The sequence below is a fragment of the Balaenoptera acutorostrata genome, chromosome 7, assembly GCF_949987535.1.
Source record: "Balaenoptera acutorostrata chromosome 7, mBalAcu1.1, whole genome shotgun sequence".
Taxonomy (NCBI): Eukaryota; Metazoa; Chordata; class Mammalia; order Artiodactyla; family Balaenopteridae; genus Balaenoptera; species Balaenoptera acutorostrata.
Window position 1 is genome coordinate 43176417 of NC_080070.1, and position 144179 is coordinate 43320595.

At 39.2% G+C, this 144179-nt stretch overlaps 1 protein-coding gene and 1 non-coding gene across 3 annotated transcripts; one reads left to right on the forward strand and one right to left on the reverse strand.

Annotated features, from left to right (window-relative positions):
- The first annotated feature begins 19590 nt into the window (after positions 1–19590).
- HERPUD2 (HERPUD family member 2) lies at positions 19591–76804 on the forward strand. 2 transcript variants are annotated; one of them, XM_007182329.3, is made up of 9 exons: positions 19595–19953; positions 20154–20574; positions 51821–51898; positions 54291–54404; positions 56897–57051; positions 71649–71771; positions 74341–74664; positions 75371–75488; positions 75946–76804. In XM_007182329.3, the coding sequence occupies exons 2-9, from the start codon at positions 20428–20430 to the stop codon at positions 76105–76107; spliced, it is 1221 nt and encodes a 406-aa protein (XP_007182391.1). In that variant the 5' UTR covers positions 19595–19953; positions 20154–20427; the 3' UTR covers positions 76108–76804. The 2 variants fall into 2 exon arrangements, with proteins under 2 accessions (XP_057406492.1, XP_007182391.1); XM_057550509.1 differs by lacking the exon at positions 51821–51898 and having other exon boundaries at positions 19591–19953.
- A 26299-nt stretch (positions 76805–103103) lies between these two features.
- On the reverse strand, positions 103104–103210 carry LOC130708650 (U6 spliceosomal RNA). The gene has a single exon (XR_009008957.1). It is a non-coding gene; the product is annotated as a U6 spliceosomal RNA (small nuclear RNA).
- Positions 103211–144179: the final 40969 nt, after the last annotated feature.

The following is a 144179-nucleotide window of genomic DNA, read 5'->3' on the forward strand; positions in this document are numbered from 1 at the left end:
GTCAATAAACAAAATACATTAATATTTCAAAATATAAGGGCTTATGAAGAGAACTGATCATCCTTGTAAAATGCATACTTTATTAAAAACTTAAAAAGATCAAAACTGAGAATAATTCCAACAGGGATTTCTGCTGACTCAAAGTATGAGATTTTAAAAATTAAAAATACTTTTTTTCATACCAAAATAGTAAAATAAGTTCATTTAGAAAAATTAGAAAATATAAGTAAGCAAAAAGAAATAAAACCCTCACCACAATTCCAATTCCACTATTATTTTTGATTTTTAATTAATTTATTTTTTTATATAGCAGGTTCTTATTAGTCATCCATTTTATACGTATTAGTGTAAACATGTCAATCCCAATCTCCCAGTTCATCAGAGCACCCCCCCTTCCCCCCCGCCACTTTCCCCCTTGGTGTCCATATGTTTGTTCTCTACATCTGTGTCTCAATTTCTGTCCTGCAAAACGGTTCATCTGTACCATTTTTCTAGGTTCCACACATATGCGTTAATATACGATATTTGTTTTCTCTTTCTGATTTACTTCACTCTGTATGACAGTCTCTAGATCCATCCACATCTCTACAAATGACCCAATTTCGTTCCTTTTTATGGCTGAGTAATATTCCATTGTATATATTTACCACTTCTTCTTTATCCATTTGTCTGTTGATAGGCATTTAGGTTGCTTCCATGACCTGGCTATTGTAAATAGTGCTGCAATGAACACTGGGGTGCATGTGTCTTTTTGAACTATGGTTTTCTCTGGGTATATGCCCAGTAGTGGGATTGCTGGGTCATATGGTAATTCTAGTTTTAGTTTTTTAAGGAACCTCCATACTATTCTCCATAGTGGCTGTATCAATTTACATTCCCACCAACGGTGCAAGAGGGTTCCCTTTTCTCCACACCCTCTCCAGCATTTGTTGTTTGTAGATCTTCTGATGATGCCCATTCTAACTGGTTTGAGGTGATACCTCACTGTAGTTTTGATTTGCATTTCTCTAATAATTAGTGATGTTGAGCAGCTTTTCATGTGCTTCTTGGCCATCTGAATGTCTTCTTTGGAGAAATGTCTATTTAGGTCTTCTGCCCATTTTTTGATTGGGTTGTTTGTTTTTTTAATATTGAGCTGCACGAGCTGTTTATATATTTTGGAGATTAATCCTTTGTCCATTGATTCGTTTGCGAATATTTTCTCCCATTCTGAGGGTGGTCCTTTCGTCTTGTTTGTAGTTTCCTTTGCTTTGCAAAAGCTTTTAACTTTCAGTAGGTCCCATTTGTTTATTTTTGTTTTTATTTCCATTACTCTAGGAGGTGGATCAAAAAAGATCTTGCTGTGATTTATGTCAAAGAGTGTTCTTCCTGTTTTCCCCTAAGAGTTTTATAGTGTCCGGTCTTACATTTAGGTCTCTAACCCCTTTTGAGTATATTTTTGTGTATAGTGTTAGGAAGTGTCCTAATCTCATTCTTTTACATGTAGCTGTCCAGTTTTCCCAGCACCACTTATTGAAGAGACTGTCTTTTCTCCATTGTATATCCTTGCCTCCTTTGTCATAGATTAGTTGACCATAGGTGTTATGGGGTTTATCTCTGGGCTTTCTATCTTGTTCCATTGATCTCCGTTTCTGTTTTTGTGCCAGTACCATATTGTCTTGATTACAGTAGCTTTGTAGTATACTCTGAAGTCAGGGAGTCTGATTCCTCCAGCTCTGTTTTTTCCCCTCAAGACTGCTTTGGCTATTCGGGGTCTTTTGTGTCTCCATACAAATTTTAAGATATTTTGTCTAGTTCTGTAAAAATTGCCATTGGTAATTTGATAGGGATTGCATTGAATCTGTAGATTACTTTGGGTAGTATACTCATTTTCACAATATTGATTCTTCCAATCCAAGAACATGGTATATCTCTCCATCTGTTTGTATCATCGTTAATTTCTTTCATCAGTGTCTTAGAGTTTTCTGCATACAGGTCTTTTGTCTCCCTAGGTAGGTTTATTCCTAGATATTTTATTGTTTTTATTGCAATGGTAAATGGGAGTGTTTCCTTAATTTCTCTTTCAGATTTTTCATCATTAGTGTATAGGAATGCAAGAGATTTCTGTGCATTAATTTTGTATCCTGCTACTTTACCAAATTCATTGATTAGCTCTAGTAGTTTTCTGGTGGCATCCTTAGGATTCTCTATGTATAGTATCATGTCATCTGCAAAGAGTGATAGTTTAACTTCTTCCTTTCCAATTTGTATTCCTTTTATTTCTTTTTCTTCTCTGATTGCCATGGGTAGGACTCCCAAAACTACGTTGAATAATAGTGGTGAGAGTGGACAACCTTGTCTTGTTCCTGATCTTAGAGAAAATGCTTTCAGTTTTTCACCATTGAGAATGATGTTGGCTGTGGGTTGGTCGTATATGGCCTTTATTATGTTGAGTTAGGTTCTCTCTATGCCCACTTTCTGGAGAGTTTTTATCATAAATGGGTGTTGAATTTTGTCAAAAGCTTTTTCTGCATCTATTGAGATGATCATATGGTTTTTATTCTTCAATTTGTTAATATGGTGTATCACACTGATTGATTTGCATATATTGAAGAAACCTTGCATCCCTGGGATAAATCCCACTTGATTATGGTGTATGATCCTTTTAATGTGTTGTTGGATTCCCTTTGCTAGTATTTTGTTGAGGATTTTTGTATTTATATCCATCAGTGATATTGGTGTGTAATTTTCTTTTTTTGTAGTATCTTTGTCTGGTTTTGGTATCAGGGTGATGATGGCCTCATAGAAAGTGTTTGGGAGTGTTCTTTCCTCTGCAATTTTTTGGAAGAGTTTGAGAAGGATGGGTGTTAGCTCTTCTCTAAATGTTTGATAGAATTCACCTGTGAAGCCATCTGGTCCTGGACTTTTGTTTGTTGGAAGATATTTAGTCACAGTTTCAATTTCATTACTTGTGATTGGTCTGTTCATATTTTCTATTTCTTCCTGGTTCAGTCTTGGAAGGTTATACCTTTCTAAGAATTTGTCCCTTTCTTCCAGGTTGTCCATTTTATTGGCATAGAGTTGCTTGTAGTAGTCTCTTAGGATGCTTTGTATTTCTGCAGTGTCTGTTGCAACTCTTCCTTTTTCATTTCTAATTTTATTGATTTGAGTCCTCTCCCTCTTTTTCTTGATGAGTCTGGCTAGTGGTTTACCAATTTTGTTTATCTACTCAAAGAACCAGCTTTTAGTTTTATTGATCTTTGCTATTGTTTTCTTTGTTTCTATTTCATTTATTTCTGCTCTGATCTTTATGATTTCTTTCCTTCTACTAACTTTGGGTTTTGTTTGTTCTTCTTTCTCTAGTTCCTTTAGGTGTAAGGTTAGATTGTTTATTTCAGATTTTTCTTGTTTCTTGATGTAGGCTTGTACTGCTATAAAATTCCCTCTTAGAACTGCTTTTGCTGCATCCCATAGGTTTTGAATCATCGTGTTTTCGTTGTCATTTGTCTCTAGGTATTTTTTGATTTCCTCTTTGATTTCTTCAGTGATCTCTTGGTTATTTAGTAATGTATTGTTTAGCCTCCATGTGTTTGTGTTTTTTACGTTTTATTTTTCCTGTAATTGATTTCTAATCTCATAGCATTGCGGTCAGAAAAGGTGCTTGATATGATTTCAATTTTCTTAAATTTACTGAGGCTTGATTTGTGATCCAACATGTGATCTATCCTGGAGAATGTTCCGTGTGCACTTGAGAAGAAAGTGTAATCTGCTGTTTTTGGATGGAATGCCTGTCCTATAAATATCAATTAAATCTATCTGGTCTATTGTGTCATTTAAAGCTTGTGTTTCCTTAGTAATTTTCTGTTTGGAAAATCTGTCCATTGTTGTAAGTGAGGTGTTAAAGTCCCCCACTATTACTGTGTTACTGTCGATTTCCTCTTTTATAGCTGTTAGCAGTTGCCTTACGTACTGAGGTGCTCCTATGTTGGGAGCATATATATTTATAATTGTTATATCTTCTTCTTGGATTGATCCCTTGATCATTATGTAGTGTCCTTCCTTGTCTCTTGTAACATTCTTTATTTTAAAGTCTATTTTACCTGATATGAGTATAGCTACTCCAGCTTTCTTTTGATTTCCATTTGCATGGAATATCTTTTTCCATCCCCTCACTTTCAGTCTGTATGTATCCCTAGGTCTGAAGTGGGTCTGTGGTAGACAGCATATATATGGGTCTTGTTTTGGTATCCATTCAGCGAGTCTATGTCTTTTGGTTGGAGCATTTAATCCACCTACATTTAAGGTAATTATAGATATGTATGTTCCTTTTACCATTTTCTTAATAGTTATGGGTTTGTTTTTGTAGGTCCTTTTCTTCTCTTGTGTTTCCCACTTAGAGAAATTCCTTTAGCTTTTGTTGTAGAGCTGGTTTGGTGGTGCTGAATTCTCTTAGCTTTTGCTTTTCTGTAAAGCTTTTGATTTCTCCATCGAATCTGAATGAGATCCTTGCCGGGTAGAGTAATCTTGGTTGTAAGTTCTTCCCTTTCATCACTTTAAATATGTCATGTCACTCCCTTCTGGCTTGTAGAGTTTCTGCTGAGAAATCAGCTGTTAACCTTATAGGAGTTCCCTTGTATGTTATTTGTTGTTTTTCCCTTGCTGCTTTCAATAGTTTTTGTTTGTCTTTAATTTTTGTCAATTTGATTACTGTGTCTCTCGGCATGTTTCTCCTTGGGTTTATCCTGTATGCAACTCTCTGCGCTTCCTGGACTTGGGTGGCTATTTCCTTTCCCATGTTAGGGAAGTTTTCGACTATAATCTCTTCAAATATTTTCTTGGGTCCTTTCTCTCTCTCTTCTCCTTCTGGGACCCCAATAATGTGAATGTTGTTATGTTTAATGTTGTCCCAGAGGTCTCTTAGGCTGTCTTCACTTCTTTTCATTCTTTTTTCTTTATTCTGTTCCATGGCAGTGAATTCCACCATTCTGTGTTCCAGGTCACTTATCCATTCTTCTGCCTCAGTTATTCTGCTATTGATTCCTTCTAGTGTAGTTTTCATTTCAGTTATTGTATTGTTCATCTGTTTGTTTGTTCTTTAATTCTTCTAGGCCTTTGTTAAACATTTCTTGCATCTTCTCAGTCATTGCCTCCATTCTTTTTCCAAGGTCCTGTATCATCTTCACTATCATTATTCTGAATTCTTTTTCTGGAAGGTTGCCTATCTCCACTTCATTTAGTTGTTTTTCTGTGGTTTTATCTTGTTCCTTCATCTGGTACATAGCTCTCTGCCTTTTCATCTTGTCTATCTTTCTGTGAATGTGGTTTTTGTTCCACAGGCTGCAGGACTGTAGTTCTTCTTGCTTCTGCTGTCTGCCCTCTGGTGGATGAGGCTATCTAAGAGGCTTGAGCAAGTTTCCTCCAATTCCACTATTAATACTTTGGTTGGGACTTCCCTGGTGGGAAGCCCTGAACATAGTTTTTGCAATTTGCTTTTCACGTTATGTATGAACAACTTCTATTTCAGTACTTATCTATACATACTTTTCAAAAAGCTGCATAGTGTTCCAATGTATGTCTATAGTATGCTTTATTTAACCAAACCTTCACTATCAGATTTTTAGTTTTCATTTTTTACTGTTATATACAATGAGCTAAAATCATTCCTATATCTTGTTTAAATTTGGGGAAAACTATTTAAAGTGAATAATTGAGTAGGTATATTTTGCAAGAGTTCTGAAATTGTGCAATATACTTACATGAATACTTTAACAGTTATAAACAACAGTGTATCCACTACCCTCCAAGTCAAGAAATAGAACATTACTGGCCCCCCAGAATAGATTCTCATCCCTTCCCAGTCACAGTCCTCTTTTAAGATTTTGACACGCATTAACAAATCGTCCCTTTCCCCCAGGTGTCCTTCTGAGAGAAGGATCATGAAATAACTGAAATCTGTTGGTTCATGGACTTAATAGCAAAATATCAAATTGAATTACATCAAATGACATGTTGGCAGTACTAAAATTGTACCTTTTATTCCTAGACAGTAGTTGAAAATATAATTTAGTTTTGAATTTCAGTTCACTGTGACTGATGTAGGCATTTTTGCCTATACTGACCTGTAAGGGAAGCCCCACCTGCCCAAGTAGGTGTCCAACACGAGACACCGTTTGTGTCTCATTAGTACAGGAATGGGTTGTTTTCTCAGTTTCTTGTCCTTTTCTTTGAGTTGATCATCTCAGTGTCAGATTGATACCGTGCTGGACTTTGATGCAGGTTTAAGAGGAAAGGGGGGAGAAAAAGAGGAAAGGGACCGGAGAGCCAAACGCAGTACAGCCTACTTTTATTGGTATGGGACTTCGTTCTCCAAACTATGAATGTATTGTCCAACTGACCCTTGAACAAGGTGGGAGGGTGATTTAGGGTGTAGCCCCCCCACCCCCGGAGTGGAAAATCCACGTATAACTTTACAATTGGTCCTCAGTATCTGCACTTCCGCACCCTTGGATTCAACCAACCAGGGATCGGGGATCATGTATTATTGTAGTGCACAGTTACTGAAAAAAGTCCACGTGTGAGTGGACCTGCAGTCCAGACCCACGTTGTTCAAGGGTCAACTGTCTATAGATATGTGACATATGTGTATGTATGTATATGTCATATATGCACAATTCATTTCCCGTCATTAGCCTGTATACATCAATTAAAAAGGATATTAGTCTTTTTTCTATAGAAAAAATCATCTGATTGGCAATAAGGGCTGGCTTTGGTAATTAAATTAAATAACAGATATGTGCCATGAAATAAATGAGTGAAATCTGTAGCTCTGAGATTTTCATGAAAATATATTTTAAGCAGATGGTAATGGCAAAGGCATATTGAAATTAACAAATTAAAAATTTCCTTTCCTGAGTCTAGTAGATTAAATAAGTTGCTTCCAAGTAAAAGAAAAAGAGATGTAATTAATAATTATTTGGTATCTTGGTATAGGCTTGGAAACCTTGGACATTAAGAGAGTGAATGACACTAACAACTGGGTAGCTAAAAGTGACATAAAAATTGTATTTGAAAATGCCAGTATTTAAAATGCCAGGAATATCCTTTCATAACTATTTAAACTCAGAATGAAAACTTTTAGATGTTAACTTAAAAATGCATGAGAGGGTTCATAGTTTAAAAAATTATTTTGGAGGTATAATGACAACAATTTTTGAAGACCATTATTTTAGGTCCTAAGACCAACTTGCAGCCAAGTGAAAAGGAGGTTTCTATGTGATTTGGCCTTTCAGGTAAGAAGGTGATGCCTTCTTCTTTCTCCTCCTCCTTCCTCTTTCTTCTGTTCTCTTCCCCCTCCCTTTCCTCTCTTCCTCCTCCTCCTCTTCCTCCTTCTCATCCTTCATCATCATAAAACGACTCTCACTTATTAAGGGCTTACTCTCTGCCAGGCACTGAACTAAGCAGTTTGTATGCATTATTTATTTATTTTTAATCCTCACAGCACCCCATGAGGTAGAAATTACTATCCCCATTTTATAGTCAAGGTACTAAGACTCCAGGTAATAAATGATAGAGCCACTTTCGAGCAAAGGTTGGGCTGATTCCAGAGCCTATGCTCTTGACCACTTTTGTCTGCATTGTTAAATAGTGGGGTTTGGGAAAAAGCCTCACGGTAATAAAGAGCATGCACTGGCTAGCCTTGTCTTCTACATGTGTATTTCCTCTGGGGATCTAGCTGAATGGACAGGATTCAAGTTAGAGATCCTGGGTTCTATTCATCTCTTACATCCTTTTCACTAAAGATATTACTAGCAATCTAAAGGGGAAAAAAATGAATTCCTAGTAGAAGGGGAGTATTTGAAGGTGCTCAAGTGTCCCCCTTCCCCTTCAAATTCTACCTTTCTTAGTTTTGTATGATTGTCCTCGATTAAAAACTAACCAACTCTATGGAGGACAGTAATTTGAGTCCTGGGTCTTAATTTGATTTTTTTGGATTCTTTTCAACTCCTGTTAACTTAAAGTAGGTTTTGATAGGAAACAGATTAGAGAGAACATTAGGTCACTGGACAGTGGTGGTAGGCCTGGGAGAAAGGAGAAGGATGCAGAAAGGGGAGATAAGAGAGCAAGAAAGTAAAACTTCTTACTTCACAATCTTACAGAGGGGCAAGTCTACATTTACATTTATAGATATGAAGTTTAGAAACAATATAAGAAATGGATATGTTGTTTTTGTCTGCCAATAGCCCCTCTAAGGCTCTCACCTCTTTCCAAGTCCATGGTTCTAGTAGGGCTGTCAGTCATGGTGCCTTGCCCTTCACCTCCCCACGCCCCCAGGGTCAGTATGTGACCAAGATGGGCCAAACTAAGTACAGTACTACGTCTTCATGGACAAAATGATTAATCCAGGGTAGGCATTAGAGTCAAGCAAGGATAATCAGAATCCTTCAATGAGATCTGATATATGGAAGCCATAGTCTTAAATAACTAGGCTTGAGATCTCCAGTGGCCATTTTCCTACTATGGAGAAAGCCCAACAAGGAATGATACCAATAATATCATTGGGAAATAAATGAAGAATGGGAAAGAGAACTCCTGAATCCAGCCATGCCTTTTTGATGGTTAGCTGATTATCACTTGCAACAAAATAAACTAAATGACATATTTTCAGCATATTTTAAAATGTTTGATGATATAATATATTAACAGCTGAACTAAAGCAAGTTAAAATAAATAATGCCAAATATTTAAATTTATTTTCAGTTGATTAAAAAATATAATGGACAATGTATATCAAGAGTTCAGATCCTTTGACTTAGTAATCATTCTTCTGGGAATATATTTCAAGTATAAGGGCTAAGCAAACCAAGATGTTTATAGAAGCATTATTTTTAAAAATGAAAAACTGTGAACTCACATATCTAAGACTTGAGAAATGGTTAAATAAAATTATGGCATGTTGATATAGTATTTCATTTTGAAACTTCAGCACTGATAAATACGACTATGTAGAAATAAAAAATAACCAAATAGAAATAAAAAGAATTTATAAAAACACTTTTACGTGAAAAAAGGAATTTCTAAAATTGTGTGTGCATACTATTACAACGTTATAAAACTATATACATGTGAATTTCATTATAAATATGCATACAGATATAATGAAAATCAGAAGAAATAAAAAATGATAGTTGCTAACTTAGGATGGTTAGGCTATACAAATTAGACTAGAATTTCTTATGAAGTTAAAAAATGTTTTAAATAAAAGAAAATCATAGCTGATAAAAAAAATCCTATGAAATAATAAGAAAAATGGTTTCTATTGACAATAAGTCAAAATGAGACCCCCTATCCAAAATGGAGGTTTCTAAATGAATTTTGAAAAAAAAACAAAAAAACAAAAAACCCCTGGAGAACCAATACATAAATGATGGGGAGCAAAGAAGACCGTCTCTCACGTGAATCTGAGAAAAAGTATTAACTTATGCTGAGCTTTCTTTTCCTTCTTTAAGCTTATTTTCTTTCATAGGTTTCTTGGCATCCTCACAAACGCAGGTGGTTATAAGGAGAGTGCCTCAAATATTTCCCTTCCTGAAGAGTTACTCTATAAGCTGCAATTTGGGGTGAGAGTGAATAAGAGTGAATACAAATGGTTGTGTTAACAAAGAATAACTTTCATAGACACAAAATAAAAAGCTGCAAGTGTATAATAATTATAGGAGATTCTAGTCATATGTGCAATAAAATATAATAGATTAAAATACTGAGTTTGGCAGAGGAGTTAGCAGGAAAATGCCTCTGGTATAGCTAATCATTAAATGTCAGAGGAAAGTATATAAGAGATAATTAGGTACAATGCTGAAATTCCTGTGGTTTTTTTCCTCTGTTTTTCTGCATAGTTAACGAGCAAGTTTATAGTTAATCAGGGATGCTGCTTTTGACTACCTGAGATTCCTAGCAGATGTCTGAAGAGTGATGTCCCCCCATCACTTCTGAACTTTGTCCCTGTGACGCTTTTGCTGACCTCATGGTACATCTCCTCAATTTGGCCCAGATTTCTGTCCTGTAGTTTTCCCAGACACTCTACTGTCTGCTATTACATACATGAATAAGGACATAGATGGTTACCCCAAATCCTACAGATACGGAAGTTAGAAGTGGTGTTAAACACAAACAAATAGGAAATGCCATAAAATTCAGAGGCTTTCGTATCAACAGCTCTATCAATTATTAACTGAGTCACCTTGGGCAAATTACTTATCTCATTTACCTTCTCTGTAAATTGAGTATTATCATTTAGTCAATAATATTCATTGTTATTAAGAAAAAGGGATTGTGCTGGGCAATAGTGATAAAAAATTTGTTTAAGGTATAATATGTAGCCTCAGGGAGCTCACAGACTTATCAAGAGATAATTATCACATGGTAAATGAAATAGATTTCACGTAGAAGCACAGACAAAACATCTAAGGATGGGGCAGGGAAAGTTTGCAAGTGAGGGCTCAGGGTTTATCTTGAAGGGATTCAAAGAGATCACTACATAAACACACCTAGCACGCTCCACATTTGTAATAACCACTCTATTAATGTTAAATTGCTTTGTCTTCATTCTGGAATGATCTTAGTTACAAATTTTTGCAACAGAGCTGAGCATTTTGCACTGGGCAACATCAAAGTTGTGAAACATAAATTCCTTCAGGGAGATAAAATCCTGCATTCTTTAAGAATGAGTGTTAGAAAGACTATACTCAAGAAGCTGTCCTGTTACTCTCTAAAGCCTGGAATTTAACAAACTTTCTTAGTCAAAGCTAGTTTGCTGTTTCAAAGACTCAGCCTAGTTTACAAACCCTAGGGAGTCATGACACAAAGAAAGAAACTAAGAAGACAAGATTTTTCTCAAGAACTTTGGCTTTTTCTATTGACCAGTTATGAAACTACTTAATTGCTATGCATGTTTTTGGCAGTATTTTTCGAGATAAGATAAAAAGTACAAAACCTTTGAAATGTGAAATACTTTGAATGAATGAAGTGGGTTTCTAGGGCACAGTATTTGAAGCACTTGACTTAGTTGTCATTCCCTTTCCTTACCCATGTCAGTTAAATCAATCAGTTATCCTGCTGATCCCAGACCTGGCCTCAGAATCTTAACACAGCTAATTAGGAAGCCACTACCAACATAAAGAAATTGCTGCAGTTACTGGAAGCGAAATGGGAGGGATGGTGGAGAGTGTAATGAAAAAGGATGAAGCTGTCCTTAAGAATGGCACAGTGAAAAATAGGCCTTAAGAAGGGGGAGGTAGACATGCATGCCTGGTAGTGTGAGGTCCATCTTATCTCCTGTGGCATAGCTAGACCTCTCCGAACTTACAGTGTCGGCTGGGCTTGTGGAAAGGCAGTGGATTGGTTTTAATGAGCATATAATCTGGGGGAAATGTGAGAAAAAGTTGGAAAAAGCTGAGGAAAGGAAGAGTCAAGTCAAATTACTGTTTGCCTTTTGCAAATTGCCCCCAGCCCACTTCAATACAGCAAATCGCTCACTTTCCTCTTCTGCTTTTGGCTGAGACATAAACTGGCTGGGTTGCAGAAGGGCCTGGGATACTGCCCTTACTCTATTTTGTCTTACAGTCATTTGTGGGCTTGTCTTATTTTCTCCTAAGTTGTAAACCCCTTGAAGGCAAGTACATCTTACTATTCTTTGTGTCCTCTTATTATAGTGAGTAGCACAAATATTATTATTGTAAATGGTGAACATTAAGTATTGCAGTTGAGCTAAGAATTGACATTCCTCTGCATATAATGGTCTCTGATCCAAAGGATATACTGCATCCTATGAAACAGATTCTCATCCTTTCAGGGTGCTGTCTTCCAAATGGCACTATAACTAGGGAGTTTATCTCAGTGGCAGCATCCCCTTCAGTCATGCCTGGTCTACAAATGAGAGCAACACAGAGCTTTACAAGGATGTGGGAGCTCCCCTCACTCATGTATTTCTCAATGCCTTAGTGAAGTGAGTGTCTTCTAGGCCTTCTCATGGAATGTTGAAGGGGACGGGTGGGTGTGCAGGTAACACGCAATACATTTAACATACCTATTTCCCTAGGCTCCTGGATTCCTTTATCTACATGATGTAGATAGCTCTGGTATCTCAGCTGTATTAAATGTAGGCCATGGTTGAGTCCAAGTTTCAGTCGACCAATCAATCAATTGTGAGAGCTACCTTCAGCTTCATGAACTAACACATCAAGCCTGGAATCTACTAAGTGCACTATATCCATTAATTTGGCTCAACCTAGTGTTGTATTTCACCCTCCGAGGTCTAACACTCTTAGAATATACTTCCTATTTCTGCTGATATAGATTAGTAAAGTCTTGCAATTATCTTGGTGTGTAAGCTATTTCTTCCTGGGTCACTGTGTGTACCTGTCGTCATGGAGAATGCTGAGATTTAACCCTAGTTTTAGGTCTAGGGGCAATAGTGGGTGGTTATAGTGTGTCTTGTGGAGAATAAATATTCCGTTTTAAGGCATCTTCCCCGGTGAGGTTATCACAGAGTTTTTAAGCAAAGGAAGGCTAGTCTCCAGAGGGCAAACTTCTTTCTTTAATAGAGGTAGCTTAGAGTGACTTGTAGTTTCAAGATGATTAGCTTCATCTGTGTTCAAGCAGCTGTCCCCATTCCAATTTTCAGGATCCCATTCTTTCTCATTCAATGCTTTAACTTTTATGTAAAAAATGAAAAAAAATTTAGCCATTTTATTTTAGTAATAATGATGATGATGATGATGATGATAATGTTAAAAAATGCAGGCTGCATCCTACTTTGGGTTTCCCTTTTTCTTTCTTGGCACACTTTTTCTTTTTGCCTAGTACACTTTGTTTTTTCTGTAACCCTGGTCTTTCTTCTCTGCCCATTCTTTTCTGTTTTTTCCTTTTAAAAATGTTTATACAATTTTTAAAGGTTACACTCCATTTACAGTTATTACAAAATATTGGCTATATTCCCCATGTTGTATAATACATCCTTGTAGCCAGTCTTACACCCAATAGTTTGTACCTCTCACTACCCCACCTGTATACCACCCGCCCCTGCCACTGTTAACCGCTAGTTTGTCGTGTGAAAAATTTGATGGAACTGTGAATACAACTATTGTTACAGTTCAGCAATCCATATAATAAAATTTTGTGCTTGATTTTTGACAATATCACACCTATGTCTGAAAGAACTAAAAGATTCTTTTATAGTTATCATGGAAGTTTCCTGGTCTTAGACTGTGACTTGAGCTGAGAGTTGAAAGAAACGAGCTTGTGATTTTCTTTCTATAAGTGCTAAAGGACACTCAGAAGACTCTATGCCATACCATTATCCTTAGAGACATCTTAACTGCCATAATGGTCAAGTGCAGCATCCAGCTGGGCAATCTCTTGCTTCAGTTGACATGTCATCACGATCAACCACAGATGACAGTTTGATTACTTTAATGCCCTCATCTCACTTCTCAGTGGAGAGGAACCCAGCCAAAGGGCATGACCAAGGCAATCCTCAAATTCTTTGTGTGTTTCTCTCCTGGGATCACTACTGATACCAATTCTGTATCAGTTAGGGTCCAATCAAGAGACAGAAATCAAACAATATTTTGAACATGGAAGGTTAAATATAAAGAATTACCATTTATAACAAGGAATTGGAGTGATAAGGAGATGGATAGTAAAGAACTAAGAAAATGCTAAAGAATATAGGAAAATCAGATATAGTGATCATCTACTGTCCTAAGGGCTGAGATAGACCCTCCTTGCAGAAGTCCAGTGACTATGGCTCATTTGATGTCAGAGAAGTTTGCTGAGGGAGAAAAGCTGCCTAAGGGGTGTGAGGGGAAGCTATTCATGAACAGTGTTGTACTGGTGGTACTCCATGTGAAGCCACTTGATGGGGTTCCAGGGAAAGATGCTCATGGGTGTTGCCTGCAAAGTTGCCTGTTCATGGGAGGTGCTACACACTGCTGGCCACTGGGCACTGCTGGAACTGAGAGATGCAGAAGCCACACGTGCTGTAAGAGCCTGCCTAAGGGAGCACACCACACTACACAGGTAGAGAACTCTATTCTTCCTCTAGTGTCCCTCCAGTGCTCTTCACTGACAAAGCTTAATATCATGAGAGCTGGAAAAGGCGAAGTATTGATATTTACAGGATTTATTTCTATTATCACAAAGCAGGCAATGAACAGTGTTTTGGGGCCCTTGAGGCAGTAACTTGGTAATTGGCTCAATAACCCATTTCCTTTAACTGGAAAAACCTTACAATGAGGACTAAATTTTGTTGCTGCTCTGAAAGGCATTACAAATGGCCCCTTCAAGAAGCTGATAAAGGGCTTCCCTGGTGGCGCAGTGGTTAAGAACCCGCCTGCCAATGCAGGGGACATGGGTTCGAGCCCTGGTCCGGAAAGATCCCACATGTTGTGGAGCAACTAAGCCCGTGCACCACAACTACTGAGCCTGCGCTCTAGAGCCCATGAGCCACAACTACTGAAGCCCACGTGCCTAGAGCCCGTGCTCTGCAACAAGAGAAGCCACCACAATGAGAAGCCCGTGCACCGCAACGAAGGGTAGCCCCTGCTCGCCACAACTAGAGAAAGCCCGTGCACAGCAATGAAGACCTAACGCAGCCAAAAATAAATAAATAAATAAATAAATAAACAAACAAACAAATAAAAGCTGATAAAAACCGTGGACTCTCCCTCCAGATAAATGCACATGTGTACATATGTACACAGTCCTATAGATAATTCAGGGTATGTCTCTGGACCCAGATTAAGAACCCCTGAGTTAGGCCCATGACTATTCTCCATGTTCAATTTAGTGATTATTCTTACCTTTATTTGAATGTAGTGTAGCAAATTTAATATTCCCAAACTCAGCTAAACTATATTTACTTTTAGCAAAAAAGATAAACATTTATAAACATTTGAGAAATATAGCCAATAGGGTTAGATAGTTCTAATTTTGGGGGGAGGAAATTGGTGAAACATCTCTGGGAAGAGAGAGGCTAAATGCCAGAGGAAGGGTATGCAGTTGTGAACCAACTGCAAGGTTACTATTGGGATTTGGACTTGGATAGCTGCATACAGAAGGAGCAGGGTATCCATTATGACCTGCTATGCTTTGGTAAGGTACATTATGGTAACTGGCCTCCAATATGACAGGAGGTCCTTACCTCCTGGTATTCATGCTCATACTACTCTCCTCCTACAATGACTCAGGGCTGGCCTTTGTGACCAAATAGCGCACCATGTAGGTGACAATGTATGATTTCAGAAACTAAGTCATGAAAGGCATTGCTGCTTCAGCCTTGGTCTCTAGGATTCCCTCATTCTGGGGGAATCCAGCTGTCTGGTTGTAAGGACATTCAAAAGCAGTCCTGTGGAGGGACCCACATGGGGAGCAACAGAGACTTCACACCAACCACCAGCCCAACTTGCCAGCCTTAGGAGTAAGCCATCTTGGAAGTAGATCCTCCAGTTCCAATCAAGCCTTCCGATAACCAAATGCCAGCTGAAATCCTGACTGCAATTTCACGAGAGACTCAAAACCAGAACCAACAGCAGACGCTCCCAAAATTCTGACCTGGTTTTAGGGGCAATTTGTTTTGCAGCAATAAATAACTAATACATACATTTAGGTCAAAATTCTTTAGAGGGTGAAAAATATAAGGGATTTCCCCTTCCCCCCTTCCTCTGGTCACCTAAAGGAGGTCAGTGAGATGCTATTTGCTACAGTTTTCTCCAAGTGTTATGATAAATAAGTCAGTGGATTAACTCACCAGAGAAATTAGACTTCTGTCTTACCCAAATGGTCGCTCTAAGAACTGACTAGACATATAGTTTCTGAAAAGCAGGAACTCCAACTGCTAAACTACCTTATGAAGATTTATATTAATACAGAAATAGAAATACAGATGTGTCCTTATGAAGACTATTCTAGGGAAATCATGTGTCGAAATGCTCATTATGGCCACCATAATTGAGGAGGGCTATGCAAACTAGTGTGTTCAAAGGTGAGTCAATGTTTTGAGTGATCTGGAAACTATTCTTAAGGATGGTTGAAGAATCTGGGGATGTTTAGTTTGGATAAGATGTAGACAGCATTTAACCATTTGAAGGGCAGACGTGGAATAAAAGTAAACATATTTTGAATTAATCAAGAGGAGAAAAGTGGCCTAATGACAAATTATAGCAATGCAGATTTTAATTCACTTATAATAACCATGGCTGTTTAACAATAGGTCATGCTGTAGTGAAAACTATGGTGCTCCCTTTCCCTGGAAGGGTTTAAGCCAAAGTTGGCTGACTGCCTTTCAGAGATGCAGTAAGAGTGATTCCGGCAGTACTTGGAAAGCTATCTAGATGACCTCTAAGATGTTGTTCCTGAAAGCCTTTTCCTCCTGAATGCGTCTTGTTATGCATGAATATCTTTAAGACAGTTCAGTGTAGTGGAAAGACTGTGTATTACAGAGGAATCAGAATTCTGTTTAGAAGTTACTAGCTGTGTGACTTGGGGCAAGACATTTAGCCTTTCTGAGCTTCACTGACCTCACTACCTCTCAGGGCTGTTCTGAAAATTCATTAAATGACACATCGCTTAAATCATCCACTTGGCATTTAATGCATGTGTGGTTTTCTTCCTTCCATTTTCTACAATATGGTTTATAATCAAACATCTGGGACCAATTAAGATTTTGAAAGTGCAGTGTTGAAATGAGCTAATTTTCCTAGGCTTGAAGTGGAGGATTTCACTTGTTTTTAAACAATAAATTTGATTGAGATTTGATTAGATGCTTTGTGGTACAGCATCTTAAAAAAAAAAAAAGACAAGTTTGGTGTAAACAGAAGTAGAAGGAATCAGAAGCCAGATGGCTATCATCATCTTTGAAATTTTCAACTGCAAGATCATCACTTGACTAAAGTCTTTCTTCCCAAGAGAGTTATCATAAAAACAAAAACAAAAAACCAAAACACTGAAAACGATATTATTCAACATCATAAAGTATTTTACCTTCCTGGAAGGTATTCCAAATTTTAGTAAGAAAAGCTCAGTAATAAGCACTCTATTTTCTTTAAAATTTTAAAAGAAACTGGAACCTCACAAAAGGAGTCGATATAAGCTTTTCTAGCTGTCCTCCTTCCCAATTAAAAGAATTAGAAGTAAATATCCCACAAATACTGGAAATCAGTTTTATTATTTACAAATAATTTTCTTTAAGTGTTTTACTTTCTCAACAAAGAAAGTTACTCCATGGGCAGAAATCACCCTGAATTACTGAACTAGCTACTAAAATTATGTGCATTGAATAGTTAATATTGTTAAAGTAGATTTGGCCTTAACAATCACAAATCCTTTATTATCTATTAGCATCCTACCCTTAAGCATTCTCATTAGAGGCTGTCTTTAAGTAGCAAATGGTAACTGCGACGTATAGTTGTTCCCTTCTTATGTGCAACATGGACAAAGAACAACCAGCTCACAGCAGCCTCTAAGTAACTGCTATCTTGCATCCCCTCCATGCTGTTTTTCCTACTCCAAATTCCAAGTTAAACACTATCAATAGTCTAGGGACTACCCTTTCATACATTTTTCTATACCCACATACACGTAATTTAACAAAAATGGGATCATATTTACATACTGTTTTTATTGTGGGCAAGTTCAACAGCATCAAAAGCATTTTTAGGTTGTTAATTCAGGTGGCTGTAAAGCCAAAAAAAAAAAATCATTTCTGTCAGATACTCTATCATCTTTATACTCATATATTTCAAATTCTTGAATGTTCATTACATTTTAAAGTGATTTTGTCCATGTTAGTGAACCTTTGATGAACTCTACTTTAAATAGTGTCTATCACAGTGAAATGCATTCTCTCCATATTAATATTTATTAATATAATTCTCATTAATAACGTACATTTCAGAGTGCCAACCAAGGGGGATGACCACATTACTCTAAGGGGTTCCTGGAAGTGAGTCACAGGCATAAGTGACAGGAGCCGCTGGCTCGGGTGGTGGTGCTTGTGGCAGTTGCGGATGGGGAGACTTCCTGCCTTAAACAGGAATTGGACATAAAAGAATCCTTAGAGCAGACAGCTTGGGACTTACATGGTGGCACACTTATGCCATAAAGGATTCAACCTCTTTCAATTGTTCTGTTCTGCCATCCTTGTAACACAGGCCTTTGTTCTCCTGTCTGTTGCTTCAGGACTGAGCTGTGGCTGCCCCGCCGCCGGCATCACATTCCTCCAGGAAGAAAGACAGGTGTAGGGCAGGGATGAGCTCTGGTCTGCAGAACATGTTCATCTGGAAGCCCCAGTAGCAACTTCACCTTTCATCTTATGGACTACAGCTGTGTCGAATGACTGCGGCTAGATGTAAGGGAGCTAGAAAAAGTACTTGTAGCTAGAATTAAGTTAAGGTTCTATTAAGATGACTAGATACTAGATAGAAAAAGGGTCTACTAAAGGAAATCCAAGTCATAGTAAACTGTTCTCATTCCATGACAAGAAATAAAGGAAACTTCACTCTTATTTTAGAAGAGCATTGAGAGGGTAAGGCTAAGATATGGTAGGTGTCCTATCACAAAGAAAAGAGGTGAAGGAGGAGAGGGTGTAAGGGATCCTGGGGCCCTAGTTGTTGAAAGGAAGAATTTCCTCTTGGTCACTAACTTTCACTAACTCCTCTGCAGCTGAGAGAGGAAGAGACCAGGTCCCCAAAGCCCCCTATATTATCTGCTTGTATTCACCTATAAGTGGAAGCCTGGACCTGTGCAAATGCACATCTCTTAACTTACTGCACTGACTCCTAAACCTGTGCAGAAAATGGAGAGTAAGTCGGCTTTGGGCAATAGCCTGAACCTTCGTGTTCCCACGTGTAAACCATAAACCAGAAAAATAACACTGCCATCCGTCTTCATCTCCCACTGTGCTGAGCACACAGTAGGTGCTCAGTAAACAAACACTTGCTAACTTTTGAGGAGACGGAGAGGAAATACATGGAAATTAATATTTAGTTGAGAGACTGATATACGCCAGAACTGTACCAGGTGGCTTACCTACATAGCTCATTTAATCAACAGCACACAGTCAGGTAGCCATTACCGTCCCCATTTAGGGAAGTAAACTGAGGCTCAGGAAGGTTAGCCAGGGTCACACGGAAAGCAGAGGTAGACTTCAGGTTTAACTGAAAGCCTTCTCCTTATGCAATGTACCCACAGTCTCTCCTTCCCCAAAGCTCCAGGTACCGTGCTTTGCAGAGAGTCGACACAAGAAATTATGGGCATAAGTCTGATTGAGCGTCAGGAAGGACACTAACTTTTGCAGAGACAGCTCTAAGGATGAGGAACACTTCCCAAGTCTTCCGGGTGTGGTCAAAACAGAATGTGCTAACGCCAGCGAAGCTAGTGGAGGCCCGAGTTCCGCTGGGGAGGCAAGGCGGAGCGAATGGCCTTGGCAGGGCGGGCTCGACACGCCCGAGTGGCTTCGAGACGACACACAACTCGGCACGGGCCGCCCTGGGCCGCCCGGGGAGGTCGGCGACGGGACCTGGAGAGCAGCGCGCGTGGGCGAGTCGCCCCTGACGCACTTCCGCCCTGCGTTTTCCGGCTTAAAGGGGACCCGGACCTTATTCACAACAACAACAAAACAGGCGCACTCGCGGCCGGCGCCCTTATTCTAGTCCCCGCCCTCCTGCCACCTGTCGCCGCCTCGGCCGCGCCCGGCCTTGCTCCCCAGCTGCCCTGCCGGAGGCGTCAGGCGGAGAGCCCTTCGGCCAACTTCTCCCGCTGCTGCCGCGCCGCCTCGCGAGATCCAGGGCCGGACCGTGGGCGCCGCCGAGCAGTAGGAAGGGAGCGGCCGCCGCGGAGGACGCTCGGCCGGACTGTGCGATCGGTGGCCGTGCCCGGGGGCGGAGGGCGGCGGTGGCGGGCCCCGCAGCCATCTCTCAGGTAGCCCTGCCTGTCGCGGTTGGCCACCCTGAGCGGCCCGTCCCCTTCTCCAGCCCGCGTGGCGAGGCCGTCGCGTCGGGGCCTTGTTGCGTTTCAGCTTAGGGGTCGCGGCGGGGGCGGGGCGGTGGCTCGGGCTGTCGCGTCCTCACCCCTCCCTACCTTCTCACCGCTTTCTCTCTCCCCTTGGCCTCCCTCTGCAGACCGGAGCCCGGCGGAGCCCGAACCTGGCGGGGAAAACTGCACCCCCGGCCGGGCCCCCAGACCCCGCCGCCGCCGCCGCCGCCGCCACTGTGCATCATCCTCGGTACCGGCAATGGCCTTTGTATCGCCCGATGCACTTGTGACTGACTTGGACAAGGAATATTAAGAACCCATTCGCTTCCGTCCCCATCCCAGCCGCGCCGGCAGTAACCACCTCGGCTCATTTGGGCTTAACTGCTGCTCCTCTTGACTCTGTTCGACCTTGGAGGCACCATGGACCAAAATGGGATGGAGATTCCTGTGACCCTCATCATTAAAGCACCGAATCAGAAATACAGTGACCAGACTATTAGCTGCTTCTTGAACTGGACCGTGGGGAAACTAAAAACGCATCTGTCTAACGTGTACCCTAGCAAACCAGTAAGTGTCTAAAAGCTGGGCGCAGCTGCTCTGGCCAGCAGATTTTCGTGTCATATACTCCCTTACTCCCTGCTTATCCCCACCCCTCTTGAGTCAAATAGGTCTCTTTTTGACTGCAAAGTATTTTGACCGCGAAGCATTTTGCGTTCTGAGGTTATGTGACTGTCTTGAGTGTCTGAACCATCATTAATATTTTCCTGATGAGGTCCAGTTAATTAGTAAGTGTAATTAGTAAGTGAAATATCAAGGCACATGAGAATTGGCAGGCACTGCAATCCATATTCAAGCTTTTATTGCTTATTAGACTAAAATTCCTTTTTACTTTCAACATCTGGCCCAGAAATTTGCTCATTGCTGAAGAGCGAATTTTGAAATAAGTATGTGACCCCTATGAAAGTTATACTTTACACACTAGTATGTTTCAAGAAGCAAAGAGTTATACGTTTTAGATTCACTTTCTTCTGCCCCTCCCTCATTTTCCTCCTGTAGAGGACACAGAAATTTTCTTCATTTAGAAGAGAACAGTCCTTCCACACCCCCACCATTTGGTGCATCATTTTATTCCTTTCATATAGCCATTTGTAAATCAGTGCGGCAGTGTTTTTCATTCTGAATCACATCTGGATATTGCAAAGATAATAAATAAAATAGACAGTACGGCTCCATCTGTCCCCAAAGTTAGATTTGAAAGGTATCAACACAGTTGATAACTGTGTCTTGGAATAATTTAGAAAAGTATAATGTTGTGTAGTGCGTATGAAAGTTAGGCTTTCATGTTCTCCATTGTGTAAAAATTTCATTCCTGAATAAGTAGTTTTCAGTGATAACTAAACCTTTTTTTTTAATTAATGAAGAAGCTTGAATTTTTAGGGTGGGAAATATTTTTGGCATCTGGCAAATTTAAGCCAGCAGCAAGGATGTGTTGGAAGGCAACTGTGCTTTCTAGGTTTTACTTAACACTTGTTTTATGCAAATAAGTAAGGAAGGCACTTGATCTATATTAAGATGTTAATGAATTAGGACTGTTTCAGTGTTACAGTATTAAGTTTAGTTAGGCATTTAGGCTTCTAGAATAGCTATAGAAATAGGGTGGTTATTGCAAAAACAGGTGGTTTAGAAAAACAACTCTTAGTTGGCATTAGCTATGTTTGTCAGTACTTTTTGATTACAGATATTTTTAGTAGGAGAAATAAAAACCCTGAAGTATTTAAGTACTTGGAACAAAATAGTTGGAACTCTCATTTTTTCAAATCTTTTCTTGAAAGGTAAGATTTACACAGGGGTAACAATTTCTTTTTAAAAATTTCTGCTTTACAAAAGATTTCCTATTGCATATGACTTGTTTTACACATTTTTGAAGTAGAAGATAGCTTTTCAGGATAGGCAGAATTGAAAGCCATAGACTTCCATAGTACTGTTCATAACATAGCCATTCCTAAGTACATTATTGAGCATATATCTAAGTACTTAGTTATATGCTCAAGTGTATACTTATGTGAGGATCTTTTACATTATATGATTAAACCAAAAGGGACTTGGTTTGCACTGTGATAGAACAAGAGTTATCACTTTTCTGAAACTTTTTCTTTTTTAAAAAGTATCTAAGAGAGGAGTGTGAACCCTATTTGTCTTATCTGCTCCTGGGATAAGCCTGTTTTTGGCAGGAGTTCTGCCATCTTAGCACTTATCTCAGTGGAGTGCTGTCAGTGCCCATGTGGATCAGTCAGCTGCTGGAGGACAGATCAGTTGCAAACTTCTCTACACCCTGCCCTCCTAAGCCGCTTGCTTCTAGTACACACTGGAGGCACTTTTGGAAGGTGTACCAAATAATATACAGCCTATTAATTACCTAACCTTGTGGCAAACCTTCTTTCCTCTTCCAGCAAGTTTTCTCCAAGTGAATTGTAATATCTGAAGTTTATTTCTAGGTTAATGAGGGTGGGGATGGTGTACATGTGTTTCTTTTCTTTTTTTTTATAAATTTATTTTTTTTTTTTAATTTTTGGCTGCATTGGGTCTTCGTTGCTGCGTGCGGGCTTTCTCTAGTTGCGGTGAGCAGGGGCTACTCTTTGTTGTGGTGCGCGGGCTTCTCATTGCGGTGCCTTCTCTAGTTGCGGAGCACTGGTTCTAGGCGCACAGGCTTCAGTAGTTGTGGCTCACGGGCTCTAGAGTGCGGGCTCAGTAGTTGTGGCGCACGGGCTTAGTTGCTCTGCGGGACGTGGGATCTTCCCGGGCTAGGGATCAAACCCATGTCCCCTGCATTGGCAGGCGGGTTCTTAACCACTGCACCACCAGGGAAGCGCACATGTGTTTATTTTCATAGAGCTTCACTGAAAACTTTGTAAGGTTATTGACACACTCACATTCTAACTTTTTTATCACTTGGAACTGATTTGAAGTATCACAGTTGTTTAACAGACCAACTGTTTACTGATACTCCAAAGCCATAGGTAGTCCTCAGCATAGGAATTGGAGTCCTTAAAGTTTACTTGTAAAGTTGTTATTTAGAACAGAGAAATTTAACAATATAAGCAATATTATACTGTTGATTTAATATAAAGGAAGCTTAGATTCTTATGACCACCCACAATGACTACTTAACATTGACTCTGTTTTTAAGGGTCTCAAGTGCTGTTTGGTGTTTAACAGATCATTTCTTATGCCTGATTCCTTGCGCATAAGAAAGGTGGAGGTGGGTGGACTTGGAAGCAGAGAAGGGTTTAGTGCCTGGTAGAAGCAAGTGTTCCCCAGTGTGAAGTAGAACAGTTCGTAGACACTGCTCTTATGGGATCTGATGGGTCAGGGGAGGTAGAGGGCCTTGGTCCCTGTGGACAGTGGCTTCTAGGAAAATAGATGAGAGCTGCTGGAGGGAGAAGAATGGAGATTTGAAGTTGTTCATTTAGGATCTCTACAAGGATAGGTGACATGCCTACATGCTGTTAACGGAATTCTGGCTAAACTCTGCAACAGTGTGTAAAATCTTAAGATTTTAGCTTTATGGTCAGATATTCACTTCATTTAATCACAGATAATCTCCATTCGCATGGATGTTTTAAATTCAACCTCCCCTCCCCTCAATAAACCCACAACAAATATACCCCTCCTTCCAAAGCACACTTTCTTGGGCTTCATTTATTTATTTAATTAGGAATTTATTGACCTGGCATTTGAAGGTCTATGTATATACTAAGCAAAAAGGTGGTAAGAGTCCTTTGCTCTTAAGAAGCTCAGGTCTAGTGGGGGATACAGACATATAAGTAAATAACTACGATATTATGTACTAGTGTTATATAAGAGGGATGTACTGAGTGCTGTAGGAGCACTGGAAGGGAATGGTCCACTCTGGAGTGAGGGTAAGGGAATGTGTAGCTGTTTTAAGAAAAGATTCACAGGGACATTTTTCTTAAAAAATTGATAAGTTTTAGTCAGATAAGATTGTAGTTTCTTTTTCTTTTTTTTTTTTTTTTGTGGTATTTATTTATTTATTTATTTATTTATGGCTGTGTTGGGTCTTCGTTTCTGTGCGAGGGCTTTCTCTAGTTGCGGCAAGTGGGGGCCACTCTTCATCGTGGTGCGCGGGCCTCTCACCATCGCAGCCTCTCTTGTTGTGGAGCACAGGCTCCAGACACGCAGGCTCAGCAATTGTGGCTCACGGGCCCAGTTGCTCCGCGGCATGTGGGATCCTCCCAAACCAGGGCTCGAACCCGTGTCCCCTGCATTGGCAGGCAGACTCTCAACCACTGCGCCACCAGGGAAGCCCCTCTTTTTCTTTTTTTTAACTGTTCTTTCAGAGCTATTGTTGCACAGATGATTCTAAATGCTTTATATTATTATAGTACTTAGTAGTATAGTACTATGTTAAAGGATTATAGCTCCATAATGGGCTAAAAGGGGGAAGTGTTTTCTAGTTAGGAAGCAAGGCAATTGCCACATTTATACAGAAGTTTACAAAGTCATTACTAAAAACCTCAGGTGTGAAACTGAGCTCTGGTGGAGTTTTGTTTAACTCTGAATGGTATTGATAATTGGTTTAAGAACTGGGCAGGGGCTTCCCTGGTGGCACAGTGGTTGAGAATCTGCCTGCCAATGCAGGGGACACGGGTTCGAGCCCTGGTCTGGGAAGATCCCACATGCCGCGGAGCAACTGGGCCTGTGAGCCACAACTACTGAGCCTGCGCGTCTGGAACCTGTGCTCCGCAACAAGAGAGGCCGCGATAGTGAGAGGCCCACGCACCGTGATGAAGAGTGGCCCCCGCTTGCCACAACTAGAGAAAGCCCTCACACAGAAACGAAGACCCAACACAGCCATAAATAAATAAATTAAAAAAAAAAACAAAACTGGGGAGTGCACCAGTTCATGTTGATAGTGTATATAATTGTGAATCATATTCTAATATGACATTTGTCATCACTTCATGACTTTCGGTTTTCAGTTCCTAAAGTTGGCCTGTAGTGTGAAATAATTATTCTGAAATTTAGGTAATTACTGCTAGTGGGTGAAGATAACCTATCAAGAGGGCCACTTTTACTTGAGTAGTTTCAGACTTTGATCTAGTTTAGACTTATTTACTAGGTATGTAAAAATCAAAATGGTTGAACTTAATGTTATCCAGTAGAATGGACTATCCTAGAGAAAACTTTAAAAATAAGAAATAAAATAAAAAATAAGAACCTCTAAATCCAGTTAGGCACCTTTTTCATTATCTTGTTTCTTACTATTTGTTCTTATACACAAACAATAACTACGATGGACCTGACTCACCCTGAATTCAATTTTGAAGGCAAACCTTTCTGGGGCTTGTATCCTTTTGCTTCCCATTTTTGTCTTGAGGTCAAATGCCTGTTGAACATGTCCTTCAGTTCTGGATAGACCTCCTCTCTCTTGGCACCTTTTCAAATTGTGCCTTTGCTCTGAGATTTGTTAGAATTAAAGAAATAGGAATAGAACCAGTTGCATAGATTCTATTCTGAGAATATAACATTCTATAACCAAATTGCCTACAGTTCAGATGGAAGTCTTACTTTCATTGTCAGTGGAAGTAGCTTTTATAATACAATTTGAGGTTTATATCTGTCTTATTTTTGCAATTCTCTATTACCTTACTTAGGAAGGTCATTTGTAAAATATTGGCTATATTCCCTGTGTTGTACAATATACCCTTATAACCTATTTTATACCTAATAGTTTGTACCTCTTAATCTTCTACCTGTTTATTACCCCTCCCCCCTTCCCTCTCTTCACTAGTAACCACTAGTTTGTTTTCTATATCTGTGAGTCTGCTTCTGTTTTGTTATATTCACTAGTTTGTTTTATTTTTTAGATTCCACATATAAGTGATATCATACAGTATTTATCTCTGTCTGACTTACTTCACTTAGCATAAGTAAGCAGGTCATTTTAAAAATTTGCTTGCTTAACCATCTCAGAACTGTTGATTTAAAGGGCCTATAATCCACACACACAAATAATTTTTGTTTTATCAGACTCTTGTCAAAGGTTGATGGAAAGTTAAAAGTTTTGAATGAGTGCTGACTGAAATTTGTTTTGTTTAACTCCTTGCCTTTTTCTAATGTCTTTTTGGGAAAATAACAGTACTGTGAAGGTAATGTTTTGTTCAATCATGCATCAGTGCTTTTAAAAATAGGATTTTTCTAGAACTTTAAGTTTCTCTCCTTTACATAATAATATTTTTTTTGGCTGCACTGCGCTGCTTGTGGGAACTTAGTTCCCCCACCAGGGATTGAATTCGGGTCCTCAACAGTGAGAGCATGGAGTCCTAACCACTGGACCACCAGGGAATTCTCACACATAATATTGACTTGATGGTCTTAAATGCTTTTTTTTAATGATTTTTAAAATTTTTTATTTATTTATTTTTGGCTGTGTTGGGTCTTTGTTGCTGTGCGCGGGCTTTCTCTAGTTGCGGTGAGCGGGGGCTACTCTTCATTGTGGCGCGTGGGCTTCTCATTGCAGTGGCTTCGCTTGTTGCGGAGCACGGGCTCTAGGGCGGGCGGGCTTCAGTAGTTGTGTCTCGCAGGCTGTAGAGCGCAGGCTCAGTAGTTGTGGCTCATGGACTTGGTTGCTCCGTGGCAAGTGGGATCTTCCTGGACCAGGACTCGAACCCGTGTTCCCTGCATTGGCAGGAGGATTCTCAACCACTGCACCACCAGGGAAGCCCCTAAATGCTTTTATTTAACTGTCATATTTGGTGCTGTGATTTTAAACTGCCGTTTACTAAGAGGTTGCTATGTATACCAGGCATTCTGGTAAGCACTTTATATGTTTATCATACTTATCCTTCATAGACAGCTTACACTGTGAGTTCTGTTATCAGCTCTGTTTTATAGATGAGGAAACTGAGGCTTGGTGATTTTTTTTTGCCCAAGGTCATAGAACTTTAAGTAGTAGAATCAGAATTTGTACCCAGGTTGGTCTGACTTGCAAGCCTCAGGTCTTAACCATATGATGGTTATATATAATAAGATGAAGGAAAGGCGTTTAGGGATTTGGCCAGCTCAGTTATATACTTGCAAATTAAAAAGAAGTAAGTGGACTGTAAAAAGGCGTGTGTGTTTAGATGGTTTGTCATCTAAAGGCTACAGATGAATGGGTAACACAGTCTTAATACCGTTCTAATGCATGTCAGCTTAGTGTGTGGTTATTTTTGTTTATTTTGATATATTATAGGGAAGGTATGGGAACATAATATCTTAAGACTTCCAAGTACATTGCTTTGCCCTATCTTTTCACATTCCCTGCTTGTTTGTATGAACCATAGCAGTCATGTATTTTGGCATCTCTGTTGTATGCATACCTGATTTGGCCTGTCAGTAGAAACAGCTAAGCAGGGAATGTCCCTTTGGAGTTCCAGAGGAAATTGTTGTGTAAGCTCTCTAAGCTGGTTTTGTTTACTGTTGTTGCAAGGGGATAAGAGGTAGAGGCAGTTTGGGTAAGCTCTGCTTCCATTTACAGTGTTTCTGAATTTCCCGAGGCTTTAGATTGGGTGGATTTAGTGGGAGTGGGAGGGAGATATGTTCAGTACAAATTCACTGGATTCATTTCCCACAGAAACGATATTTTGTGCACTGAGAACCAGCTCTTTAAAGCTGTTTGACACTTATGGCTGAACTGTATATAAGAACTGAAATGTTAATAATTACCACTTTCAAAGAAATTGGGTTGTAGTTCTTTGCACTAATAAGTTAACTGTTGCTTTTACTGAGCTATTTGATTATGTTGAAGTTGGGTATACTAAGGACATGATTTTTTTAAGCCATTCATAATTATGAAAGACCCATTTAGTCCTTCACATAAAAAATCTGATCTTTTGATACCAACTAGGTGACTTTCCAGAAATATAAAAGTGTTGTTCGCCTTGTGAACTCATCTGTTAAACTCTTGTGAATATTTTAAGTGCATTAGGGATACATGGTATTTTATCTGTTTTTGCTATCTAGTTAAACAAACATTAAAAAGTCAGACACTTTAGATAAAATATATTTAAACCTTTTAGAAAGAAAACATCTTTCCCCAGTTTAGGATTTATTTTTGCATATTATACTAGCAGGTGAGCTTTCCTCACCTTGGTTTTTAGCAACCTCTGTTAAGTGGGTAGCAGAGTTTTTGGGCCAGCTGGTTAAGCAGCCGTTTATTTGGAGTGGTATAGTTTTGTCTCTGGGCTACTCAGAGTGCCAACAGGATGTTTCCAACTTGGTAATTTAGCTGCCTCTGCTCTACCGTATATCACCAGGCTTCGTCTAGGGTGGAGCAGGGGAGATGGTAAAGTACTGTACCTATTAAGATTTGCTGACTATTGGATGTAGGATGTGAGCAACAGGAAGAATGGTGGTGTTGTTAACAGAGGTAGTCAAGTATATTTATATGTTAATCTGTGTAGCCAGTATCTTAACAGAAGAAAATTTTCACTGACAATTTAATCAGTACTTCGTTTTAGATTTTCCAATCCTGAGTCTTCTGAATTCTTATATTTAAAGGATACCATGTAACATTTTTTATTGAGAGAAAAATGAACTTTTATTGTGTTGAGCTACTGAGATCTTGAGGTTCGTTATAGCAGCTAGCATTACTTACCCTAATACAGAAATGGATTTTTCCTCAAGGTAAAAAATACTGTTAGTAGGTCTGGATAAATAAAATTGTGTCACTTTTACAAGTTAAACTGAATTTGAATTTAGATCTCAAAATCTGTTATTTTCCTAATACTGTAGGTTATAATGCAAACCAATTGAAAATTCAGTTGATTATTGTGTGGTTTGTTATCATGTCTAACCACTGGTTTTCCAGATATTTAAATTAAATTCACTGATATTTAAACTGAATTTTTTCACTAATTTTTTTAGTAGAAAAAATTTCAAATCTTCTTACTTATTTATGCACATGAAAACTTTTTCTCTGTTTTCACCCAAAGTAAAATTAAAGAATTCTTTTTCCTTTTACTTCTGATTATCTGAAGGTGTTTGAATATTCAATTTAAAGCAACAATTTTTAAAATTAAGATATAATTCACATACTGTAAAGTTTGCCCTTTAATGTGTACAACTCAGTGGTTTTTAGTAGTTCACAAATTTGTATAATCATCGCCACTGTCTAATTCCAGAACATTTTTATCACCCCATACTCATTAGCAGTCACTCCCCATTCTCTGTCCCCCAGTCCTTGGTAACCAGAAATCTACTTTTTGTCTATATGTATTCACCTATTCTGAAAATTTCACATAAATGTAACTGTAATATATATGGCCTTTTATGTCTGGCTTCTTTCACTTAGCATAATGTTTACAAGGTTCATTCATGTTATAACATGTATCAGTTATTCATTACTTTTTATGGCCAAATAATATTCCATTATATGTAAATGTCACATTTTGTTTATCCATTCATCAAAGCATTTGAGTTGTTTCGACTTTTTGGCTATTATGAATAACGCTGCTGTGCACATTCCTTTACAGGTTTTTGTGTGGACGTGTTGTTTTCAGTTCTCTTTGGTATATACCTAGGAATGGAATTGGATGTATTCTGAGTCATATGGTGGCTTTCTGAGGAACTGCCAAGCTTTTCCAGAGGCTGTTCCATTTTACATTCCCACCAGCAATGTATGAGGGTTGTACTTTCTTCACATCCTCATCCACACTTGTTTTTGCTTCATGTATTTTCGGGGAGTACCATGTAATTTTGTTACGTTCTGCTTTTTTGAAAATTGATATTCCCTTGCTGTGAAAAGATATAAGTTTACTTGAAGTTGACTATTAATTTAGAGTAAGGTTAATACTAAGATACTAACACATGATTGCTCCTTCAATAGTATAATAATATGCTAATATCAGTACCATTTGCAGAAATGAACCAAATGAATTTAGCACCAGCAAGTGTTTTAAACTAGTATTGTGATTCACAGACTAAATACTTCATTTCCATTCTTAATGATTACGTGTAAAATAACTGATATAATGAACTTCAAATAAGTTGTGTCTTCCAAATCTGTGTAAGCCCCTTTGGACTCATAACACTTCATTTAATAAATCGGCATTTAGCATCTACTCTGCAGGACACAGTGCTAGGCTCTGGGAGTAAAGGGATGAGCTAGACAGACATGGACCCTCGTTTATTCTTGGCACTCATATTCCACTTAGGGAAATAAACACGTGCAGATAATTACAGATTATAGCTTGTGTTATGAAGGAAACAAACCGGGTGTGTGAAAGGAAATACTCTACTTTAAATTTGTAAATCAGATAAGACCTCTCTGAGGAGGTCATTTTAAAGCTAAGACCCAAAAGATGATTAAGAGCTAGCCCTGCGAGAGCTGGGAGAGACTGTTGCAGGTAGGATGTCTGAGTTGGGGAGGAGCTTGGCATATTTGGGGATCTAAGTGAATGCCAATTTGGCTAGTGAGTGAGGAGGAAAGATTATGATCAGAGGAGGTTGGAAAGAGACAGAAACCAGATCTGCTGGGACCATCTGGTTATGGTGTGGAATTAGAATTCAATCCAGAGTGGTAGGAATCCATTAGAGAGTCACAGGAGTGATTCACATTTTTAAAAGATCACTCTGTTTACTGACTGTAGAACACAGTGTGAAGACCAGTTAAGAAGCTATTACAGAAGTTCAGGCAAGAGGTGATGGTTTTAGGTTAGGGTAATGGCAATAGAGATGGAAAGAAATGGACTGAGAGGGACTTTTGGAGATAGAGTCCGTAAGATTTGCTGATGGTTAGATATGTTAGACAAGGTGAGAGAAAAACTGAGGATAATGCCCAGATTTTTGGCTTAAACAACTGGTGGCAGCTGTTATGGAATAGGGAACAAGCAAGAGGAAAGATCTGGGGAATTGGGAATTGAGAACCACTGTAGATGTTCTGATTTTGAGTTGCCTATTAAGATATCTGAAGGTGGAGATTCCCTGGTGGTCCAGTGGTTAAGACTACGTGCTTCCACTGCAGGGGGCACGGGTTTGATCCCTGGTCCAAGAACTAAGATCCCGCATGGTGCCTGGCGCGGCCAAAAAAAAAAAAAAAAAATTTGAAAGTGTCAGATGTCTAACAAGCAGTTGGATATCTGGATCCGGGTCTGAGAGGGAGAGAGAGGCCTTGGATAGAAAAGCAAATTTGCATCTCAGCTGAAGAAGCTTCCTTAACTTTTAGAATTGGATGGAAAAGTTAGTAAAAGACACTGGAGAGGGACAGTGGCTAAAGATACGAATGAAATGTACAAATGCCTCTTAATGGATTTTCTAAACCTTGATTGCTCTTCCAGAGGTGCAAATGGTGAATGCTGTGGTCTTTTCTTCTTGCAAACCTTTTGCAGGGTGCTGTTGGTCATGCTGGTTCCTCATCCTGCTGAGGGACTTGCTTAGCCATTGCCCAGCTTTTCTGTTCAGTGGGTATAGGCTTTAAAAAACTAGGACTTGGGGATAAAGGGATTATCAGCCTCTGGGCTTCTAGTAATGTTATTTCAATTGGCTATATTTTGGGTTAAATAGATTATGTGCTATTAGGTTTAAAGGTTTGATGAGTGTTTGTATTTCTGAAACCGGGATTCATAGTTTTAGGACTAGGAGTTTTCAAAATCTTTAATTTTTTTTAAATTTATTTTTTTATACAGCAGGTTCTTATTAGTCATCCATTTTATACACATCAGTGTATACATGTCAATCCCAATCTCCCAGTTCATCACACCACCCCCGCCACCCCCGCCACTTTCCCCCCTTGGTGTCTGTACGTTTGTTTTCTTTCTTTCTTTCTTTCTTTCTTTCTTTCTTTCTTTCTTTCTTTCTTTCTTTCTTTCTTTCTTTCTTTCTTTCTTTATGGCTGTGTTGGGTCTTCATTTCTGTACGAGGGTTTTCTCTAGTTGTGGCAAGCGGGGGCCACTCTTCATCGCGGTGCGCGGGCCTCTCACTATCGCGGCCTCTCTTGTTGCGGAGCACAGGTTCCAGACGCGCGGGCTCAGTACTTGTGGCTCACGGGCCCAGTTGCTCCGCGGCATGTAGGATCTTCCCAGACCAGGGCTCGAACCCATGTCCCCTGCACTGGCAGGCAGATTCTCAACCACTGCGCCACCAGGGAAGCCCCATACGTTTGTTTTCTACATCTGTGTCTCTGTTTCTGCCCTGCAAACTGGTTCATCTGTACCATTTTTCTAGGTTCCACATATATGTGTTAATATACGATATTTGTTTTTCTCTTTCTGACTTACGTCACTCTGTATGACAGTCTCTAGATCCATCCATGTCTCTACAAATGACCCAATTTCGTTCCTTTTTATGGCTGCATAATATTCCATTGTATTATGTACCACATCTTCTTTATCCATTCGTCTGTCGATGGGCATTTAGGTTGCTTCCATGACCTAGCTATTGTAAATAGTGCTGCAGTGAATATTGGGGTGCATGTGTCTTTTTTAATTATGGTTTTCTCTGGGTATAGGCCCAGTAGTGGGATTGCTGGGTCATATGGTAGTTCTAGTTTTAGTTTTTTAAGGAACCTCCATACTGTTCTCCATAGTGGCTGTATCAATTTACATTCCCACCAACAGTGCAAGAGGGCTCCCTTTTCTCCACACCCTCTCCAGCATTTGTTGTTTGTAGATTTTCTGAGGATGCCCTTTCTAACTGGTGTGAGGTGATACCTCATTGTAGTTTTGATTTGCATTTCTCTAATAATTAGTGATGTTGAGCAGCTTTTCATGTGCTTCTTGGCCATCTGTATGTCTTTGGAGAAATGTCTATTTAGGTCTTCTGCCCATTTTTTGATTGGGTTGTTTGTTTTTATAATATTGAGCTGCATGAACTGTTTATATATTTCGGAGATTAACCCTTTGTCCATTGATTCATTTACAAATATTTTCTCCCATTCTGAGCGTTGTCTTTTCATCTTGTTTGTAGTTTCCTTGGCTTTGCAAAAGCTTTTAAGTTGCATAAGGTCCCATTTGTTTATTTTTGTTTTTATTTCCATTACTCTAGGAGTTGGATCAAAAAAGATCTTGCTGTGATTTATGTCAAAGAGTGTCTTCCTATGTTTTCCTCTAAGAGTTTTATAGTGTCCGGTCTTGCATTTAGGTCTCGAATCCATTTTGAGTTTATTTTTCTGTATGGTGTTAGGGAATGTTCTAATTTCATTCTTTTACATATAGCTGTCCAGTTTTCCCAGCACCGCTTATTGAAGAGACTGTCTTTTCTCCATTGTATATCCTTGCCTCTTTTTTCATAGATTAGTTGACCATAGGTGTGTGGGTTTATCTCTGGGCTTTCTATCCTGTTCCATTGATCTATATTTCTGTTTTTGTGCCAGTACCATATTGTCTTGATTACTGTAGCTTTGTAGTATAGTCTGAAGTCAGGGAGTCTGATTCCTCCAGCTCCGTTTTTTCCCCTCAAGACTGCTTTGGCTATTCGGGGTCTTTTGTGACTCCATACAAATTTTAAGACTTTTTATTCTAGTTCTGTAAGAAATGCCATTGGTAATTTGATAGGGATTGCATTGAATCTGTAGATTGCTTTTGGGTAGTATAGTCATTTTCACAATATTGATTCTTCCAATCCAAGAACATGGTATATCTCTCCATCTGTTTGTATCATCTTTAATTTCTTTCATCAGTGTCTTATAGTTTTCTGCATACAGGTCTTTTGTCTCTGTAGGTAGGTTTATTCCTAGATATTTTATTGTTTTTGTTGCAGTGGTACATGGGAGTGTCTCCTTAATTTCTCTTTCAGATTTTTCATCATTAGTGTATAGGAATGCAAGAGATTTCTATGCATTAATTTTGAGCTTTTTTTTTTGCTAATTTTTTTTCCCATTTATATATTTATTTATTTATTTATGGCTGTGTTGGGTCTTAGTTTCTGTGCGAGGGCTTTCTCTAGTTGCGGCAAGTGGGGGCCACTCTTCATCGCGGTGCGCAGGCCTCTCACTATGGCGGCCTCTCTTGTTGCGGAGCACAGGCTCCAGACGCGCAGGCTCAGCAATTGTGGCTCATGGGCCTAGTGGCTCCGCGGCATGTGGGATCTTCCCAGACCAGGGCTCGAACCTGTGTCCCCTGCATTGGCAGGCAGATTCTCAACCACTGCGCCACCAGTGAAGCCCTGTGCATTAATTTTGTATCCTGCAACTTTACCAGATTCATTGATCAGCTCTAGTAGTTTTCTGGTGGCATCCTTAGGATTCTCTATGTATAGTATCATGTCATCTGCAAACAGTGACAGTTTAACTTCTTCCTTTCCAATTTGTATTCCTTTTATTTCTTTTTCTTCTCTGATTGCCGTGGCTAGGCCTTTCAAAACTATGTTGAATAATAGTGGCGAGAGTGGACATCCTTGTCTTGTTCCTGATCTTAGAGGAAATGCTTTCAGTTTTTCACCATTGAGAATGATGTTTGCTGTGGGTTTGTCATATATGGCCTTTATTATGTTGAGGTAGGTTCCCTCTATGCCTACTTTCTGGAGGGTTTTTATTGTAAATGGGTGTTGAATTTTGTCAAAAGCTTTTTCTGCATCTATTGAGATGATCATATGTTTTTTCTTCAATTTGTTACTATCATGTATCACATTGATTGATTTGCATATATTGAAGAATTTTTGCATCCCTGGGACAAATTCTACTTGATCATGGTGTATGATCCTTTTAATGTGTTGTTGGATTCTGTTTGCTAGTATTTTGTTGAGGATTTTTGCGTCTATATTCATCAGCGATATTGGTCTGTCATTTTCTTTTTTTGTAGTATCTTTGTCTGGTTTTGGTATCAGGGTGATGGTGGCCTCATAGAATGAGTTTGGGAGTGTTCCTTCCTTTGCAATTTTTTGGAAGAGTTTGAGAAGGATGGGTGTTAGCTCTTCTCTAAATGTTCGATAGAATTCGCCTGTGAAGCCATCTGGTCCTGGACTTTTTTTTGTTGGAAGATTTATTTTTTTTTTTTAATAAATCTGCTCCCACAGTATCACTTTTTTTATTTTTTAATTATTTATATTGATTTTTGGCTGTGTTGGGTCTTCGTTTCTGTGCGAGGGCTTTCTCTAGTTGTGGCAAGCGGGGGCCACTCTTCATCGCGGTGCGCGGGCCTCTCACTGTTGCGGCCTCTCTTGTTGCGGAGCAGAAGCCCCAGACGCGCAGGCTCAGTAGTTGTGGCTCACGGGCCCAGTTGCTCCGCGGCATGTGGGATCTTCCCAGACCAGGGCTCGAACCCGTGTCCCCTGCATTGGCAGGCAGATTCCCAACCGCTGCGCCACCAGGGAAGCCCTGTTGGAAGATTTTTATCACAGTTTCAATTTCATTACTTGTGATTGGTCTGTTCATATTTTCTATTTCTTCCTGGTTCAGTCTTGGAAGGTTATACCTTTCTAAGAATTTGTCCATTCCTTCCAGGTTGTCCATTTTATTGGCATAGAGTTGCTTGTAGTAGTCTCTTATCATGCTTTGTCTTTCTGCAGTGTCCGTTGTAACTCTTCCTTTTTCATTTCTAATTTTATTGATTTGAGTCTTCTCCCTCTTTTTCTTGATGAGACTGTCTAAAGGTTTATCAATTTTGTTTATCTACTCAAAGAACCAGCTTTTAGTTTTATTGATCTTTGCTATTTTTTTTGTTTCTATTTCATTTATTTCTGCTCTGATCTTTATGATTTCTTTCCTTCTACTAACTGTGGGTTTTGTTTGTTCTTTCTCTGGTTCCTTTAGCTGTAGGGTTAGATTGTTTATTTGAGATTTTTCTTATTTCTTGAGGTAGGCTTGTATTGCTCTAAACTTCCCTCTTAGAACTGCTTTTGCTGCATCCCATAGGTTTTGGATTGTCATGTTTTCATTGTCATTTGTCCCTTGGTATTTTTTGGTTTCCTCTTTGATTTCTTCAGTGATTTATTGGTTATTTAGTAACGTACTGTCTAGCCTCTATGTGTTTGTGTTTTTTACGTTTTTTTCTCTGTAATTGATGTCTAATCTCATAGCGTGTGGTCGGTAAAGATACTTGATATGATTTCAGTTTTCTTAAATTTACCGAGGCTTGATTTGTGACCAAGATGTGATCTATCCTGGAGAATGTTCTATGTGTACTTGAGAAGAAAGTGTAATCTGTTGTGTTTTGATGGAATGTCCTATAAATATCAATTAAATCTGGTCTATTGTGTCATTTAAAGCTTGTGTTTTCTTAGTAATTTTCAGTTTTGCTGATCTGTCCATTGTTGTACGTGAGGTGTTAAAGTCCCCCACTATTATTGTGTTACTGTCGATTTCCTCTTTTATAGCTGTTAGCAGTTGCCTTATATATTAAGGTGCTCCTATGTTGGGTGCATATATATTTATAATTGTTATATCTTCTTCTTGGATTGATCCCTTGATCATTATGTAGTGTCCTTCCTTGTCTCTTGTAACATTCTTTATTTTAAAGTCTATTCTACCTGATATGAGTATTGCTACTCCAGCTTTCTTTTGATTTCCATTGGCATGGAATATCTTTTTCCATCCCCTCACTTTCAGTCTGTATGTGTCCCTAGGTCTGAAGTGGGTCTCTGGTAGACAGCATATATATGGGTCTTGTTTTTGTATCCATTCAGTGAGCCTGTGTCTTTTGGTTGGAGCATTTTAATCTGTTCACATTTAAGGTAATTATCGATATGTATGTTCCTGTTACCATTTTCTTAATTGTTATGGGTTTGTTTTTGTAGGTCCTTTTCTTCTCTTGTGTTTCCCACTTAGAGAAGTTCCTTTAGCTTTTGTTGTAGAGCTGATTTGGTGGTGCTGAATTCTCTTAGCTTTTGCTTGTCAATAAAGCTGTTGATTTCTCTGTTGACTGAATGAGATCCTTGCCGGTAGAGTAATCTTGGTTGTAGGTCCTTCCCTTTCATCACTTTAAATATATTGTCCCACTCCCTTCTGGCTTGCAGAGTTTCTGCTGAGAAATCAGCTGTTAACCTTATGGGAGTTCGCTTGTATGTTATTTGTCGTTTTTCCCTTGTTGCTTTCAGTAATTTTTCTTTGTCTTTAATTTTTGTCAGTTTGATTACTGTGTGTCTCAGCGTGTTTCTCCTTGGGTTTATCATGCCTGGGACTGTCTGTGCTTCCTGAACTTGGCTGGCTTTTTCCATTCCCATGTTAGGGAAGTTTTCGACTATAATCTCTTCAAATATTTTCTCACGTCCTTTCTCTTTCTCTTCTCCTTCTGGGACCCCTATAATGTGAATGTTGTTGCGTTTAATGTAGTCCCAGAGGTCTCTTAGGCTGTCTTCATTTCTTTTCATTCTTTTTTCTTTATTCTGTTCCATGGCAGTGAATTCCACCATTCTGTCTTCCACGTCACTTATGGGTTCTTCTGCCTCAGTTATTCTACTATCGGTTCCTTCTAGTGTATTTGTCATTTCCGTTATTGTATTGTTCATCTCTGTTTGCTTGTTCTTTAATTCTTCTAGGCCTTTGTTAAACATTTCTTGCATCTTCTCGGTCTTTGCCTCCATTCTTTTCCCAAGGTCCTCGATCATCTTCACTATCATTATTCTGAATTCTTTTTCTGGAATGTTGCCTATCTCCACTTCATTTAGTTGTTTTTCTGGGGTTTTGTCTTGTTCCTTCATCTGGTAGAAAGTCCTGTGCCTTTTCATTTTGTTTATCTTTCTGTGAATGTGTTTTTGCTTCCACAGGCTGCAGAATTGTAGTTCTTCTTCCTTCTGCTGTCTGTCCTCTGGTGTCTGAGGCTATCTAAGAGGCTTGTGCAAGCTTCCTGATGGGAGGGACTGGTGGTGGGTAGAGCTGACTGTTGCTCTGGTGGGCAGAGCTCAGTAAAACTTTAATCCGCTTGTCTGCTGATGGGTGGGGCTGGGTTCCCTCCCTGTTGGTTGTTTGGCCTGAGGCGACCCAGCCCTGGAGCCTACCTGGCTCTTTGGTGGGCTAATGGCGGACTCTGGGAGGGCTCACGCCAAGGAGTACTTCCCAGAACTTCTGCTGCCTGTGTCCTTGTCTTCATGGTGAGCCACAGCCACCCCCACCTCTGCAGGATACCCTCCAACACTAGCAGGTAGGTCTGGTTTTGTCTCCTCTGGGGTCACTGCTCCTTCCCCTGGGTCCCGATGTGCACACTATTTTGTGTGTGCCCTCCAAGAGTGGAGTCTCTGTTTCCCCCAGTCCTGTCGAAGTCCTGCAATCAAATCCCGCTAGCCTTCGAAGTCTGATTCTCTAGGAATTCCTACCCCTGTTGCCGGACCCCTAGGTTCGGAAGCCTGACATGGGGCTCAGAACCTTCACTCCAGTGGGTGGACTTCTGTGGTTTAAGTGTTCTCCAGTTTGTGAGTCACCCACCCAGCAGTTATGGGGTTTGATTTTATTGTGATTGCGCCCCTCCTGCTGTCTCATTGCGGCTTCTCCTTTGTCTTTGGATGTGGGGTATCTTTTTTGGTGAGTTCCAGTGTCTTCCTGTCGATGATTGTTCAGCAGTTAGTTGTGATTCCGGTGCTCTCGTAAGAGGGAGTGAGCGCACGTCCTTCTACTCTGCCATCTTGAACCAATCTCCAAAATCTTTTAATTTTGGGTTTTTATCTTGATGTAAAAAGTATCATTATAGATAACAGGATGATTACTTTGTAGCTGACTCTCATGAGATTTAGTACCTGCATTTTAAAGTAAGTGATCGTACTAAATATGTTTAATTTGTATGGTTAAGTTTTTCAAGCATGGGCTTCTGGAATCTGTGAAGTTGCTGACTGATGGTGATCTGTATTGTTTCTGTGAAAAAAAAATTGTTTTAAACTTATCTACTAGATAATTATGGGAGTAAACTGTCTAAGTTGGTTGCCATTGTACTTAATTTATATATATATGTATTTGTCAATAGTCCAAAATAATGAGTGTTGTAGCATATTTTTATGCCCCATGTTGTTTAAAAGTGATACTTGTGATAAAGTACATGATTAATTCCATTACCATTACAGTTTAAGAGTAAAATGGAGGTTACCTATGTAGAAAGCAGGTAATATATATAGATTTCTTACATTTTGAAGCAGTAGTTGGTAAATACTTCTTTCATCTTAGCACCCAATACATCCTTTCACTAAAAATCTGAAGGTAAGTAACTTATGTTTTGGACATGGACTTCTTTTTACCAATGTCAAATTACTTTTCTCTCTGTGTAGAGAAGCTAAAATTAATTAAAAGCTTTCTTTTTGTTATTTATAAATGTCATTTTAAACTGATTCTTTTTTTTTTTTTTCAAACATCTTTATTGAAGTATAATTGCCTTACAATAGTGTGTTAGCATCTGCTTTATAACAAAGTGAATCTGTTATACATATACAATATGTTCCCATTTCTCTTCCCTCTTGCATCTCCCTCCCTCCCACCCTCCCCATCCCACCCCTCTAGGTGGTCACAAAGCACCGAGCTGATCTCCCTGTGCTATGCGGCTGCTTCCCACTAGCTATCTATTTTACATTTGGTAGTGTATATATGTCCATGACACTCTCTTACCCTGTCACATCTCACCCCACCCCCTCCCCATATCCTCAAGTCCATTCTCTAGTAGGTCTGTGTCTTTATTCCCGTCTTGCCACTAGGTTCTTCATGGCCTTTTTTTTTTTTTTTTCCCTTAGATTCCATATATATGTGTTAGCATACTGTATTTGTTTTTCTCTTTCTGACTTACTTCACTCTGTATGACAGACTCTAACTCCATCCACCTCATTACAAATACCTCCATTTCATTTCTTTTTATGGCTGAGTAATATTCCATTGTATATATGTGCCACATCTTCTTTATCCATTCATCTGTCGATGGACATTTAGGTTGCTTCCATGTCCTGGCTATTGTAAATAGAGCTGCAATGAACATTTTGGTACATGACTCTTTTTGACCTATGGTTTTCTCAGGGTATATGCCCAGTAGTGGGATTGCTGGGTCGTATGGTAGTTCTATTTGTAGTTTTTTAAGGAACCTCCATACTGTTCTCCATAGTGGCTGTATCAATTTACATTCCCACCAATAGTGCAAGAGTGTTCCCTTTCCTCCACACCCTCTCCAGCATTTATTGTTTCTAGATTTTTTGATGATGGCCATTCTGACCGGTGTGAGATGATATCTCATTGTAGTTTTGATTTGCATTTCTCTAATGATTAATGATGTTGAGCATTCTTTCATGTGTCTGTAGGCCATCTGTATATCTTCTTTGGAGAAATGTCTATTTAGATCTTCTGCCCATTTTTGGATTGGGTTGTTTGTTTTTTTGTTATTGAGCTGCATGAGCTGCTTGTAAATCTTGGAGATTAATCCTTTGTCAGTTGCTTCATTTGCAAATATTTTCTCCCATTCTGAGGGTTGTCTTTTGGTCTTGTTTATGGTTTCCTTTGCTGTGCAAAAGCTTTTCAGTTTCATTAGGTCCCATTTGTTTATTTGTGTTCTTATTTCCATTTCTCTGGGAGCTGGGTCAGAAAGAATCTTGCTGTGATGTATGTCATAGAGTGTTCTGCCTATGTTTTCCTCTAAGAGTTTGATAGTGTCTGCCCTTACACTTAGGTCTTTAATCCATTTTGAGTTTATTTTTGTGCATGGTGTCAGGGAGTGTTCTAATTTCATACTTTTACATGTTCCTGTCCAATTTTCCCAGCACCACTTATTGAAGAGGCTGTCTTTTCTCCACTGTATATGCTTGCCTCCTTTATCAAAGATAAGTTGACCATATGTGTGTGGGTTTATCTCTGGGCTTTCTATCCTGTTCCATTGATCTATATTTCTGTTTTTGTGCCAATACCAAACTGTCTTGATTACTGAAGCTTTGTAATATAGTCTAAAGTCAGGGAGCCTGATTCCCCCAGCTCCATTTTTCGTTCTCAAGATTGCTTTGGCTATTCGGGGTCTTTTGTGTTTCCATACAAATTGTGAAATTTTTTGTTCTAGTTCTGTGAAAAATGCCAGTGGTAGTTTGATAGGGATTGCATTGAATCTGTAGATTGCTTTGGGTAGTAGAGACATTTTCACAATGTTGATTCTTCCAATCCAGGAACATGGTATATCTCTCCATCTATTTGTATCATCTTTAATTTCTTTCATCAGTGTCTTATAATTTTCTGCATACAGGTCTTTTGTCTCCTTAGGTAGGTTTATTCCTAGATATTTTATTCTTTTTGTTGCAATGGTAAATGGGAGTGTTTTCTTAATTTCACTTTCAGATTTTTCGTCATTAGTGTATAGAAATGCAAGAGATTTCTGTGCATTAATTTTGTATCCTGCTACTTTACCAAATTCATTGATTAGCTCTAGGAGTTTTCTGGTAGCATCTTTAGGATTCTCTATGTATAGTATCATGTCATCTGCAAATAGTGACAGCTTTACTTCTTCTTTTCCGATTTGGATTCCTTTTATTTCTTTGTCTTTTCTGATTGCTGTGGCTAGGACTTCCAGAACTATGTTGAATAATAGTGGTGAGAGTGGGCAACCTTGTCTTGTTCCTGATCTTAGTGGAAATGGTTTCAGTTTTTCACCATTGAGGACAATGTTGGCTGTGGGTTTGTCATATATGGCCTTTATTATGTTGAGGAAAGTTCCCTCTATGCCTACTTTCTGCAGGGCTTTTATCATAAATGGGTGTTGAATTTTGTCAAAAGCTTTCTCTGCATCTATTGAGATGATCATATGGTTTTTCTCCTTCAATTTGTTAATATGGTGTATCACATTGATTGATTTGCGTATATTGAAGAATCCTTGCATTCCTGGGATAAACCCCACTTGATCATGGTGTATGATCCTTTTAATGTGCTGTTGGATTCTGTTTGCTAGTATTTTGTTGAGGATTTTTGCATCTATGTTCATCAGTGATATTGGCCTGTAGTTTTCTTTCTTTGTGACATCTTTGTCTGGTTTTGGTATCAGGGTGATGGTGGCCTCGTAGAATGAGTTTGGGAGTGTTCCTCCCTCTGCAATATTTTGGAAGAGTTTGAGAAGGATAGGTGTTAGCTCTTCTCTAAATGTTTGATAGAATTCGCCTGTGAAGCCATCTGGTCCTGGGCTTTTGTTTGTTGGAAGGTTTTTAATCACAGTTTCAATTTCAGTGCTTGTGATTGGTCTGTTCATATTTTCTATTTCTTCCTGGTTCAGTCTCGGCAGTTTGTGCATTTCTAAGAATCTGTCCATTTCTTCCAGGTTGTCCATTTTATTGGCATGTAGTTGCTTGTAGTAATCTCTCATGATCTTTTGTATTTCTGCAGGGTCAGTGGTTACTTCTCCTTTTTCATTTCTAATTCTATTGATCTGAGTCTTCTCCCTTTTTCTCTTGATGAGTCTGGCTAATGGTTTATCAATTTTGTTTATCTTCTCAAAGAACCAGCTTTTAGTTTCATTGATTTTTGCTATTGTTTCCTTCATTTCTTTTTCATTTATTTCTGACCTGATCTTTATAATTTCTTTCCTTCTGCTGGCTTTGGGGTTTTTTTGTTCTTCTTTCTCTAATTGCTTTAGGTGCAAGGTTAGGTTGTTTATTCGAGATGTTTCCTGTTTCTTGAGGTAGGCTTGTATTGCTATAAACTTCCCTCTTAGCACTGCTTTTGCTGTGTCCCATAGGTTTTGGGTCGTCGTGTCTCCATTGTCATTTGTTTCTAGGTATTTTTTGATTTCCCCTTTGATTTCTTCAGTAATCACTTCGTTATTAAGTAATGTATTGTGTAGCCTCCATGTGTTTGTATTTTTTACAGATCTTTTCCTGTAATTGATATCTAGTCTCATAGCATTGTGGTCGGAAAAGATACTTGATACGATTTCAATTTTCTTAAATTTACCAAGGCTTGATTTGTGACCCAAGATATGATCTATCCTGGAGAATGTTCCATGAGCACTTGAGAAAAATGTGTATTCTGTTGTTTTTGGGTGGAATGTCCTATAAATATCAATTAAGTCCATATTGTTTAATGTATCATTTAAAGCTTGTGTTTCCTTATTTATTTTCATTTTGGATGATCTGTCCATTGGTGAAAGTGGGGTGTTAAAGTCCCCTACTATGATTGTGTTGCTGTCAATTTCCCCTTTCATGGCTGTTAGTATTTGCCTTATGTATTGAGGTGCTCCTATGTTGGGTGCATAAATATTTACAATTGTTATACCTTCCTCTTGGATCGATCCCTTGATCATTATATAGTGTCCTTCTTTGTCTCTTGTAATAGTCTTTATTTTAAAGTCTATTTTGTCTGATATGAGAATTGCTACTCCAGCTTTCTTTTGATTTCCATTTGCATGGAATATCTTTTTCCATCCCCTCACTTTCAGTCTGTATGTGTCTCTAGGTCTGAAGTGGGTCTCTTGTAGACAGCATATGTATGGGTCTTGTTTTTGTATCCATTCAGCCAGCCTGTGTCTTTTGGTGGGAGCATTTAATCCATTTACATTCAAGGTAATTATCGATATGTATGTTCCTATTCCCATTTTCTTAAATGTATTGGGTTTGTTATTGTAGGTGTTTTCCTTCTCTTGTGTTTCTTGCCTAGAGAATTTCCTTTAGCATTTGTTGTAAAGCTGGTTTGGTGGTGCTGAACTCTCTCAGCTTTTGCTTGTCTGTAAAGGTTTTAATTTCTCCATCGAATCTGAATGAGATCCTTGCTGGGTAGAGTAATCTTGGTTGTAGGTTTTTCTCCTTCATGACTTTAAGTATATCCTGCCACTCCCTTCTGGCTTGCAGAGTTTCTGCTGAGAGATCAGATGTTAACCTTATGGGGATTCCCTTGTGTGTTATTTGTTTTTTTTCCCTTGCTGCCTTTAATATGTTTTCCTTATATTTAATTTTTGACAGTTTGATTAATATGTGTCTTGGCGTGTTCCTCCTTGGGTTTATCCTGTATGGGACTCTCTGTGCTTCCAGGACTTGATTAACTATTTCCTTTCCCATATTAGGGAAGTTTTCAACTATAATCTCTTCAAATATTTTCTCAGTCCCTTTCTTTTTCTCTTCTTCTTCTGGTACCCCTATAATTCGAATGTTGGCACGTTTAATGTTGTCCCAGAGGTCCCTGAGACTGTCCTCAGTTCTTTTCATTCTTTTTTCTTTATCCTGCTCTGTAGTAGTTATTTCCACCATTTTATCTTCCAGGTCACTTATCCTTTCTTCTGCCTCAGTTATTCTACTATTGATCCCATCTAGAGTATTTTTAATTTCATTTATTGTGTTTTTCATCATTGCTTGGTTCCTCTTTAGTTCTTCTACGTCCTTGTTAAATGTTTCTTGCATTTTGTCTATTCTATTTCCAAGATTTTGGATCATCCTTACTATCATTATTCTGAATTCTTTTTCAGGTAGACTACCTATTTCCTCTTCATTTGTTAAGTCCAGTGTGTTTTGAGCCTGCTCCTTCATCTGCTGTGTGTTTTTCTGTCGTCTCATTTTGCCTATCTTACTGTGTTTGGGGTCTCCTTTTCACAGGCTGCAGGTTCGTAGTTCCCGTTGTTTTTGGTATCTGTCCCCAGCGGCTAAGGTTGGTTCAGTGGGTTGTGTAGGCTTCCTGGTGGAGGGAACTAGTGCCTGAGTTCTGGTGGATGAGGCTAGATCTTGTCTTTCTGGTGGGCGCGTCCACGTCTGGTGGTGTATTTTGTGGTGTCTGTGGCCTTATTATGATTTTAGGCAGCCTCTCTGCCAATGGATGGGGTTGTGTTCCTGTCTAGCTAGTTGTTTGGCATAGGATGTCCAGCACTGTAGCTTGCTGGTCGTTGAGTGAAGCTGGGTCTTGATGTTGAGATGGAGATCTCTGGGAGATTTTTGCCGTTTGGTATTACGTGGAGCTGGGAGGTCTCTTGTGGACCAGTGTTCTGAAGTTGGCTCTCCCACCTCAGAGGCACGGCCCTGATGCCTGGCTGGAGCACCAAGAGCCTTTCGTCCACACGGCTCAGAGTAAAAGGGAGAAAAAATAGAAAGAAAGAAAGAAAGAGGCTATAATATAGTGAAGTAAAATAAAGCTATTGTAAAGCAAAGCTATACAGACAAAATCTCACCCAGAAGCATATACATATACACTCACTAAAAAAAGGAAAAGGGGAAAAATTAATATCTCCTGCTCCCAGAGTCCACCTCCTGAATTTGGGATGATTCGTTGTCTATTCAGGTATTCCACAGATGCAGGTACATCAAGTTGTCTGTGGAGCTTTAATCCGCTGCTCCCGAGGCTGCTGGGAGAGATTTCCCCTTCTCTTCCCTGTTCGCACAGCTCCTGGGGTTCAGCTTTGGATTTGGACCCGCCTCTGCGTGTAGGTCGCCTGAGGGCGTCTGTTCCCCGCCCAGACAGGACGGGGTTAAAGGAGCAGCTGCTTCGGGGGCTCTGGCTCACCCAGGCCGCGGGGAGGGAGGGGTACAGAGGAGGCGGGGCGAGCCTGCGGCGTCAGAGGCCGGCGTGACGTTGCACCAGCCTGAGGCGTGCAGTGCGTTCTCCCGGGGATGTTGTCCCCGGATCCCGGGACCCTGGCAGTGGCGGGCTGCACAGGCTCCCGGGAGGGTTGGTGTGGAGAGTGACCTGTGCTCGCACACAGGCTTTTTGGAGGCGGCAGCAGCAGCCCCAGCGTCTCACGCCCGTCTCTGGGGTCCGCGCTGATCGCCGTGGCTTGCGCCCTTCTCTGGAGTTCGTTTAGGCGGCGCTCTGAATCCCCTCTCCTTGCGCGCAGCGAAACAAAGAGGCAAGAAAAAGTCTCTTGCCTCTTCGGCAGCTGCAGACCTTTTCCCGGTCTCCCTCCCGGCTAGCTGTGGTGCGCCAACCCCTTCAGGCTGTGTTCACGCCGCCAGCCCCAGTCCTCTCCCTGTGATCCGACCGCAGCCGGAGCCTCAGCTCCCAGCCCCGCCCGCCCCGGCGGGGGAGTAGACAAGCCTCTCGGGCTGGTGAGCGCCGCTCGGCGCCGAGCCTCTGTGCGGGAGTCTCTCCGATTTTCCCTCTGCGCCCCTGTTGCTGTGGGATCCGCGCTGATAGCCGCGGCTCGCGCCCTTCTCTGGAGTTCGTTTAGGCGGCGCTCTGAATCCCCTCTCCTTGCCCGCCGCGAAACAAAGAGGCAAGAAAAAGACTCTTGCCTCTTCGGCAGCCGCAGACTTTTTCCCGGACTCCCTCCGGGCTAGCTGTGGTGCGCTAACCCCTTCAGGCTGTGTTCACGCCGCCAGTCCCAGTCCTCTCCCTGCGATCCGACCGAAGCCCGAGCCTCAGCTCCCAGCCCTGCCCGCCCCGGCGGGGGAGCAGACAAGCCTCTCGGGCTGGTGAGTGCTGCTCGGCGCCGAGCCTCTGTGCGGGAACCTCTCCGCTTTGCCCTCCGCACCTCTGTGGCTGCGCTCTCCTCCGTGGCTCTGAAGCGTCCCCCCTCCGCCCCCCGCAGTCTCTGCCCGCGAAGGGGCTCCTAGTGCGTGGAAACCTTTCCTCCTTCACGGCTCCCTCCCACTGGTGCAGGTGCCGTCCCTATTCTTTTGTCTCTGTTATTTCTTTTTTCTTTTGCCCTACCCAAGTACGGGGGGAGTTTCTTGCCTTTTTGGAGGTCGGACGTTTTCTGCCAGCGTTCAGTGGGTGTTCTGTAGGAGCAGTTCCACGTGTAGGTGTATTTCTACTGTATCTGTGGGAAGGAATGTGATCTCCGCGTCTTACTCTTCCGCCATCTTCCCTCCCTTCTAAACTGATTCTTGAAAGCTCTTCAAACATGGATTAGGTCTTGCTTTTTTAGTCATTAAAACTGATAGTTATTGCAACTTTAACCAAACCTATTTAGCAGTGTCCTAATCATGTTCTTATACATAATGAAGATAGTCTGCTATTAGTCATACAACTTATCAATACTTTCACATAATCTCTCATTAGATCCTCAGGAAACAGCATGATGTAAGAGAAGCAGGTATTAGAGATTAGTATCACATGCTCATTGAATGTTTACTAGGTGTTGTGCCCTGTTCTTAGAGGTTTGTATGCATTTTCATTGTTGTGAAAATTCAACCCTGTGAAATAGGTACTATTATTGCCCTCATTTTTCAGTTAAAAAAACTGAGGCACAGACTGGTGGTAGTGGGATCATGTACAAGTTTCTCAACATTTCTTCACCTATCTGTCATATTCTTCTCTAAGTCCAACTCCTTCACACGAGATTCTACCCCTTATTAGCTACTCAAGGACATTGCTCTTGAAATTCTCTATTTTTCTCTCCTGCATCCTCAGTTTTTCCTTTCTACTGGATTATTCCTGTTGGCATACAAACATGTTATTTCTCTCTTCCTAAAAAAACAAAAACACGAAACAGTAAAACAAACAAGACCCTCTTTGATTCCACTTCCCTTCTAGCTGTTGCTTTCTTTCTTTCCTGTCTTTAGTGCACAACTTCTTATAAATTATGAATATTCACTGTATCTGTACTCCTCTCCTGTTCTCTTGAATCCATTCCAGTTAAGTTTTTACCCTACTGTTCCACCAAGATTGCTTTTATGAAGATCACCAGGGAGCTCCATGTTCCAGGATACGGTGGGGGAATAGAGAAATAAGTAGAATAGTATGAAAGAAGGACACTACGATGAATAACAAAAGCCCGTAAACACTCAAATATCCATATTGTAAACTTTAGTATTTCTGTGTAATGGAGCATTATGCATCTGTCAAAAAGAATGGGGAAGACATCTTTATACTGCTAAGGAGTAATCTCCAGGGTACAGTAAGTGAGAAAACAAGGTACAAAGGAGTATCGTGTACTATCTTTTATGTGAGAAAAGAAGGGAAATACAAGTGTATTTGTATTCAGGTTTGTTATGTTGTTAAAAAATGATGGAAGGGTAATTCAGAATTATAGAGAAAGAGGGTAGGGACAGAAGCTAAACCTCTTTGTACCTTGTTCTATAATTTTTACTTTGTTTCCATGTGTGTTATATATAATTAAAAAAAATTAAATAGAAAAAAATTCCTAAATGGTAACAAAACAATTTAACAATGTCAGGATGGTGACAAAACTGTAAGAAGAATTATTACAAGTAATTTCAAAACAGTATTTTGACTGCATATCCCTAATGGGATATATCTAAGGACGGAAAAAAGTGACAAGAAATCTTAAACCTCATCCAATATTGTTATTATTTGAGATTATACATAGTAGGATAAAGCATATAAGTACTTTTGCTAATGGCATACGTTTGTTAATATCATTAGCAAGAAAGATTTTCAGGGTGATAGAGATACAAATAAAAAACCATATACTGTTTAATTAAAATTGGAAATATGAATATATACTCAGGGTTTAAGTTTCTCTTTCTCAAAAATACATATTTTCTAGCTCTCCTCAATGAAGAATCTTAGAAATAATAGCAAGTAACAATAAGTACTCTTAGACCCCAGATTTTGTCTCTAGATGCCATTTCCCATTAAAAGGAATCAAGGCCCCTGGAACAGTGGCTGATTCCAGGCCTGGGGAAAGAAATGTGGAAGATGAACCTGGTGTGCCCAAAAGTAAGGAAGCTCTTAGAGACTACAGAGGTCATGTCAAAGTGACATAGGATCCATCCTGAAGGGAATCCTACTGGCCAAAGATGGTGCAATTTGAGGATTAACAAAAAAAGAACCAGGTGGCAGTATATTGAAAAACATAAAATTTCACAAGCTCATAATGATACTTAAACCAAAACTTTTTGGCCACTTCTGGAGGTTGCTTGGGCACTCATTCTGGAAACTGATAAAGGGAATAAATTGAGCATTTTTGCTGTCTTTCTTGTGTAATCTAGGTAAGCAAATGGTCGATGAGGTAAAGTTCTTTTAGAAGAAGCACAGCTAATACAGAAAGAATTAGAGAATCAGAAAATATTTTCTACCCCTAATGAAATAATGGATCTAGGCAGTTGGATCTAGGTTGTTAATAAGGTGAATGTTTGATGGCAGACTTTATAAGGGATGAATTCGGCTGACAACATTTGAACCCACTGATCAAACTTAACATGACTAAAAGTAAGTCACTCAATCCAGTGTGCTAATAATGATGTGATGCAACAGGAAGTTCTCTTGTCAAACAAAAAAGAACCTGAATTTAATCAACCCTCTAGATCTAACTGCATTATACAGAGACTACAGGACATGCTGTACAATACCAGGAGGACATAGTCACCCAATTCCAGATTGCAACATGTTTTCTTCAACAAATAGCTAGGGAAAAATTTTAAAGAAGTGGAAGCTGTTAAAAGATTAAAAGAGACGTAACAGCCCCATCCCATGTGTGAACCTTGTTTGTGTTCTGATTTAGACAAACCATTCCTAAAAAGACATTTTTGAGCAAGTGGGAAAAACTGAGCTGTGCTGGATATCACATTATAAGGAATTAATATTTATTTTGTTGAATGTGGTAATATTGTGGGTAGTTGGAAAAAAAACTGTTACAGATACATTCTGTTTTTTACAGGCAAAAAGAAATATGTGGTATTTGCTTTAAAACTCTCTTCCTTGCCAAAAACAAAATGGGGGTAGGTGGGTAAATGAAACAGCAGTAGCAGAATGTTGATAATTGTTGGAGCTGGATATTGGGGAATTCTTGAAGATGGTAAGGGGGTTCATTTTATTCTCTCCACTTTGTGTATGTTTGAGAAGTTTCATAGTAAAGTAAGGAAAGAACTGATATTTTTTATACAGAATGATATGACATAGAAGTATCTATTAAATGTTTGGACTGGTGAAAGAATGATAGTTTATGATGGCTGTAGTATTTATCAAAGAAACTTCTTTAGGTTGCAGCTGAAGTAATAAGTATATTGTGGAAACTTATAAAGCATTACATAATTCATTTGTCCAGGGATTAAATCAGTCATTATCTACTTAGCATTTAACTTATGTTATATAATTTACTGTTTGTGCTCCACTCAATATTTATATGTATCGATTGAAGTTTCAAGACTTGTGATATGTATTTTAAAAAAAATCCTTGGGACTTCCCTGGTGGTGCAGTGGTTAAGAATCCGCCTGCCAATGCAGGGGACACGGGTTCGAGCCCTGGTCCGGGAAGATCCCACATGCCGTGGAGCAACTAAGCCCACGCACCACGACTACTGAGCCTGCGCTCTAGAGCCCGCGCACCACTACTGAGTCCACGCGCTGCAACTACTGAAGCCCACACGCCTAGAGCCCATGCTCCGCAACAAGAGAAGCCACCGCAATGAGAAGCCCACGCACCGCAACAAAGAGTAGCCCCCACTTGCCTCAACAATGAGAACCCAGCGCAGCCAAAAATAAATAAATAAATTAAAAAAAAATCCTTTGTTGTATTTGGTTGTTAATATAAGAATTTTTATATGTGCATTTTAGGAATGGTACACTCAAAAATAATTCCAGGGGAAGCTAAATTATGCCTAAAAGCTAAGTATCTTGGAAGGACAACTATACCTTCCCTTGATCTTTGGTACCTAAGGACCCCTGAATCACAGATATTACTCAGTATGACTCTTTCTACTATGGTTATTTTTAAAGTTAAGACTTTTTTAGTAGCCATGTTGCATATGTAGTCTGTTTGAAGATTGTTATAGTTATTGCTTGGATTTGGCATGTTTAGTAATTGTTGATATAGCTGATATTTAACTGTTTTAATAGAATTCAAGGAACATTTGCCTGTTTCTCAGTTATGAAATAGGAGGTCTTATGGGGACTCTACATAAATGCTTTTATTTTAAATACTTAATGCTTGTAGTGTGAGCACTTAGCAGGTTTATTTTAAGTACAAAATAAGGCAGAGATAACCAGAACATAGCTCCTATTTTGGGTTGCATATGGAGATGGCACTTGAATCTCCATGCACTTGAGTTGATTTTTCTTTAGTCTTGTGTTTTTGAAAAATGTATGAAGGTATTCATGAGAATGGCAGGAATAATAAAAACAAGAATAGTTACCTAAAGCTGTAACTAAATCCAAATGGCTTTGGAATTAAAACCAATAAATTGTCCTGCATGATGTTAGTAAAGAATAAAATAAATCTTATGTTTACTTTTGATTAAAAATACTGACAATGCAAAATAACACTGGTGACCTTGGAATTTTATCCCATTGTTGACTGTTAATAGAAAGTCAGCCACCTTCTCATTTATAATCTTGAAGTTTTTTTTTTTTGATTTGAGTATTTCTTGTGCCCATTTTTTTTAAAGGGGCGGGGCCTAAGGCGGGACCGAGCGGGACCTCGAGGAGCGGGGGCGGGATGGAGGAGTCTTCTTTTTTTTTTTTTTAATTTTTATTTATTTATGGCTGTGTTGGGTCTTCGTTTCTGCGCGAGGGCTTTCTCTAGTTGTGGCAAGCGGGGGCCACTCTTCATCGCGGTGCGCGGGCTTCTCACTATGGCGGCCTCTCTTGTTGCGGAGCACAGGCTCCAGACGCGCAGGCTCAGTAATTGTGGCTCACGGGCCTAGTTGCTCCGCGGCATGTGGGATCTTCCCAGCGCAGGGCTCGAACCCGTGTCCCCTGCATTGGCAGGCAGACTCTCAACCACTGCGCCACCAGGAAAGCCCCCCTTGAAGGTTTTTAATGACAGTCACACATGGATTGCATTATGGCTGAAAAGTCAAACTTCCAATTTACCTTTTTTTCCTCGTTTTAAAAATAATTTGATAATTATCCATATTTTATTATATCTACAGTAGATATGCTACCATTTGCTGAACTTTTAATGTCTTAAGTGGAATTTGGAAAAACAAAATTCTTAAATTATGTCAGTTTTCTGCTTATTTGTGCCTAAAGGGAGTTTTACTTTACCCATTGTAAGGCATCTTATTCCCAACCTTCAATTTGTATAATTAGAAAAAGTTGAATTCTTTTCTTTGTCCCATTTCTTAGTTGACAAAGGATCAGAGGTTGGTGTATTCTGGCAGACTGCTTCCCGATCACCTGCAGCTGAAAGACATTCTCAGAAAAGTAAGCTTTTCTACCACTATTTGATACCAGATACTCAGAGTGCCAGAGGAGATATGTTCTGAAGTTTTATTGATATCCAACCAGTTTAGTTTTTAGATACTTAAAATCAACTCTTTTGGGTAGCATAATAGGTGATTCTGATTAGTTTAGGTAACAGTTTTGTATATCCATCTGATAGCTAAATCTGAAATAGGATTATATATTTGTGTTCAGGGATTTGTTATCTTGTGTAAGAAAGCAGTACTGAGTTATCAGTAAACTGTGCAGGAGTAGAGTGCTCAAGTAGTGGTGAAGGATTTTCATTGATAATAGTCTCCTCTCTTAAATACCCTTCTGACCAAACTACGTTTTAATACAAGTTAACTTGGCTTAGGAGTTTAATTTCAGGACAGAAAATAGAAGAAAGCCCAATTGGTCCATCAGTTAGCAAACTTTGAATGCTGGTACTCAGAGTTAAATATATTTGAATACAGTTTTTTTGACAGATTGAATGCTAGTTATTTTAATGGCAGCCTTTTAGCTCATGTTTATTGGTGGAATTTATACTTTTAGAACTTTTCTATGTTTGAGATTCTTTTTGGTTGTGAGTGTAGCAGAATTGAATATATAGCTGTTAATGTTTTGCTTTAGATCTTTGACTTAACTCAGTGTTTTCTGGATATCCCTAATCTCTCTATCCTCTCCTGTATGTTTATTGATCACCTGTGGGAAACTTTAAAAAATCTTACACTGGTGTGTTCCTTCTGTTAGATAGTTGACATTTTAGCTTTGCCAGTGTGACTTCTTGCTGTCATTTTCATTTTAATCATGTAGTTTCAGGTTGCCAAAGTGGTTTAATAACCTCTCTGTCTCCCTCGCTCTCTCTCCCTCTCAAAAATAGTGGAATTTGCAGCAAACTCACCCCCCGCCTTTGTTTTCTTAATAGACTTTGTTTTTTAGAGTAGTTTTAGGTTCACAGCAAAATTTAGCAGAGGGTATAGAAATTTCCCATATACCTCCTGCCTCCGCACATACACAGCTACCCCCACTAACAACATCCATGTCAGAGTGGTATAGTAGTTACAGTTGATGCCTACATTGACCTCATTATCACCCCAAACCCATAGTTTCCATTAGGGTTCACTCTTGGTGTTGTACATTCTGTAGATTTTAACAAATGTAAAATGACATGTAGCCACCATTATAGTATTGTACAGAATATTTCACTATCCCCCAAATCCTCTGTGCTTCACCTCTTCATTCTTTCCCTGTTTTTATCCTTAAAAACCTTTTTGCTATATGCTCTTTGAAATATATATTATTTTACCCAAGTATAGCTAGAGGCTGCACATGCGTACTTTTAAAAAGGCTTTTGCTGCCAGAAATCATTTCCAACCAGAAGACTTAAAAGAAGAATGCCTCAGGACTTCCCTGGTGGTCCAGTGGTTAAGACTCTGCACTTCCACTGCAGGGGGCACAGGTTCGATCCCGGGTCTGGGAACTAAGATCCCACATGCTTTTTTTTTTTTTTTTTTTTTTTTTTTTAATTTTGGCTCCACCACGCTGCATGTGGGATCTTAGTTCCCTAACCAGGGATTGAACGCACGCCCCCTGCATTGGAAGGTGGAGTCTTAACCACTGGACCGCCCGGGAAGTCCCTTTTCTTTCTTTTTTAAAATTGCTGAGCCATCCTTTGTTCTTCTCTGCCCCCCTTTATTCTCTTTCCTTTCTCCATCTTATTTACTTGCTTTATGCCTAACTATAAATATACTCATGAAATTGCTAAGCTAAAATGCCAATTCTAATCATTTTTAGCACATTTTCCTTCAGTTGTAGTTGTAGATTTATGGCAACACATTTGGAATATTTACAGAATATAGTTCAAATATATGCTTTATGTCTGTGCATAAGTGTTATAGATAAAAACAGTTTTTGACTTAAAAAAATAAAACACTATTGCTAAAACTAAGACAAATGAGATTATAGTGAAGTTATTTGAGTTTCTTTATCGCTGTAAGGTCTCAAATGATGAAAACATTTCACTACTCAAAGTTTGTAGGCCTAAACTTAAATGTGACTATCACAGTTCTGATATTAACATGCTAGATGTTTTTATATTGAAATAATAGATAGTGCTGACACAACTTTACAGCAGTGTTTGCTTCAAAACACCTTGGTATACAAAATAATCATTTTTTTCATATAGCAATTCCTGAGTATTGAGACCATTTTCTAATCATGGACAAAATATTGAATTCACAAGGGTCCTAATGACAACAATTTATTACTAATAATATGGCTGTGGTAGGAAGGAACTTAAGTTCTGAATTAAGTATTTCTGCTTAGCTACTGACATTTTTGAGCTGTGTATTTTCCAGTACTACTCTTTAAATGTAATCTTCTTTAATTTTAGCAAGATGAGTATCATATGGTTCATCTAGTATGTACTTCTCGGACTCCTCCCAGTTCTCCAAAATCCAGCACCAGTAGAGAAAGTCATGAAGCATTGACATCCAGCAGCAATTCTGTGAGTTGTTTTGGGCAGAGTAAATGTTGAAGTTTTCTGATTATCCTTTTTTGCCTCTAAAAATTAAGTGGAAAACAGAACAATTCGCTCTTGTGGGTTGTGAGACTGTGTTTTGAACAGCTCAAGTTAAGCATTTAAACTTCATTTTTAGAGATCCAATACACAGTGTTATCCCCTGAAGCCTGTTCCCCATGAGTTATAATTTACTATATGGCAGGTCAGTAATAGATCCAATCTTCAGGGGTTTAATTACTGAAATACTCAAAAGACAGAATTATGATCTGGTTATATAATATAAACTCTAGGGCCAGTATTTCATAAATATTTAAAGTATTTGATATAGTATATTTAATCAAGGTAGATTAAATTATTTAAACTTTAAGTTTCCTAAATCTTCTTGGTAGATTGCTTGGTCAAGAACTTTGTTTTTTAAAATGATTGCATTTGAGCCTATATTTCAACTGTGGGAGGAATAATTACTTAACCTACTCAGTTCCTTCAGACTTGAGTATTCATTTCTCCCTTCTTATTTTTACATCTGCTTAAAACTGTTTTGGAAATTTTAAAAACTAGTTGAACTTTTCAACTTAGATATTGTCTACAAGTTTTAGAGACACCGTCTCAAATCCTTTTATATTAAATTATTTTTGGTTTCCCGTAAAACCTTTATGTGACACTTTTGGAGGTGAAAGAAAAGGACTGGATGAGTGGAAGCTTGCTTAAAACTTCCTGGGCAGGGAACTTTTGTACTGCTAAGTGTACTTTCCTTCTTGTCAAGGATCTAGCCAAAACTTTAAGGAGCGGATGAATGGCATGGGTGATATAGATACTGCCAGTTAACTGCTTCTTTAAGAAACTAGATCTTCTAGTTGCTGTATTTAATTAGCATAGCCTCAATGGTATTTTCTAGTACCAGCCATGGGAGTTTAGCTTACATTAAATTGAGATATGTTTTGTCAGTAAACCTAAGGGTCTTTCTATGTTGCCTACCTTGCATAAGAAGGGACAAAACCCTGGCATTGGAATAGAGTTCTGTATATAGTCTTTGGACACAGTTGTGTTGCTCCTGTTTTTGTTGACGAAGAACCTTCTCACTTTTCTAGTGGTTCCTCGTTCATGATTTCATGTCATTAGTATATATATTCAGTTTTTTTAAGGTGTGTTATAAAAATCTAAAAAGTATCAAAGGAGAATGAAGTTGAATTCCTCTTAATTTTTTATAGCAGATAAATTTCAATGGGACTTGAAAATGTCTTAAAAATCTGTTCATGAAAGAGTTATCCAATAAGGCCAGAAATAATTAGTTCTAGAGAAATTAGGCTGTGCTGCCAAATGGCTAGGCCTTTCTTCTATTAATTTTTTAATGAACACCATATTTTGATGGTCCCTTTAACAAGAAATCATGCCAAAAAAGAACACTTTCCAGGTTATGTGCCTAACAATCAGGCTCCCTAGTAAGGTTTCTGGTGTCTATGTGGTGTGGAATAACATCTTAAAGCTTTTGTTAGTTTTGCAAAAGACCAGTGTCCGTGGGACCTTTCACATGGCAGGACTAAGGAAGGTAGAGAGGCAAAAAGACATGCTGTAAATAGGAAGGCAGTACAGGTAAATGCAATTTTAATGAACTTGGAGGGATGTTGAAATTATTTTGTACCCAGCTTTTTAAAGTGGGTAATTTATATAAAATGTAATTGTGTTTTAAATTTACATAAAACACTTGACAAACTATTTTCAAGCAGCAGCAAATTGAGGTGGTCTTCAAGAGATTATATTGTTTGAGGTTATTTGAATCTGTGAGTTACTGACATCACTGAAGCATGAGAATTTTAAAATCCTGTTTGGTGTCTTGTTCATGTTGTAAAAAAACAATATTTGTTGGTGGTATCTATAAACTAATAGAATTTTAGAACTGAAAGAAATCTTGAAAATCTAGTTCAATCTCATTTTTTATAGGAAAGCTGAGACTCAGGGGTTAAGTGAATTTTAAGGTTATGTTCCTTGTTAATGTCAGAGATAGCACCAAATTCTAGCATGTTCCTCAATATTTTAAACGAGTGTACTACTAATAGCATGTTATACAGTAGCTGTTATACAGTAGTAGTTCATAGTAACTGTTTAAGTGACACAGTTTTTAGTACCATTTATTAAACACTTCCTATGTGTTAAGCATCATGAAAAGAGCTTTGTATGAATTTAATTTTCACAAATTTTGTATGCTATTATTTTTGTATATAATTACTACTCAGCCTTTTATAGTTGAGAAATGGACTAATGTTGTGTAATTAAGTGATTTTGATATTCTAAACTCTTCAGTCTCGTAAGAATTAAAATATCTACCTATTAAGCTGGGCACAGGAGTCAAATCAGTAAATTTCTAAAATTCACTCTTTGCAGAGGGATTTCATAAGTACATTTTTAGCAATGTGTCTATAATATTGTGATTGTAATGAATTAAATCTCCTTGAAAAAATAATTTACATTTTTGTTTGTAGAGTTCAGATCTGTCAGGATCATCAACTCCATCATCCAGTCAAGAAACCTTGTCTTTAGCTACCAGTTCGTCCTCAGAAGGATTGAGGCAACGAACCCTTCCACAAGCACAAACCGACCCAGCACAGAGTCATCAGTTCCCATATGTAATGCAAGGGTGAGTGAAACTGATAGCTGTGGGCCTCTTAATAACCTGTGACTCCAGACTTTCATGGTAGTCCCCTTCAGTAATCAAAGTACATTTGAAATTTATTCATATACCTGATAATATGTTTTGAGAATTAGAGGGTTAGGTGGATCAGTGTTTTTTTAATTTTTTTGGCTGTCCCACACGGTTTTTGGGATTTTAGTTCACTCATCAGGGACTGAACCCCAGGTCCTCTGCAGTGAGAGCATGGAGTCCTAACCACTGGACCGCCAGGGAATTCCCAGGAGCAGTGATTTTTTTTTTTTTAAAGTGAATGGTGTTTTGTTTTGTTTTTTAAAATTTATTTATTTATTTTATTTTTGGCTGTGCTGGGTCTTTGTTGCTGCACGTGGGCTTTTCTCTAGTTTAGGCGAGCGGGGGCTACTCTTCGTTGCAGTGCACGGGCTTCTCATTGCGGTGGCTTCTCTTGTTGCGGAGCATGGGCTCTAGGCGTGCGGGCTCAGTAGTTGTGGCCCGCGGGCTCTAGAGCGCAGGCTTAGTAGTTGTGGCGCACGGGCTTAGTTGTTCCGCGGCATGTGGGATCTTCCCGGACTCGGGCTCGAACCCGTGTCCCCTGCATTGGCAGGCAGATTCTTAACCACTGCGCCACCAGGGAAGCCCAGGAGCAGTGCTTTTGAAAGCTGGTTATACATTAGAATTGTCTAGGGCAGTACTTTTCAGTCTTCAATGTTTGTGCTAATCACCTGGAGATCTTATTAAGATGCCGGTTCTGATTCAGTAGGTCTTATGGGGCCTGAGATTCTGTATTTCCAGCAAGCTCCCCTGTGATGCTGATGCTTCTGATGCTTAGAACATACTTTGAATAACAAGGATCTAGGTAACTAAAACTTTTGTTTTTACTCAGTCTCACTATATAGGTCTATGCAAATTAGTCTTCTGGGGAGCAGATGGGTGAGTAAGGGTGTTCTTGGAAGAGTACAGGGCCCAGTAATATGTTTTTTAAAACTTCCACTGGTGTTTATGATCAGCCAGGCTTGGTAACAACTGAGGTAGAATAAAACTGTGATGTATTATGAAGATATGCTAACCATTGCATGTTATCCAGAGTCTTTCTTAGACGAGTTTACTCAAGAAGCTTGCTATGGCTACCTTATATTTAGCAATTACAGCAGGCCTCTTGGGTTAGGCAGTTCCAGGGGGAATGCAGTCGACAGCCACAGCACATCTTTCAGACAGCTCAGAAAGGAGGATCTTGGAGAATACAGTTTAGACCTGGGATATGTCTAAAACCAGAGTACTTTTGAAGTAAAGGAAACATGAATAATAGGTAGTGGTAGTTGTTTTGTGTTGCGTATCATGCTGTGGGACTGCAGTGTGTGACAGTGCTCTGGATCCATGATGGTGAGGCTGGAAATAAGGAAATGGCTAGGACCCCTCAGAATGGTAGTAAGTGATACAACCAAGGAGTAGCCACTGACTGTTATGCCAAACGGGATGTAATAACATACAGGTACTTTCTACTTAGAACTTTAAACTTAATTCAATTCTTAATGCAGAAAAACAAAGCGGAGTATGTAGCAATAAAAGACTCATTTGTCTCATATTCTTGAGTTTTTCTTCTAAAAATAAGTGTTTAGATGAGGCTGATTGTAGACTTTTATGAAGCATCCTATGAAACTATCAATATTTTTGTTTTCAGAAAATGATTATTACAAACCAAAATTTAGTTATTTATAAAAAACAGTGTTATCACGGTTTACATTATAGAATAATGGCTTAAAATACTTTCTGTCTTATGACAGTGATTCCTTTCCTGTCTTTTTTGCAGAGTAAGACAGTTCAGTTCCTCTCAATTTATACAGAGTGATTTTACTAATATTTTACCAAATACGGTGGTAGTGATAGAAAGTGAGAAAATTATGGATATAATAAACCTGGAAGAATATGTAATGACATGTTAATAATAGTTATCTCTGCACAATAAGATTTTTAACTCTTTCTCATACTTACAGTGAATATATTTTGTAATAAACAAAACAAAGTGTGTAAAGTTGCACATCTTCAGAATAAGACCATGGTTATCTTGGGAAAAGATTAGTAATTTCTTTAGGCTGTTGAGAAAATCAACAAACTTTGGAGACAAAGGCATTTAGCTCTTAGAAGTATATAAAACAGATTAGAAAAATCTGAAATAGTGTTTATTTTGCTAAAAATGAGTATTAAGATGATAAGCAATAAAATCCTTAAAGATTTGAGCTTCACTTAGGCAATCTATTACTAGATGAATAATGTTTTAAATCAGGAGGGCAGTATAGCTTAGAGGATGTACAGATTCAGGAGCCAGCCTGCCTTTGTTTGAATCCTGGCCCTAACCACTGACTAGCTTGGGCAAGTCTCTTCTCTACTTTGTTTCAGTTTGCTCATGATCTGGAGATAACAGTACTTATCATACAGGATTTCTGTGTGGATTAAGAGTTCACGTATGTAAAGTGTTTACTGATGTGTTAGCAAATATTTATAAATGCATTCATATTTATAAATGAATGTTGTACATTCATTCAGCAAACAGATTTATAGTCATCTGTGAGCCTGATGCACTGAAACATTTGAATGAATGCCAGTGCTAGGTGCTGGAAAATGAATCTATATTTGGAAAGAGCACTTTGTGATTTACAAAACAATTTAAGGGAAAGTTCAGTAAATAAGTTATTCAGTTCAACAATGAACGTGATTTAATTTCATCTTATAGTTGTAATTTTTTACTAATGAAGACTTTACATCTGTCTTTAAGTAAATTTTATTGAACATAGCCTTAGCCTTAAATGTACAAGAGCAGTAATTTAGTGACCTTGAAGAATTCACCAACAAAATATAATCTCTGCACACCTTTTTTAGACTTCAGTACAGCTTATGTTTAACTAGTCACATGTGTTTTCCACCATGTAGGTTAGTACTCTCAATCTTTAGTGAACTTGTTAAAATTGCTAAATTCTGATCCCTACTCCCTGAGTTTTTGAATCACTAGGTTTAGGGTAGTGCTTAGGAATCTGCCAACTTAACAGCATTCTGGGAACCTCTCTTTTTAAGAAGCTCTAATTCAGGTGATTATTTGCTCATCAAGATCTTGAGGAAACATGAGAAGACCAAACAGTACATGTATATCACCACATTGGCTATCCATTTATAATGTCACGTTTATAAATCTTGACTGACTGTTTTGGACTCAGTGTGCTGTGCTGTCATATTTATTTAACTCCAAAAACTGCTGACTGGTTTATAGAATACCCACTGTTTTGTACACTCAATTTTTCCCCCTGAAATAGTAACAACCTTGTTTTATAATTACTAAAACTGAAAACCTACTCATTGTACCCTTCTGTGTTATCTGATTTTTTAACAGTAAAAATTGCTTATAACCCACCACCCAGAAATAACTATTGCTAACATTTTTGTAGTTTCCTTCCAAATAATTTTCTAAGTATACTTTTTAAATAGAAATATCATACTATTTTATTTTATAAACCTTTTAAAAAAGCATAATGTAGCCTGGACATATTTCCAGATCAAATATAAATCTACAACATTTAAAGTCTGTATTAGCAATAAGTTTAGCCAAGGAGGTGAAAGAGCCATGCACTGAAAACTATAAGACAATGATGAAAGAAATTGAAGACACAAATAAATGGAAAGATATTCCATGCTCATGGATTAGAAGAATTAGTGTTGTTAAAATGTCCATACTACTCAAAGCAATCTGTAGATTCAGTCAATCCCTATCAAAATTCCAAATGATATTTTTCACAGAAATAAAACAAACAATCCTAAAGTTTGTGTGGAACCACAAAAGACCTCAAATAGCCAAAGCAATCTTGAGAAAGAAGAGCAAAGCTAAAGGCATCACACTCCCTGATTTCAAACTATACTACAAAGTAACAGTAATTAAAACAATATGGTATTGGCGTAAAAACAGACACATAGATCAATGGAACAGAATAGAGAACCCAGAAATAAACCCATACATATATAGTCAATTAATTTATGACAAAGGAGGCAATAATATATAATGAGGAAAAGACAGTCTCTTCAATAAATGGTGTTGGGAAAACTGAACAGCCACATGCAAAAGAATGAATCTAGACTACTATTTTATACCATACTTAAAAATTAACTCAAAATGGGAATTCCTTGGCAGTCCAGTGGTTAGGACTCCGTGCTTTCACTGCCGAGAGCACAGGTTCAATCCCTGGTAGGGGAACTAAGATCCTGCAAGCTGCGGGGCATGGCCAAAAAAAAAAAAAAAGTTACCTCAAAATGAATTTGACTTGAATGTAAGACTTGAGACCATAAAACTCCTAGAAGAAAATAAGCTCCTTGACACTGGACTTGGTGATGATTTTTTAGATTTGACAACAAAAGCAAAAATAAATGGGATTACATCAGACTAAAAAGCTTCTGCACAGCAAAGGAAACCATCAACAAAATGAAAAGGCAACCTACTGAATGGGAGAAAATATTTGCAAATCATATATCTGATAAGGGGTTAATATCCAAAATATATAAAGAACTCATACAATAGCAAAAACACAAACAATCCGATTAAAAAATGGGCAGAGGATCTGAATAGACTTTTTCCCAAGAAGACATACAGATGGCCAGCAGGTACATGAAAAGATGCTCAACATCACTAATCATCAGGGCAATGCAAGTCAAAACCACAATGAGATACCACCTCACACCTGTCAGAATGGCTGTTATTAAAAAGACAACAAATAACAAGTGTTGGTCAGGATCGTGGAGAAAAGGGTACCCTTGTGCATGTAAATTGGAATGTAAATTGGTGCAGCCACTATGGAAGACATTATGGAGTTTCCTCAGAAAATTAAAAATAGAACTACCATATGATCCATCAATTTCACTTCAGGGTATTTATCTGAAGAAAATGAAAATACTTAATTTGAAGAGATATATGTACCCCCATGTTCACTGCAGCATTATTTACAATAGCCATGATAAGGAAGCAGCCTAAGTGTCCATAGGTAGATTAGTGGCTAGATAAATTATGGTACATATTTACACAATGGAATACTATTCAGCCATAAAAAAGAAAAGTTATACCAGTTTACTTTTCCAATAACAGTTGTTAAAAGAGCCCGATTCACCATACCATTACAGATATGTACTTCCCAGTATGATAAGTTGGGATGTCCTTGTTTTAATCTGAGACACGATAAAGAGACATTCTTTTTGTTTTGTGAAATGCTTATTTGTTGGCGTGTTGGTATTTTAAAAAGTTCATTTGTGACAGTTCTTTATCTAAAAGGATATTAATAATTAATGCTTATTGAGCACTTAGCTCAGGCTAAGCATTGTATTAAGCACTTATACATGCTTTATTTCATTGAACTTTTTACCAACTCTGTGGTCTAGGTACTATTCTCTCCCATTTTATGGATGAGGAGAAGGAGGATGAAAGGTTATGTAGCCTGCCTAAGTTCACAGAAGTGGTCAGTAGCAGGACTAAAGTTCAAATCCATATCTGACTTGAAAGTCTGTGTTAACTGTCTTGTTGAAGTGAATATTTAGTCTGTCATTTGTTTCAGTATAATTTCCTAGCTTACCATTTGTATTTTGACTTCATTTATAATGGTGGTTCTCTCCCCTCTGCTCTCCCATTTAAAACTTTTCTCTAGTAAGATCTATTGGCCAGATTTTACGTACTGGTGACTGAATAAGCATATTTATCTGTATGAGGATCTTGTGGCTTTCTTCAGGAAAAGTTTACTTTAGAATTTGCTGTAGCTGGGCAATGAAGACAGGAAAATGAATTATGTAGTTGCCCTCAATGGAAGTAGGTCAGATCGGCAAATAAACTGCCATTCGCTGATGTGCTATCATGGTCTTGAAAAAGTTCTGCAGGAGCCTGGAGGAGGGAGTGACTGTCTCTGCTTGGAGGAAGGGGGAGGGCTTCATAACTGGTAACATTTTGGCTGATTTTAAGGGAGGTTCAGCAGAGGAGAACAAAGCAGTGTGGAGAGTCTTGAAAAGGCATATTCTGGAAACAAAGTGGGGATTCCATGCAGGTTTTCTATGAAAGAATTTGTCCCTGATTGTTGAAGTTTCCAGTTCCTTTCATCTCCTCTCCTTTATAATTCTTAACTTTAAAAAGCATACTAATGAATGTCTATTATAAGGAACCCTTACTTACCTAACATCCAGCTTCAGCAACTATTAATAGACTACTATTCTTCAACCATTCCCCCTTGCTCCTCCTTTTTTTCTTGGGCTGGAGTATTTCTAAAGTAAAATCTAGACATTATATCACTTCATCTGTAAATACTGTGTATCTGTAACAGACGTGACAGATATGGACTAAGAATCACAATACCATTAGAACACTCAACAAAATTAAAACATTTTTAATATCATTTAATATCCAATTCGTGATCCATTTTCCCTGATTGTCTCGAATGTCTTTTTATGGTTGTTTTGATTGGGTCAGTATTGAAAGAGATTGACCTACTGCATTTGGTTGATGTTTCTTAAGGCTCTTCTAATCTAATCCCTATCCCTACCTTTTTTTACTTTATGCCTTTTCTGTTGTTCTATGTAATTTCCCATAGTAGTCTATCTAGATTCAGCTCACTACATCCTTGTGGCATCATTAATATTTTCCTTTGTCTTCACAGATTGCCTGTAAACTGGTAGTTAGATCTAGAGCTCAATTAAATTCAGTTAAAGTTCAACTTATTTTTATTTTTTTTACTTTAGCTTATGTGGAAAATGTGAATTTTATTAACTCACTCTTATAAAACATTTTGACAGATGATTAACAAATAATAATGTAACTAACAAATCTTAGAATCTTAACATCATAGAAGTTTGCTTCTTACTCATGTAGTAGTCTGATTCTAGTGTTTAATCCCATCTAGGTGATTTTTCGCCATCTGGTGATTCAAAGACCCAGGGTTTTTTCAATTTTATGGCTTTTCAAGACTCATAAGGGAATTCCCTGGCAGTCTAGTGGTAGGACTTGGTTCTTTCACTGCCAGGGCCCGGGTTCTATCCCTGGTCGGGTAACTGAGCTCTCCCGCAAGCTGTGCTGCCAAAAATAAAAAATAAAAAAAATAAAAAAGGGAGGGATAGATTGGGAGTTTGGGATTGACGTGTACACACTACTACATTGAAAATAGATAACCAAGAAGGATCTATTGTATAGCACAGGGAACTCGGCTCAATATTCTGTAATAACCTAAATGGGACAAGAATTTGAGAAAGAGTGGATACTTGTATGGGTATAACTGAATCACTTTGCTGTACACCTGTAACTAACACATCATTGTTAATCAACTATAATATAAAATTAAAATTCAAAAAAAGGCTCATAAAATCTTGGAGTTCGTCTGTTCATCTGTATGTACTTGGCAAATGGAGAAAGGAGCATAGGGAAACACACCTACTTTGTAAATACCTTGGCCTAGAAGTGATATATTCCACTGTCACTCATTACATGAGCAAGCTCAATGAATTGCCAGAGGACCTAGGAAATGTAGTCCCTAGCTGGGGAGACACACTTCCCAGCAGATACTCAAGGAGGAAAACTATAGGAGGAAAGCACAGATTTTGGTGAACACATCATTATATTTCCCTCCCTAGCAATGATAATAACAATATTTTATTAATATTTGCTTACTTTGTACCAGACATTGATGTGCTTAATATATATATATAATTTAACAACCCTATGGGATAGGAAATGTTCTCATACCTATATAAGGAAACAGGCACAGAGGATGCTCCAGAATATATTTTACAAATGATTTTCTTATGACAGAAGCTGAATCTTACTGTGATTTTTAATAAGAAACAGTAAATTGTATTTAAATACAATACTAAAATGGAATGTGCATAAAATATAGATCAAAGAATAAAAATTTCATTGAAAAAATTGAAAAACATTGCATGTATCATGAAGCAACACCTCATGCTTCTTTTACAGCCAGTCCCATTTAAAAAACTTTCATACATGAAATTATTTCATGATTAGTAGATGTTTTCAAATGCTGTTTTTAACTGATAAATACTAGAAATTTGATTGCTATATCATATATTTCTATCATGTAAACAGAAAATTACCAAAGATAAGGAAAAGTCAGTTTTCTCTATATGCTAGTACTTCTGATTTGGATAATTTTAACCTAAAGACTTTGTTAATTTCCATCACTCTGCTTCAGATTTGAGCAAACCAGGAAAAGATCTGTTATCTACTTGATGACTAAGTGGTCTGCTTTAGGCCATTAAAAAACATTATTTTGGAATAACTGAAAATTTGCAAAAATTCTTAAGTTACTTTTTATAACAGACTGGTTAGAGGACACTTAAGAGAACACACACATATTAAAAACATGAGAGCATTATTTTTCATTTCCATTTCCACATACTGTCTTCTTTGAACAGCCTGATTAAGCTCCCATAGGTTGTGTTCTCTGTATAATGCGGCCAAAGGCAGACCTGATTCCACACACTATAAAATTATAAGCATTGTAAATAGTAATGTTTAATTATTTGGCTGACAAGATCAGTTATAGAATGAAAGATGACAGTGTGTGGAAATGGGAAAGAGAAATACTGATTTCATGTTTTTAATATGTGTACATTCTCTTAAGTGTCCTCCCTCCCTCCCTCCCTTCCGCTTATTTTTTTTCAAAGGAATTTTTTGTAGGTAGTGCTGTGTCCTTGCCTCGCTTCAGGAGGCACCTAAAGTTTGGCTGTCTTATTACCTCTAGTCATGTTAAAGTGGAACAGTGGGCACAGGTGTTGCCAGCCTGATCCTCCATCGTACAGTTCCTTGTCAGCCTTTTAGTAGTCACTGATAATCACTGACTAGATCCATTATTTCATTAATTGTTACAAAATGGTAATTTCCTAATCCTATCGTTTCTCTTCTGTTTATTGGCTATGCTTCTTGTATAACACACTTTCTCTCATCATTTTGTTATCCTAAAATACAATCCATTCAAGAAAGGTCTGATAAATGCTGGGTTCTTTATCAGTTTTCAGAGTAGTAGTTGTTTCCCTAGTAACCATGAAAGGTGATGAATGAGGTTTTCTTGTTTTTGTTTTTTTAGAGTGTCAATGTGAACTTAAGACTTCTATTTTTTTAAGAATTTTTTTTGATGTGGACCATTTTTAAAGTCTTTATTGAATTTGTTACAATATTGCTTCTTTTCTATGCCTTGGCCCTTTGGCCCCGAGGCATGCAGGATCCTAGCTCCCTGACCAGGGATCGAACCCACCTCCCCCCACATTGGAAGGGGGAGTCTTAACCACTGGACCGCCAGGGAAGTCCCTGAACTTAAGGCTTTTAATATGTTTGTGTTTGGTCTACAGACTATCTACTGAAAGAAGGTAGTCATTCATCTTGATACTCTTTGATACTCTTGATTCATCTTTGGCCTGTGGGAGCCTGTTCAATTTTCTACTGTGTCCTTTTGCATTATTTTAGTAATTTTTGGATAGTGTCCTAGATTCATGCTTGACTAGACTTCCCAGGCTCATCTTGATCCCATTCCCAGGGAATCCTGATGAGAGATAGTATTCATAGATTAAAATTTTTATGGTTCTTTTTTTTTTTTGAGCGTGATTTTCATCTTTATTGTTGTGCATCACTTTACTTTAAAAAACAAACAAATCTGTTTATCACTTTACCATAGGAAACAGGGACTGAGTTGATAAAGAAGGTATACTTAGGTAGGAAAAACAAATAACTATGGCTTAGAAGTTGCCACTCTATCCTGACAACAAATAAAAAGCTGAACAAACTGAAAAACCAGTAACTCTTCTTAGGTCTGTCAGAGAACTGAGGTCATAGGGCAGACTGCTGCCCCTCAAATTGGAGAGACAGATAGACATATACAGAGAATCACAACTTAATGAAGCAGAAATCCATGAGGAGAAACCTCCATGGGAACCAGTGCTGGGGTAGGAAAACCTGAATTGTAATTGATGGATCACAGTTACAGTAAACTGAGCTGGAGGGTCAATATGGACGACTCTGGGGTTAAAAACTCCAGAGGGACCCAGTCATATGAGGGCCTCCACACGTTTGTGAGTTTTGCTTCTAGGAGCTTGACCAGGTCCTCACAGTAAATACCAGAGAGGAATTCCTTCGTGTTTCTAGCAAGCAGAGGAGAAAAGAAAATGATTTTGAAATAACACCAGACCATTCTGTTCTTCTTAACTTCTGCCCTCAGGAGAAACGATTTTACCAGAACATCACATGCTAGGGTTTATTAGAGCCTAACCTACTTGGTGCTTCTCAGTATTCCTTCCCCTTAGGTGGGACAGGATGGGCGGAGGGGACTGGAGTTGAGTGTTTCCCTTCCCCCAAGTATGGTTCTTTTTTGTCTTTAGAATTTATCTTATTACAGTTAAAATACTATGTTTTGAAGTCAGTAGAATAAATCTTCTCTGTGTGGTATGCTGCAGACTTGATACACGAGTTCATTTGTTTCAGTTTCTTTGAATTTTTTTTATGTCTTGTTATTTTTTCTTTTTGATTTAGCTTTTTTCTTAATTGCATAAAACATTTCTATGGGTCCAGTCTCAAATCTATAAAACAAGATACATTAAGAGCCCTGCTTTCATTTTATTCCCTTTTCCTGTTCTCTCTCTCCCCATAATACTTAACTACTTTTATGCCTTTTTGGTTTTGGTTTATCCTTCCACTGTTTCATAGTGAAAATTTAAGAAAGTGTGTATACACACACATACACACAATGTATATACACACATATAAATATATCCTTTTCATTCTAACATGAAAGATAGCATATTATACATAATCTGCACCTTGCTTTTTAACAAAATATCACATAACAATATACAGGAGGTCATTCTGTGGGAGGATATGGAGATTTTCATTCCTTTTTACATCTGCATACCAATTCACTGACTGCATAAATTGTGAAATCCACTCTCCTATTGATGAATATTTGAGTTATTTTCCGTCTTTACTGTTACAGATAGTGTTGTAATGAATAGCTTTGTGCGTATATCATTTCAGATTTTTGCCATTTATATTTAGGATAGACTCCTAGAAGTAGGTCAAAGTAGATAGATCAGAGAATAAATGCCTTCATAGGACTGGAATTAAAAACAGGTGATTTCAGGCTTCCCTGGTGGCACAGTGGTTGAGAGTCTGCCTGCCAATGCAGGGGACATGGGTTCGGGCCCTGGTCTGGGAGGATCCCACATGCCGCGGAGCAACTAGGCCCTTGAGCCACAATTACTGAGCCTGCGCATCTGGAGCCTGTGCTCCGCAACAAGAGAGGCCGTGATAGTGAGAGGCCCGCGCACCGTGATGAAGAGTGGCCCCCGCTCGCTGCAACTGGAGAAAGCCCTCGCACAGAAATGAAGACCCAACACAGCCAAAAATAAATAAATAAATAAATAAAAACAAAAAAAAAACCAGGTGATTTCAGCATGCTGATAAGTGCTATGATAAGGTTCTCTCTTTTTAATCATGAGCTACTGTTCTTGCTTTCAGTTTCTCTCTGTTATTAGGGGAAAGGAGGCTGGGAGTGGGGGTAGGTTGAGTGTGTGGTTCCTAAGAGGGATCAGTACGTACAAAGGCTTAAAAGGGCAGACATGTGAAAATTTTTTCCATATTTCATATTTCTTCAAGCTAATTCTCAGGAGCAGAATTACTTGGGCAGTTGAGTATAAGTGAACGTTTTTAAAGGTATTTAATTTTATGAAATTGTTCTTTAAAGCCTTATTCCAGTTTATCCTCCTGGCGATGAAAGAGTTGGGTTTCACTTGTACCCCTTGCCAACACTGGATATTGGCAGATAAAAAATCCCTATCTTGGGGCTTCCCTGGTGGCGCAGTGGTTGAGAATCTGCCTGCCAATGCAGGGGACACGGGTTCGAGCCCTGGTCTGGGAAGATCCCACATACCACGGAGCAACTAGGCCCGTGAGCCACAATTGCTGAGCCTGCGCGTCTGGAGCCTGTGCTCCACAACAAGAGAGGCCGCGATAGTGAGAGGCCCGCGCACCGCGATGAAGAGTGGCCCCCACTTGCCACAGCTGGAGAAAGCCCTCGCACAGAAACGAAGACCCAACACAGCCAAAAATTAAAAAAAAAAAAAAAAAAAAAATCCCTATCTTTATTTGCATTTATTTGGTGTCCTAATGATTATTTCCATTTCTATGAGTTCTTTATTTAGAAAAGATATTAACTAATATTTATTGCAAACGTTTTTTCTAAGCTCAGAATCTTTAAATTTTATGCTGTCAAATACGTTATCTTTTTTGTGCTTTCTTCTATTGCTTATAAGTTAGGAAAGTCTTCCTCCTTCCATAGTTTTGGTAAATAGTCAATTCTAATTGCATCTAGATTTTCTGTGGTTTAACTCAATACTTTATTTTAGTCTACTTGAAACTCATTTGAAACTACTTGAAACTCATTTGAATATGGAATGAGGTGAACCTTTAAACTCCCTTCCCCCAACCACCAATTTGGTCATCACTTTAACCAGCTCCAAATAATAATTCTCTATTGTGTTATTTAATGATGCATCCTCTAGAATATATTAAATTCTTATGTAATATGTTTCACTACTCTATTATTATGTGCTTTAACAGTAACTTTATAATTTCATATCAAATAAACTCTTTTTTCTTGTTTTCTGTAGAGTACCAAATATATAACATCTTGTCTGAAGGATAATTAACACAATGGAAAGTTGTAGTATACCAACCTGGGCCTGGAATGTACCTTAGCAATTATACAGTCCAGTAGTTTTTAACTTATTGGTGAGAAAGGGAAGAAGCATCTAGGGGAATTTATTAATTTATTTTCTTGACAACATAGTTTCAATAATCACATTTATGTTTTTGGCTGCAGGAAGGTGAGGTGGGAAGCTACAGTAATTTCTTCTAAGTGATTGTTAGTGGCCTTTTCTTCCCTTGACCTTTAAAAACAGTGACAAAGTCCAGCCTTCACATTTAACAGTTGAAGTAATGGACTTGTGTGAGGTTATATTTCCTCTTAGTGGTAGAGATTGGTTGAGTTCTACTTTTAGAGGGATGAGTTTTTTCTTAGTTGGAAATACTAAGAAAATTTAAATATATACCTAGATACAGACTTATATTGTGGCTAATACTTGATTTAGATAGTTTTCATTTTGCTCAGATGCATCAGTTCACTGGGGGAAATGCTAACAGCATTTATACAAATGCCAAAACATTTATATAAATGTTTTATAATACGTCTCTGCTCCAGTGGTATGGCTTTCTCTCCAGATTTGATCACTAATTGATATCTTTTTAAATGTATAGGTGGGGTAAGGTTCTTTTCCTCTTCTTATACAGGACTTGTTTATCAAGAGCTGGGAGGAACTCTCATGGAGGATTCTCTGCTTTTCCTTCTTCATTCAGTATGTGGGAAAGCTTGGGAAGTAGTGGGGAGGGCTGCATTCAGGAGGCAGGAGGATCTTCTGAGGATGGGAGTCACTGTATGGCTCCTATTATTCCTCCAAGGATGAGGAAATTTCAGGTTACATGCAGGAGAGCTGATGCCTTAATCTAGCACCAAGTTGCCTTCAGTACCGTTTGTTGATAAGTTTTAGCCTCCCAAGCTCTTCTAAATTAGGTTTCTATAATCAATTTTTACTAATTGTATGTTAACAGTCTTTAGAGTATAAAATTAAAGTTCATGAATTTGTTAATTATTCTTGTCTCACTCTGGATAGATCAAACTAATATTAGCTAAGATAAAATTCAAGTAATGTGAAAAAAAGGAGAGTTACAAAATTCACAAATTCTGCATTTACTTATATGTTTATCCCTGTAGTTGTCTTGAGGTATGCGAATTTCTGCAAACCTCACATTACACACTTTGAAGTCATGTTCAGAGTTAGTGGTAGGGGAGAGTAAAAATAAAAATAGCTAACATTTACTGAGTACAGACTAGCAACCCTGTGAGGAAGATTCTATTATTAGCCCCATTTTAGAGATGAGGAAACTGAGGCATAGAAAAGTTAAATGTGACCACCCACAAATTTTACTGAATTAATAGAATTTTAATCTACTTTAGGAATGCATGTATAAATATGTTCTGCTAATCTTGGTTATTTAACTAAAAAATATTTTACAGATTTTAATAATGTTCATTTTTTATTTTACAGTTGATAGGTGCTATGTTTTAAATAATATTTTATTACTAATGTAAAATATCCTTTTGCTAATTCCCCCAAGTTTAGGGTTTTGGTTCTCAAGAAGAATGTACTAAAAATGTAATGAAAGTATTTTTTGACTTCTGTGCTGAAATGAGAAGATAGCAGATGTTTAATCTGGCCACACATTTGCTTTATTTTTCCATTAAAATTGGGCTGTGATGTTACTTGTTCTGTATGCTTGGGGTCAGGGTCATCTTACATAAGCTATAATGTCTTACTTGAGGAATGCTGAAAATAAGTATTTTTCATTAAGATTTAATACGTTTTGTCAATGGATTACTTGTAGTTCAGAAATAAAAATGTAGAGAAATGCTTTCAACTTCTTCTGGAGCATTAAAAGGCATTTCTTTATTACTCTATTTCAGAAATGTAGACAACCAGCTTCCTGGGCAGGCTGTTCCGGCTGGATTCCCAGTGTATCCCGCTTTCAGCCCACTGCAGATGCTATGGTGGCAACAGATGTATGCGCATCAGTATTATATGCAATAGTAAGTTAATTTGAGTTTATTTTTTTACTCATTGTGTTATTTGCTTTATTTTCTTTTTGATTCTAAGTAAGTTGATTTGGGATTTCATTTACTGATGTGTTTCATTGGTTTTTAAAAATTATTTTAAAGTATTTGGCTAAAGGAAAAAGGGTTCACATCCTGTTCACATCAACTAAACCTATTCTCTGCTTCTCTCTCTCTCCCCTAATTATATTTAGCAGTATTCAGGTGCTTTAATAGAACATTTTATCTATTTAAGAGGAGAAAACTTAGGAAAGTTTCACTGGAAGGCAGCAAATCTACGTGAAGGTAGGATGTCGAATAAAAAAGGGAATAGAAAGAATCATATGTCAGGGAGGCTCATATTGATGTAGGCTCAGTTGTGGCTAATATGCTTTCTGGACTGTTGGTATTTTAGTAAGTCTTGCTTCTGATCAGCATGGAACAATCTTAGTACCAAATACAGTTTATCGGTTTTCTTTCTTCTGGACTTCCTGTGTGTTCATTTAAAATTTCTAGCTTCTCTTTAATGTTTTCCTGTCCTTGTTTCTGTGATTCTGTCATCCTCTTCATTCTTTTTCTCTTTCTGATCCCTCATTTTGTGTCCTTTGTTTTTTCCCTTTTTCTAAATGGTAACATTTCTTGTTCAGTTAGGTATTTGTATACCTACCATGTGCCTTGTGATACTCAAGTCTGGTAGGGAAGATAGGATTCAGTCCTGGGCCAGTCATCTTGGATTTCCTTTTTCCGTGGCCTTAGTTGTTAGCGCTCTGTGATGACTCCCGTTCTTCATCTCCTGTGCCTCCTCTTGTGTCTCCACTTAATTGTTGGAGATTTCCATAGAGAAATGTGCCTTCCCCTTAAATGCAGTATGTCTGAAATTTAACTGCACCAGCCTCTTAAGTGCATTCTCCTTCTTGACTTCCTTGTCAGTGATACTGTCTCTTCTTAATCATCCTCCAAGCTCTTAACCTTAGTCAGCTTTGATTCTGGCTTCTGTTATCCCTGAATCCAACAACTTACCAAGATGAGTTAGTATGTTGTTTCTAGTTTCTGTCCTTCCCTATATCTTACTTCCAATATTTTGTGCAGATCTTTTCTAATATTAGACCCACTTTACTGCAATCGCTGTTTCTCCTTTTAGGCTCTTTACTGTATTTCATTGTACTACTGCCAGGTTAATTTGCGTAACACATAATTGAGTCTGTCATTCTCCATCCCCTAAAACATCTGATGGCTCTCTTGCCTACAGTGTGAAGTCTGTATCCTTATCCTTCCTCTAGACCTTACCCCATGAAGCTAACATGCTTTATTAACTTCATATCCTAATGCTCTCCTGTATAACCCCTTGGCTCCAGGAAGGCTCTTTATACCTTACCTGTCGCCATAGTAATGGTTATCATTTGAGTGACTGCTTTGTCCTTAGTACTCCACTAGATGCTTTACACCCCTTGTCTTGTTTATAACCTCAAAAGAACTGTGTAAGATAAGTGGGGCTTATCGTAGTTTGCTACTGAATCATATAATCTTATGTACATCATTTAACTTCTGAGCCTCAAGTTTTCACATTTAATGAAATAACTCACCTATGAATCAGAATGTCCATGAGATAGGAAGTGTTTTGGAAATGAAAGAACCCTCTACATATACAATGTATTAGATAACTGGCTTAAATAGGCTTTTGTAGCCTGGAAAACTTCTATTTTATTTTATTTTGCTATCTTGATTTTAAAACTTTATTGTAGAAAAATTTCAACATATAAAAAGATAGAAGAGTGAAATGAATCCCTGTGTTCTCATCACCCAGCTTTTCAACATTTATCAATTCATGACAGTCTGGTTCTACAACTTTCCCCCCTTTGCTAAATAATTTAAAGCAAATTTCAGATATATTATCATTTTACCGGGAGTCTTTTACAGGAACATTTATTCTGACTTTTAAGCAATCAAATTATAAGCAAACTTCAGGACCACAGTTCTTCATAACTTGACAAGGACCTACACCAGTGTTCTCCAGATGGAGTTCCCAAAAGTCAGGATTGGGGTTGAGGGATTGTTACCTGGGATCTCGTTAATATTTTAAAATACTAATACAAATCATTTATCACTGAGAGTGGACACACAGGATAATGATTAATGTACTTTTTTAGACAAATCTTTCAAAACACGGGTCTAAGGAACAGGTGGTGGGTGTGGGGGTCATTTATCGTCTGTAGAAGAGCAAAAGAGGCCATTAGTGAAAAGTTTTGGGAAAAGGTCTGGTCATTACCTTATAATTTAGTGAAAGAGAGAAACAGTAGTGATCACATGGCTGTTCTGATCTCTTCCACCTCTCCCTGCTAACCTAGACTACCAGGCTGGGAGATCATCCTTTCCTGAGCTACTCCTGCCGTCCATGTTGGCTCCACTTTTCCACTGGAAATTATGCTTACCTAGGAAATGAGGTGCGGGAGTTGTGATATTCCATATTAGGTTTATGACAAATACATATGACTTGCCAGGAAGTTTTGAAAAATACAGTATATAAATGTTTTTTTCTTTTTAATATTTATTTTGGTGAATATTTCAGTCAAGCTGCAGTTTCAGCTCAGGCCACATCAAATGCCAACCCAGCCCAGCCTGCTGCTTCACAGCCTCTAAATCTGGCACACGTTCCCGGAGAAGAACCCCCGCCAGCTCCAAACCTAGTGGCCCAAGAAAATCGACCCATGAATGAGAATGTTCAAATGAATGCACAGGGAGGTCCAGTGCTAAACGAAGAAGACTTCAATCGAGACTGGCTAGACTGGATGTACACGTTCTCACGAGCTGCAATTCTCCTTAGCATTGTGTACTTCTATTCTTCTTTTAGTCGGTTTATCATGGTAATGGGAGCCATGCTACTGGTTTATTTGTGAGTGATGTTCATTCACTTTTTGTGGTTTCTTTTAATTACTTTCTAAAACTGTTCAACACGGAGTCTGGCATGTGGTAGTCTGTTGTGAATGTTGAGTGAAGGAATATGAATGTTGGCCTTCAGATATCTGGCATCAAAAGCAAAGCAGGTTATGTTACGTAAGAACATTTATCAGAATTGTCTAGAAGCAGATTTTTTCCTTTACTGTCTTTTATAAAAATTGTTAGTTCAGTTAGACATGCTCTATCAATTATTTAGAATTTGAGGTGTGTATGATGCAGTCTTGCAGAGGATATGCTTTTTAATTAATTATATTTATCAATAGTAAGTCCTACAGGTATAGGTCAGATTTCTTTTCATAAGCAGACTAACTGTCCCTTGCCCCCCCTTTTTCCCAAGAGGCAAACAAATATCTAGTTGAATTTCATTTTGAAAAATATCAAAAAATGATTTTATGACTCCTGATATGTCTTAATATCTAGCATAGAGTCAGTTAAGCTCATGATAGACTTTAGACTTAAATTGATTCCTGTTTTCCTGTCATTGTTTTGAGAGGGGTAGTTCTTGGCCTGAAGTAGGAGATTTGGTCTTTTCATTTATCATAGTTCTAATCATTTTTCTCTTGTAGGACACTAATGTTTGATAGTGTTACAAATAAAAACAGTTGTGACTTATTTTCTTTTCTCTTTATTTTACTGAGCAGACACCAAGCTGGATGGTTTCCTTTTAGGCAAGAAGGAGGTCAGCAACAGGCTCCCAACAATAATGCTGAAGTCAACAATGATGCGCAGAATGCAAACAATCTAGAACTTGAAGAAATGGTATGCTAATGAGGTTTTCGTATACTTTAAATATAGATGTTTCTTCAGTACTGTATGAGACCAACATAATAAAAGACTCTTGGGGTATTCCATAGTATTGAAGAAAAGTTAACATGTAAATGTGTGGTTTCATCTAGGAGAACTTATAATACTGTCAGTAATATATTAGAATTAAGTGGAAAGAACTAATATCATTCTTCCCAAAAATAGTCTAAAAAGAAAATTATGCACACAGTGAGAATTTATTGTATTAAATTGGCAGTTATCCCTTTGAACTTGAATGAGGAATTTATCAATTTTGGATTTAATGAAGATTTCTAACGACCATGAAGTTCCACTTCCTTATTATATGCTCATATTCCTTCTTTGGGAAGAATTTAACTCTCTCCTTTTCTGTCATGAGATAATGGTAGCTGTTCAGATCACTTAGGAATATGTTTCTTCTTTTGTTTGAAAGGAGCGTCTTATGGATGATGGGCTTGAAGATGAGAGTGGAGAAGATGCAGGTGAAGATGCCAGTGCAATTCAAAGGCCTGGATTAATGGCATCAGCTTGGTCTTTTATCACCACCTTCTTTACTTCACTAATACCAGAGGGGCCTCCCCAGGTTGCCAATTAGACCTGAAAAACTGTGCCAGTTGCAAAGGAGGGTCTGAATTTAGGAAAGTGTTTTAAATAACAGTGCAATTTCAAAAAAATTTATTACTTTCTTTTCATCATCATGTATAGAGGTGTTTTTTTTTTTCTTTAAGCTTCTCATGCATATGAATATTTTAAGCACAAATGGACTACTAAATGTGTGATTTTTTTTTTAAGATCTTAACATAGCGTAATAATATTGGTCTTCCAGGTTTTATTAATTTCAATTATGTATATTATACCAAGACAGACCTGTTTGTGTGTCTTCTTTAAAGAGCTGCTTCACATATAAATGTCTAGCTAATATCTCAGCCCTTCAATGTATAATTTGAATACATATATCTATTTTCTGTGAATTATCCTGAAAGTTTTAAACAGAATGACCTCATAGTTTTTAACAAAGAATATTATTTACCTAAAATGTGCTAGTAGCATCTTGCCCAGCCATAAAGCAATAAACTTCTCAATAATCTTAATTTTGACATTTGAATAAATGGAAACTTTCTATTTTAAGGGCATATCCCATCGATTGGAATTAGTACCTTAAAAAAAAAAGGCAGCTCTTCAATGGAATTAATAGTGATATAAAATGTTTGATATAGGCAGTACTTTTATAAAATAAGATTCTGGAAATTGCTCCCTGTAATTTTTTAAAATAAAAGGTCAATTATGGTAAACTGTCTTATGGGATATTTATTCAAACTCTTCCATAATGTACCCATTACATGCAAAATCTATGTAAATTTCAGTAGTTTTGGGGTTGCTAAAGCCTTCAAGGTCATTTTCACCTCTTTCCATTCCAGATGGATATCTTCTAGTTCTCAGGTAGTCTGAAACCTCATTAGTTTATTTAAAAATCCCTGTGAAAGTCAATTCAATATTTCTTAAGAAATGAGTAAGTTTCTTATAGGGTAGCTAATTAAAATTGAATAAGTGAGGATAGGAGAGCTTACTATGGAAGAACTTTTATCTCACATGATATGTATTATAAAGTAATATATGGTACTGGTACAGTAATATATGATTAGATAATAGAACAAAATATAAAATTAAGAAGACTCCATGAATTATTCTCTAAGTTTTTTTTTTTTTAACTTTTTTTTTAAGTTAATTAACTAATTAATTTTTGGCTGTGTTGGGTCTTCATTTCTGTGCGAGGGCTTTCTCTAGTTGTGGCAAGCGGGGGCCACTCTTCATCGCGGTGCGTGGGCCTCTCACTATCGTGACCTCTCTTGTTGCGGAGCACAGGCTCCAGACGTGCAGGCTCAGTAGTTGTGGCTCACAGGCCTAGTTGCTCCGCGGCATGTGGGATCTTCCCAGACCAGGGCTTGAACTCGTGTCCCCTGCATTGGCAGGCAGATTCTCAACCACTGCGCCACCAGGGAAGCCCTCTCTAAGTTTTTTACTTCCAGTGTTAAAGGTGACATTTCAAGGGTAACTGGTTACCCTTTGAAAAGTAAAATTAGGTTTCTGTTTATAGACGTCAGTCGAAACATCATGATTGAATACGAGCAGTTCAACCATGAAATTACTAATAAAAAATATAGATGAATACTTATTAATATTGGGAGGAGAAAAATACCTTTATGACAGAATCCCTAAAAGAAAAGGTTGCTTATATATATAATGTTTTGACATATAATTAAAAGGCAAACAGGAAAAAAATATTAAAACGGTAATAAGCAAGTCTTAAATTTAGCTTAAAAAAAAGACAAAATCCCAGTAGGAAATGGGCAAGGGCAATCTCTTAGTCAGCTTGGGCTACTATGCTAAATTACTGCAGGCTGGGGGCTTAAACAACAAGCATTTATTTTCCACAGTTCTGGAGGCAGAGAAGTCCAAGACCAAGGTGCTGGCAGATTCAGTATCTGGTGAAGGCCTTCTTCCTGGCTTGTAGGTGGCTGTCTTCATGTGTCCTCCATGGCAGAGAGTCGAAGCAAGCTCTCTGCTGTCACTTTTTACAAGGGCTCCAGCTCTGTTCACGAGGGGTCTGCCCTTATGCCCTAATTATCTCCCAAAGCTTCACCTCCTAATTGGCTGTTAAGATTTCAACATATGAATTTTGGGGGGACACAAGCATTAAGTCCATAACAGATACAAACATGGGCAATAAACATGAAAAAAAAAGTAATGTGGACAAGTTAAAACTAACAAATTGGTAAGATAATAATACTCAGTGTTGGTAAAGGTACAGAGGAATGTAAAATACTATATAGCCTTTCCAGCAAGTATCAGATTTTCAAAATGTGCACAGAATTGCTGTGTTATCCTGTTGGTCGTAGAATAAAATCAGACTCCTAAAAATGGCTTTACTACATCCTGAAAGGTTGAGTCCTTGCAACCTCTCAATCTGTGTTTCTCCTTAATACCTCTGTTCTAGCCAGGCTGGCTTTCCAATTCCGGCACTCTCCTTCCAGCCCCAGGACATTTAAAATGACAGTTCTTTTTCTTTGGAACACAGTCCCATCCTTCTTTGCCTTGTGACCACTTACTAATCATCAGCTCTCAGCTAATGGCCTTTGCATTTAGCACTGTTGGTAGTTTACATTTATTTCCTTATTTTTCCTACAAAACATGAGAGCTATAAGGTTGGGGAGTGAATATATGCTCATTAGTGTATCCCCCATACCAGAAGAGTGCCCAGTAGTTAGTTCAGTACTGCATGAGTGACTGAAAATGTACACACCCTTTGAATCAGAAAAGGTTTGGAAGGGTATCATGCATGTGTGATTTAGCTTTTAAGATTTTCTTTTTTTTTTTTTTTTATAAATTTATTTTTATTTATTTATTTTTGGCTGCGTTGGGTCTTTGTCGCTGCGCACAGGCTTTCTCTAGTTGTGGCGAGCAGGGGCTGCTCTTCGTTGCAGTGCACGGTCTTCTCATTGCAGTGGCTTCTCTTGTTGCGGAGCACAGGCTCTAGGAGCACAGGCTTCAGTAGTTGTGGCTCGCGGGCCCTAGAGCGCAGGCTCAGTAGTTGTGGTACACTGACTTAGTTGCTCCGTGGCATGTGGGGTCTTCCCGAACCAGGGCTTGAACCCATGTCCCCTGCATTGGCAGGCAGATTCTTAACCACTGCACCATCAGGGAAACCCACCTTTTAAGATTTTCATTGCATTGTTTATAACAGGAAAAAATTAGGACTGACAGATGTTCAACAGCGTGAGCTATGGTATATTTGTACACTGTTTGGGTCCATAGTTAGGGATGGCTTGTTTCAGGGCTGATGCAATCATTGCATCCAGAGGGAGGGTCTGGATTTTAACCTGGGAACTAAATAAATAAACTGTCAAAGCTGGAAGAAGTGTTCCATAGGTCACATGCTAAAATAGAGCAGGCAAGTAGAGTAAGAATGCAAAGATAATTATGAGATTGACCAGTCTCCTTTCTTCTGTTGGGAGTTGGACAGGGGAGAATTGGAGCCATAGAATTCATAGAGGGGAGCATTATTGTGGGGGACACCCATCTGAAGGAAATGAGCAGGTCTCTGCATCCTAATTGTAGGTTGGAGCCTAAGGAAAACGATGCTGGTCATAGACTCCCCCTCTGAAGGGCTGTGGCTAAAGGTTCTAAGAACAGTGGAATGTGTTACTCAATTTTAATTATTTTCCCTACGTTGTTAATTCCCTCAATGTTAGTCTTACTTTCAGTAAGTCTTTGTCAGAAACTACAGCCCAGTGTCAGCTGTGTTTAGATGTTAAGGGAGGAGCTGTGTCCATGCTGGGGCCAGATGGTGCCTAGAGGGCAGTGGTAGCTTGGAGATGGTTTCCAGATGGCAAAAGAGCAGCACAGAAGCCCAGACACTGGTCTCTAGGCTAAATGGTGACTAGCAACAACCAGGATGGGATATAAATACTTCCCAGGACTTTTCCCATTTCTTACACATCACAATAAAGACTAGACTTTCTACAGTCAAGCAGTATGGGTGAGACGGTTGGATTTTGTTAGCTGGGTAAAAGGAAAGAATGATCTGAGGGCTGAAGAATTGGAGATATTTTCACTATAGTTTGATGCTACCACCCATCATTATTCTAACTAGTTTCTCTGGCTCTGGCTCCATCATCACTGTTGAAATTTGGCTTTTCAAATTAAGGGAGAAGAGGCCACATTTGGAGTTTCATTAGTTTTGGAGCCCCATGGCAGTTTTTACTTCACTGAGAAAAGACTGAGGTGTGCTGATTTGTATGTCAGCTTTCTGTAAGTCTGGTGTAAATCAGACCTTAAGGCCTGTTGTATCTGGAATTGTGTTGATGGATCTGCAAAACTCCACCAGGCTCTGGAATGTGGTATTCCCAACTACCAAATCTTTCCTGGGAGCCCCAGTGTGGTTGGCTGACTCACCTCCCCACGTGGCATCACACGCTCTCACTGCAACCTGGGAAACTGGCTGCATGGTGGGTACAAAGCATGTTTATTATATTTTATATCTTACACATAAACAATATTTCGGATGTTTCAGTATTTAAACATTTGAATTTAAAAAATTGTGGGGACTTCCCTGGTGGTGCAGTGGTTAAGAATCCACCTGCCAATGCAGGGGACACGGGTTTGAGCCCTGGTCCAGGAAGATCCCACATGCCGTGGAGCAGCTAAGCCCGTGTGCCACAACTACTGAAGCCTGCGCACCTAGAGCCTGTGCTCCACAACAACAGAAGACACCGCAATGAGAAGCCCATGCACCGCAGATAAAGCCCGTGCGAAGCAATGAAGACCCAACACAGCCATAAATAAATTTATAAAAAAAAGAATTGTGGTAAGAATGTTTAAAATGAGGTCCACTGTCAACAGATTTTTAAAGTGTATAGTAACAGTAGCATTTAAAAACATTTAAATATTTAAAAACGAGGAATAAATGGTGATGCTTCTTAAACATAAGTGTTGTGGAGCAATGCAAGCCTTTTTTATTAAAACACTATGGAATCTTTTAAATAAAGGTTTTTTCTTACAAAGAGAGCCCAGAATAATTAGGGTTTCTGGAGCTTGTCTCCTGTCCAGGAGTCTTAGTAAGTAGATAGAAAGCTTTTCCCAGCACAATGAGGTCTCAGCCCTAATAGGGGGAGGGCAGCAAAAGATCTGACTCCTTCCAGAGCAAATCTTGGTGGTTACTGTCTCACATCACACTTGGGGGATAAGCCTTGGAGGCCCCAGTCTAGGGTGTCAGTTTCATGAGTCTTCTTGACAAAGCTTACTTCCTTGATGCTGCTGCTAAATTCTAACTCTCTTACTCCAGTTGATCTACTTTCCAAAATGAACATACTGATGCCTGCATAAACTATTTCATGTGGTACAGTAAGCCATTCCACTCAGGTATTACAAAGCCATAGGAAAGTTGGAAAAATTAAGATCTGTATAGGGTCTTTACCAGTTACCACTCCTCACAGAGGGTGCATAGGAGAGAGGCTGCCATTATGTGTTAATTTATATAATTAACAATAAAAACCATTATAATGCTTTAAAAATTGTTATTACTAACATATGAACATTTGTTATATTCCTGCCTCTGTGCTGAATACTATACCTGCATTTTAAAAAAATCCTTAAGACAATTCAAGGTAGGTGCTACTGTTACTTCCATTTTCCAGATGAGGAAACTAAGACTCAAAGAGGTTAAATAGCTCACTTAAAGTCCTATAGGTAGTAAGTGACAGAATAAAGTCTATTTTACTTCAGAACTTGAATTCCTTAAAATTAATCATTCAAATAAAGCATGTAGAGACTTTAGCTTCCAGCAATGGGTGATTAACTCGTTTTGCACCAAGCCCCCTGCTGAGAAAACCAGAAAAGTCAGAATATAGATATCTATTAAGGCGTCAGAAAGCTATCAACAAAGCAGTGACCAATATTCTACACAGATGAGACCTACATTTGGTGCCACATTTTACCCCTAAAAGCACTTGCTAATTCAAGAACAAGTGAGAGAAGCTGAGCAAAATTTTTGATAGACTCATAGGAAACAAATATTAGAGTTCTGGCTGCACCAAGAAGAAATGTCCTTTAAACACCCTAGGCTTTTTATTCAATCCCCAAAGGGCTACCCCTTGAGTGAAGGTGAACTGGAAATGGATCTGTCCCCACAAGGACTGAAGCCCAGCCTCAAATCATCTCAGTCCCTAATTGAATGAGGCAATTGGCCCCAAACCTAGTGGACAGCCACAAGCAAAAATAAATCCCCTCTGAAGAAAGATAATATGCAATTTCTCAAATTTTCTCTATAATTTTTTCAAAGTTTATTCAGCAATAAAAAGGAATAACTAGGAATACAAAAACATAAGATTTGACCAAAAAGGAGAAAGTAAAACAGATAACCCTCAGAAAATTAAGATATTTAGCATTGAGGAGAGGAACCAAGATGGCGGAGTAGAAGGATGTGCTCTCACACCCTCTTGCGAGAACACCAGAATCACAATTAGCTGCTGGACAATCATCGACAGGAAGACACTGGAACTCACCAGAAAAGATACCCCACATCCAAAGACAAAGGAGAAGCCACAATGAGATGGTAGGAGGGGCGCAATCACAGTAAAATCAAATCCATAATGGCTGGGTGGGTGACTCACAGACTGGAGAACACTTATACCACAGAAGTCCACCCACTAGAGTGAAGGTTCTGAGCCCCATGCCAGGCTTCCCAACCTGGGGGTCCGGCAACAGGAGGAGGAATTCCTAGAGAATCAGACTTTGAAGTCTAGTGGGAATTGACTGCAGGACTTCGACAGGACTGGGGGAAACAGAGACTCCACTCTTGGAGGGCACACACAAAGGAATGTGCACATCGGGACCCAGGGGAAGGAGCAGTGACCCCGGGGGAGACTGAACCAGACCTACCTGCTAGTGTTGGAGGGTCTCCTGCAGAGGTGGGGGAGGGGGCTGTGGCTCACCATGGGGACAAGGACACTGGCAGCAGAAGTTCTGGGAAGTACTCCTTGGCGTGAGTCCTCCCAGAGTCTGTCATTAGGCCCACCAAAGAGCCCAGGTAGGCTCCAGTGTTGGGTTGCCTCAGGCCAAACAACCAGCAGGGAGGGAACCCAGCCCCACCCATCAACAGTCGAGTGAATTAAAGTTTTACTGAGCTCTGCTCACCAGAGCAACAGTCAGCTCTACCCACCACCAGTCCCTCCCATCAAGCCTCTTAGATAGCCTCATCCACCAGAGGGCAGAGAACAGAAGCAAGAAGAATTACAATCCTGCAGCCTGTGGAACAAAAACCACATTCACAGAAAGACAGACAAGATGAAAAGGCAGAGGGCTATGTACCAGATGAAGAAACAAGATAAAACCACAGAAAAACAACTAAATGAAGTAGAGATACGCAACGTTCCAGAAAAAGAATTCAGAATAATGATAGTGAAGATGATCCAGGACCTCGGAAAAACAATGGAGGCAAAGATCAAAAACATGCAAGAAATTTTTAACAAAGACCTAGAAGAATTAAAGAACAAACAAACAGAGATGAACAATACAATAACTGAAATGAAAACTACACTAGAAGGAATCAATAGCAGAATAACTGAGGCAGAAGAACAGATAAGTGACCTGGAAGACAGAATGGTGGAATTCACTGCTGCAGAACAGACTAAAGAAAAAAGAATGTAAAGAAATGAAGACAGCCTAAGAGACCTCTGGGACAACATTAAACGCAACAACATTCGCCTTATAGGGGTCCCAGAAGGAGAAGAGAGAGAGAAAGACCAGAGAAAATATTTGGAGAGATTATAGTCGAAAACTTCCCTAACATGGGAAAGGAAATAGCCACCCAAGTCCAGGAAGCACAGTGAATCTCATACAGGATAAACCCAAGGAGAAACATGCCAAGACACATAGTAATCAAATTGACAAAAGTTAAAGACAAAGAAAAATTACTGAAGGCAGCAAGGGAAAAACGAAAAACAACATACAAGGGAACTCCCATAAGGTTAACAGCTGATTTCTCAGCAGAAACTCTACAAGCCAGAAGGGAGTGGCATGATATACTTAAAGTGATGAAAGGGAAGAACCTACAACTAAGATTACTCTACCCGGCAAGGATCTCATTCAGATTCAATGGAGAAATCAAAAGCTTTACAGACAAGCAAAGGCTAAGAGAATTCAGCACCACCAAACCAGCTCTACAACAAATGCTAAAGGAACTTCTCTAAGTGGGAAACACAAGAGAAGAAAAGGATCTACAAAAACAAACCAAAACAATCAAGAAAATGGTCATAGGAACATACATATCAATAATTACCTTAGGGGCTTCCCTGGTGGCACAGTGGTTGAGAATCTGCCTGCCGATGCAGGGGACACGGGTTCGAGCCCTGGTCTGGGAAGATCTCACATGCCGCGGAGTGACTAGGCCCGTAAGCAACAACTACTGAGCCTGCACGTCGGGAGCCTGTGCTCGGCAACAAGAGAAGCCACGATAGTGAGAGGCCCGCGCATCGCAATGAAGAGTGGCCCCCACTTGCTGCAACTGGAGAAAGCCCTCGCACAGAAACGAAGACTCAACACAGCCAAAAATAAATAAATAAATAACTAAAAATGAATATCTGCTTAAAAAATAATAATAATAATTACCTTAAACGTGAATGGATTAAATGCTCCAACCAAAAGACACAGGCTTGCTGAATGGATACAAAAACAAGACCCATATATATGCTGTCTACAAGAGACCCACTTCAGACCTAGGGACACATACAGACTGAAAGTGAGGGGATGGAAAAAGATATTCCATGCAAATGGAAATCAAAAGAAAGCTGGAGTAGCTATACTCATATCAGATAAAATAGACTTTAAAATAAAGAATGTTACAAGAGACAAGGAAGGACACTACATAATGATCAAGGGATCAATCCAAGAAGAAGATATAACAATTATAAATATATATGCACCCAACATAGGAGCACCTCAATACATAAGGCAACTGCTAACAGCTATAAAAGAGGAAATCAACAGTAACATAATAATAGTGGGGGACGTTAACACCTCACTTACACCAATGGACAGATAATCCAAAATGAAAATAAATAAGGAAACACAAGCTTTAAATGACACAATAGACCAGATAGATTTAATTGATATTTATAGGACATTCCATCCAAAAACATCAGATTACACTTTCTTCTCAAGTGCGCACGGAACATTCTCCAGGATAGATCACATCTTGGGTCACAAATCAAGCCTCAGTAAATTTAAGAAAATTGAAGTCATATCAAGCATCTTTTCTGACCACAACACTATGAGATTAGAAATGAATTACAGGGAAAACAACGTAAAAAACACAAACATATGGAGGCTAAACAATACGTTACTAAATAACCAAGAGATCACTGAAGAAATCAAAGAGGAAATCAAAAAATACCTAGAGACAAATGACAATGAAAACACGGTGATCCAAAACCTATGGGATGCAGCAAAAGCAGTTCTAAGAGGGAAGTTTATAGATATACAAGCCTACCTCAAGAAACAAGAAAAATCTCAAATAAACAATCTAACCTTACACCTAAAGGAACTAGAGAAAGAAGAACAAACAAAACCCAAAGTTATCAGGAGGAAAGAAATCATAAAGATCACAGCAGAAATAAATGAAATAGAAACAAAGAAAACAATAGCAAAGATCAATAAAACTAAAAGCTGGTTCTTTGAGAAGATAAACAAAATTGATAAACCATTAGCCAGACTCATCAAGAAAAAGAGGGAGAGGACTCAAATCAATAAAATTAGAAATGAAAAAGAAGAAGTTACAACAGACACTGCAGAAATATAAAGCATCCTAAGAGACTACTACAAGCAACTCTATGCCAATAAAATGGACAACCTGGAAGAAATGGACAAATTATTAGAAAGGTATAACCTTCCAAGACTGAACCAGGAAGAAACAGAGAATATGAACAGACCAATCACAAGGAATGAAACTGAAACTGTGATTAAAAATTTTCCAACAAAAGTCCACAACCAGATGGCTTCACAGGTGAATTCTATCAAACATTTAGAGAAGCACTAAAACCCATCCTTCTCAAACTCTTCCAAAAAATTGCAGAGGAAGGAACACTCCCAAACTCACTCTATGAGACCACCATTACCCTGATACCAACACCAGACAAAGATACTACAAAAAAAGAAAATTACACACCAATATCAGTGATGAATATAGATGCAAAAATCCTCAACAAAATACTAGCAAACAGAATCCAACAACACATTAAAAGGATCATACACCATGATCAATTGGGATTTATCCCAGGGATGCAAGGATTCTTCAATATACACAAATCAATCAATGTGATACACCATATTAACAAATTGAAGAATAAAAACCATATGATCATCTCAATAGATGCAGAAAAAGCTTTTGACAAAATTCAACACTCATTTATGATAAAAACTCTCCAGAAAGTGGGCATAGAGGGAACCTACCTCAACATAATAAAGGCCACATATGACAAACCCACAGCAAACATCATTCTCAATGGTGAAAAACTGAAAGCATGTCCTCTAAGATCAGGAACGAGACAAGGCTGACCACTCTCACCACTATTATTCCACATAGTTTTGGAAGTCCTAGCCACAGCAATCAGAAAAGAAAAAGAAATAAAAGGAATACAAATTGGAAAAGAAGAAGTAAAACTGTCACTGTTTGCAGATGACATGATACTATACATAGAGAATCCTGAAAATGCCACCAGAAAACTACTAGAGCTAATCAATGAATTTGGTAAAGTTGCAGGATACAAAATTAATGCACAGAAATCTCTTGCATTCCTATACGCTAATGATGAAAAATCTGAAAGAGAAATTATGGAAACGCTCCCATTAACCATTGCAACAAAAAGAATAAAATACCTAGGAATAAACCTACCTAGGGAAACAAAAGACCTGTATGCAGAATACTATAAGACAATGATGAAAGAAATTAAAGATGATACCAACAGATGGAGAGATATACCATGTTCTTGGATTGGAAGAATCAATATTGTGAAAATGACTCTACTACCCAAAGCAATCTACAGATTCAATGCAATCCCTATCAAATTACCAATGGCATTTTTTACGGAATTAGAACAAATCATCTCAAAATTTGTATGGAGACACAAAAGACCCCGAATAGCCAAAGCAGTCTTGAGGGGAAGAAACAGAGCTGGAGGAATCAGACTCCCTGACTTTAGACTATACTATAAAGCTACAGTAATCAAGACAATATGGTACTGGCACAAAAACAGAAACATAGATCAATGGAACAAGATAGAAAACCCAGAGATAAGCCCACGCACCTATGGTCAACTAATCTATGACAAAGGAGGCAAAGATATACAATGGAGAAACTACAGTCTCTTCAACAAGTGGTGCTGGGAAAACTGGACAGCTACATGTAAAAGAATGAAATTAGAACACTCCCTAACAGCATACACAAAAATAAACTCAAAATGGATTCGAGACCTAAATGTAAGACTGGACACTATAAAACTCTTAGTGGAAAACATAGGAAGAACACTCTTTGACATAAATCACAGCAAGATCTTTTTTGATCCACCTCCTAGAGTAATGGAAATAAAAACAAAAATAAACAAATGGGACCTAATGAAACTTCAAAGCTTTTGCACAGCAAAGGAAACCATAAACAAGACGAAAAGACAACCCTCAGAATGGGAGAAAATATTTGCAAACGAATCAACAGACAAAGGATTAATCTCCAAAATACATAAACAGCTCATGCAGCTCAATATTAAAGAAACAAAGAACCCAATCCAAAAATGGGCAGAAGACCTAAATAGACATTTCTCCAAAGAAGACATACAGATGGCCAAGAGGCACATGCAAATCTGCTCAACATCACTAATTATTAGAGAAATGCAAATCAAAACTACAATGAGGTATCACCTCACACCAGTTAGAATGGGCATCATCAGAAAATCTACAAACAACAAATGCTGGAGAGGGTGTGGAGAAAAGGGAACCCTCTTGCACTCTTGGTGGGAATGTAAATTGATACAGCCACTATGGAGAACAATGTGGAGGTTCCTTAAAAAACTAAAAATAGAATTACCATATGATCCAGCAATCCCACTACTGGGCATACACCCAGAGAATACCATACTTCAGAAAGACACAGGCACCCCAATGTTCATTGCAGCACTATTTACAATAGCGAGGTCATGGAAGCAACCTAAATGCCCATTGACAGACGAATGGATAAAGAAGATGTGGTACATATACACAATGGAATATTACGCAGCCATAAAAAGGAACGAAATTGAGTCATTTGTTGAGATGTGGATGGATCTAGAGACTGTCATACAAAGTGAAGTAAGTCAGAAAGAGAAAAACAAATATCGTATATTAACGCATATATGTGGAACCTAGAAAAATGGTACAGGTGAACCGGTTTGCAGGGCAGAAGTTGAGACACAGATGTAGAGAACAAACGTATGGACACCAAGGGGGAAAACCGCGGTGGGGTGGGGATGGTGGTGTGCTGAACTGGGCGATTTGGATTGACATGTGTACACTGATGTGTATAAAATTGATGATTAATAAGAACCTGCAGTATAAACAAACAAAGAAACAAACAAAAAAAACAACTAATACTAAACTTTCTTTGGGTTATTTGTATGGAAATATGTTAATATAAATGTTTCAGACATTACATGAAATTTCTAAAAATCTTATATGTTCTGGTATAATGTTATCAGTCATAATTCTAGTTATTACTTTAAAATGTATATCTCAGAAATAACTAAATTTCCTTGTCAATTGCATTATTATGAACTTTCATCAAATCTTTAACTGTGGTCATTTTTAAGTCTTTTGTCATTTACAGACATTCTGGGTGTACTCTGATGCTTTTGCAAAACTGTTCCTATAAAAGGGTTTCATCTTCAAGGAATTCATGGAAAAGACTCTGACAAGTACAGTTTTCTGGTAACTGACTATCCTGCTGAACTGAATGAATAAGCATTTTCACAACTCTAATGGAAAACTGATGAATTTATAAAACTGCTAACAAAAGATCAAGATGAAAAAAAAATTAATTACATGGGACTGAATGAACTGATGAGGATGAGTATAATTTTTGTGACTTTCTGTTTGAATAAAAAAAAAAATCCCACAAGGACTCAGAGGCAAAAAATATACAAATCAATTTTCACTGCAAAGTAAAGGAGCTGTTACAGTGGAGGATTACTGGACTGAATGTCAATATTATGACATAGTATGAGTGTGTTTCATGTTTGGTAATTGCAATCATTGTTGCTTTTGTTGTGGTCATCCATTTACAATACTCGGTGTCAGTTTATCTCTTGTAAAAATAAAATACAGTGTGTGTGTGTGAGTTGTGAAGAAAAAATAAACATTACCCTTAAATAAGATGTAAAAATTAAATTATATTGTAAAATTTAAAGCAAAAAAAAAGATATTTAGCATTATCTGACAGAGACCTTATAATAACTGTGATTAAAATGATCAAGGATTTACATGACAAGATGGAGAAATATCAGTAGAGGCCTGGAAATTATATAAAAAGAAAATTCTAGAATTGAAAAATAATATAGTTGAAATTAAGAAATCAGTAGATGGTGTTGATAGTCACAGTTTAAGACAGAATTAGTAAACTGAAAGTTCAAAAAAAAAAAATATCCAGAATGATGCTGGGGGAGAATAGGGCAGAAACAATATTTGAAGAGATAATGGCTAAGAATTTTCCAAAATTGATGAAAGACATTTAGCCACAGATGTAGGAAATGCTATTGGCTTCCAAGCAGGATAAATACAAAGAAAATCACAGCTAATTACTTCAGAGTAAAACTGCTGAAAAACAAATTTTAAAAGTAGCCAGAGGAAAATGTAGACCACTTTCAAAGGAGCAACAATAAGTAAGCCTAGTAGGTGATATTTTCAGAGAGCTTACAGAAAATAATAGCCAACATAGAAGATTATGTGCAGCAAAAATATCCTTCAAAAGACATTTTCAGGCAAATGAAAACAGATTTTGTCAACACCGGAAAGTACCAGAAGTCCTACAGGAAAATACTAATGGGTGTTTAGGCAGAAGGGAAATTATCACAGATCACAGCTTGGAGGTGCAGAAAGAAACTGAAAAGCAATGGAAAAGTAAATTTGTGCATAAATCTAAAAGAATATTGCCATAAAATAATACATTTATGCTTTATGGGGTCTTACATGTATAAAGAATTAAAATACATGACAAAAATAGCATATAAGTCTGATGAGAGGTAAATGGAATTGAGTATTCTGAGGTCCTTGAATTGTCTTGGAAATGGAAATGGTTAAGACACTCATTTATATTAGAAATGAATAAACCAGGCTTCCCTGGTGGCACAGTGGTTGAGAATCTGCCTGCCAATGCAGGGGACACGGGTTCGAGCCCTGGTCTGGGAAGATCCCACATGCCGCGGAGTGACTGGGCCCATGAGCCACAATTACTGAGCCTGCACGTCTGGAGCCTGTGCTCCGCAACAAGAGAGGCCGCGATAGTGAGAGGCCCGCGCACCGCGATGAAGAATGGCCCCCACTTGCCGCAACTGGAGAAAGCCCTCACACAGAAACGAAGACCCAACACAGCCATAAATAAAAAAATAAATAAATAAATAAATAAAAAGAAATGAATAAACCAGGGAGCATGTTTCAATTTCTATGATAGTTAATAAAAGAATGTAAAACTAACAGGATAATAGAAAAGGAATATGAAATTTAAAATCCAAATGAAGGCAAGAAAGGAGAAAAAAGAACAGATGGGAACAAACAGAAAACAAAAAGTTAAGAAGGTAGATTTAAATCCAAATGCATCAATACATCAAGCATTAATGGAATAAATATTACAACTTAAAGACAATATTGTCAGCTTAGTTAAAGAACAAAACCTGGGAATTCCTTTGTATGTTATTTGTTGCTTTTAATATTTTTTGTCTTTAATTTTTGTCAATTTGATTACTATCTGTCTCAGCATGTTCCTCCTTGGGTTTATCCTGCTGGGACTCTGTACTTCCTGAACTGGGGTGACTGTTTCCTTTTCAGCTATTATATCTTCAGATATTTTCTCAGGTCCTTTCTCTCTCCTCCTGGGACCCATATAATGCAAATGTTAGTGCGATTAATGTTGTCCCAGTGGTCTCTTAGACTGTCCTCATTTCTTTTCATTCTTTTTTCTTTATTCTGTTCTGCAGCAGTGATTTCCACCATTCTGTCTCCCAGCTCACTTATACATTTTTTTTTGCCAGAGTTATTCTGCTATTGATTCCTTCTAGTGTATTTTTCATTTCAGCTCTTGTACTGTTCATCTGCATTCTTTACTTCTTGTAGGTCTTTGTTAAACATTTCTTGTATCTTCTTGATCTGTGCCTCCATTCTTTTTCCAAGATCTTGGATCATCTTTACTATCATTACTTTGAATTCTTTTTTTTTTTTGCTATGAGATTAGAAATCAACTACAAGGAGAACAAAACCTAATTCTATGAGACTTAAAAGCAACATGCCTTAAGTATAAGGATACAAGAAGGTTGAAAGTAAAAAGATGGAAAAAGACTTCTCATGCAAATATGAACCAACAGGAAACTGGTATATTTAGTATCCAAAGTAGAAGTTAAGGTAAGAAGCATTACTAGAGTAAGAGGGTATGCAGCTCACTCAGGCATTTGAGCTGTTTGTGAAGCTCAGAAAGGCCCCGCCTCAGCTTGGAGATGGACCAGGAAGCTAACTTAGTCAAGAGGCACCAGATTCAAAGTATTTGAAGATAGAATGTGTGTGCTTGTGTATGTGTGTATGTTTAGGGGAAAACACAAGGGATAGAGTAGTAGCATTCAAAAGGAGGAGAAATGTAACATGTAACATTTTCTTTTTATGAATCAAATAAATACTGGCTTGGAGCTTTCCCACCCTCACCCCTGTTTTTTTTGGGTCAGCATTATTAAGAAATGTTATTAATAATAGGTCACACGTATCAAATGCTTACTGTTCTAAGTGCTTTGCAGGTATTAACTTATTTAATCCTCACAACAACCCTAGGAGGTAGGTATCATTATTACCATTTCTGTTTTACAGATGGAAAACCCAGCAACTGGCAGAGTTGGTATTCAAAACAAGGCGGCCCCCTGCCAGAGTCCCTGCTCTAAACTCTATGCAATCTGGCCTCTGAAATTTACAATCTGTCCGACTTTATGGATAAAGATATCGAACCTCTCACAAACTATCCCTTCAATTCTGATGACTCTAGGTTGTCATGCAAATTGTGCACAAGGGGTTAGAGAGGAGTGTGAGAAGAAATACATGTTCATTGGGGGTCTACTGTGAACCCAGTACTCATCAAGGTATAACAACTTTACATGTAGATATTATGAGCCCCATTTTAAATATGAGGAAAATAATGTTCAGGGACATTCAGAGACTTAACAAGTCACTTTAAGTAAGAACAGGAAAGGGATTCTCTCCTGGTCCATTTGACTCCATTGCCTCTTCCCAATAAACCACATTGGCTTGTTACACTATTAGAGTACATTGATTAAATCTTGGTGTGTTGCTTCTTCAAGGTTGTCAACCTCTGCTAAATGACTTGTTATATCTTCAGAAGTGTGGGGATAGTGTTGTTGCACTTTACTACTTTTAGCACTAGATGGTGGTGTAACACCATAAATCTTTTCTGCTGTGGGCCCAGAGGAACGTGATGTCAGAGCCTGGGGGCACTGGAGGGCAGGCTGCTACTTCAAAGTAGCATGAGAAAGCATGGAAAAAAGGAACCCCTCTCTGGGCCCTGACATTCTGGTCCCTGATGCTAAACTCTGAGAAGGCTAGAGAGTGTGACCCTCAGTGAGCTTCAGGATGTGTAGTACTGACAGCCTGGGCTTTTCTCAGACAGTCTTGGGTTGAACTCCTGGCTTCACCAAGCCCTGGTAAGTGGACTTGGGCACGCACTCATCCACAATAAGCTACCCTATCTCAGAAGTTCCTGCCAGTGAGGTGAGGTTTCTAGGCATCTAGGAACTTGGCACTGCAGTAGGTATTCAGAAGACTGTAGATTTAAAAACTCAGTAATCCTACTGGGGTATAGTCTGCCCCTGCTCAGCCACTTTCCTATCCTCCTCCTGCCCCTTCTGGGGACTTCCTTGAGATTACAGAGTCACCTGGGATTAGAACCCATATCAAGGCTCTTCCCTGATGTCCTGGCAATTATCTGAAGAGCTTCCTTTAATGAAATTGTTTTGGGGAGATAGTCATAAACTTGATGGGTTTAAATGTATTATTTTGACTCCGCAAAAGTGTTAAGGGCATGAAAGACAAAGTTTAAGGAACTGCTTCACATTGGAGGCATGGCAACTAAATGCAATGTGGGATCCTGGATTGGGATCCTGGACCAGAAAAAGGACATCAGTGGGACAATTGGTGACATTTGAACATAGTCTGTAGATTAGTTAATAGTATTGCTTCAAGTTAGTTTCTTGGTTTTGATTATCGTACTGTGGCTATATAAAATGTTAACATTTGGGGAAGGTGGGTGAAGGGTGTACATGAATTCTTATATTATTTTGCAACTGTTTGTCAAGTCTGAAATTATTGAGTCTGAAAGCTCAATAGGAAAATAATTTATGAAAACGTTACCTTAACATTATTATGGAATATTTCAAAACATACAGAAAAATACAGAGAATAAAAATAACCACTTGTATAGGTGACTCAAGGGTGCTGTGTGTGGGGGGGCGGTTGGGGGGAAGAGAGAAGCGAGTGGCTCCTGAAGGAATTAAGCATTGTTGTCTCACTGTCTTTCTATACCCAGAGTTGGCTCCTGATGACTGAATCAGACCACTATTTTTCAGGCAAGGGCCATTTAAATTTTTGACCGCCTCTACTTTAGGACAATTTAGCAGAAAATTCAGTGATGAGACCATGGTATTTGATAATGAGATGGCACCCTATGCCTTAAGCCTTACTTAGTAATTCTCTTGGGAAATAGTTTTCTTCAGTCCTCATTTTTTATTACAGGGATACAATCATTAGTGGCTAAAACTAAAGCATATATAGATAAAAATGGCCTCAGCTGCTTAATGTTTCACTGACCTTTTTCTTTAACTTTTTTAAAAAATGAACTTTTAGAAGTTGTAGATTTACAGAAAAACTTGCAAAGAAAGTACAAAGAGTTCCCACATACCCTGCAGCCAGTTTCCCTTATTATTAACATCTTAACATTGGGTATGGTACATTTGTTGCAATTAATGAACCAATACTGATATACTGTTATTAACTCAAGTGCATGCTTTATCTCCTTAGTCTTTACCCAATGTGCCTTTTCTGTTCCAGAATCCTCTCTAGGCTATCACAGTAAGTTTAGTTTTCATGTCTACTTAAACTACTCTGGGGTGTGACCATTTCTTAGACGATTTTTGTAACTTTTTGATGACCTTGACAGTTTTGAGGAGTACTGGTCAGGTATTTTGTAGGATGTCCCTCCTTTGGGATTTGTCTGATATTTTTCTCATGATTAAACTGGGGTCATGTATTTTTTTTTAGGGAAGAGCACAGAGGTAAAATGACATTTTCATCACATCATATCAAGAGCACACACCATCAACATGACCTATCACTCTTCATGTTGACCTTGGTCACCCGACTGAGGTAGTGTTTGTCATATTTCTCCACCGTAAAGTCACCCTTATTTTCTCCCTTTCTATCTTGTGCTCTTTGGAGGGAAGTCACTGTGTGCAGTCCACATTTAAGGAGCTGGGAGTTCTGCTCTGCCACTTTGAGGGCAGAGTATCTACATAAACTATTAGGAATTTTTCTTCATGGGAGATTTGTCCCTTCTCTCTCTTTTATTTATTTTTTCAATCATTTATATGTCAGTATGAACTCATGAATACTTATTTATTCTATACTTTGGATTTTAATCCAAAACTTCTTTATTTCGTTACTCAAATTGTTCCAGCCTTGGCCATTGGGAGCGCTTTCAGTTGGCAAGACTGGAATTCGAGAGGTGGGTTGTGCAGGATGTGGATGTGGGGATATACACAGAAAAGTGTTAACCGATATTGGTGCCATAGTAAGATCATTGTAAATAATTTAAAAGATTTACTATTTAATGTCAAAACCGTCAAAGATGAATACGTATTAAAATGCAAAATTGCATAGGTAATAATTAAGTTGAAATAAAGACTGCAGAGAAAGTTAGGTTTTGCAGTAGGCTGTTTTGTGCCTCAGGCTCTTAGGGGCACAATCACTTGTCTATTAAGCACATGTATACACCACTCTTCCCTTTGCTGCCTCCTCCTTGTTTTGTGCCCACTAGACTGTGTCTGACTCTCTACAGTGTCCACGAGAGTACCTGGTCCACAGTAGGCATCCAGATGCAGAAAGATGCTCATTGCAGCACTGTTAATAATAATAAAAATGGGAAACAAAATGAATGTCTAAAAAGGGCATGGTTTGGTAAACAAGGGCCTATCCACTTAATGGAATGTTGTACAGTCTTTCTAAATGATGGTTGTAAGGACTATGTTGTAACCTCAAAAAAGCATATGGATTTTCTAAAAAAACTGACTTCTCCTGCATCCTTTCTGAAGAAGCTGCTGGAGGATGTGTTTCTGCAGAAAAAACAGAGAATTGGAAAGAAGCTCAGGACTCCAGATATTGGAGTTAAGAGTTACAGACTTTAAATTAACTATACTTACTAAGTTCGAGGAATAAAAAAAAAATAGAGTAAACAAACAAAAAAGAAGCCATGGGATACTGGAATCAATAGCAGAGAGGGGAGACTCAATATCAGAGAGAGGTGAAGGGAATCCACAGGGTGATGATGAAGGGAGTTCCCAGGATGGCAGCCACTTGCAGACAGAGAAGGCAGCCACCATATGCTGAGAACTGTGAATTCCAAGATCCCTGCTGCCTTACGACCATCCTTGTGACCTTGGGACTAAATGTCTGGGCAAGACTGGCCCAGATTCTTAGCACTTGGTTTGTCCTGACTACATATCATTAAAGTTCCTGCGTTCCCTCTTTGCCTTGATGCTTGGATTAGGTTTAAAACACTCCTGACAGCTGACAGAAGATGACTGTGAATTTAGGGAAAAAACTACAGAGTAGCCTCCTCCCTCTGAAGTGTCTATTTCTGATGGACATCTAGTACATGATCAAAATTATAGTTCTTTCAAATGCTCTAAACTTGTTGATCCTTATGATTTCCAAGACTCGCTCATGACCTTGCCCATTGACATCCCCAGAGAGGGCTCTTGCAAATTCTCAAGGAAGCTGAAGCCAGATTATGACTCAGACACTTTGTTATCTTATCTTCTTTCAGGAGCCTTTATATAATAGTATCAATATTATCATTCTCTCAAACAGTTAGGTCTGTGCTTCCTAGTCAATTTTTTTAAACTACAAAGAAAAGGTAGGGAATGATTACTACAGAAGTCAGGAAGGGGTTATCTCTTGGGGAAGGGCACTGTGGCAGAGGCTATGTGTGATGGGCAGCACTGATTGGATATAAAGGAAGACCACATTGGCCAACCTCCTTTATAATAAAGTTCAGGCCAAGTGGTAGTTTTCACCAAAGAAAGCAGAGACGTGTCACTTCTTGAGAAAGGCAGTTAAAGGCAGACATGAATTCTCCATGCCCTCTCTGTTTTTTAAAATTTTTATTTTGTATTGGGGTATAGTCGATTTACAATGTTGTATTAGTTTCAGGTGTACAACAAAGTGATTCAGTTATACACATACATATATCTATTCTTTTTCAGACTATTGAGCAGAGGTCCCTGTGCTATACAGTAGGTCCTTGTTGATTATCTCTTTTATATATAGTAGTGTGTATATGTTAATCCCAAACTCCTAATTTATCCCCCCTCCCTTTCCCCTCTGGTAACCATAAATTTGTTTTCTAAGTCTGTGAGTCTGTTTCTGTTTTTTAAATAACTTCATTTGTATCATTTTTTTAAGATTCCACATAAAAGTGGTACCATATGATATTTGTCTTTTTCTGTCTGACTTCACTTAGTATGATAATCTCCAGGTCCATCCATGTTGCTGCAAATGGCATTATTTCATTCTTTTTTTATGGCTGAGTAATATTTCATTGTGTATATGTTCTACATCTTCTTTATCCATTCATCTGTCAATGGACATTTAGGTTGCTTCCATGTCTTGGCTATTATAAATAGTCATGCCCTCTCTCTTATTTGCCATACTTGACTAGGAGCAAAAAACCTCCAAGATGGTAGAATTACAAGATGCGAGCAACCTAAAGTCTTAAATTACTGCTGGAGGTGTCGAGAAGAGCTCCTTAGCCTGCATGGGCTGTGATGTGAACAAGGTATAAAGGTGTGTGTGTGATGTGTGTGCATGTATTCTAAGCTAATGAGATTATGAGATCTGTCTGTAGCTGCTACAGTACACTATGGGGGTTCTAAGGTATTCATAATATTCTATTTCTTGAACTGGGTAATGGGTGTTTATTATTATTCATTAAACTGCATATATTTTATATACTGTTTGTACCTATGATACATTTTACAATAAACACTTACAGTCACCCTCTTCTGTACATTATGACCACCTTAAATTGAAAGTTAATTAATCCTGTTAATTGAATAGGATATGTAGGAATATAGATTGGAGCAGTGTTTTGGGAAAGTTTTCACACTATATCTCAACAACCTAAATATTATCCTTTGATTCAGTAGTTCCACTTCTAAGAGTTGAACCTATGGAAATAATCCTAAATATTAAAGAAGTTTTATGCAGAAAGATGCTCACTGCAGTATTATTAATAGGGGTTTGTTAAAGTAGCATGCGTCCACTCAATGGAATGTCATGCAGCTTTTCCAAATGATGGTTGTAAAGCTATGTTTAACCTCAAAAATGTATATGATAGGCTAGATTAAAAAAACAGAATACAAAATTTTGTCTATTGGATGAGTATAGCTATGTAAAAATATTGTGAAACAAAAAGCTCTGTGCAGCATTTGCCAAGTTCAGCCTATGCCTAAGTAGTCTTTTAAAAAAATTTTTGGCTGCGTTGGGTCTTCGTTGCTGCATGCAGGCTTTCTCTAGTTGTGGCGAGCGGGGGCTACTCTTCGTTGCGGCGCGTGGGCTTCTCATTGCTGTGGCTTCTCTTATTGCGGAGCATGGGCTCTAGGCGCGCAGGCTCAGTAATTGTGGCACGCGGGCTCAGTAGTTGTGGCTTGCAGGCTCTAGAGTGTAGGCTCAGTAGTTGTGGCACACAGGCTTAGTTGCTCCGCAGCATGTGGGATCTTCCCAGACCAGGGATCAACCTGTGTCCCCTGCACTGGCAGGCAGATTCTTAACCACAGAGCCACCAGGGAAGTCCCTACGCCTAAGTATTCTTTAGCAATACAGCAATACATTTGAAAGAATTGTACACATTTGTGGGTGAGGATGGAGGAGGTTAAGACTGAAAAGGCAGGACTGTGAAGGGGAGAGGGACAAGGTTCATTTTGGTCCAGTGGCTGGAACTGTGACAGAAAGGATTCAGTTATTTGTCAAATGAATGTGAGATGACCCCTAAAATTCCTCCCATTGTGTCTAAGACCTTGCATTTCATCATCTGAAAAAAAGTTATAAGATGTTCTGTTATAATGTTCTTTCTTCTCAAGACTTTCCAGTCATGAAGGCTTTCTCAGAAAGACAGAACACTCATGGATAAAAAGTCAGTTTCTAAGAAGGTAGACAAACATACCTTCTCTACTTCCCTCTCCTCTTTTCCCTCTGAAAGAACAAACGGCTCTTCCTTACCACAGTAAATTCAGTCTTTCACTTGTTTACTCTCTCAATTAAGCCACCATGTTTTAAAGTAGTAAGACAGTTACCACTTCTCAAAGGTCTTTAATTTCCTTGCAACAATTTCTCTTTGGAGGGCTGCCAGGGTGATGGAATCTCAGATCACAGACACAGTTAAAATGGACAAAAAAAGAAAGATACAAGAAGGAGGTAAAAATGCCCATAATGCACTCACATATCTTGAGGAAACCTTTAATCTAATGAGAATGGATTTTGTTGAGAAGACTGTACATGAACAATTAATTATTCATGGAAGAGACATCATTAGGATTTCATTTTGTTTAAAGGCCTCTAAGTGACTTAGGCAATTGGGTTAAGCTGGAGAAGAATTTCAAGAAAGAGACAAGGGAATGCTTTTCATCATACTGACTTTTTCTAATATTTTCATGATAGTTATTATGACTTGGCACATTAATTACACTCCAACTAAAAACCTCCAATGCTTTGCCTGGGCAAGAGTTTCCACAGGGGTGGGTCATGGACCAGTACGGTCAGATGGTAGCAGATTGACAGAAATTTCTGAAAGGATTAAAAGATTTATTTCAGAATTCTGTAATAATTCAATGTGGCTTTTTGGTTACTTTGGGAGTGTAAGGAGTCTCATTGAAATAACAATGGGATTTGTGTAAGCTGTGACATTTGCACTCAATGATCCTTTTCCCAGGGCCCTAGGGGAGGGGAGCACCTAAATTTGTAGTAAGTGTAAAGTAAGATACTTTAATATAAACCCCAGAGATCTGGAGTATTATAGGCCCTTATTGCCTGCGTGTCTTAAAGGCAACCATCCAAAATTGGTGTCAGGTTGAGATTTCAAAGTGACATTTATTCTAAATGTAGAGAAATAGGGTACATTTATAGAGAGGCATTGAATAAGGGATCAATTTCAACGGACACTGAAGAAATGTTAGTTGAATTAATTCAGGAGTTTTTGTCTGTGTTTGTATCCCAAGCACCCAGGACAGTGCCTGGCACAGAGTAGGTGCCCAGTAAGAATTAGTTGTTGAGGAATTTTAAGGGTGAAATAGTAAATCAGGGCAAGTCTGTGTGGGCACCAAGTAGGGGTTGCAGTTGTGGTGTGGAGTTGGTAAAAGGGAGAACCTCTTCCCTGTTTGGGAACCAAACAGTCCTGTAACACCTTTAGGATAGTGAAGTGTTAGAGTTAGCACCCTAGGCCTGAGGTGGAGCGGTAGAGAGGAGACAGCTGCAGATGTGGAGGAGGAAACCTTGGGGTTGAAGCCTTAGCTGAGTCCTGGGCCAGCAGTCACAGCAGCGGCTGCCACCATATACAAAGATCTACATGTTGCAGTAGGATGGAGAGTCAATGAACAATAAATGCAACAGGTAAGTAAATTATAGACCATGGTAGAAGGTGATAAGTGCTATAAAAACTTTTAAAATAGGGGCATGCCTAATATGGTTTCATTTACAAAAGTCTACTTCACACGTTTTCAGAAACATGTCTCATGGAAAAACAAGATATTCCTTTATCTTTATACATTCCCAGGAACACATTTTTATCACCACTGCTTAACTGATGATGATATCAAGCCAATATTTAGGCAGTTTTTATACAATGGCAGCTCTAATTTTTCAGCAGCAAAGTTTTCCCAGCAGCTCCCATATTTTAATATCATAACTAACTACACATATATGTGTTTATCTGTCTCAGCCTCTCTGTATCTCCGTGTTAGGTAGAGTGGTGAGATGGCATGTTGTTTTCTTAGCTTGACACACACCACAGCCAGAATTCCATGACATGGTTTACACATTTTAGAGCTAAATGTTTAGGCCTTGAGAACAGGCCTTCCTCTCTTAAAATCAAATGCTTTGCTTTCAACACTGCTTCCTTCATGCGGTGCAAGGAGAAGTCTCGCCCCTGAGTTTGGCCCTGAGTGGGAAACACAAGCACTGGGATGAAGCAGAGAGCTGGGGCCGAAGGAAATGTTTTTTCTGTTGGCTTAGCTTGTGGCCAGACTAAAAGAATTTGATTTCATACCAACCAAACAGACGCTTCCGGGTAGGGAAACGGACACTAATGTTTGTGATTGAGTCTCAGGATGGTTCCACCCTGCCCTGCTTTCTTTTAGCTTATTAATATCTTGTGGTTCTTGCCTCGTAAGTCTTAAGAATTTTAAGATTCAGGTACCCAGTAATAGTTTACAATAAAAATATGGGCTTTGTTTTCTGGATCCTTTTTTGGGAAAAATAGAATTTGCCGAGGTGCCTTTCTTCCTTTATCTCTATCCTATACAATCCTTCCCACCTTCCACATTTTAGTCTAAAGGTAGCTGTAGTTCCTTGTTTACTTTACTCATTCAAGTCTAGGAAGCACATTGGTCAGAAGGCTGAACACTAAAGCTCTTTCCTCTTAGCCACAGAAGAATAAACTAGAGGTTTCATGCATCACTCTGATAGTATTCTGTTTCCTTCACCACTGTAATTCCATTATTACAGGGAAAAAAAAGATGATGATACTTGGATGGAAGGGAGTCAGTGCAATACAAATTCTTGGAAATGTGTGAGTGGTGTGCATTAAGATGTCGGGTTTCCATCTCATTTACGTTTGTTTTGTAGACACTACAAGTAGGTAACCTGCAAAGAAGCTGGGGGGTGGTGTGTGGAGGAGCCATAGCTCCAAATGCTACCTCCACATTAGGATTACTATTACCATTTGGCATGGGGCCAAAGTTTCATCTTCTAACCACTGAGATTCTTCAATTTGTGGGGAAAAAGGAAAATAAATCAAAACAATGGTATAGTTTTAATTTCTTCTCTGAGAAAAACGATGTCAGCCAAATCTGTACCTTTAAGCCAGTATGACCTGCCCATGAGGGCAACTGGCAAAGAGTCACTGTGGGTGCTTTAGCTCAGTGGGCTTAATTTTTCGATTTTAAATTCCAGTTTCATCCCTGTTATACTTGGCTTCTGTCATTGGCTTGGTCTCACAGCATCAGCCTTACTTTTGCTGGATGGATTTTGTGTTGGAACTTTGTTTCCCCAACTTTGACTAGCAGATGGCCAAAGAACTCAAGTTCTGGCCCATTCCCCCTCCTGATTGTTTCAAGTATATTCAACATAGGGTCTGAGCATCAAATACCCACCTGGGCTCAGGTCAGGCCACCATAATTGCCTAAATATTTGGATTTCAAACAGTAAGAGCAATGCTGATTCTCAACCACCAACCACCATGACTATGGTCATGATGAAGGTACTCTGGATGTGCTGAGAAGTCTTGTTCCCTATCTGCAGCCTGAGACTACAGTCTCAAGCCTTCTTTTGAAGTTTGAAGACTCGCCTCTAGGTTGGAAGGGTCATCATTTGCTTGAGAGGGACACCAAATTTTTTTTTTTTAACATCTTTATTGGAGTATAATTGCTTTACAGTGGTGTGTTAGTTTCTGCTTTATAACAAAGTGAATCAGCTATACATATATCCCCATATCTCCTCCCTCTTGTGTCTCCCTCCCACCCTCCCTATCCCACCCCTTTAGGTGGTCACAAAGTGCCGAGCTGATCTCCCTGTGCTATGCAGCTGCTTCCCACTAGCTATCTATTTTACATTTGTTAGTATATGAGGGTCCGTGCCACTCTCTCACTTTGTCCCAGCTTACCCTTCCCCCTCCCCATGTCCTCAAGTCCATTCTCTATGTCTGCATCTTTATTTCTGTCCTGCCCCTAGGTTCTTCAGAATTTGTTTTTTTTAGATTCCATATATATGTGTTAGCATATGGTATTTATTTTTCTCTTTCTGACTTACTTCACTCTGTATGACAGTCTCCAGGTCCATGCACCTCACTACAAATAACTCAATTTCGTTTCTTTTTATGGCTGAGTAATATTCCATTGCATATATGTGCCACATCTTCTTTATCCATTCATCTGTTGATGGACACTTAGGTTGCTTCCATGTCCTGGCTATTGTAAATAGAGCTGCAATGAACATTGTGGTACATGACTCTTTTTGAATTATGGTTCTCTCAGGGTATATGCCCAGTAGTGGGATTGCTGGGTCGTATGGTAGTTCTATTTTTAGTTTTTTAAGGAACCTCCATACTGTTCTCCACAGTGGCTGTATCAATTTACATTCCCACCAACAGTGCAAGAGGGTTTCCTTTTCTCCACACCCTCTCCAGCATTTATTGTTTGTAGATTTTTTGATGATGGCCATTCTGAGATGGTGTGAGATGATATTTCATTGTAGTTTTTTTTTTTTTTAAATACGGAATGCTTCACGAATTTGCGTGTCATCCTTGTGCAGGAGCCATGCTAATCTTCTCTGTATGGTTCCAATTTTAGTATATGTGCTGCCGAAGCGAGCACTCATTGTAGTTTTGATTTGCAATTCTTTAATGATTAGTGATGTTGAGCATCCTTTCATGTGTTTGTTGGCAATCTGTATATTTTCTTTGGAGAAATGTCTATTTAGGTGTTTTGCCCATTTTTTTTTTTTTTTTTCCACACACACACACTGTATTTTATTTTTACAAGAGATAAATAGACTGACACCAAGCATTGTACATGGATGACCACAACAAAAGCAACAATGATTGCAATTACCAAACATGAAACACAGTTATACTATGTCATAATATTGACATTCAGTCCAGTAATCCTCCACTGTAACAGCTCCTTTACTTTGCAGTGAAAATTGATTTGTATATTCTTTTCCTCTGAGTCCTTGTGGGATTTTTTTTTTTTAATTCAGACAGAAAGTCACAAAAATTATACTCATCCTCATCAGTTCACTCAGTCCCATGTAATTAATTTCTTTTTTTTTTCATCTTGATCTTTTGTTAGCACTTTTATGAGTTCATCAGTTTTTCATTAGAGTTCTGAAAATGCTTATTCATTCAGTTCAGCAGTACAGTCAGTTACCAGAAACCTGTACTTGTCAGAGTCTTTTCCATGAATTTCTTGAAGATGAAACCCTTTTATAGGAACATATTTGCAAAATCATCAGAGTACACCCAGAACTGTCTGTAAATGACAAAAGACTTAAAAATGACCATGGTTAAAGATTTGATGAAAGTTCATAATAATGCAGTTGACAAGAAAATTAGTTATTTCTGAGATATACATTTTAAAGTAATAACTAGGATTATTACTTATAACATTATACCAGAACATATAAGATTTTTAGACGTTTCCTGTAATGTCTGAAACATTTATATTAACATATTTCCATACATATTTCCATACAAATACAAATATAAGATTTTTAGAAATTTCATGTAATGTCTGAAACATTTATATTAACATATTTCCATACATATTTCCATACAAATACAAATATAAGATTTTTAGAAATTTCATGTAATGTCTGAAACATTTATATTAACATATTTCCATACATATTTCCATACAAATACAAATATAAGATTTTTAGAAATTTCCTGTAATGTCTGAAACATTTATATTAACATATTTCCATACATATTTCCATACAAATACAAATATAGGATTTTTAGAAATTTCATGTAATGTCTGAAACATTTATATTAACATATTTCCATACATATTTCCATACAAATACAAATATAAGATTTTTAGAAATTTCATGTAATGTCTGAAACATTTATATTAACATATTTCCATACAAATAACCCAATGATAGTTTAGTATTAGTTGTTTTGTTTGTTTTTTTATACTGCAGGTTCTTATTAGGCATCAGTTTTATACACATCAGTGTATACATGTCAATCCCAATCGCCCAATTCAGCACACCACCATCCCCACCTCATCGCAGTTTTCCCCCCTTGGTGTCCATATGTCCATTCTCTACATCTGTGTCTCAACTTCTGCCCTGCAATCTGGCTCATCTGTACCATTTTTCTAGGTTCCACATACATGCATTAATATACGATATTTGTTTTTCTCTTTCTGACTTACTTCACTCTGTATGACAGTCTCTAGATCCATCCACTTCTCAACAAATGGCTCAATTTCGTTCCTTTTTATGGCTGAGTAATATTCCATTGTATATATGTACCACATCTTCTTTAGCCATTCGTCTGTTGATGGGCATTTAGGTTGCTTCCATGACCTGGCTATTGTAAATAGTGCTGCAATGAACATTCGGGTGCACGTGTCTTTTTGAATTACGGTTTTCTCTGGGTATATGCCCAGTAGTGGGATTGCTGGGTCATATGGTAATTCTATTTTTAGTTTTTTAAGGAACCTCCATATTGTTCTCCATAGTGGCTGTATCAATTTACATTCCCACCAACAGTGCAAGAGGGTTCCCTTTTCTCCACACCCTCTCCAGCATTTGTTGTTTGTAGATTTTCTGATGATGCCCATTCTAACAGGAGTGAGGTGATACCTCATTGTAGTTTTGATTTGCATTTCTCTAATAATTAGTGATGTTGAGCATCTTTTCATGTGCTTCGTGGCCGTCTGTATGTCTTCTTTGGAGAAATGTCTATTTAGGTCTTCTGCCCATTTTTGGATTGGGGTGTTTGTTTCTTTGATATTGAGCTGAATGAGCTGTTTATATATTTTGGAGATTAATCCTTTGTCTGTTGATTCATTTGCAAATATTTTCTCCCATTCTGAGGGTTGTCTTTTTGTCTTGTTTATGGTTTCCTTTGCTGTGCAAAAGCTTTGAAGTTTCATTAGGTCCCACTTGTTTATTTCTGTTTTTATTTCCATTACTCTAGGAGGTGGATCGAAAAAGATCTTGCTGTGATTTATGTCAAAGAGTGTTCTTCCTATGTTTTCCTCTAAGAGTTTTATAGTGTCCAGTCTTACATTTAGGTCTCTAATCCATTTTGAGTTTATTTTTGTGTATGGTGTTAGGGAGTATTCTAATTTCATTCTTTTACATGTGGCTGTCCAGTTTTCCCAGCACCACTTATTGAAGAGACTGTCTTTTCTCCATTGTATATCTTTGCCTCCTTTGTCATAGATTAGTTGACCATAGGTGCGTGGGTTAATCTCTGGGCTTTCTATCTTGTTCCATTGATCTATGTTTCTGTTTTTGTGCCAGTACCATATTGTCTTGATTACTGTAGCTTTGTAGTATAGTCTGAAGTCAGGGAGTCTGATTCCTCCAGCTCCATTTTTTTGCCTCAAGACTGCTTTGGCTATTCGGGGTCTTTTGTGTCTCCATACAAATTTTAAGATGATTTGTTCTAGCTCCGTAAAAAATGCCATTGGTAATTTGATAGGGATTGCACTGAATCTGTAGATTGCTTTGGGTAGTATACTCATTTTCACAATGTTGATTCTTCCAATCCAAGAACATGGTATATCTCTCCATCTGTTGGTATCATCTTTAATTTCTTTCATCAGTGTCTTATAGTTTTCTGCATACAGGTCTTTTGTCTCCCTAGGTAGGTTTATTCCTAGATATTTTATTCTTTTTGTTGCAATGGTAAATGGGAGTGTTTCCATAATTTCTCTTTCAGATTTTTCATCATTAGTGTATAGGAATGCAAGAGATTTCTGTGCATTAATTTTGTAACCTGCAACTTTACCATATTCATTAATTAGCTCTAGCAGTTTTCTGGTGGCAGTTTTAGGATTCTCTATGTATAGTATCATGTCATCCGCAAACAGTGACAGTTTTACTTCTTCTTTTCCAATTTGTATTCCTTTTATTTCTTTTTCTTCTCTGATTGCCGTGGCTAGGACTTCCAGAACTATGTTGAATAATAGTGGTGAGAGTGGACATCCTTGTCTCGTTCCTGATCTTAGAGGAAATGCTTTCAGTTTTTCACCATTGAGAATGATGTTTGCTGTGGGTTTGTCATATATGGCCTTTATTATGTTGAGGTAGGTTCCCTCTATGCCCACTTTCTGGAGAGTTTTTATCAGAAATGGGTGTTGAATTTTGTCAAAAGCTTTTTCTGCATCTATTGAGATGATCATATGGTTTTTATTCTTCAATTTGTTAATATGGTGTATCACATTGATTGATTTGCGTATATTGAAGAATCCTTGCATCCCTGGGATAAATCCCACTTGATCGTGGTGTATGATCCTTTTAATGTGTTGTTGGATTCTGTTTGCTAGTATTTTGTTGAGGATTTTTGCATCTATATTCATCAGTGATATTGGTCTGTAATTTTCTTTTTTTGTAGTGTCTTTGTCTGGTTTTGGTATCAGGGTGATGGTGGCCTCATAGAATGAGTTTGGGAGTGTTCCTTCTTCTGCAATTTTTTGGAAGAGTTTGAGAAGGATGGGTGTTAGCTCTTCTCTAAATGTTTGATAGAATTCACCTGTGAAGCCATCTGGTCCTGGACTTTTGTTTGTTGGAAGATTTTTAATCACAGTTTCAATTTCATTACTTGTGATTGGTCTGTTGATATTTTCTGTTTCTTCCTGATTCAGTCTTGGAAGGTTATACCTTTCTAAGAATTTGTCCATTTCTTCCAGGTTGTCCATTTTATTGGCATAAAGTTGCTTGTAGTAGTCTCTTAGGATGTTTTGTATTTCTGCGGTGTCTGTTGTAACTTCTCCTTTTTCATTTCTGATTTTATTGATTTGAGTCCTCTCCCTCTTTTTCTTGATGAGTCTGGCTAATGGCTTATCAATTTTGTTTATCTTCTCAAAGAACCAACTTTTAGTTTTATTGATCTTTGCTATTGTTTTCTTTGTTTCTATTTCATTTATTTCTGCTCTGATCTTTATGATTTCTTTCCTTCTGCTAACTTTGGGTTTTGTTTGTTCTTCTTTCTCTAGTTTCTTTAGGTGTAAGGTTAGATTGTTTACTTGAGATTTTTCTTGTTTCTTTAGGTAGGCTTGTATAGCTATAAACTTCCCTCTTAGAACCGCTTTTGCTGCATCCCATAGGTTTTGGGTCGTCGTGTTTTCATTGTCATTTGTCTCTAGGTATTTTTTTATTTCCTGTTTGATTTCTTCAGTGATCTCTTGGTTATTTAGTAACGTATTGTTTAGCCTCCATGTGTTTGTCTTTTTTACGTTTTTTTCCCTGTAATTCATTTCTAATCTCATAGCGTTGTGGTCAGAAAAGATGCTTGATATGATTTCAATTTTCTTAAATTTACTGAGGCTTGATTTGTGACCCAAGATGTGATCTATCCTGGAGAATGTTCTGTGTGCACTTGAGAAGAACGTGTAATCTGCCGTTTTTGGATGGAATGTCCTATAAATATCAATTAAATCTATCTGGTCTATTGTGTCATTTAAAGCTTCTGTTTCCTTATTTATTTTCATTTTGGATGATCTGTCCATTGGTGTAAGTGAGGTGTTAAAGTCCCCCACTATTATTGTGTTACTGTCGATTTCCTCTTTTATAGCTGTTAGCAGTTGCCTTATGTATTGAGGTGCTCCTATGTTGGGTGCATATATATTTATAATTGTTATATCTTCTTCTTGGATTGATCCCTGGATCATTATGTAGTGTCCTTCCTTGTCTCTTGTAACATTCTTTATTTTAAAGTCTATTTTATCTGATATGAGTATAGCTACTCCAGCTTTCTTTTGATTTCCATTTGCATGGAATATCTTTTTCCATCCCCTCACTTTCAGTCTGTATGTGTCCCTAGGTCTGAAGTGGGTCTCTTGTAGACAGCATATATATGGGTCTTGTTTTTGTATCCATTCAGCCAGTCTATGTCTTTTGGTTGGGGCATTTAATCCATTCACGTTTAAGGTAATTATCGATATGTATGTTCCTATGACCATTTTCTTAATTGTTTTGGGTTTGTTTTTGTAGGTCCTTTTCTTCTCTTGTGTTTCCCACTTAGAGAAGTTCCTTTAGCATTTGTTGTAGAGCTGGTTTGGTGGTGCTGAATTCTCTTAGCTTTTGCTTGTCTGTAAAGCTTTTGATTTCTCCATCAAATCTAAATGAGATCCTTGCTGGGTAGAGTAATCTTGGTTGTAGGTTCTTCCCTTTCATCACTTTAAGTATATCATGCCACTCCCTTCTGGCTTGCAGAGTTTCTGCTGAGAAATCAGCTGTTAACCTTATGGGGGTTCCCTTGTATGTTATTTGTCGTTTTTCCCTTGCTGCTTTCAGTAATTTTTCTTTGTCTTTAATTTTTGCCACTTTGATTACTATGTGTCTCGGCGTGTTTCTCCTTGGGTTTATTCTGTATGGGACTCTCTGCGCTTCCTGGACTTGGGTGGCTATTTCCTTTCCCATGTTAGGGAAGTTTTCGACTATAATCTCTTCAAATATTTTCTCTGGTTCTTTCTCTCTCTCTTCTCCTTCTGGGACCCCTATAATGCGAATGTTGTTGCGTTTAATGTTGTCCCAGAGGTCTCTTAGGCTGTCTTCATTTCTTTTCATTCTTTTTTCTTTAGTCTGTTCCGCAGCAGTGAATTCCACCATTCTGTCTTCCAGGTCACTTATCCGTTCTTCTGCCTCAGTTATTCTGCTATTGATTCCTTCTAGTGTAGTTTTCATTTCAGTTATTGTATTGGTCATCTCTGTTTGTTTGTTCTTTAATTCTTCTAGGTCTTTGTTAATCATTTCTTGCATCTTCTCAATCTTTGCCTCCATTCTTATTCCGAGGTCCTGGATCATCTTCACTATCATTATTCTGAATTCTTTTTCTGGAAGGTTGCCTATCTCCACTTCATTTAGTTGTTTTTCTGGGGTTTTTTCTTGTTCCTTCATCTGGTACATAGCCCTCTGCCTTTTCATCTTCTCTGTCTTTCTGTAACTGTGGTTTTTGGTCCACAGGCTGCAGGATTGTAGTTTTTCTTACTTCTGTTGTCTGCCCTCTGGTGGTTGAGGCTAAGAGGGTTGATGGGAGGCTCTGGTGGTGGGTAGAGCTGACTGTTGCTGTGGCGGTCAGAGCTCAGTAAAACCTTAATCCACTTGACTGTTGATGGGTGGGGCTGGGTTCCCTCCCTGTTGGTTGTTTTGCCTGAGGCAACCCAACACTGGAGCCTACCCGTGCTCTTTGGTGGGATTAATGGCAGACTCTGGGAGGGCTCACACCAAGGAGAACTTCCCAGGACCTCTGCTGCCAGTGTCCTTATCCCCACGGTGAAACAGAGCCACCACTTGTCTCTGCAGGAGACCCCCCAACACCAGCAGGTACGTCTGGTTCAGTCTCCCCCAGGGTCACTGCTCCTTCCCCTGGGTCCCGATGCACACATTACTTTGTGTGTGCCCTCCAAGAGTGGGGTCTCTGTTTCCCCCAGTCCTGTCACAGTCCTGCAATCAATTCCCACTAGACTTCAAAGTCTGATTCTCTAGGAATTCCTCCTCCCGTTGCCAGACCCCCAGGTTGGGAAGCCTGACATGGGGCTCAGAACCTTCACTCCAGTGGGTGGACTTCTGTGGTATAAGTGTTCGCCAGTCTGTGAGTCACCCACCCAGCAGTTATGGGATTTGATTTTACTCTGATTGCGCCCCTCCTACCGTCTCACTGTGGCTTCTCCTCTGTCCTTGGACGTGGGGTATCCTCCTTGGTGAAGTCCAGGGTCTTCCTGTCAATGATTGTCCAGCAGCCAGTTGTGATTCTGGTGCTCTCGCAAGAGGGAGTGAGAGCACGTCCTCCTACTCCGCCATCTTGGTTAATCTCTCCGTTTTGCCCATTTTTGGATTGGGTTGTTTGTTTTTTTGATATTGAGCTGCATGAGCTGCTTGTAAATCTTGGAGATTAATCCTTTGTCAGTTGCTTCATTTGCAAATATTTTCTCCCATTCTGAGGGCTGTCTTTTCATCTTGTTTATGTTTTCCTTTGCTGTGCAAAAGCTTTTAAGTTTCATTAGGTCCCATTTGTTTATTTTTGTTTTTATTTCCATTTCTCTAGGAGGTGGGTCAAAAAGGATCTTGCTGTGATTTATGTCATAGAGTGTTCTGCCTATGTTTTCCTCTAAGAGTTTTATAGTGTCTGGCCTTACATTTAGGTCTTTAATCCATTTTGAGTTTATTTTTGTGTATGGTGTTAGGGAGTGTTCTCATTTCATTCTTTTACATGTAGCTGTCCAGTTTTCCCAGCACCACTTATTGAAGAGGCTGTCTTTTCTCCATTGTATATTCCTGCCTCCTTTATCAAGAATAAGGTAACCATATGTGCGTGGGTTTATCTCTGGGCTTTCTACCTTGTTCCATTGATCTATATTTCTGTTTTTGTGCCAGTACCATACTGTCTTGATTACTCTAGCTTTGTAGTATAGTCTGAAGTCAGGGAGCCTGATTCCTCCAGCTCCATTTTTCTTTCTCAAGACTGCTTTGGCTGTCCAGGGTCTTTTGTGTTTCCATACAAATTGTGAAATTTTTTATTCTAGTTTTGTGAAAAATGCCATGGGTAGTTTGATAGGGATTGCATTGAATCTGTAGATTGCTTTGGGTAGTATAGTCATTTTCACAATGTTGATTCTTCCAATCCAAGAACATGGTGTATCTCTCCATCTGTGTGTATCATCTTTAATTTCTTTCATCAGTGTCTTAGAGTTTTCTGCATACAGGTCTTTTGTCTCCTTAGGTAGGTTTATTCCTAGGTATTTTATTCTTGTTGTTGCAATGGTAAATGGGAGTGTTTCCTTCATTTCTCTTTCAGATTTTTCATCATTAGTGTATAGGAATGCAAGAGATTTCTGTGCATTAATTTTGTATTCTGCTACTTTACCAAATTCATTGATTAGCTCAAGTAGTTTTCTGGTAGCATCTTTAGGATTCTCTATGTATAGTATCATGTCATCTGCAAACAGTGACAGTTTTACTTCTTCTTTTCCAATTTGGATTCCTTTTATTTCTTTTTCTTTTCTGATTGCTGTGGCTAAAACTTCCAAAACTATGTTGAATAACAGTGGTGAGAGTGGTCAGCCTTGTCTTGTTCCTGATCTTAGTGGAAATGGTTTCAGTTTTTCACCATTGAGAATGATGTTTGCTGTGGGTTTGTCATATATGGCCTTTATTATGTTGAGGTAAGTTCCCTCTATGCCTACTTTCTGGAGGGTTTTTATTGTAAATGGGTGTTGAATTTTGTCAAAAGCTTTTTCTGCATCTACTGAGATGATCATATGGTTTTTCTCCTTCAATTTGTTAATATGGTTTATCACATTGATTAATTTGCATATATTGAAGAATCCTTGCATCCTGGGATAAACCCCACTTGATCATGGTGTATGATCCTTTCAATGTGCTGTTGGATTCTGTTTGCTAGTATTTTGTTGAGGATTTTTGCATCTATGCTCATCAGTGATGTTGGCCTGTTGTTTTCTTTTTTGTGACATCTTTGTCTGGTTTTGGTATCAGGGTGATGGAGGGACACCAAAATTTTTATATCCCATGTGGTAGGCAGAATAATGCCAATACAAAAATGTTCACATCAGAATCCCCAGAACCTCTGACTATGTTATGTTACATGGCAAGAGGGAATTAAAGTTACAGAAAGAATTAAGCTACTAATCAGCTGATCTTAAAATCAGGAAATTATTCTGGATTATAGAGGTGGGCCTAATGCAATTATAAGGGTCCTTTAAAGTGGAAGAGGGAGGCAGAAGAGGAGGTCAGAATTAGAGATCTGAAGATGATATGCTACTAGCTTTGAAGATAGAGGAAGAGGCTATGCACCAAGAAATGTAGAAATGTAGGTATCATATGTGTAGGAGGCCTCTAGAAGCTAGAAAAGGCAAGGAAATGGATTCTTTCCTAGAGTCTCTGGCAGGAACACAGCCCTGCTGACAACTTGATTTTGGCCCAGTAAGACCCATTTCTGACTTCTGACCTCCAGAACTGTAAGATAGTAAATTTGTGTTGTTTTAAGCCACTAGTTTGTGGAAAACTGTTAAAGCAACAATAGGGAACAAATATACCCCTCAACAACAAAAAAGCCCCTTTCTATTCCACGATGAATTTTTATAACCTAAAAAAACAAATCCATTCTTAAACATGTAAGATTAAACTGCTACTTAATATGCCTGGACTACTGGATATAAATACAGCTTTGTGCACATCCTTAATTAAATCCTTAAACAAGAAATTTAAATATGAAAGTGTTTGCTCAAAGTATATGTACATTTCAGAGACTTTGGAGACAAATTTCCTGATAAAAAATGCACAATCTCTCCAGAAGTGTATAGAGTGCTGTTTCTGTGAGCTCTTGCCAATACTGTGAAATTTATTTTTAAATCTTTGCCAATTGTTAGATGAAAAATTGTTTTTCATATATACAATAAATATTCATTGAGTAGTCACTTTGTGCCAAGCACTACACTGTGCAATGTGTTATTTTAATTTGAAAATGTTTAGTTGCCTGTTGAGATTGAACATCTTTTCATAAACTCAATACTACAGATACATATATATTTCCTGTTTGTAAAGCTCACTCTGGCTGTGGTGAGATGAATGGACAGTGGGAGGGGACTTGGGGCCAGAACTGAGGTCCAGTGATCCCTCCAGAGGCTATGGCAATAGTGCAAGTGGTGGCTGAGAATGGCTGGGCTGGGTGTGTGCAGTGCAGAGGACGAGAAGTGGTCAGGTTTGCGGTGTCCTGTTGGGTAGAGCTCAGAGGGCTTGCCGATGGATTGCAATGGGGGCTGTGAGGGGAAGAGGGGAATCAGAGAGTCATTGTGTGAGATAAAGGCAACCTATAAAGGCATGTGAAAATGCCTTCCAGCATATGTCTAGTGAGCAATAATTGTTATTTCTATTTGTAATTTCTTCTGTTTTCCCTGGGAATTTGATCATTTTTGGATCAAATGACTCAAGTTAGTTCTTGGTGCTAATTAATGTTGACCACAGCCAGAACTCCCCAAGAGCATACCTGTAGTGGAACAAATTTGCCTGTGTTACTTGCTACAGCAAAGGAAACCATACCAGGAAGCAACTCAGGATTTAAACTTGAGTCAGGTGATTCTGTGGAGTGTTTAAAGAAGCAGGGTACTTCTCTGGATTTGATACTGTCAGGAAGTAAAATTAAACCTATGCTTAGATAACAATAATTTTTATCTGGGAGATGAGAGAGAAATGGAGTGGAACTAAAGATGTAATTAGCAAAAAGGCAGTGGTCACTCCTGTTAGCTGAAAGAGGGAGACATTTGTTTATTTTCATGTTTTTCCCAGTATCCTTCTTTTTGTCTGTACTCAGACATAATCTGAGAGGAGTCTTACCTCTGTCTCACTCTATCATGATCCCAGAGTGACCTCATCTGATGTTGGTGTTCTGTGAAATTGTATCTTTAGTAGAACATCAGGGTCTTGCTGTTAGTGCCAGCTGATGGCTTTCAGAGATTTTTTTTCTAATTCTTACTTTTGGTCAAGGGCAGATAAAGTTAGGTCACAGGACATTAATCTGTGATGCTGAGATTTTCACCATTACTGAAATTCTGCTTGTCAGGAGGTTGTCCAGAGAATATCATTTGTACTTGGACAAGTTAGCACTTCTTGCTCCTTTGATTGCAGGATACATTGTTGAATGATCTGACGTGACAGTGGTTGTGCATGAGACAATGGTTGTCTCTGTACAGGATGTCCCAGGCAAGTGGGATATAGGCAATTATGAAAGACAAAATTAGCCTTTGTAGTAAGCTGTAGTAAGCTGTAAAGTCAGGGGCCAGATGACTAAATGCAGGAGCCTCTTTCACAGGCTCTTCCATCTCTCCAATTGTACTTATGTTGACAAAGTAAGGAGTATTTACTATAGCATAAATTTGGCCTTAGCTAGTGAACTGAACTAGTTTCTTGGGGCCTTCAGAGTAGAGATAGTGTGTACATAAAAATAATACTGTAAGGAGCACAGATTCTATTGAATAATAGTCATTTTTTACAGAAAAAAACCCTTTTCTAGTTTTACTCAATTTATATATTATTCATGTAGCAATTTTTAGTACATGAATTTTCAATTCATGTACTAATAACCCTCATGACTGTATTTAGACGTATAAAGATATACAAATATAAGACATAATAAATATAAATATTCTAACTATAGATTTAAAATATAACCTACTGATATATTTCAAAATAGTGTATATATTATATTGGACTTATCATTAAAATTTTTTCCATCATTCACATATATTTAAATGATTATTTCATTAATGAGTGAAATGGCATGAAAAAACTTGATCCTTAAATGATAATATATCTATTTCTGACACTTTATCAAATTAGAAAACATATTTCTAAACAAAACGAAAAGACAATCCTCAGAAAGGGAGAAAATAATTGCAAATGATGTGACCGACAAGGGCTTAATTTCCAAAATAGCTCATACAACTCAACAACAAAAAAACAAACAACCTAATTGAAAAATGGGCAGAAGACCTAAATAGACATTTCTCCAAAAAAGAAATACAAATGGCCAATAGGCACATGAAAAGATGCTCAATATTGCTAACTAGTAGAGAAATGTAAATCAAAACTACCATGAGGTACCACCTCACACCAGTCAGAATGGCCATCATTAAAAAGTCTACAAATAACAAATGCTGGAGAGGGTGTGGAGAAAAGGGAACCCTCCTACACTGTTGGTGGAAATGTAAGTTGGTACAGCCACTCTGGAAAACAGTATGGAGGTTCCTCAGAAAACTAAAAACAGAATTACCATATGATCCAGCAATCCCACTCCTGCGCATACACCCAGACAAAACTCTAATTCAAAAAGATGCATGCACCCCTATGTTCATAGCAGCACTATTCACAATAGCCAAGATATGGAAACAACCTTAATGTCCATGAACAGATGAATGGATAAAGAAGATGTGGTACATATATACAATGGAATACTACTCCAGCAAAAAGAACGAAATAATGCCATTTGCAGCAACAAGGATGCAACTAGAGATTACCATACTAAGTGAAGTAAGTCAGAAAGAGAAAGACAAATATCATATGATATCACCTATATGTGGAATCTAAAATATGACACAAATGAACCTATCTATGAAACAGAAACAGAATCATGGACATAGGGAACAGACTCGTGGTTGCCAAGGGGGAGGGGGTTGGGGGAAGGATAGAGTAAGGAGGTTGGGGTTAGCAGGTGTAAGCTTTTATATATAGAATGGATAAACAACAAGATCCTACTGTACAGCACAGAGAACTATATTCAATATCCTATGATAAATGGAAAAGAATACTAAAAAAATAATGTACATATTTATATAAAAAAAGAAAACATATTTCTTTCATGGTTGGGAATAAGCCAGAAGTCATTATAATTCTGGATTTATCATCTGAATACACTGATTTTAATAAGCAAACAATCAAATCACATCCATCTAGGAAACTCCAAAGGCCCCAAGAGAGGCAGCCAAGGACCCTAAATGAGGGCCCATATCTGAGTTACATGGTGATACAAAGAGGGGACTGTAGAAGCGTAGTGTGAGCTGGAAGGGGGCAGCACTGTGAAGAGCCCAGGTGCACACCACCCTGAGAGGGGCTCTGGTTGGAAACGTGTAGAGTTAGAAGGCAGAATAAACAAAGGAAAGGGTTTGGATTTGATAAAAGTACATAAATCCAAGTGTAATTATGGAGGGACCTTCTGGGACCCCACAGTGTATCATTTCTCCTGCTGATGCTACTCAACTCATTGTAGGTGGAAAATCATGTAGCTCTAGTTCTGTCTTTCCTCCATCACTCTAGGGAGGAGACCATGAATTGGGAGAAACAGGCTCACTTTCTAGCGCCCGAGGTGAGCTGACCTTGAATAGCTGCCACACTGAAGTTGTGTAATTCTCACAGCAACCTTAGTAGTAGATACTATGGTGATCTTCTTTTTTTTAAAAAAAGCTTTACATTTTAGAATTTTTTAAAAAATTTATTTATTTTTATTTTTGGCTGGGTTGGGTCTTCGTTGCTGTATGCGGGCTTTCTCTAGTTGCAGCGAGTGGGGGCTACTCTTTGTTGCGGTGCGCGGGCTTCTCATTGTGGTGGCTTCTCTTGTTGTGGAGCAGGGCTCTAGGCGCACGGGCTTCAGTAGTTGTGGCACGTGGGCTCAGTAGTTGTGGCGCACGGGCTTAGTTGTTCCACGGCATGTGGGATCTTCCCAGATGAGGGATCGAACCCGTGTCCCCTGCATTGGTAGGTGGATTCTTAACCACTGCACCACCAGGGAAGTCCCCACTATGGTGATCTTGATGTTCCACAGGAGAAACCTGAAGGTTAGAGCAATTAGTATCTTGTCCACATGCACAAATCTCGTGAGTGAGCTAGCTAGCCGTGAACGCATGTGGGCTGACTCTAGCGTTCACACTCCTAACCCCCATGCTCTCATGTCACCTCTTGTTGTGGGTCTTTCCTCCCAAATCACAGTCCTTTTGCAAGTGTCCCATGTTAGTGGGGAATCAAGGTTGACTTTGACTCTGAGGTTTTCATGCCGTACAACTGAGTGGGTTGTGGTGTTGCTTCCTAAGGTGAGGAAGACAGGAGTGGGCCAGGTCTGGGGAAGGGAGTGAATCAACATTTCTGTTAAGCTTATGATGCTTATCAGACAGCCAAGTGGAGAGCTGAGTCAGCAGTTGGATTTATAAGACTGGAAAGACTAAGGACAGGGACTTAACAAAATTTATTGTCCCCCACAAAAGTTCTTTTCTACTCCATCATGAATTTCAAGAGAGAGATACTGAGAGAGAGAGAGCATGGCAAAATGGTAAAACATTAACATTATTGAATATAAGAGATAGGTGCACAGGTGTTCACTGTATTCTTTTTACTTTTGGTAATGTTTGAAATTTTTCCTAACAAGATATTACCTGTGAATTCTTTATTGAATCTGTCCTCCCCTCTCCTTGTGCCCTCATGTTCTTTGCTGGTTTGGATTCCAGGCAGAACACTTGGGGAGGCCCTGCCGTGTGCTGTGGGGTGTTGCTGGTGGAGCCATGGTTACAGGGGAGCTCTTGGGGCTGGGCTTCAGGGCCGTGTTGGGCTGTGGCCCTCTGTGCCACTCTCCTTGGAGGCTGTCCTCAGGAAGGTGAGCAGGGAGGTGACTGTGACATCTGGTGGCCTGAGGCCAGGCTCTGACTTCCTTCAGTTCTCTGGGAGTTAGTGACATGTGCAGCCATGGTCAGATTTTTCATAGATCTCATGCTTTTATATGGAAATCATTCAGAAATTTTTATTCAGCTAAAAGTTGGCTTTATGGCAGGAGATACAATTTTGTTGGTACAAAACTTGCCCCATTGATTGAGGAAAAATGTAAATCCACTGACAACCTTAGCTCTGATAAAAAGGAGTATGGGAAGCTGTAGCCCCCTCTAGGGTGCTCTGACCTCCAGAATCAGCCATCAGGAGCCACATGTAGGAAAGCCATGTTGAATTGAAAAGGACTCACTGATTGGTGTAGGGAATCATATGCCATAACTGAGGCCATATAGGTGGGCTAAGAGAGAGAGAAGGCAATGTGGTAGGAGTAGAGGACATACTTCCTCATGGAACACACTAGTGCCTTCAGGACCTACTGGAGCTCCATCTCAAATAGACCGCCTCCATTTGATGATGGGGAGCTGCAGCGCATTCAAGTGCCATCCATGCTTGTGGGCACTGTGCCTGCATTGCAGCCTGGACCTGTGGCAGAGCCTCCTCTTGCTCTGGAACCCACTCAAAACTGGGAGGCTGGGACTTCCCTGGTGGTGCAGTGGTTAAGAATCCACTAATGCAGGGGACACGGGTTCAATCTCTGGTCTGGGAAGATCCCACATACTATGCAGCAACTAAGCCCGTGTGCCACAACTACTGAGCCCACGTGCCACAACTACTGAAGCCCGCGTGCCTAGAGCCCGTGATCCGCAACAAGAGAAGCCACCGCAATGAGAAGGCTGTGCACCGCAACGAAGAGTAGCCCCCGCTCGCCACAACTAGAGAAAGCCCGCGCACAGCAACGAAGACCCAACACAGCCAAAAATAAATAAATCAAATAAATAAATTTATTAAAAAAAACTTGGAGGCTTTCGGATCACTGGGTAAATGGGCTGGAATAACATGCCCAAATGAGGTATAAATTGCCTCCAAAATCCAAACAGACTCACGAGGGATTGTGTTTTATCTTTGTGGTAGGAGGGGCCAGATGCAGCAACGTGCCCTTCACCTTGGAAGGGATATACCGACATGCCCCAGACCATTGGACCCCTCAATTTTTTACTGAGGTAGAAAGTCCTTGATTTTTGGTGGGATTTATTTCCTATCTCTGGCAGGAAATACCAATGGGTCTAGAGTAGTCACTACTTCCTCTCAACAGATCCAGTTAACATAAATATTGTCAATGCAATGAACCAGAATGATGTTCTGCAGAGTGGAAACAGTGACCAAGATCCCTATAGACTAGGGCTGGAGAGTTGATACCCCTGAAATAGGAGAGCGAAAGAAAATTACTGGCCTTCTCAGCTGAAAGCAAACTACTTTTGATGGTCTTTATTAACAGGTAAAGAGAAAAAAGCATTTGCCAGATCAATAACAGCTTATCAGGTATGAAGGGATTTGTTGATTTGCTCCAGCAATGACACTATATTGGGAATAGCAGCTGCAATTGGAGTCACCACCTGATTAACTTTATGCTAACCCACTGTCATTCTGTTTACTGCACAGGCCAAATCAGCGAGCTGAATGGGGATGACTGGGGATGGATACGTAGGAATCACCATGGTGGTACTGATCTCTGCAATACCTCTAGGAATGAGATGTTGCTTTTGGCTTACTATTTTCATGGGTAGAAGCAGTTCCATTAGCTTTTACCTGGATTTTCCTATCATAATAGTCTGAGCATAAAAATAAAAATGGCTGCTGCTTCATTTTAACCCTCCAAATCTCACATAAAAATGTCTTTTGAGGTGTACCTTAACCAGAAACATTTCTGGGAATTCTGGGAGACATGGTTCAGCCTAGCCAAGTTGAACTGTTTAAAAACATTTCAAAATAAACTACAGATATCTTTACACTTCAGCATGCTTTTTCAAATTACGACATTCTATTCTCTAATTATATGCCATTGTGGTACTTTGTTATGCCCATTTCACAGATGAAGAAACTAAAGCACAGAGAGAGAAGGGAATGTGTCCAAGTTACACAGTAAGTGGTGGGGCTGGAGTTTATATCCGGCTCCGTCTGGCTCCAAAATCTGTGCTCTTTCTACTATTCTCATATTTGCCAAGCTGTAGGATGTGCATATCTGATGGTATTTAAAAGGACTTTACATGGCATGTGGACATGATGTAAAATCACATAATAAAAAAATTATTCCCTTTTTAATTATGTTCATTATTATGTCAAAGAAAAAGTCTCAGGTTAATACCAGTGTGTTTCTAACACCTCTCATCTCTGTAACATATTCTTTTTTTTGGCTGCGTGGCATGTGGGATCTTAGTTCCCCGACCAGGGATCGAAACTGCACCCCTTGTAATGGAAGTGCAGAGTCTTAACCACTGGACCTCCAGGGAAGTCCCTGTAACATTTTCTTATCTCACTTTAAAAAAAGAAAAATCAGGCCTCAGGCTTAGAGCCTTGCAGATAACAGTATCCCTAATATATATACATATAGAGAGTCCAAAGCTGGGGGAAGCTTTCTAAGGATATATATATATATATATATATATATATATATATATATATATATAGTATAATTTATTTATTTAAATTTGTGGTAGAGATTTGCAGTTCTTTTTAAAATAAATTTACTTAAGTAGAAAAGGAAAAAGAGTAAGTTTCCAAAAGGAAAACAATGAGTTCATTAATTTTATGCTAGTACAGGTAAAAACTGTAGCCCAAATTGTGCATTTGGTATGTGAATTACTAAAGTTTCAGGACACTCTTCTCAACTGTGCTGCTTTTCACTAGACAAATCACTTCCCTTGAGAAAACATGTTTTATCCATAGCCTCAGTGAATGAGCACCACTAAAATATTAATTATCTGAGCATTCTTAAGCATAACTGAATCAGCTTCAATTTGCCTAGACAGATAGACATTTTAGTGGTTCATAGCAAAATGTAATAAACTGAATAACTGTAGGCTTTAATGTAATCTCACACAATCCTATTACATCCCAATTACTTTTTTGACCTTTTTAGGATAGTTCTTGACTTAAAAACACACACAATCTGCAGTTCTGAATGTCTTCTTTCTGTGCTAAGCCACGAAATCAATAGATCAGAAAGAATTAATATCTTGCCATATCTTCCATTTATAACAATGCTGTCCCAGGAAAGGCATAATGCATGCTTCCCAGGCATAATAAATGTTTACTGAGCATTGTTTGTGAAAAGCTCCTTGCTTTTCACTCTTATGAGTTTCAGGACCTTACTAACATATTTTATTTCCCTTAAATTAATAAACAAATTCAGGGTCAATCCTATTGCTGCAACAGAAAAGGTGGGAGACTGGCTGAGTTAGACATAGATCTGCCGCTAGAAAGAAACTCCTCTTGAAAGTAGGTTTATAATGTGTTTAGAGGTAAATGACAGTGTCAGTTATACAGCCCAGGTAGAATTATCAAGAATTATACCATCTCCACATAGAATGATCAGCATGAAGTCCAGTTGTCCCTAGCCACTTCCACATAAGCAATGAGTTTGCCAAATGATTATAATATTAATAAATTAATGCACTCATTCAAAATTAAATAACCAAACTACCATTTATTGAACATCTATTATGTACCAGGTTCAAAGCTATATTTGGGGTAAACAAAGCTGTGTAAGACATGCTGACTGCCCTCTGGAGACTCCTGGTTTAATAAGGATGAAAACTAGACTAAATAAGTCCCAGTAAACTGAGATAGAGGCAAAAATAGAGGAGAGTGCCAGATATGGTGGAGGCACAGAGGAGGCTGTGGTCCCCTCTACTTGGAAGAGGCAGGGAGCACTTCATAGAGGGGGAGGGGGATGGGTAGGGTCCCGAAGGCTGAGGAGGGGTTACAGAAGCTCTAAACGAAGGCAAAGGAAAGTCATTTCGAAGGGGAAACTGATTCTAAGGAGGAAGATTAATTCTAAAGTTACTGAAGTATGTTCTAAAATCATCACTCTTTGGGAATGATTATTTTTAAGGTTTATTATGACTGCATTCATTTGTGGCTTACAGAAAGCCCAATTAACAGTGCTCTAAATAGGTAAGGATTTATTTGTTTCAAGCAATAAGAAGTGTAATGTAGGCCAGGCTAGGTCTGGTATGATAGTTCAGGGATGCATCTGTAAACCAGGCTCTTTTCATCTTTTTCTTCCACTAGCACTAGTGTATAGCCTTTGTCCTTACATTTGTGCCTCATGGTCACATGTTGCAGCTTCAGGCTCATGTCTACATCACAAGCAGGAAGATAGAAGAGGGAATGAAAGGGGGAAGGGATATTACAGCTGAATCTATTCTTTTAAAAAAGCTTTCCTGGAAGTTCCTCCTAGAGACTTCAACTAACATCATAGGCCAGAACTTGCTTATATGACCATCTCATCTAAGTGCAAGGGAGTATGAGAATGAAGAATATTAGCTTTCCAGTCCATGATTGAGGAAGGCAAGCAAGAAGGGAGCTGTGGATAGTTTGTGAATAGCTAATGTACAACATTTAGTACAAAGGTCTTGCAGGGAGGCAGTTCTAAACCCAAATCATGCAATTTTAGCCCTACAATTAGTTCTAAAGGAGGTCTAACTAATCATCCAAAGGAGGAGAAAACATCTCCTTTAAGCTCTTTGTTTTGTAGATGAGACAACTCAGGCCCAGAGAGGCTAAGGGACTTGCTCAGGATCTCATAGGTAGCTAGTGATAGAGCTGAACTAGAACTCAGGTCACCTGGTTTCCGGTCCTAGGCCTTTTCTCATGTACACTGAAATGATGTGCTGAACTTTGAGTATAGTTTACATGGATCTCAATTCAAACTGCAATTACAAAATATTGAAAGTGTCTCTAATTATTACAACCAGAAAAGAAAAACAACAGTTATAAGAAATAAAAAATCTCAAAGAAACTGAAAACTTAAGATACATGAGCAAATATTAATAAAATAGTACAATGTGTACTTGGTACCTTTTTTTTAAATTAGGGTATAGTTGTTTTACAATGTTGTGTTAGTTTTTACTGTATAGCGAAGTGAAGTAGAGCTCCCTGTGCTATACAGTGTACTTGGTATCTTACTTATCCCTGGAGAAGAGATGAAAGACCATGATTTATATTGTGCAAGAATAAAACCTCCCATCTTCTGAGGAAGAAAGATCTAAACCAAAGCTGGTTTTTCCAAGCATAATTCAACTAGCCTAGAAAGCGTTCGTCAAATCTTTCTCCTAACCCTTCTCCAGATCTGTAAAAGCAAGATGATATTCTTCTACATGAAAGCTATTTTCAGTCCTGTGGAGCCTATTTCTGCTGACAGCACTCTTGCTTATCACAGAATGTCTACAGGCTTGTCAAACAGTAGTTTGCAGAGGGGAGGATAATGAATGAGAAAAGTATTCCACAAAGACATTTTTCTTCCTTTTGCAATGAGAAAAGCCTGTTGTCAGATTATTGCCTCTTACCTAAAGGAAGGCCACTGAACATCCACACTGCAATTTAAACCATGGAGAACACAGGTTGTCTTATTAAAACGTATGTAAACGTTGATTTGGAAAGAAAACTATACAAACATGTTGTAATGACTCAATAAGGAAGCAAGTATGCCAAATATTACCTTCCACTTCTACACATTTTGAGAATGAAACATAAGAGATGCATGATTATACATTTCTATAAATTTTATCCATCAAGACATTCATGCAAGTGGTTGCTCAGATAACCTCTGTCTAAAGTCTGTTGTTTTGATGTGAGTCAAGTATGTTGGTGGCTTATTCTTAAGTCTGTCTTTAGAGATTTTTCTCATTTTGTGATATTTTGTGTTTTCAAGTAATATTTTAAAATTTGTTCAAGTTATCTTAATGTCTGCTCTGGATGCCACCATTTTGAACCCATATGGCAATTAGTGGCCTCCTTAGTCGTATCACTAATGTGGGTGGAACGTTATTATAATTCTAGAGTATAAAAAATCATATTTTATTTTCTTGTGCTTAGCATATGGTAAGCACCAGATATCTACTGATTGAATCAATTGATATGTGTCTTTTCATCATTCAAACTATACATACATTGAAGTGAAATACTATGCTTCACCTGACCTAACCCTATGTAGAATTCTTGGCCATCTTTGAGTGTGGCCACATTCTCCTCATCTCAGTGAAGTGAAGCCATTGAAGGAGTTCAAAGTATAAATGGGCTGTAGATGTTATTTTTGTCATATGGATAACAGCAAGAATAAATGACCTCATTAATCACAATCATAGGATCATGGGGATGCAGAGTATGGTAGACAATTAGTGGCTATTAGTAAGTTAAAAGTGCCTGAGTTTCAGCCCTCCAAATCACTAGTATGCATTTAAAAAAATCAGTTTAGGATATTAATCACTGTCATATCTTTACTATTTTTCTGTATGATTTCCCAAGGCTCCATCAGCGTCTCTTTGCAGAAAGCACAGTTTCTTCATGTCAAAGCCTCCTCCATTTGGCTGTGCTGGGGTCATCTCGGTCCTATGGGCTCCAAGCCAGCCCAGACTCCCCTTGCCTCATGGAAAGGTCCCCTTTGCTGCCTATGGTCCTTGGCTGGGACAATTCCATGCCTTCTAAAGCTCTAAATGGACAGAGTCAGGTGTCCATCTCTTATTTTCCCAGGAGGCATCTTGATACTTAGACAAAGAGGTCCATGGCCCAGAAAACTAGCTCTGCACACCAACAGGGCTGGGGAAATGAGCCTTCCAGGCCACAGAGGTCCTGCCTGCTCTTCTCCCCACAGGGGCCTCAGCCCCTTATATTTACATATGGAAAAGAGGCCCCTTCAGTGTTCAGACCTGCCAAACGAATACCTGTTACTAGGTGACTTGTGTTTATAGCCAGAAGCTTCTGACAGCTTTGAAAACAACAAAACCACAAAACAAAAAAAAACCCATTTCTAGAACTTTTGACTTCTTTCATTTAATCAAGAAATATTTACAGAACACTATGATGTACAGAACACTGTTCTATACCAATGTATTTCAAATCTTTTTAATGGAGAAAAATATTTTGCATTGAAACCCACTCCACACACACACACACACACACACACACACACACAATGAAACAAAGTTTCCTTTACTGAAACTTATCCTTAAAAGTGGGTATATCCTTAATATGCTGCTATTTGTTATTCCTTCCTATTTGCTTCTGTTTTATACTATTTCATTAATAAAAAGGTGGTCAGGCCACTAAGTTGATTTGTACTACTGATTGTGAACTGCAAATTGAATAACACAGCTATAGGGGACACAAAAACCTTCTGATGGGCTAACATAGCTCCAGCCACATAGTAGATACTCAATAAATATCAGTTGATGTACATGATCCTTTCTCCTAAGGGTTTTATAATCTCTATAAGACATTAAAAATAAGGATACCATATAAGAATTAATGAGCTGAACCTATTGTGGTAATCGTTTCACAATGTATGTAAATCAAACCATCATGCTGTATTACCTTAAACTTACACAGTGATGTAGGTCAATTATTTTTCAAAAAAACTGGAAAAAAAATTAATGACCTAAATCAGCTAATGAATTATGTCACAAGGAGGTAGTATAGGATTAAGAAAGGAAAAAGTGGTATAGATGGTAATTTGTGTTAAACTAATAAATGGTTATCCCTTGCAATATAAATATAATTTAGTTTTATGATTAAAAACCCAATTCTCGGTATCAATTTTCATTTGGTCTTTACTTGTGAAACATTTATGCCGTATCTAGACAAGTCAGTCAGTACAGTAAAGGGAGAAAAAGGAGCACAGTGATAAACTGTACTTTTATTTTGCCTCCAAATCCAATGGGTAATACGTTATTGAAATATGTCCAGCTTTAATTTTATTTATTTATTTATTTATTTATTTATTTATTTGGCTGCATTGGGTTTTGTTGCTGCACGAGGGCTTTCTCTAGTTGCGGCGAGCAGGGGCGACTCTTCGTTGCGGTTCACAGGCTTCTCATTGCAGTGGCTTCTCTTGTTGCGGACAGTGGGCTCTAGGCACGCAGGCTTCAGTAGTTGTGGCACGTGGGCTCAGTAGTTGTGGCTCACCGGCTCTAGAGCACAGGCTCAGTAGTCGTGGCGCATGGGCTTAGTTGCTCCACGGCATGTGGGATCTTCCCGGACCAGGGATCGAACCCATGTCCCCTGTGTTGGCAGGTGAATTCTTAACCACTGAGCCACCAGGGATGTCCCTGTTCTGCTTTAATTTTAGATCTTGGTAAATGAAGAGACATTTGAATTTTTCAAGTTCTTCACTGTGTAACATGGGATAGCCCAGTAAATGAACTTTGATATGCAAATATCTCCAATCTGAGTAGGTGTTTTTTCTTAAAGTAGTTTAAAGATATGGAAAATTAATTTTGCTCACAGACCCACAAAGATTTAGCAGTAAAGTGTTAAGACGGTAGTTCCCAAACTTTGTTGCACATTGGAATTACCTGGGAAGTTTTTACAAATTGTACAAATGCCTGACTTCCACCCCCAGTGATGCTCATTTAACTATATGGGGTGCAACCTGGCATAGGATTTTAATGTGAAATAAAGTGTGGAAACTGTGTTAAGGGGATTGCAGCCATCCCTCTAGCCCAAGAATCCTTCAATATCTTATGGTGATCATTTGTCCTTGCCTTGGCTAAGGTGTAAAGATGAAAATGTCTTCAGTCAAAAATATCTTTTTTAGGATAGATGTGATATATGAGAGAAAAGTGTTGTTGTTGTTGTTGTTGTTAAATTTATTTTATTTATTTATTTTTGACTGCATTGGGTCTTCGTTGCTGCGCACGGGCTTTCTCTAGTTGCGGCGAGTGGGGGTTATTCTTTGTAGTGGTGCGCGGGCTTCTCACTGCAGTGGCTTCTCTTGTTGCAGAGCATGGGCTCTAGCCACGCGGGCTTCAGTAGTTGTGGCACATGGGCTCAGTAGTTGTGGCTCACGCGCTCTAGAGCGCAGGCTCAGTAGTTGTGGCGCACGGGCTTCATTGCTCCGTGGCATGTGGGATCTTCCTGGACAAGGGCTCAAACCTGTGTCCCCTGCATTGGCAGGCGGATTCCTAACCACTGAGCCACCAGGGAAGCCCAAAAGTGGTGTTTTGATTTTTAGATTATCTGGCTAATCCCTCTTTGTTAACCTAGGAAAGTAAGAGTTGACTATGTGGGTATGAGAAAAGTATTTACTAAAAGCTATCATAAAATCCCAGAGCAGCAGAATTTTACATTTGCTCCAAGGTGATCTCATATTTTTGATATACTGGGAAGAATTATGGAGGGAAGTGAACATTGTGTGAAAAAAGCGAGCTTGGGAGATGCTTATGAAAAAATGTTAAAGTCACATAAAAGTGCAAAATAATTGGGTTTTTATTGAATCAGGTAGGTTGGTCCATTTAATAGAGATGGGAAAAACTACAAAAGGAAGGCAATCTAAAGTCAAAAATTGAGATTGATATTTTGAAAAACAGTAGTAAATTCTGAATATTGCCTGGGGGTTAATCACTCCAGATTCTTTTAATATGTTCATTTAGCCATTACAGAGTGGCATGCCTTAATGCATACACAGCGGGATCACTTATTTGGCAATGAAAATGAAGTGCTAAGTCAGTTGTTCTCAGAACTGGCTGAACATTAGAATCACATGGGGAGTTTTGAAAAGTCCCCAGACCTTGGGCTGCACCCCAGATCAATCATATCAGAATCTCTGTGATGGGGCCAGGTCCTGGCACTGGTGACTGCAATGTATACCCATGGGTGAGAGCCCCTGTACCAAGTAAAGAACACCGTAGATGTTGAATACAGTCCTTTCCTCCTGTCATTAGAGAATAAATGGCATTACTGGGGGGTGTCTGCACAGTTACAGTGGAGTTCTGGCATTTGGAGGATTTTCTGAAAGTTAGAACAAATGAGGCTTCCTAAAATATTTTCTTCCTAGAGCACTTTTGTAAGAGGGGTTCATTATTAAAAATCTTGTTTTACAGACAGTTCAAAAGGTGATCCTCAAGATTAGGGACTCTAGGATAGCCAGAACCTACATACCTGTGAGGTTTTTCTATGTAAGTATGGTTTGGGTGGGGAGGGACAGGGATGCAGTACATTTCTACTTGTGTGCTAACTCTGAATGATTTGGTGGTGATTTCCTGGAACATGGTGTGAGAGAGAGATCCTGAGGCCAAGTCGAGCTTCAGCAGAACGAGTACTTGGATGGTTTATGAGGTCTATTACAGATGCGGAGGTGAGCTGTGGAAACATTTATGCTACGTTTTTCCTACCTTGGGTATCAGAAAAAGAGCTGGAGTTGTACGGTCAGAAAGGGATAAATGAGACTTCCAGTTCTGCCTTTGTGGTGATTTCAGAATATGTCATAGATTCTTTGACACACTTCCTCTAAAAAAGTGGAGTCTCTTTCTCCCTCCACTGAATGTGGGTTGGACTCAGAGATTTGCTACTAACAAATAGAATGTGGTTGAAGTGATGCTGTGGGTAACCAAATGGATAACTTCCATTTCGTTCTCTATATTTTGGATTGCTCACTCTGAGGGAAGCCAGATGCCATGTCATAAAGACACTCATCAGCCCATGAAGAGGCCCACATGGGGAGGAACTAAGGCTCCCACCAACAACTAGCACCAGTGTGTGAGCCCCCTTGGAAACAAATGCTCCAGTCCTAGTCAAGCCTTCCAATAACTGCAGTCCCAGCTGACAGCTTGACCAAAACCTCATGACAAATCCTAAGCCAGAAGTACCCATCCAAGCCATTTCCCAACTCCTTACCTGCAGAGACTGTGGGAGATAATCAATGTTTATCATTGTGTTAAGCTACTAAGTTTTGGGGGTAATTTAATATGCAGCAACCAATATAGCTATTTAGTTGCTTTATTCTCCAAGCTTTGGTTTCCTCATCTGTAAAACGGAGATAACAAATATCTCATGATGTTGTTTTGAAGATAAAGTGAGTTGATAGTAAAATCTATAATTTATTGAGTACCTTTGAGTACTATTACATGATCTTGCACTGTATTAGCCCATGAATTTTTTCAGGGTGCAACAAACCAAAGCTTTTGGAATGCAGGCTGAGCCATACAAGCAATCCCTAAGCATTGTGAAAAGAGGGTATTTTCAGTGATATTTGTGCTCCTCTTGCATTGTATAAAGTCTGTTTTTAGCAACGTGTATTTCTTAATATCTTAAGTGGAGAGAACTCAGACCCAGGCATTAGATTTAAATGTTCTCTTCTACATGTGAGGAAGTCCCTGCATTGTGAGAGTTCAGAGGAGGCGGTGGTTGAGCATTTGGGGAAAGCTGATCACCCATCATTATGAGAACAAGGAACCACTACATGATGGCTGGGGATCTAGGGAGCTGCCTTGTCTACAGCTTTGAGGTTTTGCTGTCAGGAAGACCTGGATTCAAGTATCAGCCTTTCCCTTAATGTCTATGTTGTTTTGGTCAAATAATTCGAACTCTCTGAGCTTCTAGTATTTTATCTATGAAATGTGAATAATAATATCTACTTTATAAGATTGTTGTGAGATGTATTGAATTTAAGTACGAAAAAGTACCTAGTACAATCTTGGTACTTAATAGGTGGTCAATAGATGTAAATATTTTTTCTCTTGGGCCTCAAGTGGAGGTCAGTCCATGCAATATTCCTACGCGATATTATTATCATCCCTATTTTATAAGTGAAGAAACTGAGGCCAGAGGCATCAACCCAAGGTCACATAGCTGATTAATGGGGTGGTCAGAATATGAACCCAGTCAGTCTTGCCCTCAAATAAAACACATATTTCCACCTCATTATTCCTTTCATGGAGCAAATATGTATGTGTATGTGACTTAAGTTTCTCCGTTAGAAGAAAGTAAGATCTAAATAAATAGACAAAGAGTAGTTTTAAAAATATATAGAAAATACTTTTTCATATTTGCAGCTTCTGGGTGGTTTTGGTTTCCAACCATGTTTCTGATTTACTCATGTAGGATTTTCTCTTTCCTCCTCAGGTTTCTAGCTCTTTCCTGTGTTTTGGCCACTAGAAATTTCTGAGGGAATCTGCTTTGAAAGATCAGTACATGAAAACTTGGGAACCCAGTGTACAGCAGCTAGAGGGAATTAGTATAAAAGGAAATGCATATCTGGGCTGAATTCCATGAGTGCCTCTCTGTACCCTGAGCTAAGAGCTGCAGACAAAGGTCTAGGGTGAGCTGTCTGGTTGATGAGCTCAGTGAGGTAACAGCTTGGCCACATGCTTTTGCTTTTGTGAAACAGATTTTTCTCCTAGACTTTTCCCTCTTAGGATAAGCGACAAGGTCATGGGGTTCTTTTCTAACTTCTTTAAGAGGAGAGCCCAGATTTCCTGCACTGATGCAGAAATGGCTTCCTGTTAGGGAAGTCTGTGTTCTTCAAACTGGGGCTCTTGTTTGTTAACAAAGCGGAAGAGGAATGCCAGCTGGCCACTCAGGTGGGCCTCCTCTCAGGTGGGGGTCAAGGTTTATAAGTCTAGAAACGTCAATCTCCGGGGCACACTGAAAAAATTTGTTCATTCATATACTTCAGCCAGTATTTATTGAGAGCCTACCACATGCCAGGCATAGCACTGAGAACTGGGTAGAAGCCAAAGTGGTAAATTAGTAATATACGATGAAAAACATGCTCTTCACCGGGCTAGAATGTGTCAGCAATGGTCTACTCATCCCATGTGTACTTGAAACAGGTAAAATACATGTCACAAGGATGCAACTTGTCCTTCATCTGTTAATCTGAGACCACTTCCAGCCAGCTCTTAGTTCCCCTGGTTCCTTAGCGCCCCTCCCACCTTTGGCTCTAGACGTTGGCTCCTGAGGCTCTCTGACCAAGAGCACCCTCTTGGTGGACTTAATTTTGGCCTCAGCACCTCCCCCAGGAAGCGTTTTGATACTCATCCTCCAAACCATGCAACCCTGTTCAAGGCCTGGTTGGCTCTGAGGATCAGTTGCTGGCTCCCGTTGATGGTACATGATTTGAGTTTGTTATACTTCAATAAAAAGTGCAAACGAATTATTAGGTATGAGATGACTAGAACTGGTACTACAGCCTTGGTTGTAACTGTCCCATGTGACACTGGAATCAAAACACAGAACTGCCTATACAGAATATAAATAGAGAGTTCATAATGAAGGCAAGAATCCCAATAATCTAATAAAAGTCCAATTTTTGCCATAGTGACATGGTTATTTTAGGAGCAAAGAAATTTAATTCCCCTCTTTGTCCTGGCGGAATTCTTTTCAGCCCATTCAGCCCAGAATCATACTAGTTTGAGAGCTAGCTGTTACCCATGTGACCGTATCTGAGCTGCAGTTTCCTCACCTCTTAAAGGGGAAGATTCATGCCTACTTTGCAGTTTGCAGAGTGGATGTGAGGAGAAATACTGTGATGCCTGTTCCGTGTCTAACACAGTACTGGACATGCATGTCCACAGTAAATAGGAGTTCGTTTTCCTCCCTCTCCCGGCCCTGCCTGTTCTTCTCCCTCCTTCCCCCCCCGCCCCCCGCCCATTTGCATTCCTCTGTTTTTCCCTCTAAAGGCACCAATGAGCGTGCAGTATGGGTTTACTGGAAGGGGTACCCCATTCCAGATAATGTGGGTAGGGTGCCAGACCAGTGCCCACTGTATAGTAAATGTCCAATGATGTAAAAAGGTTATACCTTGGATTTTCTGCAACAAAAAATGCATCCAAAAACAAAGAGTTGACTGTGTTTCAACAGCATCCCCTTTCTCTAGACAGTGACCATTCTCTCTCTCCCTCTCTCTTTCTTTCTCTGCTCCACCCCAACCTCTCTCTTTGTCTCTTTCAGTTTTTGAACGCTTTAACAACATTTAATGTTTTCTCTCAGACTTTTTTTTTCAAATCTCCCCTTCCATTTCAAGCCTAAACTGGACCTTGCACCTCTAATGCTGGGTTACAACATAAGTCCCAGCAATGAAAATTGGGAGGGGGGCGGTCAATGAACAGGGCTGTGTGACTATGAGTAGGAGGAACCCTGTCGCCTCCTGAGTTACGGGACGGGAGGCCAGTGAGCCGGCGCCGGCGCTGAAGGGGCCCGGCTTCCTCCCGGGGGCTCTGGTCTGTCACCAAGGCTGGACCCTGGCTCAGGGGCACCACCTCTGGTAATTGGCTGATTTGCTCTGATCTCTCCATCCTCCACTTTTTGGCAGCAACACATGTGCAGACAGAACCTAGCAATTGAGTACTGAATGAAGCCAGGAAAGCAGGGACATCTATATCAACTTCTAAAGGCACTGCTCATTATTATCCTAGGGGGAGATGCAGAAGTCAGCAGCACCATCTTATTGTCTTAAGGGGCTAATTTTCTAATCAGCCAAGGGGAAAATAGTTATTTCCAAACAGATGAAGAGGCACTGGCATGACAGTATGTCTGTTCTTTGGTCATTGACAAGGAAGGGGGATCTTAAACAAGTCAGCTGGGCAGAGTGACCAGGAAACAGCATGGGTGTTGGACATGGGCAAGCTGGGTTTAGACCCCAGGTCTGTAACTTGCCATCCACGTGTCTGTGATAGACCAGCTAGCCTCTCTGAGCTTCTCCTCTCTCATGTGTAATAAAATGAGGGGGATGGTCACTCCTTCCCAGGCTGCAGTGAGGAGTAAGGAGAGGACAGTGAGAATGCCCAGCTCTGTGTCTGTTACACGGTTGGGGCTCAAATGTGAGCTTCTGTTCCCTAGACCTAACCTGAACCTGTATTTCTTCTTTCCAGACCCCATGTCAGCATGTATTTAGAAAACAAAATCATTTGCTTAACCCTCCAAAAAATATTTCCTCTTTCTAAACTCTGTGAGGCTAGTCACGGAGAGTGTTAAGCTAAGTCGGGGGAATTAAGTGCGTGATCCTCATTCCTACCCAGAGGGGCTCTGGAACCATTCTTCTTCTCGGATAATTTCTGGGTAAAATCAAAACACAGCAGCTCCACCGTGCGCCCTGTAACCCGCAGAGAGGGCCTCGCTATTTCTGGAATGAAGGAAGTGGAAAGCAGGACAAATTCTGTTTGTGCAGGGCCAAAGCTCCCTTCCCCTTGTCTCTCGGCCACGCCCTGGGGCTGTTGGGAGCCAAGGCCAGTACCCCGCCGAGGCAGGGCCCCTGGGTGTTGCTGGGCTTCTCCAGGCTGCCATGGGAGGTAGTGGCAAGGCTAGAAGTCACTTTAGTCTTTCCCATTTTGTGCGTTTTAGGACCATAATGATTGCAGTAACATGATTTATAATCCCTTACATTTTACATTGCCTTTTAATTTCCAGAATATCTCACCCTGCACCATCTCATGATTGTCTCACCAAATTCTCAGACTTTTTGGAGTTAGAAGAGGATTAGCCCCATTTTACAGATAAGGAAATAGGGTCAGAGCAGTTAAGAGATTTGCCTTAAATAAGGTTCCATGGCAGGTGATGCTCTTGGCACATCATCCTCATCTGAGCACAGTGGGTAAGAGCAGACCTGGGCATCCGACAGAACCCTGCAGAACCATGTTCCAACCCAGCTCCACTGCTTGTTGGTCGTGTGACTTCCAGATTAGTCATCTTTGCTGAGCCCAAGTTCCGGGAATGGGGAGTAATGATGGTGGCTGCTTCTTTTGGGTGTCCCCGAGGAAGACAGTATCTTTACTCCACTGGGTCATCTCTGAGGAAGCTTTACAATCCTGGAATGTCTTCGGGGAGGGAGACATTCTCTCTCCTTATCATATGCACTCACTCTCTCCAGCTTCCAAGGCTTGTTTGCTATTTTAGTCATCTCTGAACAGAGCTTGTCAATGCCTTCGCTCAGAAGACTTGGACCTTGCAGAAATACCAAGAAATCTGAGGAAAATTGTCTCCCAATAGTGACAAAACCCGGCCCACACTGAGAAAAGACTTTAGAGTCATTGTTTATGCTGTTTGAGGACCAGTACCAAATTTTGCTGCAGAAATGTTCATGTGTCTGATTAGCGGGTGTTGCCCTAACTTCTGTGGGGTGTATGTTATACACAGTGTGTGCACCATTTTGCCTCTCTAGCATCCAAAGGAAAATCTAAAACACATTTGGCCCCAAAGATTTCAGATAAGAGATTGTGGCCCTATATAAGAGGACATTTCAATATTTTCTTCCTGTGCCCCAGTATGTCTTTTTGCAAGAGCCCCATTTTGCAGACTGCTGCTCTAGAGAAGTACGATTCCAAGTATGGTACATCTGCTGCTGGTCTGTGATGGGGTGAATGTAAATCAATTCAGTCGTTATATCAGCTCACTTGTTGCCTAACCAGACTTAATAAAGGAATCAACAGGTTGCTTTTCTTTGCGGAGAATGCTCCTTATCTCACTGAGGATGCGCTTTGAGAAGCACTGCTCTAGAACATGAGCCCCTATAGGATAGGAGCCTCATCTTAATCATCTTTGCATCCTAGTCCTAACCCAGGGCCTGAAACATAATAAATGCTGGACACTCTTCTTCTCCTGTGCTGTGTGGCTTCCTGCCCCACGACGGACTCTCCCCAGCTTTTGCCTGCCTTCTGAGTCCTGCCCCCTCTCTCCCACTCTCCCACCCCCTTGCCCTCTCTTCAGACATCCATCCCTTCCTCTGACAGCCTTCTCAGTGTCTCCTCTGCAGGAGAAATTGCCCTGTTCTGAACCTCTGTAGCAACAGGTCCACAGTTCAGTTCTTACAGTATCACGATGCTTCCTTTTCAGTTATTTTACTTTGTGATTCATGTCCTCTGCCAGCTGTAAATTCCTGGGGGCAGAGACTCTGTTCTACTCGGTGTGCTCAGGACCCAACCTGCAATTTTTCTCAAAATAGGTGCTTAAGAAATATTTATTCCATGAACAAATATAATGATCAGTAATATGATCATTGCTAAATTCTCAGCAGTCATCTATTGCCATTACACACGTCTAATGTGAGATTTTCAGAAATAACACTGCCTAAATTTACATCAATATGGAAGAAACTTCCATGCCCATAGAAACCATTTCTTCCAAATATTGCTCTAGTTGGCTTGACTTTGATTTACACTAAACTCTACAAGTTATAGCAAGTTAAGTACTGATTCCAATGCTTGGCATAGAGGAAGTGCTCAATAACTATTGCTGTTATCATTTTTGTTGATGTTAATATTACCAGATATATACTTTTGTGTGTATTCTCTGGGATGGAGAAATGTTTTTTGTTGAGTGAGTCTGTAATGGTTGTAAACTCTAGAGTAGCCAGTCGGCTGGCAGAAATTTGCTCATCTGTCAGCCTGGCCATTTTCTAAAATATTCTTAGGCTGCATCACACTGTGTGGTGCTAATCCTTTCCAGGATTCACAGTTGGTGGCTAGCTGACATGGCTGGTGTGCCCGTGGCATGAGGGTTATATACTGTGCTGTTGGCCCTACAGGTTGTCACAAGGAAAACTTTCTGTAACTGTGGGGCAAGTGCAGAAAAGACAGATCTGAAGTACAGGTACAAGCGTCACAGTCACTGAGCTCTTTGGTCTTTGGCAAATCATTCACTGGGTTTTCACTCCAGGAGCTGCTGAGTTGCCGTATCGTAGACGGAATCACAATCTCCTGAGGAGTAGGGGGAGTTTGTCTGTTGCTCCCATGTGCCTTTTCTTTGGTACTTCCTCTTTTTCTCTACAGCGACCCTGCCACCAGGCACCCAGGAAGCCTTTGGGATGTGACCTCTGGAAAGTACACACCATCAGGAAATTTATACTTCAGGGTGAAGTTGATTCTGAGTGGGCCTGTCCTAAGGTGCATTGATTCTCATTATTTACAGTGTTTATGTCTCATAAAGTTGCCACAAATACTGAATTAGTGAGTATGGAATCCTTGTTCCTAGAGAAAATACAGGGCAGGGCTCCTGCAAGCGTCTCATTGTAACATTTTTGTCAACTGTTCAATACATAACCTTGTTTTATGTGTGTTTCTGTTCAAAGACACCTTATTTAACATATTTCTTACAAATAGTTCATTAAATGCAGTGTTTCTTTATAATAAAACAATATTTCAATTACAAATTCCTTTGGCTTTTAGCCTCATGGCAATGCTGCCCACTGCGCTTTTTTAAAATTGGTTGTCATCTCATGCATCCACAAGTTTAGCTGCTTTTTCATCTTTTCCACAGCTCCATCAGGCACTGTAGGCATTACTGTAATCCCTGTCAACTAGAAACGCCGTGTGAAATTCCAGTTCAGCAGTAATCAACAAGAGAAAGCAGGGCTGGCTAGACTCAGACTTTCGGTGAGGGTGGTGGCAAAGTACCTTTGGTGTGTATCTAGTGTCTTTGTTGCATTGTGGTTTGGGCACTGCTCCAGCTGCCTAGCCCTAAGACTGACTCTCTGACCCCTGGAAATTCTGTGAGCTGCTTGATGGCCTTGAACAGATTCACTTCCCGTTTAAACTAGGTAGAGTGGATTCTGTGGTTTGCAACTAAGAACCTGCATTGTAGAATGTTTAGCAGCATCCCCGGCCTTTACACACTAGATGCCAGTAGCACCCCACCCCCAAGCTGTAAGGGTTAAAAATGTCTCCAAACATTGCCAGATGTCCCCCAGGGAGCAATTATTGAGAACTAGTTTAGCCTAATCACACCTGGCAAAATTTCCTAGTGAAAAGGACTGGTAGATAATTTCAGAAGCATAATGTCATTAGACTTGTATACTATTTGAATTTGTAAATGTATGTATTTGTGCTTCAGTTAACCTATAATAACATAGCTAGATACATAGATAGATGATAAATACATAGTTAGATAGTCAATAGACAGACAAATATAGAGATAAATGTGTATATAGTTCATTGCATATTGTGTGTTTGAGGTATCTTAATCAAGTTTAAAAAAACTTCTTTAGAAGAGAGATCTGAATTAGCAGACAAATTATACATCAGGTCTCACCATCTTTGGCCCTCTTTGGGCACTAAATAATGAGAATTTGCACCTTTAGTGCATGAACTCGTTATATTTACTCAACTCACCATTTGCAAAATGGTACCCAAACAGGGATCAGGTAGACATTTAGTGTCCAGTGGTTCCTGGGCATATTTCTTCAAGCAATACAGCTGTCTGATTCTCATCAGGGACAGTGTGATTTTCTAAATTTTAAATGGGTAGAAGAAGCCAGCAGTTTAAGCCTCCCTTTAAGCATGAACTCTCAATTAACTCATGCTGTATCTTTGGAAAACTCAGTTATAGCTAATAAATGTATCAGGCTACTGCTTTAGGGTTACATATTTCCTGTCTAGTTTTTTTGTTTGTTTGTTTGTTTGTTTTTGACATATTCAGATAAAGGGTTGCATGGAAGGAGAGATTTATTGGTTTGCATTGACTGTCCCTTCCTTATCATCTCACTTTACTGAATTGGAGCTAACCAACAACAGCAGCTTCCACTGTGAAAAGAGCTTGACCTTTCCAGCATTCTGCTACTGCTTCTTTCCACATTCAGGCTTGAATGAACTCAACATTTTCCAGAAAGCAAACCAGCGTCTTCGGGCATCTTTATCCCATGATGGCAGGAACTCATTTCCTCTCAGCTATTTAATTGCCATTGTGTTACCTCAGTTTCTCTAAGATGGTTATGCCGGGGAGGCCAAAGACACAACAATTTGGAGAAACCACAGACTGAAGTGAGTGCAGAGTGGGTAGGTAAAGCATAAGCATGAAAACCAAGCACATGGTATTGAGTGTATGGTAGGGGCGCAATAATTGCTAGTCTTCTTACTCCTCCTCCCCTGACCTTTGACACCTCTCTCAAACTGAACTCTTCCTGATATGACCTCCGGAGCTTGGTCCTGAGCTCAGAGAACCATACATCACATATCATGTAATCAGTCCAATTTGGCAACTGTTGTTGGCAACTGTATTTTTCTCTGGATTCTCGATTCTTGACTAGTCTTTAGTTTCTGGTAGTACCCTTGTTGCCAAAACTCTTTGATGGGGAAAAAACACTGTCCCATCAGGAGGGACCAGGTTAAATTGTATTGAGCAATATCTACCAGCTTGGAGGAAAATTCTCATCTAGCCCAGACAAGAGGTTCTTCTGGAAAACTACGTAAAATCCAATCTTAAAATTTAATTATTTAAAAAAATGTGCCTCAGTTGTGCTTGTGCAGCAATATTTCTTAATGCAAGTCCTCTATCATCTGAGAGTGATAAACTTTCTTCCCCTTACCACTAACCAGTATTATTTTATTCCTAGTAATTGTTACACACATACACACACACACACACACACACACACACACAAAGGCATATAGAAGATTTGGTCAATTTATCCCTTTTTCTTCCTTTATTCTTGCTTTATCGTATCTATGAGATAGTTTCTTGTTATTGTAGTTGGCTTCCTGTGTTGTTAGAGAATCTTTGGTCTCTGATAACCGACTGACTCCATGCTAATGGCCACTCCACGATGTCAGGGTGGCCTAGGTGAGAGAAAGTTGAGCTGCCATATTTGGGGGGTACTTTGCTATGCTCAATAGCCTCCTCTCGAAGTATGTGTGTGTATGAAGGGAGCTGGTACATCGGTCCTATCATGATCTTTCCCCTTCTGAACCCACTGTAGACCAATGGAAAAATTGGGAGCCCCAATTTTCTACAACAATTTGCCTCCACAGGAAGCTGGGGCATTGGGAAAAGACTGGTGACATGTTCATCAACCCATTTTTTCTTTCTGGAGACTCAGTTAAACAACATTCCCATGCTCCCTTGCATCTGGGCGGGGCCATGTGATTAGTTCTCACTAACAGAATGTGAGACATAAGTGTTATGTCTATTTAGGGTCAAAGCAGTTAATGGTGGGCATGGATTCTCCACGGTCTTTCTTACATGCTGTGTTTCTGAATGTGGAAGAGCCAGTGGAGAAGCCTGAGCTGGCTCAAGGAGCCATTTTTGGGTAAGGTGACCAAGTCATCCAGGTTTGCCTGGGCCTTTTCTGGTTTTAGGACAGAGTGTTCCGTGTCCTGTGAAACCCTTCAGTATGAAGAAAACTAGAATGGTTAGCCACCCTGTTCTTGGAAGACAGACATTAACCACTGGACTGAGCAGGAAGAAACTTTTATTGTACTTATCCTCTGATAATTTGGGGTTGTTGTTCTCAGATTAGCTTACCTTGATTAATACAGGTAATTTTTGTGCACTCTCCCCTTTACAACATCACTTCACTCACTCTAGGATTTTCCTCCAATACCTTAGTGGTCCTTTTCTTGCCTTGACTTTCTTCACAAAATATCAGTAAAGCTTGGGATTGATTTTAATTATTTGTTTCCTGGACCATGTTTACTCAGATGAAAAATTGTGCAGAGCTTAAATCACTTGATGTATTAGCTATCTGTTGCTTTGTAACAAAATACCCCAAAACTTGGTGAGCTTAAAACAACACATTTATCAACTTACGGTTTCTGCAGGTCGGGAATCTGGGCATGGCTTATCTGGGTCCTCCAGTTCAGGGTCTCTCATGAGGTTGCAAACAAGTGTCCCCAAAGTTGCAGTTCTCTCAAGGCCCAAATGGGGCAGGGTGCCCTTCTCAGCTCACCCACACGCTTGATGGTGGGATTTGATTCCTTACTGGATGTTGGACTGAGGACTTCAGTTTGTCCCTGGTTGTTGGCTGGAGGGCCATGCTTAGTTCCTTGATTTATAAACCTGTTGAAAGAAGGAATGGGCTGGTCAGCAAGGAGGCAATGGCCCTGAGGAGGGGATGCAGAAGGATGGCATGATGGAAGAACAACAAGAGGCCAGATTGGCTGGAGCACATGTACAAAGGTGGTTGCAGGTGTTAGGGAATGAGGTCAGAGACTGAGGTAGAATCCAGATCCAGACTTGCAGTGGCAAAGACTTTGATTTTAATACATTTGAAGGTTTTTTTGTTTTTTTTTAAACTTTTATTTATTTTTGACTGTGTTGGGTCTTTGTTGCGGTGCATGGGCTTCTCATTGCAGTGGCTTCTCTTGTTGCGGAGCACGGGCTCTAGGCGTGCGGGCTTCAGTATTTGCAGCATGCGGGCTCAGTAGTTGCGGCATGTGGGCCCTAGAGCACGTGGGCTTCAGTAGGTGTGGTGCGCGGGCTCAGTAGTTGTGGCTCGCGGGCTCTAAAGCACTGGCTCAGTAGTTGTGGCACATGGGTTTAGTTGCTCCGCGGCATGTGGGACCTTTCCGGGCCAGGGCTCGAACCCATGTCCCCTGCATTGGCAGGCGGATTCTTAACCACTACGCCACCAGGGAAGTCCTCACTTGAAGGTTTTGAGCAGGGACATTTTATTTACTTGAAGAGGATCAACCTGGCTCATGGCAGTTATTAACCAGAGTTTAAGAAATGGACTTTTCCGTTTTTATACTTCTGTCTCTTGAGCTTAGTTTATGTGTGTTGCTTGAGAGGATAAACCTTCCTAGTGCCCTGAAAAACCAATAGATTTCTGAACCCACGTCAGACCCCAGACAGTGGTATATCCCCTGAATTAGTGCATGTCACCTATGAGACCTCTTGGGGTCATGTGGAACCCACCTCCACACACACATGACCTGCCTCAGCGTTTGAATTTCTTCCTAGGAGACACCTAACTGCTTCTCCTTGGGCTTCCCTGCCATAGGTTCATTGTCCAGCCTGGAGCCCTGCACAATTCCTCAGTGCCTCTATCAGTTACTCTCAGTACATTTCACCACAAAAGATTGCCAATAAAAGTAGCTGGTACATAAGTGGACGCTGCCAGCCAGAGAGTGTGGTATGTCTTCTGCTTGTCTCTTGAAGGTGGAGCTGTGAATCCATGTGTGCATTTTAAAATTTATTTGTCTAACTTCTTATGATTGGTAACTTTATGTGTCCACTTGGCTGGGCCATGGTGCCCAGCTGTGTAGTCAGACTTTATTCTGGATGTTTCTGTGAGAGTGTTTTTGGATGAAATTAACATTTAAATCAGTGGACTTTGAGTGAAGCAGATTGCCCTCCATAATGTGGGTGGGCTGCATCCAATTGGCTGAAACCTCAATAGAACAGAAGACTGTTCTCCTCTGAGCAAAAACTCTGCCAGCAGATGGCCTTGGGACTGGAGCTGCAGCACTGGCTCTTCCTGGGTCCCCAGCCTGCTGGTCCATCCTGTAGATTTTCAACTCGCCTGTCTCCATAATTGTGTAAGCCAATTTCTTAAAATAGATCTCTTTCCATACACAAAGACACACATTCTATTGGTTCTGTGTTTCTGGAGAGCCCTAATACACTTCCTCAACAGATGTCATCTACCTTACATAAGAGGCTTGTAGAGCACTTCCCAAGAATGAGCACAGAATAGGTACTGTATTTGTCAAATGCTTACTCGCAGACATGCACCGTGCCAGCCCTGGCAGGGACATGAAGCTGAATGTGACCCATCCTGTTCCCCAAGGCTGACACCCTCACAGCGAGTTCTTGTTCTATGGCAGAAGGTGCACATGGCTTTAACAGGCCAATGTTGGGATGAAGCCCATGAGCTCTGCCACCAGGACCAGCTGGGTGTGAATCCCTGCTCTGCCACTTAGTGATCATCAACATTTAACTTCTCTGAGCCTCTGTTTCCTCCTCTGTTATGTGGAGTCAGTAGTCCCCAGCATATGGATGAGGCTGCTGAAAATATTAAAAGAGCTAATGTGTGTAGAGTATTTGGCAAATAGTACGTATTCAACAGATACGTTATTATAAATACCTTATTATATGCTTGTGAATAGCTTCAGCAAATTACTTAACCTCTGAAATACTCAGTTTGCTCACCTGTAAAATGGCCATAATTATAATTATTTTTGCTATATTAAATTTCATATTAGTAGGGACTTCCCTGGAGGCCCAGTGGTTAAGACTTCGCCTTCCAATGCGGGGGTGTGTGGGTTCGATCCCTGGTAGGGGAGCTAAGATCCCACATGCCTCGCGGCCAAAAAACCAAAACATTAAAAAAAAAAAAAGAAGCAATATTGTAACAGATTCAATAAAGACTTTAAAAATGGTCCACATCAAAAAAAAAATCTTAAAAAATTTCATATTGGTAGACCAGATTGTAAAAATACTGTTCTTTTGGGCTATATATTTTGATGCTCTCTGTCCACTGAAAATGGTGTCTGACAGCACACACAACAATAAAGATGTGTTTTTATGGTTAATTTTATGTCCATGATCGCTTATGCGATATTCTCTTCCTCATTCATTAATTTAAGTATATGGGTATTGAGTGGCTACTCTATGCCAGGAACCATGTTAGGGGCTCTAGGTGCATAATTTACAATGTTCTCTGCAGTTTCTAGTGTGTAGGTATTATCACCCCCTTCTTAGAGGTTAGAAAATTTTGGCTTAGCTGAAAACAGAGCACTTTGGAATATGTTCAGAGATAAAGGATACCATTCTCGTCCTCACAGAGCTCACCGACTTGTTAAAAATTATCCGAGAGAATCCTTGTTTGAACCCAAAGTGGTGGCATTTAGGGTACCTAATGGCACTGTCCTCTCTGCAGACACTCCTCAGGCTGTGCCTTAATGCAGCAGGAGCCCCTCCCATTCTAAGCAGTTAAGAGCTTCTTTGCTGCCCCAAGGCTGTCCTTTAGGGCAAGATAAGCACTGCAATGAAAGTAATGGAGTTAGCTAATTTACAGTGGTCTTCTTGGCTAAAATGAGCGATTTAATTCCCTGCCCATCTTCTTCAGCGAGATAATGACTCGCACAGCCTGTCAGGGTATACTCAGAGCTATCTGAATGCCCCAAATGAGCCTGTAGCAAATGTCTGACCAGACACTGGCTTGCAAGACCTTGAGAAATTCTGTCTTGGTAGAACTTGGCATTCTTCCTGCCTGAGACATTTTTAATAATTTGGCTGTAAGATAAAACCCTTAATTCATGGGTATGTAAAACAACTCTAGCTCAAAAGTATCCGTTAAGTCCACCCTTTCCAAATATAACTACAAATGGAAAGAGAAACTGTAAAATGTTTTCAGTGAAAAATTTCACTCCAGAGGGTCTAATTGCTCCAGATACGGTGGTTGACGCTCCCAGATTGTCCACTGGCAGCTGTTACTTCTCTAAGGATCTGATGCTCTTTTAAGCTGAAGCCCACAAGCCATGGAGTTTGTGTTTGTTTGGGGAGCAGCCCAAGCCCATCGCCGGGTATGACAGGGTCAAACATTCATCCTGAGTGAGTGTTCACTGTCTCCCCTGCACCCCACCCTCTAAGGCAAATGCTCTCTTTGCCTGCCCTATCCACGAGCTTTGCTAGGGCCAGGAGAGGCAAAACTGGAGAGATGGTGGTGGTTTGTGCCTGACATGGCCAAGATATATTTGCCAAAGAGAAGAAGGAATAGACATTGAAGGAAAGGGAAAATGAAAGGCAAGAGATGGAAGTTGCAGTTTTTTAACCTAATTTCAGAAATGACATCCTATTGCTCTTACTGTTTGCTATTCTTTAGAAGTGAGTATCAAGTCCAGCCCATACTTGAGGGGAGAGGATTACACAAGGGTATGAATACCTGGAGATGGGGGTCACTGGGGTCCATCTCAGAAGACTGTCTACCATGCTTGTTGCCTCCAGTGAGGTTTGGGGTCTGTAGATTTTCCTGAGTAGTTGATGAGGAACTGATTCTCATTGGGATGTGAGCCCCCATGAAAAGAAGCCTGGCTCTAGTTCCTCTGAACAGTTTTGAATTGTTAGTATCATCTCTTAACTTCTGTTTTTGGGATGCAGTCTCTATCACTGTGATCACTTCCTATAATTTTCTTAAATTGAAGCAAGGAAGAGAACCAACATTTATAAAGGCAGACTATAGTATATAGCATGTAGGTATGCTATAGCTTATAGATATACTATAGCATGTAGGTATATACTACAGCATGTAGTTATTCTATATATTTTATCTCTTTTGATGCTATCTATGAAGCAACTGTCATCAGCCCCATTTTCTAGATGAGGAAACTGAGGCTCTGAGGTAGAGCATCTTGCTTAATGTCCCTCAGTGAATAAGAGGCAGGGCTAGGATTCTAACTCAGGCCCATCTTTCTCAAAGCCCGTGCCCCTGCCACCTCCCTAAGCAGCAACAGCTTTGATCTCAGGAAATTCTTCCCTAGATAGAGCAGTAGATAAAAGTCTCCTACCAGATCCTACAAATTTTCTGAACCCCAAGCAAAAACTCAAACATTTCTGCTATTCCTAGACAATGGGCTCTCTGATCTGACATAGGGCTGAAACTATAGACAAATAGAAAATGCAGCAAATTGCTTGCCACGTGGCAGTGCAGTCGACTGGTTGAGTGGTTGAGCTTTGGAATTCGACAGATCTGAGGTGTTCAAATGCCAGCTCTGCCGCTTTTCATCTGTGCCATCACGGCAAATTGCCTAATCCCTCTGACACTGTTTCCCTAACTGTCAAATGGAATTATTG

Coding starts and splice junctions, on each gene's coding strand:
- HERPUD2 (XM_007182329.3), top strand. CDS start 20,428: ATGGACCAAAATGGGATGGAGATTCCTGTGACCCTCATCATTAAAGCA. Junction 51,899..54,290: donor TGAAAGACATTCTCAGAAAA/GTAAGCTTTTCT, acceptor CTTTAATTTTAG/CAAGATGAGTATCATATGGT. Junction 75,489..75,945: donor ATCTAGAACTTGAAGAAATG/GTATGCTAATGA, acceptor TTTGTTTGAAAG/GAGCGTCTTATGGATGATGG.